We start from the raw sequence: 144179 nt of genomic DNA, 5'->3' as shown, positions 1-144179 counted from the left end.
GTACAAAAACCCATTTAAATAGGGGCCAGTAGCACAGTAAGGGCAGGGACACACTGCCATCAATGTTAATGTAGTGGACAACCTATTTAATGCAAACTAAGTGATGGCACCCTTCTCCCCTCGCCTTGCTTTGTACTTAAGATCTCTCCCAGGCAAAGATTTCAAAAGAGTCAGGTTTAAGAATGTGCGGATCAAGCTCTTTTGAGGAAGCACCAAGAATTTGGTCACCATAGGCGCAGTGGTCAGCCTAGAAAACTTAGTGTAGCAGGTGAAAAACACATTATGATTGCTTATATCCCTTCAAAATCTGAAGATGTCCAGCAGTGCCATCAGAGAAGAACAGACAGTGGGACACGGCTTTTTGCCGGCACCAGTTGTCACGTAGATGATGTTTTATGCAATCTTCCAGTAGGAGAATATATACAAGTTTGTGTATTTTATACAAATTCTGACATTTGTGAATCGGAATGTGCTGGGATTGATTCCTGGCCGGGAGCACATGGATATTCTGAAAAAAATCCTTGCTCCAGCAAAACAGGTGAATGATTCCAAAAATAAGACACAGTACTTGTGACCGTTATAGGGATTGGAGTCTTAAGAATTATAAAGGAAATAAAACAGTGTTTTTTTCTGACACAATATAGTTGTAACTACTATCAGGTAGTGGATGTAATTAGGAAACATTTCTTGATTTTACATACAGATCCTGTCCTTACACAAATATAGAAAATGGCTGTAAATTTGTATCCAAAAGAGGTTTAACAATCAGCAATAATGTGTCTCCAAGCAACAGGTTCCTTTTTTTAATTGTGTAAGAAAATACAATTGTAATAAAACAATTTTGAGGCTTAAGTACACAAAACAGTACTGCTCATATGTGAATGTCATATGGATGCCATATAGATTCATCTGAAAATTGTGCTAGTAAGTTCATTGTCTACCTGATAAACAGTGAAGCCATAACATGTACTGTATGTTGGTCCATCAAGGTCATTGTGTAAATGGATAGAGGAGCAGATTTACAATGTCCAAAATCCCACAAGAAGTGTGGCAGGAGCATGAAGACACATTATGCCACCCCACAACATACATCTATCCTTGGAGTAGGACCAATGTGACATTGTTTCTTGAAGGCCTCTTTACCAACACAGTCCAGATGGAGACTGGAGGCTGGAGTGAAGCAACAGAGGCTGGAATTGTGGTCTATTCTCTTTCGGTGAGTCCCGCTTTTATCCTGGACGCAATGATAGCTGCAGACTATGCGCTTCATACAGCTGTCAAAATCCACTCCAAACCTGACATTGTCAAGTCAAAAGGATGCAAAAAACATGTAGGAACCTTGGAAAAACGCTTAAAACTATCTTCAAATCACTTCAAAAACTGAGTTAGATCTGAAAATCTTATCCAAAAAAATACATGGAATATTGATTTCTCTAAAAAAAAAAACATACTGGATTTTTCTGCCGCACACAAAGTCTCTGTGAACATCCCCATAACGCACACTAAGTGATGGCTCCTCCACCCCTCGCCTTGCACTTCAGCAATGAAAATGATATCAAAAGTAGGCTATGAAAAAGTAGGGGCCTGATCCTGGTATAGAGTGAGGAGTAATTGCCCATGCAATGTGACTGCCTTTACAATGTTATGAAAACTTAGATGACTGTAGGTCCTTAAAGGAGATGTCTGGGAATATGGTATTGCTCATCTATGAATAGGTCCTCCATATCAGAAGGATGGGGGTCCACTTTCCAGCACCCCCAGTAATCAGCTGTTATCAGCTACTAGGAATTTATCTTCAGAACCTCAAAGCACGTTCTACACATTGAATGTAGTTGATATGTTCAACTCCTTTCTATGTCTACATCTGGCTTCGGCCTGACCTTGTAAGAGCTGATCGGTGGGGGTGCCTTAAGTTGGACCACCCACCCTTCTATGATCATTAATATCATGTGCCCAGACAACTCATTTTAGTGTATTTCTCCCTGTTAAAGCCTTATATTTATATCAGCACTTACTTGGCTTCCTCCATGTTCTGTATCAACGTAACGAGGCATGGGGAAACGAGAGTAAAGGATCTCCTGTCCATCATCAACAGGGGCCTGAAGCAAATGTCGGAAATTCTCATACTCAGGCATATCTTGATAGCCTGCTTTCCTCCACTGTGCAATAGTCTAGATTAAACCAGGACAAGGAGATAACTAAAAATATTAACAATATGAATTAAACACAAAACTGATAAATGCAAAAATATTCCATTAGTGCATATGACAAGAGTCAAACTTACCTCACCATGATAAATAAGTGTGAAGACACAGGGTCAGTGGGTGCTCTCGTCCACTGGCCCAGCCGCCTTTAGAAAGACAACATGGACCAGGGCTCATCCCCAACTGAACGCCCGAACTCCTCAACCGTGCGCGGAACACAACACAACCGTTAAGGCTTTATTGGATCCCCAACAACTAACAGCATATAACACATAACCAGCACAGCACAAATTGTAACAGGCAACAGCATCTCACCCTTCCGCTGGCTCCCCAGGGTTTTAGATTCTTCGTATCTCAGATCTTCCAGGACTATGTACTCCAAACCAGTGGTCCCCTTCTTTTGGCAGGCACCCGCCCAGAGAGAAATAATGCCGGAGTTTGGAACTGAGACAGCACGGCAAAGTCTGTAACCAGGTGACCGAAATGTCTCAACCTGGGTTGCGTCCTAGGCGGTCATTGTTCTCCCATTCGATTTCGAAGATCCTAAATTAGCTGTCTGTCTTCAATCTAGTGCACCTGCTGTCGGGACCGACATTCCTAGGCTGAGGGCAGTAGGCAAAAATCTCCCGGTCAACTGAACAGTCCTCCTGATATACCCTCAGCCCTCATTGCAGGATACCGGGGACTTCACAATTGGTGGAATAAGATTGTCTTTTCATTGGCTGGATCTCAAGTCCCATATAACCATTTTTGGTCGTATTTCAGTGCAGGCAAGGGAGAGCCACATACTGGTTGATATAGTCTTACAATGGAATGCTAGTAGGAGACATTTGGTTTGCAAGTTATGACATTAGAACAATGGTGGCTGAGGCAATTTACATAGAGTCAACAATCCACATGGTAATACAATGGCATTCTAACAGGATTAAATTCATAATTGCATTACCTAGGTCAATATTACCAACATCAACAAGACTCTAGAAACAATGGGTATACAAAATAGTGTCCAGCTAGATTGTAAGAACTTAACCCATGAGTGGCATATTAAGAGTTCGCCACAAAATACCAAATTGTCCGGATAAATAAGAAATCATCCTATGTTGTATATAAAAGGGGTCCATTGCGTTACATTCCTCCCCCTTCTTATTTAGCCAGACATGATAGGCTTCCGATCATCCTTCTCCACCTGTCGGGACAGTCCATCCGCAGTTCCATGGTTCTTGCCTTGTTTATGTGCAATGGAGAAATTGTAGGATTGTAACGCCAGACTCCACCTAAGCAATCGCCCGTTGTCCCCAGCAGTGCGGTTTAGCCAACTCAATGGATTGTGGTCAGTGAGGACTGTAAATTCATTGCCAAAATGGTAGGGCTGCCATTTTTATTAGGGCCCAGACTATGGCCAGGCATTCCTTTTCTATGGTGGCGTAGGCCCTCTCTCAGTCCAACAGTTTCCGGGAGAGAGAAACTATCGGATGTTCCTCGCCGTCAGCCCCCACTTGGCTAAGTACCGCTCCTAGTCCTGTGTCTGATGCATCGGTTTGGACAATGAACCTACGTTGGAAGTCAGGCGCAGTCAGAACTGGGCTCTGGGCTAGCCGGTCTTTCAACTGGAGGATCGTAACTTCACATTCTGGGGTCCAGATAAGGTTGCGGGCATATTTTTTCGTTGTGAGGTCGGTGAGCGGTTTTGCTACAGTGCTGTAATTGGGGATAAATTTTCTATAATAGTTTGCGGTGCCCAAAAATGCGCGGACCTGTTTATGGTTGACTGGGCGCGGCCACTGGGTAATTGCTTCTACCTTTGCTGGTTCTGGACGAATGCACCCACTTCCCACCCGATGTCCCAGGTATAACACCTCGGCCATCCCCATTTGGCATTTGTCAGGTCGGATGGTGAGCTGGGCTTTGGCTACCCTTTGCAGCACCTGGGACACGTTCTGAAGATGCTCTTCCCAGGTGTCGCTGAAGATAGCGATGTCATCCAAATAGGCCTGGGCATACCCCTGACATCCCTCTAGTAAATGGTCCACCATCCTTTGGAAGGTAGCCGGGGCATTCTTCATCCCAAAAGGCATGCTGGTGAACTCATATAGGCCAAAAGGGGTTATGAAAGCTGATTTCTATTGAGCCTCTCTTGTGAGTGGGATCTGCCAGTATCCCTTGCTCAGATCAAGGGTGGATATAAACCGAGATCCCTCCAACCGATCTAGTAGTTCATCCACCCGGGGCATGGGGTAGGCATCTGTAACTGTGATCTCATTGAGCCGTCTATAGTCCACACAGAAACGAGTACTCTTGTCCTTTTTTGGCACCAGCACAGCACTGGCAGCCCATGGGCTTTGGGAGGGGACTATGACTCCCATGTTTAACATGTCATCCACCTCGGCCTTCATCATTGTCAACACCGGTGGTGTCACTCGGTAGGCAGGTTGGCGTAGTGGAGTGGATACCCCTGTGTTGACATGATGCCGGACCAGAGGTGTTCGACCAGGCAAGCTCGTGAACAGGAATTCATAGGGGCTGAGTACGTCTGATAACTGTTGCTTCTGTGATGGACACAGCTGTTCCCCCAGTGATACATCTTTTACCCCCATGTCCCTTTTGAAGTCCACTAATAGGTCTGGGATCTGGTGTATATCAGGGTCATCTAAATCGGGACAAAAAACTGCTAAGTTGGTGACCTCTCTCTCCTCATAAGCTTTTAGCCTGTTAACATGGTAGGTACGCTCACGAACCCCTGCTCAGTCCAAGGCCACGGTGTAGTTAGTATTGCCACATTTCCTGGTAATGGTAAATGGACCCGCCCACATGACTTGCAGTTTGTTTTTTCGTACCGGTACGAGTACTAGGACCTTCTGTCCACAGGCAAATTTTCGGAGTCGGGCAGCACGGTCATAACATTGTTTTTGCCTTTCCTGAGCCGCTTCTAAGTTCCCGTGGGCTAATGCCATGAGGTGCCTCATCCTTTCCCTAAATTTTTGAACATAATCTAGGATGGGAACCTCTTCTGTGGGGAAGGTGCCCTCCCAACTTTCTCGTACCAGCTCTAAGGGGCCCCGTACTTTTCGGCCGTACAGCAATTCGAAAGGGGAGAACCCAGTGGAGTCCTGTGGCACCTCCCGGTAAGCAAAAAGGAGCTGCTGCAGGTTTTTCTCCCAGTCCCCTCCCTTGGCCTCTACATAATGGCTAATGAGCTGTTTCAGGGTTCCATTGAAGCGCTCACACAATCCATTCGTTTCAGGATGATAGGGGGTTGTGCGCATGGGGCGGACTCCATGTTTCTCCCAGAGGGTCTGAATCAGTTTGCTTTGGAACTGTGGCCCCTGGTCAGTTAATACTTCCTGTGGAAACCCTACTCGGCTAAAGATGTCCAGTAAAGCTTGAGCCACATGTTCTGCATCTATGGAAGTCAAGGCAGTGGCTTCTGGGTAGCGGGTGGCAAAGTCTACCAGGGTGAGGATGAATCTTTTCCCGCTGCGGCTGGGGATGGCTAAGGGGCCTACTAAATCAATGGCAATTCTCTGGAACGGCTCCCCTATCAAAGGCATGGGTTGGAGTGGGGCCCGAAATGGGGCTCCGCCCATATGTTGACACACTGGAAAAGAGGCTCTGTAGTTCTTCACTTCTTGAGTGACCCTTGGCCAAAAAAGCTACGCAACAGGCGGACCCTGGTCTTTTTGGTCCCCATGTGCCCAGCTGCGGGAACATCATCAGCTAAGCGCAGTAGTTGAGGTCGGTATTGCTGGGGTACCACAAGCTGATGTACACGGGTCCAAGGTCTTTCTGGGCAGGATGCGGGCTTTTCCCAATATAAAAGGCCTCTTTCCCATCTATACACCTCCGCCTGATTTCCTCCCCCAGGTTGGGCAGCCGCACTACGGATATTCTCTAGGGTGTGGTCTATCAGTTGGTAGAATTCCTTACGATCTATCTCCCCCCAGTCAATGGCCACAGTTTGGTTTGATGTACTCACATTTGTTGGCTCAGAAGAGGAGGCTGAAGACGGCGGGGGTGGGTTATCCTCGGATGGGTTGGTAGAAAGATCTGCACACGGTTGATTCTTGGCTTGGCTGCGGGTGATGGCGGTGACGAACTGGCTGGATAATCCTTGTCCCAGGTCGTTTCCCAAAAGGACAGGGGTTGGGAGGCCGTCCATGAGCCCCACTTCAACCTCTCCCTGGTCAGTTCCCCAGTCCAACTGCAACTCGTGCCAGAGGGATGTTTGATCGCTGGCCCCCAGCAAGGGAGATGGTCACTTGGCGGCCTGGTAAATGATGTTCGGCGGGAACAATATCTGGGCTAACCAGGGTGATTGAGGATCCAGTGTCTCGAAGTCCCTGAGCCGGTATTCCACCAACCTTAACCGTCTGTATGTGGCGATCGAGGTTGGCTGGTGTACGGTGTCCGACTGCCGCAAGGTGTGGATCGGGTAAATCACCTCCTCAGCTGCTGGTGTTTCGTGGGGGTAGTATCCTCCAGGCCTCGCTGGTTCATCTCTGCATATGTTGACTGGTTGAGCTGGCAGACGGGCTCCAGGCATGGGGCCCCGGTTTTGAAGACACTCTTTGGCCATGTGTCCAAGGCGCCCACATGTATAACAGCGTCGTGGGTTAGGCAAATCACGGGCCCTGTTGGTAAGCCTTTTCCCTGTTGGGGCTTCTGTGGCATAGTGAGTTAGTCCAGCACGGGAGTCTGGAGGTCGCTGGGATCCATGGTTGAGGAATCTCCTGGGATCAGTGAGTCTATTGGGTCTCCAGCTGGGTCGGTTGGCTGTAAATTCGTCAGCCAATCGCGCTGCTTGCTCGGGGGTGTCAGGCTTCCGGTCCGCCACCCATTCTCGTATTTCCGGGTCCATCTTCTCCATAAGCTGTTCGAGTATTATCATGTCCCGGTGGGCAGCAGCAGAGTGGGTAGACCGACCATCGAGCCAGCAGTTACAGTGTCGTCGGAGCTGACTGCCAAATTCAACGTAGGAGACACCCTGGCGAGGCATAGTCCGGAACTTAATGCGATATCTCTCATGGGTTATGGCAAAAAAGGTCAACAGATTGTCCTTAATAATTCCATAGTCCAAGCAATCCTGAGGCCCAAGTGATCGGACAGCCTCCTGGGCCCGACCAGGCAAACTTGTCCACAGGTATCTGGGCCACTCAGCTGTGGGTACCCTGTGCATACTCATCACCTCAAAGTTTTGCAAGTGTAAATCAATCTCCGTGCTGGATTCATTCATCACTGGTATGTCACTGTAGCGAAGATGACTTCCTTGGTGGTGGTCTATTGTGGAGGTGGGCACTGGTGGTAAGGAAATTGGAGCTCCAAGCACTGCTTGTAAAACACCAGCCCTTTCTTCTCTTGAAGCTTCAGGCCCCAAGGCAGCCAACCATTCCTTGGCTTGTTCTGCTGGGGAATGGGTGGTTTCCAGATTGTCACGGGACCCAGGATGAGGCACATGGTGGGCATCCTCGGGTACAACGTCGACGGGGTCCTCATAGTCCTCCACCTCATTCTGGATCTCCCAATCGACCAATTTCTGGATCAAAGCCGCCCAGGTGTCAGCGCTTCTGTATTCAACATTTCGTCTCTGGCACATATCCTGTAGCATCCATTTACTGCTGCTGTCGTATCTCCTCTCCGGCCCTTGTCCCATGGCTGAGCTGGTGGGGTTGGACATGGCAGTGTCCGAAACCTGAATGCCTCACCTATGGCTTGCTGGATATGCTTATATGCCTCCCTGGTTGTTGAGCCCCTGGACGGTGTCCACGAACACCAGTCCCCTGCAGCTCTCCTGGATAAACCAGGCTGAGTAGTATCCCACCGCTGCCACCAATTGTGAAGACACGGGGTCAGTGGGTGCTCTCGTCCACTGGCCCAGCCGCCTTTAGAAAGACAACGTGGACCAGGGCTCATCCCCAACTGAACGCCCGAACTCCTCAACCGTGGGCGGAACACTACTCAGATAACACAGGGTGAAGGAATCACAATATTAAGGCTTTATTGGATCCCCAACAACTAACAGCATATAACACATAACCAGCACAGCACAAATTGTAACAGGCAACAGAGTCTCACCCTTCCGCTGGCTCCCCAGGGTTTTAGATTCTTAGTATCTCAGATCTTCAGATATTACCAACATCAACAAGACTCTAGAAACAATGGGTATACAAAATAGTGTCCAGCTAGATTGTAAGAACTTAACCCATGAGTGGCATATTACGAGTTCGCCACAAAATACCAAATTGTCCGGATAAATAAGAAATCATCCTATGTTGTATATAAAAGGGGTCCATTGCGTTACAATAAGGATCTGGAAAAATGTGTCCATCAGAAGGATCCTATCTGGTAGAATGCTGGTGCTATCGAGCAATACAGGCTGTAAAAACAAGGAATCATTTATTTGCATGAATGAGTTTTCTAGAAACTTGATACATTACATATACAGTATATATTAAAGATGCACTCCGGTTAATTTTTTTACTAAATGTGTGTATATATGAATGTAATGTAGTGTGAGTGTATTAATATACTCTACTATCGCCACCTTCCCCAGCTTCCAGTTCCATTCTGCTCCTCTTCTCAGTGATGTCACCAATCGCCACCTTCTGCCGTATTCAGCTTACAGATCGGTTCTGCTCCTCTTCTCAGTGACGTCACCATACTTCAGACTCTCCGGCTTATTCCATCTCTATGTATGAGACAGAACTCTCTTTTATAAAGGAAGCATTCTGACACTCCATAGTCTTACATTGTAAAAGCCACTTCCGTGTCACGCAGAGCTCAATGTGAGCCGGAGAGCTTGCAGAGCAGTAACATCACTGAGAATAGGAGCGGAATGGCGCTGGAGGCCAGAGAAGGTGGCTTTAGGTGAGTATATTAACACACAAACTACACTACATACACAGATTTAGTTAAAAAAAAAAAAAAAAAACTTCATGGAAGGCCTTCTTTAAAACAGTGTTACACACCTGTCCCAGGTCTGGACTCTGCTTCCTAAAACCCAGGTGCGCTAAACTTTCTTGTTCTGCATGTTGAGCTTTGCAAGTATCCTGATGTCCTCCCATGTGTTGAACTTCCTAGGCCTATATAAGGCCTACCAAGAAACACACCCTGTGTCTTGGTATTAAGAATTTTACTTTGTCTATGCACAGCTCCCTGTCTCTGGTCTCCAGGATGTCTTCTGTATGCCTGCAGCTTCCAGAACCTCTGTTACTTGTTCAAAGTATTCTATGGCATCTGCTGTCTGCGTTCACGAGGATGTCTCCTCTCTGCCTGTGGCTTCCAGTACCTCTGCTATCTGTCTGCATTTCCTGCGTGTTTCAACTGCCTGCTGCACTGATGCCTGTGACCCCTACAGTCCTGCTCATTATTATTGGCACCCATGAAGTTTAAGTACATAATGTGGAATATCTCCTGAAAAAAATGAATCAATTGAACAGTATTTTTGTATATAGACTCGTGTTTAATACAAAAGAGCAAATGATAAACAATAATTTAAAGCAAAAACCAATGGGAGGGAAAATAGGAAAACCTAAAGCTTGCTGTGTCACTGGTACTGCCACCCTTTACATTAATTTAGTATGGAAACACATTTTGACTCGCCTGTGGTAAATCACAAAAGAGATTTACCTGTGATTAATTGTTGGTGCCCATGTGACATGAATTAGCCAATGAATGATGACTTCAGTGTTTTAAAAAGCCACATGGTAGGCCCTGTTCCTTTGTCACAATGGTGAAGACAATGGAGCTGTCTGAGGACATCAGAACTGCTATTATTAGCAAACACAAGACTTTCAAAGGATATAAGGCCATCTCCAAAGACCTTGGTATCCCAGTTTCAACAGTGCGCAATGTTATTAAATAGTTTGCCAAGCATGAAACCGTCAAGAACCTCTCTTTCTCTCGTGGGGGAAAAAGGAAAATTGACGAGATGTCTTTGAAGGTTGGTGCGAATGGTGGAAAAAAAACACCACATCAAACATCCATAGACCTGAAGGCCAACCTGGAACGGTCTGGGGTCATGGTTTCAACAAGTAACATACGCCGCACACTAAGCCAAGCACAGCTTTATGGGCGAAGGGCAAGGAAGAAACCATTGCTGAAGAAAAGGCATAAAAAGGAACGACCGATCTTTGCCAAAGAGTACCTTGACAAACCACAATCCTTCTGGGAAAATGTTCTGTGGGCAGATGAAACAAAAATAGAGCTTTTTGGCAATGCAAAGCAACAGTTTGTTTACAGATGGCGCAATGGGAAGCTTATAAGGAATAGAACACATTACCAACAGTCTAGCATGGTGGAGGATCCATAATGCTGTGGTATTGGAGGCCTTGACCCTATCACAGGAATCATGAAATCAGATAATTATCAAGACATTTTAGAGTGAAATGTCCTACCCAGTATAAGAAAACTTGGTCATGGGTCCTCCAGCAAGACAATGACCCAAAGCAAACATCCAAAAGTACACAGGAATGGTTGAAAAAGAAAAGATGGACTGTTTTAAAATGGCCAGAAATGAGTCCCGACTTCAACCCCATTAAAAATCTGGGGTGAGCTGAAATCTGATAATGGGAAAAATATCCCTGCAAACATTCAAGAGCTTGAACAAACTGCAAAGGAGGAGTGGGAAAAAATTCCAGCTGGGAAGTGTAAGAAGCTTATAGATGGCTACAAGAAACGTTTGGAGGCTGTCAGCAATGCCAAAGGGGATGCAACCAAGTATTATTTAGGGATGCTTTTATTGCTGCACATGCTGTTTATTCTGTTTCTTCTTTGAAATTGCAACATGGAAGTTGAAAAACAATGTTTTATTGTTGCTGTTAGAACCTTGCTGTTAGGTTTTTTTTCCTTTGCTGGTCACATGACCTTGTTGGCCTATTTAATCCTGCTCCGCCCTTCTGGCTTTGCTGGACTTCATTGTATATCTACTTTCTAGCTAGCCTGTGCTCTGTATCTATCTCTGTTAGTTTGCTTGGTCTACGGACCTCTATGTTCTATCTATTTTGTTTGTTCGTCTGTCTGCTACTATTTCTGTTAGGAGGTGTCCCATATTCCTTCCAGTCCTTAGTACTTGTAGGGATTCCTTCCCCACATCTATAGGTCTTCGTACAGACTAGATTAGGACTTTAGCAGGTCTGATCGCAGGATCAGGTTCCCTGTTACATCGTAGGGATTCAGCTGAGTCCTATAGTAGGGACAGATCTCCTCTCTTTCCTTAGCTTTGGTAGCAGAACATAACAGTAAGTCCAGCCTGCAAATTCTCTAAGGAAAGATTTTTTTTGTTCCATCATGGTGTCGGTTCAGGATTTGGCTAAACACCTGCAGGGACTCTCTCTGGAAGTGGCCGAGCTCCGTCAGCACGTGAGTAACTGTCCTGGAGCATATTTCTTGGAGCCTAAGGTATGTTTGCCGGATTTATTTTTTGGTGAACATCGAGAATTTTTTTCATTTAAAAATGCTTGCTTATTGTATTTTCGTTTGAGACCCAAGTCCTCTGGGGATGAATCCCAGCGCGTAGGGTTCATAATGTCACTTTTGCGCAAAGAGCCTCAGGAGTGGGCCTTTTCTTTGCAACCTAGTGATACATGCTTCAGATCAGTGGATAGTTTTTTTTCTGCTTTAGGACTATTATATGATGATCCTGACCGTGTGGCATCAGCTGAGACTGAGTTGAGACGTTTAAAGCAAGGATCAGGTAATGTGGAAAAATATTGTACTCATTTTCGTCGTTGGTCCACTCAAACAGGGTGGAACGATTCTGCTCTGAAAAGTCTATTTCTTGCTGGGCTCAGTGAAAGGGTTAAAGACCTGCTAATTGCTTATCCTACACCTGAGGATTTGCAACAGGCTATGCAATTAGCTATACGGGCGGATAGAAGACAGCGTGCTAGGGTTAATGAGAGCAAATCCTCTGCTATGTCAGTTTCTGGTTATGATAATGTGTGTACTAACAGTGGTGAACCGATGGAGATTGGATCGGTGGCACCTCGCTCTCAAGAAAAAGACCGTCGTTTTTCGGAAGGCTTGTGTTTCTATTGCGGAAAATCTGGTCATTTGATTAAAGGCTGTGAGCTTCGTATGAAGAAAGAAAAAAAAATGGTCAGTCACGCCCGTATTGCCTGTTTAAATTCCAAGGGTATATTTTTAGCTGCTTCCACGATTGCTCAGGAAAAATTAATAGAATTTCGGGTGTTTGTTGATTGCGGGTCTACACTAAATGTAATTGATGGGGGATTCGTGGAAAAACTCAATTTAAAACCTGAACCTTTATCATCCCCCATTGCTGTGGTTTCTGTGGATGGCTCCCCTTTGAAGAATATTACTCTCAAGGTCAGTGAATTTCCTCTCACTATTAATGGTGTTCACCATGAGAAATTGGATTTGGTAGTGTTGAATAACTTGCCTTCTCCAGTAATATTGGGTTTGCCCTGGTTAAAATTTCACAATCCTGTACTGGATTGGTCTACCAGTGAAATTAAATCCTGGAGCCATAAATGTTATGACAAGTGTTGTAACGGGCGTATTGCAGCTTTGGATAGGGGAGAATTGCCTGTTCCTATTCAGGATTTTTGGAGAGTTTTTTTCTGAGAAAGAATCGCAGGTTTTGCCTCCCCATAGAGACTATGATTGCTCTATTGAATTTGTCCCTGGAGCGACTCTTCCTAAAAGTCGTTTATTTAACCTTACTATTCCTGAGAGGAAGGCTTTGGAGGAATACATACAGACAAGTTTGGCCGCCGGTCACATTAGGCCCTCTAAGTCTCCTGTGGCGGTTGGATTTTTTTTTGTAAAAAAAAAGGACGGCGGTTTACGTCCTTGTCTAGATTTTCGTGAGATTAACAAAATTACGGTACGCAATCCTTACCCACTGCCATTGATTCCTGATCTGTTTAACCAGTTATTGGGGGCCAAGTGGTTCTCTAAAATTGACCTTAAGGGGGCATACAATCTGTTGCGCATGAAGGAGGGTGATGAATGGAAGACTGCTTTTAACACTCCTGTGGGTCATTTTGAGAATCTGGTTATGCCTTTTGGTCTTACTAATGCTCCTGCATTTTTTCAGAATCTGATTAATGACATCCTTAGACCTTTGATCGGTAAAAATGTGGTTGTGTATTTGGATGACATTTTGATTTATTCGCCAGATCTGGAGTCTCATTGGCGGAGCGTGCGTGAGGTATTACAGTTATTAATGGACAATTCGCTTTTTGCTAAGCTGGAGAAATGTGAGTTCGCTGTACAGAGAATTAGTTTTTTGGGCTACATTATCTCCAGCAAAGGTTTTGAGATGGATCCGGTTAAGGTTCAGGCTGTGCAGGAATGGCCTAGGCCTATTGGTTTGAAATTGATACAGAGGTTTTTGGGTTTCGCCAATTACTATAGAAAATTCATAAAAAATTTTTCTAGTATTGTCAAACCTCTGACTGATCTCACCAGGAAAGGTGCTGATGCGGTTCAGTGGTCTTCTGAGGCCATTGAAGCTTTTGTGTATCTCAAGGAGAGGTTCACCTCTGCTCCCATCCTTATGCAGCCTGATGTTACTAGGCCGTTTTTGGTTGAGGTTGATGCTTCCTCTGTGGGGGTTGGCGCAGTATTGTCTCAGGATAACGGGGATGGATTACATCCCTGTGCCTTTTTTTCAAAAAAATTTTCGGAGACTGAATTGAATTACGATGTTGGTAATCGGGAATTATTGGCTATTAAACTCGCATTTGAACACTGGCGCCACTTCTTGGAAGGTGCGGAATTTCCCGTTCAGGTTCTTACGGATCATAAAAATCTGATATATCTTGATGCTGCCAAGCGCCTGAATGCCCGTCAGGCTAGGTGGGCACTGTTTTTCTCGCGGTTTAATTTCTCCGTTACTTACATCCCTGGTACTAAGAATGTTAAGGCGGATGCCTTGTCTCGCAGTTTTTCTCCCATAGTCGGTGCTGAGAAAGAGGAAAACATTTTACAAGAAGGTGTTGTGATAGCTGCTTTAGACTCCGTTTTGGAAGATGAGATTCTTAAAGCTCAGGAGAATGCCCCATCTAACACTCCTCATGGGAGGTTGTTTGTGCCTGGGACCTTTAGGAGAGATTTGTTTGTTGAGTGTCACGAATCTCGGTTGGCAGGTCATCCCGGAATCTCTGAGACCAAGAGACTGGTGGGTCGCAGTTTTTGGTGGCCTGGATGGCAGAAGGAAGTCATTAAGTGGGTGCGCCAATGTACTATATGTGCTAGATCTAAGTCCTCACATACTCCTGCTGCGGGGTTGCTTTGTCCTTTGGAGGTCCCCAGTGCTCCTTGGACACATTTGGCTATGGACTTTATAACTGACCTTCCCCCCTCTGAGGGTTTTACTGTCATCTGGGTGGTCGTGGACCGTTTTAGCAAGATGTGTCACTTGGTTCCCTTCGTCAAACTGCCCTGCGCTAAAACTCTCGCTAAGACCTTTGTCAAAGAAATTGTCAGACTTCATGGCGTTCCTACTGACATTGTTTCTGATAGGGGTCCTCAATTCGTGGCTCGTTTTTGGCGTGCCTTTTGTGACAAGTTGGGAATTCATTTGTCGTTTTCGTCCGGATATCATCCTGAATCTAATGGCCAGACAGAAAGGAAAAACCAGGATGTTGAGCAGTTCTTGCGTTGTTTTGTGGCAGACAATCAAGAGGGGTGGTCTGAGTTTCTGCCACTTGCCGAATTTGCTCTGAACAATCATACATCTTCTTCTGCTGGTTGTTCGCCTTTTTTTTGTTGTTCTGGGAGACATCCGTCGTTTGGGTCGTTCTCCAAGTTGGGATCTGCCGTGCCTGAGGAGGAGAATTTTTCCGGTGATTTGGAAAGAGTTTGGACGGATGTGCGTGGTAATCTTCAGGAGGCCAACAGAAAATCTAAAGACTACTTTGATAGGAAACGACAGGAGGTTTTGTTCGCTGTTGGTGACATGGTTTGGTTGTCCTCTAGGAATCTGCGGTTGAGGATTCCTTCTAAGAAATTGGGTCCCAAGTTTGTAGGGCCCTTTAAGGTGCTTCAGGTTGTCAACCAATCTGCTGTTAGGTTGGAGGTTCCTACCTCCTGGAGAATTAATCCGGTCTTTCATGTCTCTCTGTTAAAAAAAGCTGTTGTGTCGGATGGTGACGCCTCTGCCTCTGTTCCTCCGGTGGTGGAGGACGGGGAATATGAAATTTCTCGCATCCTTGACTCTAGACAGTATAGAGGTAGTTTGCAGTATCTTGTGGCCTGGAAAGGTTTCGGACCCGAGGATAACTCTTGGGTGAGGTCAGATGATGTTTCCGCGTCCAGACTTATCAGAGCGTTTCACAGGAGATTTCCTGATAAGCCTGGTCCTAGGGGATTCGGAGGATCCTCTTAGAAGGGGGGGTACTGTTAGAACCTTGCTGTTAGGTTTTTTTTCCTTTGCTGGTCACATGACCTTGTTGGCCTATTTAATCCTGCTCCGCCCTTCTGGCTTTGCTGGACTTCATTGTATATCTACTTTCTAGCTAGCCTGTGCTCTGTATCTATCTCTGTTAGTTTGCTTGGTCTACGGACCTCTATGTTCTATCTATTTTGTTTGTTCGTCTGTCTGCTACTATTTCTGTTAGGAGGTGTCCCATATTCCTTCCAGTCCTTAGTACTTGTAGGGATTCCTTCCCCACATCTATAGGTCTTCGTACAGACTAGATTAGGACTTTAGCAGGTCTGATCGCAGGATCAGGTTCCCTGTTACATCGTAGGGATTCAGCTGAGTCCTATAGTAGGGACAGATCTCCTCTCTTTCCTTAGCTTTGGTAGCAGAACATAACAGTTGCATTACTTAGGACCACTAATTAAAAAATCCTGAGGACATAATTTTGGTACATTTCCATTTATTTCTGAAAATATTGTACAGTCTATGAAAAAATGAAGGGGTGCCAATAATGGTGATCAGCATTGTATGACCACCCGGACCTTGGTCTTCGAGGATCCACTTCATCTAGTGAGCACTTGACAAGCAGATCCATCACCAGATTTCCTAATACAAAACTGCACACGTTACTGAATAGATTACCTAAACCTTATAAGATGATGTATGCTAGAATGGCTGCATAATCTTTTATGAAGGTTTAATATGTTCTCTGCCCACTGAACCTGACTGACCGTGTCCACCTGCTGCTGCTGAAACCTCACACTGCTAAGTACAAGCTGCAGTTGTCTGTCAGGTTGGGTGGGTGGAGTGTGCATATGCTTGTACTCATTAGCTATTTCATTCTACAGCTGGACTCATAAATTACTCATCAGAATTATTAAGCCAGTCTGAAATAGATTTAAAAAGTAAGTATCAGACTTAAAATATCTAATAATGTAAAAGTGTAATGTCAATTGCTGACAGATCCGCTTTCACTATGCACAACCAGACCCAGTCTTCCATAAGAAACTACATTTTGCCTGTTTTTAAATCATATCTGAGGGATAGTAAAAGCATGTAAAATTACTGTACGCAATCCTTACCCACTGCCATTGATTCCTGATTTATTTAACCAGTTAGTGGGGGCCAAGTGGTTCTCTAAAATTGATCTCCGGGGGGCATACAATTTGTTGCGCATGAAGGAGGGTGATGAATGGAAGACTGCTTTTAACACTCCTGTGGGTCATTTTGAGAATCTGGTTATGCCTTTTGGTCTTACCAATGCTCCAGCATTTTTTCAGAATCTTATTAATGACATCCTTAGACCTTTAATCGGCAAAAATGTGGTTGTGTATTTGGATGACATTCTGATTTATTCGCCTGATCTGGAGTCTCATTGGCGGAGCGTACGTGAGGTATTACAGTTATTAATGGACAATTCGCTTTTTGCTAAGCTGGAGAAATGTGAGTTCGCTGTACAGAGAATTAGTTTTTTGGGCTACATTATCTCCAGTGAAGGTTTTGAGATGGACCGGGTTAAAGTTCAAGCTGTGCAGGAATGGCCTAGGCCTATTGGTTTGAAATCGATACAGAGGTTTTTGGGTTTTGCCAATTATTACAGAAAATTCATAAAAAAAATTTCTATTATTGTCAAACCGCTGACCGATCTCACCAGGAAAGGTGCTAATACGGTTCAGTGGACTTCTGAGGCCATTGAAGCTTTTGTGTTTCTAAAGGAGAGGTTCACCTCTGCTCCCATCCTTATGCAGCCTGATGTGACTAAGCCGTTTTTGGTTGAGGTTGATGCTTCTTCGGTGGGGGTCAGTGCGGTGTTGTCTCAGGAAAACAAGGATGGAGTACATCCCTGTGCCTTTTTTTCAAAAAAATTTTCTGAGACTGAACTTAATTACGATATTGGTAATCGGGAATTGCTGGCGATTAAACTCGCATTTGAACACTGGCGTCACCTCTTGGAAGGTGCTGAATTTCCCATTCAGGTTTTCACTGATCATAAAAATCTGATCTATCTTGATGCTGCCAAGCGCTTGAATGCCCGTCAGGCTAGGTGGGCACTTTTTTTCTCGCGGTTTAATTTTTCCGTTACTTACATCCCGGGTACCAAGAATGTTAAAGCGGATGCTTTGTCTCGCAGCTTTTCTCCCATGGTCGGTGTTGAGGAGGAAGAGGAGAGCATTTTACAAGAAGGTATTGTGATTGCTGCTTTGGACTCCGTTTTGGAGGATGAGATTCTTAAAGCTCAGGAGAATGCCCCATCTAACACTCCCCATGGGAGGTTGTTTGTGCCTAGGACCTTTAGGAGAGATTTGTTTGTTGAGTGTCATGAGTCTCGGTTGGCAGGTCATCCAGGAATTTCTGAGACCAAGAGACTTGTGGGTCGCAGTTTTTGGTGGCCTGGATGGCAGAAGGAAGTCATTAAGTGGGTGCTAGATCCAAGTCTTCGCATGCTCCTGCTGCGGGGTTGCTTTGCCCTCTGGAGGTTCCTAGTGCACCTTGGACACATCTGGCTATGGACTTTATTACTGACCTTCCCCCCTCTGAAGGTTTCACGGTCATCTGGGTGGTCGTGGACCGTTTTAGCAAGATGTGTCACTTGGTTCCCTTCATCAAACTGCCTTGCGCTAAGGCCTTTGTGAAGGAAATTGTCAGACTACATGGTGTTCCTACTGACATTGTTTCTGATAGGGGACCTCAGTTCGTGGCTCGTTTTTGGCGTGCCTTTTGTGACAGGTTGGGAGTTCATTTGTCGTTTTCATCTGGATATCATCCTGAGTCTAATGGCCAGACAGAAAGGAAGAACCAGGATGTTGAGCAGTTCTTGCGTTGTTTTGTGGCAGACAATCAAGAGGGGTGGTCTGAGTTTCTGCCACTTGCTGAATTTGCTCTTAACAACCATACATCCTCTTCTGCTGGGTGTTCGCCTTTTTTTTGTTGTTCTGGGAGACATCCGTCTTTTGGGTCGTTCTCCAAATTGGTTTCGGCTGTGCCTGAGGAGGAGAGTTTTTCCGGTGATTTGGAGAGAGTTTGGACGGATGTGCGTGGTAATCTTCAGGAGGCTAACAAAAAATCTAAGAGGTACTTTGATAGGAAACGGCAAGAGGTTTTGTTTGCTGTTGGTGACATGGTTTGGTTGTCCTCTAAGAATCTGCGATTGAGGATTCCTTCTAAAAAAATTGGGTCCCAAGTTCGTAGGGCCCTTTAAGGTGCTTCAGATAGTTAACCAATCTGCTGTTAGGTTGGAGGTTCCTACGTCCTGGAAGATTAACCCGGTGTTTCATGTTTCTCTGTTGAAAAAAGCTGATGTGTCTGATGGTGACGCCTCTGCCACTGTTCCTCCGGTGGTGGAGGACGGGGAATATGAAATTTCCCGCATCCTAAATTCTAGACGGTATAGAGGGAGTTTGCAGTATCTCGTCGCTTGGAAGGGTTTCGGACCTGAGGATAACTCATGGGTGAGGGCGGATGATGTTTCTGCTTCCAGACTTGTCAGAGCGTTTCACAGGAGGTTTCCTGGTAAGCCTGGGCCTAGGGGATCCGGAGGATCCTCTTAGAAGAGGGGGTACTGTTAGAACTCTCCTGTTAGTTTTTTTTTAGCTTACTGGTCACATGACCATTTTTGCCTATTTAATCCGGCTCCGCCCTCCTGGTCTTGCTGGACTTCATTGTATTTACTACTCTTGAGCTAGCTTGGTGCTCTGTTGCCGTTCTCTGTTAGTTTTGCTAGGTCTTCTGACCTCTATGCTTTTTGTTGTGTGTTTGTCTTTGACTGCTACTATTTCTGCTAGGAGGTGTCCAACTTATCCCAGTCCCTAGTTCTTGTAGGGATCCCTCCCTCACATCTATAGGTCTTCGTTCAGACTAGCCGAGGACTTTAGCGGGTCTGATCGCAGGATCAGGTTCCCCGTTACATCGTAGGGATCTAGTTTAGTTCTATTGTAGGGACAGTTCTCCTGTCTTTCCTTAGTCCCTGTAGCAGATCATAACAGAGGGGGGAGGAAAACCCAGTGATGTAGGAGCAGGAGGGGACGGTTTCTGGAGCATAGGTAGGAGCTCATTGGTTGCTGGTCACCTGAGCTCACACACTAGGGGAAGGTATATAAGGTGGGCACCATCTTACTTCTGGGAGAAGGTCAGTCAGAGAAGTGAGAGAAGGAGTTCAGCCAGAGAGGGCTGACAGGGGGCTGTGGCTCAGTTTGGGCCCAGCTCCACGAGGCAGGCCTAGGGTGAAGGCCAGAGCCAGAAGAAAGGAACAGAAACAGAAAGGAACAGAAAGGAACCGCAAAGAAAAGAGAAGTCCCCAAAGTGTAGAAGGGCACAGAAACAAGAAGGCAGAAGGGATTATAAGAGCCCATGAGAATACCGGATGAAGGGTCAGGCAGATTAAGGGTACCTGATCCCAAGTTGGTGGAGGAGAAACTACCCTCAGCCAAAGACCGGAGGTCGTGATCATTTATTGGTGCGACACCTCACCAAACCTGCTAGGAAGGCATCATATAGGACAGCGGGGAACGGGGCCCACGTTTACCCGCGCAGATCCGCGGTAGCTGGACAAAAGTTGGTCACTGGTGGGGCAGGCCAGAGAAAGGATGGAAGGGGGTCCTGTGCCATATTCCTGAACTGCCTAGGGGTTGACCGAGCCCCTCACCTGGTGGACGCAGCACGGCTCGGGCGGTAATTGCTGACAGAAGTGACTGGGAATATACGAACTGTGAGTAAAAGACCCTGGACTGCAACACGTTGTCTTTGTGCTTTTTGCTTCGCCAGCACTAACGGTACTGGGACTCCCGGCACCATCACCCCCACCATCCATTACACTGCCCTGGGGCTGCACTCTTCCCGTGGGGAGTAACACTACCTCAGCTGCAAACACCATCAGCCTCAGCGGTCTGCCTTGCAGCGGCGGTTCATAATAGCCGCAATCCACGGGTGGCGTAGTCGGACATTACCTACAGCACATAGCAGACTACCACTGGTCTGACCACCCTGAGCCACGGGACCGGGTCGCCACCACTACTCCCAGCATTGCCCTGAAGCCCGGTCCCGAGTGCCCACGGCCCAGGGGGCGAGTCACATGCGCTGTGAGAATTCAGAAGCCTGCAGTCACATAGAGTGACTGTAGACTTTCATCTCAAACCTGGACAAGCCCATTAATTATAAAATGAAGCCCTGTAGCCAATCCTGACAGCGTGTAATATACTCACTGTCGGGATTCAGCTCTGCTTGCAGGTTCCATCAGTCATCACACGGCCACTTCACTCATGTGACAACGAGCTTCTCTTCCTGCTTCTCTCAGAGAGGATTAGGAAGAGCAGCTCGTTGGCACTAAGGCCACGGCCCCACTATCAGTATTTGGACAGTATTCGGTCAGTATTTTATCTCGGGAGTGGGAGACAAAACCAGGTGAGGAACAATCAGAGAAAAGGTATAATAGAAACAAGTCACCAATTCTGCATTATCACCCACTCCTGGTTTTATCTCCCACTCCTGAGAAAAAATACTGATAGTGGGGCGGTGGCCTTAGTGTGCAAATCGCACATGTGCTGGGGAAGGAGCGGTGAGGGGCGCCAAACTGAATTCTTCCCCGGGTGCTAGAAGACCTAAATACACCTCTGGGCTTAGGTCCTGACCCCACTCCTTACATGCAGACCCCATAATGACCAAAGTTGGGAAGAGGTTAAGAAACATGTTAAGGTTATGTTCACACCTCCTATTTGTTATACTAGCAGCGTATATACTGGGAAAGGTTATAACATACTCGCTAAACATGCCCTTAGGATTTCATTAGCACAGCAGACATGGAATTGCTAAGTAGACTACGCTTTTCCATTCAACAGTACATGGTTAAAAAAAAATCATGTAAAGATATAGGTATTTATATGCTGGGACCCTATGTATGATGGATGCAACCGTATAGTATCTTCCCATTGAAACCCATTCAAATTATATGTGTAATGTATGGGTTTATGTAGTATTTATAATGTATAGTTAACTTCATAGTTAATTTCCATCATTCCATATCCTTTGCATAAATATACAGTAAATATATATCATTTAGAATGAAGTTTTAACTACACCTTTCTGTATTTTTACATTGTATTTATCATGTTTTAGTCCCACAAGGCGATTTAAGCCTTTGATGTGTCTTTTTTTCCCCATCACTGTGAATTTGCATATTTGAACATGGTTTATACCAATGCCACTATGACATAAACTGAAAAAAATACATGGTAGTTATCAGCTATGCCTGGACATACCTCTGGAGGACCACTGAAAGAGTACGAATAAAGGATGGGCTGCATCATTATAAGGGACTGGGTAAGATCTTGACACATGAAGTGATGTCTATAGTAGGTACTCTCATCTGGACTGTTGTTAAACACCTGCAGAAAAGGCGATCTTCTCAAATGGAACATGAACTAAAAGGTAAAGAAAAAAAACTCAGTTTAGAAGACAAATTTTGACCATTTTTATTGATTAAATTATTCAAAACTATCGACTAACAGTCCCCACCCTCCCAAATCAATATGTATATGATGAATTTTTACATTATTACAATTATAATAGACACTATCCCAAATGACAATGACATTTCTATGCATGTAAAAATTACATATTGTCGTAGAGAAAAATTGTAAAACCAAAAAGACATTTTCAGAGAGTGGACATATCACCCTCACATTGAACACATGGGATTAATTATAACTGGGGAAGTGAGACAGAGGGATGACACTTCAACCTCCATTGAAGTAAGATCTCCTGCAATGAACAGGTAATTACAGCAAGGGGATTTGCTGACAGCCAGCCACCAAGTCTAGCATTCGTATACTCAGAGTTGGAGAAGCACAATTCCAGAGGCAGGGGCTTCCTCTGTTCAAAAGGAATTATCTCAGACACTTTGGAGCCAGAGGTCAGTGATGAATATTGAGGTTTGTATTGATTCGATAATTATAAGGGATATATTTTCAATGTCATGGCGAAGTGACAAACATAATGCATTAACTCACAGCACTGTAAGGCTGGCATTACACCTCCAACTTAATATCGGGCAGATGGATGATGCTATCCAGTGGTGTAACTAAAGTCCAATTGGCCCCGATGCAAAATTTGGACACCCCCCCACACACACACACAACCACCCCCCTCCCGCCCCCCATATGTTCATCAGATGTATGGGCCTTATAGTGTTCTAAATCCTATAAGGACATACGAGTTGCCTCCCCCCCCCCCAATTATTTAGTAAGGTCCCCCATCCTAGTATATATAATGTCCTATATCCTGGTACTGTATATACAGTTTATTGCGAAAATATTCACCCCCTTGGCTTTTTACCTATTTTGTTACATTCCAACCTGTGTTTAAATATTTTTTTAATCCGATTTGTGTGTGATGCATGAGCACTAAATAGTCTAAGTTGATGAAGTGAAATGAGAAAAATATAGGCATAAATAACTAAAAATTGGCATGTGCATATCTATTCACCCCTTTTGCAATGAAGCCCCCTAAAAATGTCTGGTACAAGCACATGCTTAGTGGAAGGGAGACCACCTGTGTGCAATCTAAGTGTCACATGGTCTGTCAGTATATACACATCTTTCCTGAAAGGCCACAGAGGCTGCAACACTATTAAGCAAGAGGCACCACTAACCCTCCTGCAACGTACATGCCCCCAGCCCCTCCTGCCAGGTATATGCCCCCAGCCCTTCCTGCCAGGTATATGCCACCAGCCCCTCCTGCCAGGTATATGCCCCCAGCCCTTCCTGCAACGTGCCCCCAGTGTCTCCTTTGATGTACAGTTGGTTGCAAAAGTATTCAATCCCCCTTCTTGGCTTTTTACCTATTTTGTTACATTACAAACTGTGTTTAAATATTTTAGTAATTCGGCTTGTGTGTGATGCATCAGCACTAAATAATCAAAAGTGAGAAAAATATAGGCATAAATAAGTAAAAATTGTCATGTGCATATGTATTCACCCCTTTTTCAATGTAGCCTCTAAAAATTTCTGGTGCAAGCAATTATCTTCATAAGTCACATGCTTAGTGAAAGGAAGTCCACCTGTGTGCAATCTAAGTGTCACATGTCTGTAAGTATATACACATTTTTTTGAAAGGCCACAGAGGCTGCAACAGCATTACGCAAGAGGCACCACTAACCAAACACCATGAAGACCAAGGAGATCTCCAAACAAGTTAGAAAAAAAGTTGTTGAGAAGTACAAGTCAGGGGTGGGTTCTGAAAAAAAAAATATGCCAATCTCTGATGATCCGCCAGAGCACCATCAAATCCATTATCTTCAAATGGAAAGAACATGGTACCACAAGAAACCTGCCAAGAGAGAGCCGCCCACCAAAACTCTCAGCCTGTCAAGGAGGGCAATAATCAGAGAAGCAGCACAGAGACCAAAGGTAACCCTGAAGGAGCTTCAGAGTTCCCAAGTAGAGACTGGAGTATCTGTCCATACAACAACAATGAGCCATACACTCCATAGAGGTGGCTTTCATGGAAGAGTGGGCAGAAAAAAGCCTATACTTACACACAAAAACTGTAAAGCTCATTTTGAGTTTACCAAAAGACATGTGGGAGACTCCCAAAATGTACGCAAGAAGGTGCTGTGGTCAGATGAGACCAAAATTTAACTTTTTGGCCACCAAGGTAAACGCTATGTCTGGCACCAAACCAACACAGCTCATCACCCCAAGAACACCATCCCCACAGTGAAACATGATGGTGGCAGCATCATGCTGTGGGGATGTTTTTCGGCAGCAAGGACAGGGAAAATGGTCAGAGTCGAGGGGAAGATGGATGGTGCGAAATACAGAGATATTCTTGAGGAAAACCTGCTTCAGTCTGTCAGGGATTTGAGACTGGGACAGAGATTCACCTTCCAACAAGACAATGACCTAAAGCATACTGCTAAAGCAACACTCGAGTGGTTGAAGGGGAAATGTGTAAATGTTTTGGAGTGACCTAGTCAAAGTCCAGACTTTCATCCAATTGAGAATCTGGGGTGAGACTTGAAGATTACTGTTAACCAGAATAAACCGTCTAACTTAAATGAGCTGGAGCAGTTTTGCCTTGAGGAATGAGCAAAAATCTCATTGGCAAGATGTGGAAAGCTCATAGAGACCTATCCAAAGCGACTGATAGCTGTAATGGCCACAAAAGGAGTCTCTAAAAAGTACTGACTTGAGGGGGTGCACACTAAAGTTTTCATTTATTTTGTAGATTTTGTTGTTTGCTTCAAAATAAAATGAAAACCAAATGTTCACAGTTGCAGTCATGTTCTTTACATGAACAGATGCAAACCCCACAAAAAAAACTGTGAAATTCCAGGCTGTGAGGTAGCAAAACATGAAAAATTCCAACAGGGGGTGAATACTTTCGCAAGTCATTGTATGTTACCCACCCCCTGGAGCAAACTGAGTGTTTTTAACTCCCAGGCCAGGGTGTGTCAATCAGCAGCAGAAGGCAGGTCACCGCTGGGTCCTAAAGGAAGGAAGAAGACGTCTATAATGCCAAGCGCAGTGACCTTCTACAGCCAGATCCAAAGCGACTGTCTACTACACCTGACACACCCGTGACACCGTGATGGAACACCCACATAATTTATTTTAAGGGTGTTTATGATGCCCGTAGGAAATTTTTATAGAGGCCTACCTCTAACAATCTGTATATTATACAGTATGTTCATGTATACCCTCCAGGGGTAAATGTTTTTCAGAGACAGAATGCCAAGAGTGTGCAAAGCAGTGATCAAAGCAAAAGGTGGCTACTTTGAAGAACCTAGAATATAAGACATATTTTCAGTTGTTTCACACTTTTTTGTTAAGTATATAATTCCATATGTGTTAATTCATAGTTTTGATGCCTTCAGTGTGAATGTACAATTTTCATAGTCATGAAAATACAGAAAAATCTTTAAATGAGAAGGTGTGTCCAAACTTTTGGTCTGTACTGTACATTGGGCTCGTTGCTCGGGTCGAGCACCTGAGCATTACGATTTGCTCGACTCGAGCAATGAGCATTTTAGTGCTCGCTCAGCACTAGTGCTATCCCATTAAATGATGTTTATATTAAAGTAAACGTGACACCTGATACATGTTGCCCAATCCATAGACAGCTTGTGACCTCATAGCGTTTCAGAGTAAAACATATCTGGCTGATGTTGTCAATGCCTGATACATGCTGCCTACAGATTGGGCAACATGTATCGTATGTAAGGTTCATTTTAAGCAGGCACGATTTCTTCAAATAACTACTAAGCAGATGCTATCACTTTAAATGATGGCTATACTATAAGGCCACTAAGTTAAATGATGATTATGCTAGGTGAACACTATCCCTTTAAGTGATGTTTATACTAGGTTGATGCTATCCCTTTGCTAAGAGGGCATTATCCCTTTAAATGAGGCTTATACTAAGTAGGTGCTATCCCTTTAAATGATGGCTGTAGTAAGTAGGCGCTATCCCTCTAAATTACTTGAACTTTTTTACTTTGCGCCAAATTAATGAATCGAGTGTGCCATTATGTTGAATTTGGCACAAAAAATGCCAACTAATATCCCAGAACATAAAAGGAAAGTGAAAAACCGCAAATGATGAATTGGGGCCGAGTAGATTTAAACGAGGGTTTTAAAGAGCAGAAAGTGTCTGTGAAGGCGCCGGATACTGGAGCTGCACTCTTGTTGGGAAACTTGTAACATCCTCTCAATACATATCTGGTGGTAGTATGGAATCTTGTAAATTAATAGAATAATAGGAGTTATTACACTACAATGTGCTGGATATACTCATAGAATATGTAAATTGTGAAAAAATCTACAATACCAAGCAGCAATCAGATCCAGGCTGCCTGAGTGATGATGCAACAATGAGGTGATCAACTATGACATCACAGAAGCCTTGTGACATCATCAAGTTCTAAGCCTATTAAACCTCTGGCTGATACTACCTCAGCCTTCTTATCTGTGTATACAGAGAAAGAGACAGACGGAGAGAGAGATAGAGAGAGAGAGAGAGATAGAGAGAGAGTAGAAGCTTTCGCTTGGCTAATCATCTTCCATCATGGAGATCCGGGGTTTGGCATTATTGCCCATCTTGTGGATCTTATGGACGCTATTGGGCCTCTGTGTCCTAGCTGCCCTGACTATAATCTCAGGGCACAATAAATATCCTTACATCAGGTAAGAGGGTACTGGGAAATAGTTCTGTAGTATCATTTTATATTATTTTGGTATTAAGTCATGGAATGTTCTAATTATATTATTATATTTCCTGGAATGTTCTTATTGCATTATAATTAGTACATTATTAACCCCTTCCCGCTGAGGACCATTTTCTTTTTACATTTCCATTTTTCCCTTCCCTTCTTCCAAGCGCCATAACGTTTTTATGTAACAAACCGCCATATGAGGGATTGTTTATAGCCGGATGAATCGTATTTTTGAGGCCTTAAATTGATATTTTTGATCTATTTCTGGTGTTTCAATTTTTTTTCTCTTTCTGGTATTTACCGATCAATTTAATTAATTTCATATTTTGAAAGATTTGACTTTTACGGACGCACAATACAAAATATGTTTATTTTCTTAATAACTTTTTTTAATAAGGGAAAATGGAAATAATTTGAATTTTTATGTTTTTTTTTACATTTTTATATTTTTTAAAACTTCAGTCTCCTCCAGGAGACTTGATCATCTGATGTTTTTACTGCATTCAGTCTGATAACTTTCCTCTCATGTACCCTTGGCTTCAATTTGTGTTTGGTCAAAACATATAATTTAGGAGAATTATACATGACAATTACTCCACTTGTGTTCTAATTATTCTTAATATTTTCCTTATCTTTTGCAGTCACACGGGAAAACAATACCCAGAATCTGTGATCTACACAGTCATTTTCATGGTTAATTCCATTCTTGGTAAGTAAATGCTGCATCCTGTAGGAATAAATCATCATGAAAAGCTCCACAATTCTGTGCTCAGAGGTGACATTAAAGGGGGTCTCTGGGATTAGAAGATTGATAGCCCATTAATATCAGATAGGTGGGCTTCTGGGTCTGATACTCCACTGTTTACCTGATTTAAGGGGTCTTTTCGTTCTTTTGCCAGTGGTAATTACTGGTACTGACTGTTTTGGCAGCTCAGTCCCAGTAAAGTATATTAGACACAGCTGTAATACCAGGCACAACCCCCATCAAAACTAAGGATCTGTGCCCGATCAGCCATGAAAGCTCTGGGGACTCCCTTAAATAATTATTAACTTTTGTGAGCGAAATACGCTCTCCTCTATGCCTTCCGAACTCCAAATTAATAAGATTTGTTTTACGAGCGCTCGGGAAATCAGTACAGCACAGCCAGGAATGGTGTACTAGAAAAAGACTTCTGCTTTATTAACACATGTGACACTTTAAATAGGGTCAGAGACAAAGGAATAGTTCCCTCTGACCTATGAACCAATAGTAACCATAGGGGAGTGAACAGTAACGTGAAACCTCACTGCCCCTCAGTGTTACCTGATGACCATTACATAAGAGTGAAGACAAAATGGATACCACAGACAAACAAGATGGATTCTTTTCTCTCACATTTCCCCCCTTTTGTGACCAATTATGGCATCTCAGTAGGTATATAGGAGCGCGCTAGTCGCGTCCTCGGGACTTTCCTACCTGCTTCGCCTCAGTTCCCTACCTAAACACCTATAATTGTATCACAACAATGGATCTTTTCTTGTTTGGGGTCCATAGTATACAATCAGGGGTTCTGTGACACAGTTTTCCTTACATATAAACCTGAGCAACTTAGGTGTAACATAAATCAGCGTTTTTACGGCAACATATATCAACAAGCAGAATAATAATAATTGCATACATGTATAATCCCTAAGAGCCCCCCACCTAGACCCTTGAACCAATTGGTGGGATTCAGGAAAGAGAATGTTTCTCCCACCAGGAGTACATGCTCCTGTAACCACTTATCCCTTATCTCGGGTATCTTCTGTATATCAGTCCTAACCTGGAGATTTCCCATAAAGTCCATGTAATGACAACATGCAGGACTGATGATCTGACACATCCCACCATAGCGGTCAGGTGGTCCAGCACTATGGGGTGCTGTCAGTGACTACAATCAGCTGCTTCTGCATTATATTAGATGCATTAAGGACATCAAGCACCTGGAAGATCTGGTCATCTAGATAATCAGTCGCCTCTACCAGCTTATCCCACATCTGCGTTATGGACGGGTAAATCAATACGCTGCTCACAATCTTATTTGCCACCCCCATTTCTACAAGATGCGGTTTACCCTTGGGTCTGGGATTGTTGTCTGCAGCTCGTCTGTATAATGTGTGTATAGGGATTGCTTTAACATTTACTCTGGTGTGAGGCACTATAAAGGTTGATGGGGTCAGGAAGGTCGGTGTGCAGACCCCTGTGAAGTTATTAGGTAACCACTTGTAGGCCTGATGTCCACATACAATGGCAAACTCTCCGGTGCTCCCATAACAGTGTTATTGAATAGACTAGTAATCCATTTAGACAACAAGGTGGAGCTTAATATTTTCATAATCTCTTCCTGATACTGAGTGTCATTTGACATAATACCTAATATAATTCTTTTCAAGGTGACGTTTACACAGTAAAGCTCAGGATTGAGCGTGGCATCGACCGCTACACACTGTGTGATGTCGGTACAGACCCGTTACACTCAGAATACTCAGCTACACACTGTGTGATGTCGGTACAGACCCGTTACACTCAGAATACTCAGCTACACACTGTGTGATGTCGGTACAGACCCGTTACACTCAAAATACTCAGCTACACACTGTGTGATGTCGGTACAGACCCGTTACACTCAGAATACTCAGCTACACACTGTGTGATGTCGGTACAGACCCGTTACACTCAAAATACTCAGCTACACACTGTGTGATGTCGGTACAGACCCGTTACACTCAGAATACTCAGCTACACACTGTGTGATGTCGGTACAGACCCGTTACACTCAGAATACTCAGCTACACACTGTGTGATGTCGGTACAGACCCGTTACACTCAGAATACTGTAGAGAAAGCAACGTCTTTGGATCTTATCTGGATGCAGCTACAAGAGGGGAAGTTCGGATAACAGGAGAGGTCAACAGGACTAGAAGCCCAAGGCATTCCTGTCTGTCTTAGAGGCAGACCACTCCTGTTGAACAACAACCACGGCTCTGTCACCCGTGCATCTACAGGCGAACCTACAGCTCTCTTTCCTGTTATCTAGCTTAGTGGGAAAAATGCGGTTACTCAAATAGAACATTTCTTTCAGTCACTGGAATGGCTTAATAAGGCATAGTATTGGAGCTCACAGGACTGTGAGTGCAAATCCAACAGTCTTTTGCTAATGTACTCGTGTCCATGTCTTTTAAAAGTACTTGGTGATGTCTAATGAATTTATTATCTCAGTCATCATTCAGAACTTCATTTAATGTCTCTGCTAGAGGCAATGCCACCACTATCCCCATTAGAACTGGTAAAAAGGTCATCATTCTGCTGGTGGAGTGACTCGTTTACAGTGGCTGGCGTGTATCCAAGTGGATTTTCCCTGAAGCTTCACCGAAGTTGCTGTGGTCAGAAGAACTTGGAATGGCCCATCAAATCTTGGATCAAGGCTTTTTCTGACATGTCTTTTTAGGACCACCCAGTCTCCAGGCTTGAGATCATGTGCTCCAGACACTGATTCAGGGTCTGGAATGGAAGAATACACCTGTTTATCACACTGTTTAGGCGATTATGCAAGGCTGGCACATAGCTAGTCAGGCTGTCATTCTGCATCTGAAGTGACTGTGGGAAATATAACCCTGTTCTAGGTACTGAACCAAAAAGTATCTCATATGGATTGAGACCTGTTCTTATACTTGGAGTGTACCTTATTGAGAAAAGAGCTGGAGGCGAGCATTCGGTCCATGGTTTGCTGCTTTCCTCTTTTGACTTCTGAATCTTTAACTTTAATGTCCCATTCAGTCTTTCTACCTTCCCACTTCTATGTGGTGATAAGGTGTGTGTAAACCCTGCTCAATTCCCAAAGACTTTAAGATCTCTCTCATGATCTGTCCAGTGAAATGTGTACCTCTATCACTTTCAATCACTTCAGGAACCCAATATCTACATACCACCTCATTCATGAGTTTTTGAGCAGTAATCTTTACTGTCGCTTTCTGCACCGAATATGCCTCAGGCGAACCTGAAAAGAGATCAACACACACAAGCACGAACTCATATACCCCTACTCGTGGTAGTTGGATATAGTCAATCTGCAATCTCTGGAATGGTAGAGCGGACAAGGGGTGTGTTTCTGCGTGATCTTCACAGCTTTCCCTACGTTGTTGTGCACACTTCATACAAGACTGCGTGTGCCTGACCGCCTGGGTACTGGACCCTGGCGCCATCCATACCTTGTCTACCAAAGCACACATAGCTGTTTTTGACAAATGTGTTAGTCCATGGGTTACCTGGGCCGTCACTGAGTAAAGAGCTGGCGGCAGGCAGAGCTTACTGCCCTTTCTCCACAAACCTTCCTCAGTCAGCTGGGCTCCCTGCGTCTCCACTCCTTTTCCTGTTGTACCGCCTGTTTCTGCAGGGATTTAAGAATATCAGGAGTGACAGGTGCCACTGAGGTCATGGTCTGTACCACTGCTAAACTCTCAACTCTCGGCCTCTTTGCTGCTTCCTTGGCGGCAGTATCTGCACAAGCATTTCCTCTGGCTTCATTGGTGTCAGCTCGAGTGTGAGCTTTTATCTTCACCACGCCAAGCTTAGTTGGTAACAGGAGAGCCTTCATCAGGGCCCTTACGCTCTCTGTGGTTTACAGGTTTTTCTTGCGACTTTAGGCAAGATCTATTATCTACATACACATTGGCAGTCTTACCCTTTGCCGCTCTACACGCCTCAGTGAGTGCCCTCAGCTCTGCCTCCTGTGCCGATAGGTGAGGAGGGAGTGGTTCAGCTTTTATTACCTCATGTTGTGTGATCACAGCGTATCCAGTATAGAACCAACCAACATCTTGGCATTTGGATCCATCTACAAAAAAACTCAAAATTTGCATTAGCAATGGGTTCACCTGAGACATGTTCAAACCCTGCCATCTCTTGCTACATCAGAGCTACACAATCATGGGGTGTCTGTATTTCGCCTATTTCCTCCTCTGTCAGAGAACGTAAAAATAGTTCATTTTCCCCATCTTTCCCCCCTTTTTGAATCCAATGGCAGAAGCTTAACTGGATTCAAAACTGTACGTCGTTTGAGGTCTACATTTGGGGGAATGAGGGCACATCGAAGACAAAGTTGCTGGGTCATTGAAATGTGCCTAGGATGTACCTGACTGAGGACACCATGAATGTCATGTTGAGTGTATAGTGTGACCTTGTAATCAAGAACTATTTCTGTGGCCTTTTCAATCATGGCTTGAACCGCAGAAATGGCTGTAACACAAGAGGGTGCCCCCCTAGCACCAGGATCCAGCCTAGCTGAGTAGTAGGCCACTGGTCTTTGTAGTTGTCCGTGGCTTTGGGTAATGCAACCTACTGTATTGTGACCTTTCTTTCCTCTGTGAAATGTCTGGTGTATTGTGACATGCCATGTCCTAAGAAGACCACCTTCTGGTGATAAACCTGTGATTTCTTTTTATAGGCTTTACATGTACGTTCTGCTAAGGAACACAAAAGTGAGATAGACGACTCCTGACATGAGACTTGGTCAGAACAAAGTAATAAATCGTCCACATACTCTGAAGCATCACCACCTCCAAACATGGAGGAGTCAACAAATTTTCAAAATAAGAAAATATTGCAAAACTAGACATTATCGGTGAATTCTGAGCACCTTGTGATGGCACTGTCATCCATGTAAATTGTTTATGACCAAGGAAAAATAAATAAATAAAAACAAATAAATGCCGGCAGTCTGGGTGCAGAGGCACGGAAAAGAATGCATTTTGTAAGTAAATCACCATGAAATGCTTTGATGATTTCTCAAAGAAAAACACTAATTGCATACAGACCCGGCTGTCCAGTATATATTAAGGAAAAAATAAAAATTTAAAAATGTGTCTGGAGTTAATTTTAATCATTGAAATAGAACCTCTAAAATTTGAATTTCTGTCATAATTTCTATCTAGTGGTTTTCAATAATTAGGATGAAGGGAAAAAAGTCATTCCCAGCTATCTGCTATGTGAATGGGGGCTGCTGCATTCCTGTCTCCCCCCACCTTTTTCTATGGTAAAGAAAAAAAACTTACTCTCTTTGTTCTGCAAGTTTGGATCAACTCTTGCTCCACCCCTTTGGCTACTTGTAGCAAATCCTTTGGGTCCTTCCCCCTCCACTCTGGGCATGCTTTTACAAGTCCCTCTCTAATTGGTTTCTTTAACCCATCCACAAAAGCATCTCCCAATATAAGTATATTAAGAGTGTCCCCTGGAAAATATCCCATATCTGTCCAAGTCATCTGTAAACGGGCAAAATATTTTTCTACAGCTTCATCTTTTTCTTGAGTTATGTCATTTAATGATATAGATTGTCCTCTCTGTTTTGTCAATGCCCAACCCTGCAACATCTTACAATAGTCTTCCCATGACTCTAATGTCTGTAAATATTCTGTTCCACGTCTGTCAGTCAGATAGTCTTTTGACTGTCCGGTCTCTTGCTTTATAATATGTGCAGTCACATCTCCTCCTTTTGCGTCTACTAACGATTCTAAATCCTGCCATGTACAGTTGTATGTAACTTGTATCTGCTTAATTTGTCTAGAGAAAGGAACAGACTTCTCGTCAGGGTCAGGAAGTTGTTTCATCACCTTGTGAGGGGGGCCATGCCTCGTGTGTGGAGTACTGGTCGTTGCTATGTGAGAGTATCCTCTGTCAGTCCCCCCCTCTCACTGCTCTCCCCCCCCCCATCCCATGTAATTAGCTCTGGGGAAGGAGGTGTATTATCAGCTACCACATGCGTCTTTGTTATAACTCAATAGGAGCATTTGGGGAATTTAATGTAGATTTAGTTATCTTGCAATTTGAACAGATATTTTTCCATCCCAAATACTGTACATGTCCACCGTCCTGGTCCATTATAAGGAGGAGGTACTGCTAATTCTGTCTCATTAAGTCCGTTCAGTCCATTGTCAAAAGCACTCACACAATACTTTTACTTATAGTGGTTTTCTCACACTTTCTGCACTAATTACTTCCAGAGCCAACATTCTTTACCTGCTCAGCCTTCTCCCTGAACACATACGGACCAGACCCCCTGTGGGGAATTTCAGTCATTTCAGCATTCTTTTACTATCCATTATGGCATCCTTGCCTTCACGTTATCTGCACATTCTACTTTTTGCTGTCTTTCCACTGGGTTTCTGTCTCCATTTACTCGACAAGTTTCCCATACTTGCCTCAAAGTCAGTGCTAGCACAATATCAACAATAGGCACAAAGCCAAGCGTCCAATAGGCAGGCCACACAGACACACATCCTATTATTCTGTAGAGTAGTCCGTCACAAAGCCAGAAATACTACAATACAGCCCGTAAATGGTCCCTAAGATACCCCTCTGGTGAGATGATCAGTCTCATCAGCCAAACAAGATTCAGCAACACAACAATCCAACACAGCAATCCTCTAAGTATAAGTACCACTATATCACACTCATACACTGATCACATCACATGAACACCGTTCAAGAAGGCATAGGTAACTCTTCCCAGCTCTTGGACTAGACTATTAATTGCAAAAATAACTCACCCGGATTGGAGGTGACCAGCTCGCAGTAAAAGTGAAATACAATTGTAAGAATAAGCTTCTTACCTTATGCTGCAGCGTTTGAATTCACTTTTACTGGAGAGTCCTCCTCACTCTAGATCCGGATGGTATAATGCACGTCTAGTCCCGGGACTTTTCGGCACCAAATTCTGTGAGCGAAATACGCTCTCCTCTATGCCTTCCGAACTCCAAATTAATAAGATTTGTTTTACGAGCGCTCGGGAAATCAGTACAGCACAGCCAGGAATGGTGTACTAGAAAAAGACTTCTGCTTTATTAACACATGTGACACTTTAAATAGGGTCAGAGACAAAGGAATAGTTCCCTCTGACCTATGAACCAATAGTAACCATAGGGGAGTGAACAGTAACGTGAAACCTCACTGCCCCTCAGTGTTACCTGATGACCATTACATAAGAGTGAAGACAAAATGGATACCACAGACAAACAAGATGGATTCTTTTCTCTCACACTTTTATAATCCATCAATTTGATATAAGGATAGTCTATTAAAGTCCCAGATAACTCCTTTAAATCTCTAAACCTCTAACAGGAAAAATATATTTTTGTACCGTGTTAGCCAGTAGATAGAAAAATATTTAGATTTGAGAGTCCTCAGTGGTTGATACCTTTTAATGGCTAACTGAAAAGATGGTAACAAATTGCAAGCTTTCCAGACTACTCAGGTTTCGTCATCAGGCATAGTATAACACAAAGTCTGAAGAGTCACATATTTATACACAGCAGGTCACAGAAATAATGTAATAGATGAGACAAGTGACATAAAGCAGAGTTATTACTATTGGAGAGAGATAAACACAGTTATGGCCATAAATATTGGAATAGTTCATAGATAAGGAGTGTGAAAGTTTTATTATCCTGTGATTGAGGTCTGGTCCAGGGTTGTGATGACCCCATAGGTCTGAGGACCACATTCCTTAGTTGATGTAGAATGCCATAAATCCATGCAACACATTCATTCATGCTCTGAAGGTGTCAAAGGTTGTCATGAGTTTATATTCCCAAAGTTTTCTGTCTCTCTGAAATTTTAAATTACCTTTTAATACCAGTAATTTCATGTCCTTGATGATGTGATCAGGGATACAAAAATGTTTGGCCACAGGTAGATCTATTCTTTTTTCGTGTATAAATATGTGACTCTTCAGATTCTGCCTGATGAAGAAACCTGAGTAGTCTGGAAAGCTTGCAATCTGTTACCATCTTTTCAGTTAGCCATTAAAAGGTATCAACCACTGCGGACTCTCAAATCTAAATATTTTTAAACCTCTAACAATCATTGGTGCATTCTTAAGATCAGGTTTTCTACAGCAGTGGTATAGAAATATCTGGTTGATAACTTGCTCTGTGTATTTCAGGAGCTGGCATCGCTTACATCCAGTATAGGTTCATGACTATTCAGTCTGAGCCATCGGAGAAGCGGTATATCATCAGCCAGAAAATCCTTCTCATCGTTGGATGGATCGTGTGCATTGGGACCGCGGTTAATGCTGTATATTCGGTTAGTTATTAGGTTTTATATAAAGTCTCCAGTAATACTCAGGACCTCAGGCTCAGTATAACACATACTATGGTGACTACCTGGAGTCCAGTATATTACAGTGGGGCGGACCTTGCTCTTATGTATTCTCACATCTCCAAGATGACCTTATTAATGACACTCATATTTCTTTTCGCAGGTGAAAACCAACCCTACAGCCCACAGGATCGGTGCAGGAATGGCTTTTTTTCTTCTTGCCATGTACAACTTATGTCAATCTGTGTACCTGTACAAGAGATCCTTCAGCAGCCGGTGCATCTGCCACTTTAGACTGGCAGCAACTTTGATGACAATTCTGTTATTGCTTATATGTATCCTTTTCTAAATAATTCAGTGTGTTTAGGTGGGTAAGGTGTGCTCCATTGTGACCATTATTTCATTGGTCAGTCATGATTATAGGAAACACTATAATAACAACATTCTGGTACTTTTCTTAACACGTCCTTCCAGTTGCTGCAGATATGTGCGCCGACTTCTTCCAGCTATGCAATGGCCTCTGTATGGCGGTAAGTTTATTTCACGTTTCACCATTTTGCATAACTCACTAGTGTCCTGTGTAAAAGTAAATGATAAACTCTCGGTGTACAAGTCATCCTTCCATCTCATTCCATGCCAGACAGATGCATTGGTGAGTATAGTCAGGTAATAACGTTCTCTATCTTCTGCAGATCTTCTATAAGACCGGCATGATAGCTGAGTGGACAGGATTAGTCGGCCTGGTAATGCACCAACTTACAAATTATACCGATTTCCAGGTGAGTAAATGACGTGTGAAGGTCTTATAAGCACCAAAACTGTTTCAGTTAAAGATTTGTTACATTGAAAAATTCAATTGCTTATATAAAATAGATGATGACAGAGATGCCACAGTTCAATGATTCCTAATAATAAATGTATTTTCTTCTTTTCCTTAGAGTTTGTCTTTAAAGATCTCCCGAGAAGGTGTCACCATCTGTCTAAGGGAAAAGAACCAGGCCTTCAAAATGCCCGTATAAAGTCCAAAGGGTAAGAACTATGGCTGGAACGACACAAAGACAACTCAAACCATCTGTGCTGGATCATAACATCTTCCTGCAAGTCGGATAAAGGGAAATGAAGACCTGACCCCTAAGACCTACAGCAGGACAAGGAGCGGGTGATTCCACAGAAGCTGGCCATTTACATGTAGGTCACTGTGGTTATCTGCACGGATCAAAATTACCATCAATTTTATAATGTGATGGAAAATTACAAAGTCAATTGTTGAATACCACTCATGGTACCAGAATGGCCCTGCAGATGCACTTCTTCTGGAAGATGGACAGAACTAGAAATGAGAAGAAGTTAGGAGCAAAGCAGGTACCGAAGAGTAAAGAAATGAGTAATCCATCATGGAAGAGATGGACATCAATAACAACAATGTCCCGGGACACAAAGCAGCAGAACTCATCAGCCATTGTGATTGCTGGAGTACTGAAGAACATTTAGAATATCTAGAGCCGTCCTACTGGGACAATTAAAATGGCCTTGATGCCATAATGCCCCTGCATAGTGCAACATCAACATGCTCTATAGATGGTGCTAAATCATCTCTATGGCTATGAATGTGGCTTATATTACCAAAGGCAGGATGCGCAGGCTAACTCTTCAGAATGAATTCATTTTGGATTCCTTTTAAATAAATATATATATATTTTTTAGTTACAAAAGTGTTTTATTAATTTTAACTTTAACAAACATAGTTGCCAATGAGCAAAACATAATCCCCGCGCAGGGGGTCAAGATATATTCTTGTACATAAAATATGAATATTTTTTGTGAGGTTCATTATAAAACAGAAGATTAACACATTCTAAGGGGAGGGATCGAAAAAAAGAAAAGGAGACAAGAATAGAGGATAAATATAGCATTACCAATCAATTATTCCTTAATCAAAATAAATTGGTAAGTATATAGGAAAGATCAATCGCTAAAGTTAGCATTGTCATGGAGATATAATTATAGCCTGACTTACGTTCTGATCATGTTGTGAGTCCATCCATGGAGTCCATGTATTCAAAAAAGTTTCTAGAGAGTCCGTTTTGGTAGCATCAATTCTTTCATATAGCATTATTGTATTTATTCTATCTTTAACCATATTTATTGACAAAGCTGTAGATTTCCATTGTGATGCTATATGAATTCTGGCTGCCATGGTAATAAAATGTATTAGACGAAAAGTTTTATTGGAAATTCCCACTGGCTTGTGTGAGGCAGTGACCGGGATCGTACACGAGGGGCGGTATATATCCCCCAGAATGTGTACAGAGACCTATTAAGTCCATTGGAGTGCATTGCAGTCACAGACACAGCTGCGGCTGCAATGTAGGAATGAAGGTGAGCAATGACCTGGTCAGACTACCTGGCTAAGGCAGATTAGTAAAACCCGGCAAGGCCTTCATTTCTTGTAGGAGGTCACAGGAGGCAGTGGGGCGGCCTCCTCCCTCCGACCCGGGTTTTCCAGTGGCTTTTGCCACAGGTCCTTTAAAATCCCTGCACTAAGGATTAGTGTTGTTCTATGTTGGAGCCTGCTAGGAGCAGAGCAGGGAAGCTCAGCAGGATTGAGGGTGGCTGAACCCCTGAATGGGAACCCTCTGCACCTGTCAAGCTCTGAGCGGCCGGCGCGGCCGTTGCCCACGGCAACCGTTGTTTATGGACTCATGTTAACCCGGCTGCGAACCGGAGGACTTTCTGTTAACCCGTGAGTTGCTGAAATAAAAGCTGTTTATGTTGGACTTGCTTGGGTCACTGCCTCAGTTACTGCACGGTGTGAACACCGCCGCCTTACACTTGTCTCCGAGTAACATGACAGTAGGGCTACATTTAATGGACTTTCCCGAGACCCTCGAGACTATAGCCTTAACCTGCATCCACCAGATATGTTTCATGTCTCCCAATATATTGCACCCTCTAAAGTATTTGTCTGAAATGTTAGGGTATATTTTATTAAGTTTAGCTGGTATGAAATAAGCTCTGTGTAAGACTTTGAGAGAAGTTTCTGACAAGGTTGTCTGATTACTTCCTTTATATAATGGATCACAACAGTGCTGCCATTGTTCTAGTGACATTGTAAGCATGAGATCGTCCTCTCACTGTCCGATGAATTTAGCCGTACAACTTCCTGGTGGAGAATTGAAAGTGAGTAAAGAGAAGAAATTACTCCTCTTCTGAACGGATCACTTAGGTTCGTTCAAAGGTTGAGAATCACTTTATAGTTAAGTGCACACGTAGCGTTTTTGATGTGTTTTCACGGCGGTTTTTCCGAGCTGAAATGCAGCGAAAATGCTTGGTAATCGGTCTGCCAGCCATTGGAATGGTAATCCTGATGTGCTTTGCACATGATGCCACGACTCTGAGGGAGACTTTTTCCAGCACGGAGCACCGGTTCCATCGATCTTATTGTATTTTATTACATTTGTGTATGTAATGTAATTTTATTACATTTTACTATTGTGTGCCGAATTATTAGGCAAGTTGTATTTTAGAGGATTATTTTTATTATTGATCAAAAACTATGTTCTCAATCTACCCAAAAGACTCATAAATATCCAAGCTTAATATTTTTGGAAGTTGGAGTGGGTTTTTTTTAGATTTGGCTATCTTAGGAGGATATCTGTTTGTGCAGGTAACTATTACTGTGCCGAATTATTAGGCAACTTAATAAAAAACAAATATAATCCCATCTCACTTGTTTATTTTCACCAGGTAAACCAATATCAGTGCACAAAATTTAGAAATAAACATTTCTGACATGCAAAAACCAAAACCAAAAAAATTAGTGATCAATATAGCCACCTTTCTTTATGATGACACTCAACAGCCTTCTATCCATAGATTCTGTCAGTCGCTTGATCTGTTTTCCATCAACATTGCGTGCAGCAGCCACCACAGCCTCCCAGACACTGTTCCGAGAGGTGTACTGTTTTCCATCCCTGTAGATCTCATATTTTATGATGGACCACAGGTTCTCTATGGGGTTCAGATCAGGTGAACAAGAGGGCCATGTCATTATTTTTTCTTCTTTTAGACCTTTACTGGCCAGCCATGCTGTAGAGTAGTTGGATGCATGTGATGGAGCATTGTCCTGCATGAAAATCATGTTTTTCTTGAATGATACCGACTTTTTCCTGTACCACTGCTTGAAGATGTTGTCTTCCAGAAACTGGCAGTAGGTCTGGGAGTTGAGCTTCACTCCATCCTCAACCCGAAAAGGTCCCACAAGTTCATCTTTGATGATACCAGACCATACCAGTACCCCACCTCCACCTTGCTGGCGTCTGAGTCGGAGTGGAGCTCTCTGCCCTTTACTGATCCAGCCTCTGGCCCATCCATCTGGCCCATCAAGAGTCATGCTCATTTCATCAGTCCATAAAACCTTTGAAAAATCTGAATAACTTTTCAATCTCCCAAGGATGCCGCAACATCTTTCTATAATTTTAAAGAAAGCTCATTATGGCAATAAGAGCTCTGATCATTAGTAGAACAGAAATGTCCCATTGTGGCAAGTGTTGATTCTTATAGGAAAAAGGAATAATAAAGCGGGATGATAGGTGGTCACTACAGAACTAATCCAAATCAGACATTTAGCAGAAAACCAATCAGAATAAAACAAATGGTTAAAGTGAAACTACAACAAGCAGGGCTGTTGCAAAGAAGATAAAAGAAAGACAGTTCATTTCGGGGTAATAAACCCAAGTCTAATTATGTTGATCTTGTTTTGTTATAAAAACAATTGGTCTTTGTATCCTCTATAGTATAATATATTTGACTCCTTTTTTGGCATTGCAAAAGTATTCGTTACGGTTGTTAATGAGTCGCTTTACAAGATCATACTGTGGGAAAGACAGTTTTCTGATTTAAAGGTTGAATCGTGCAATAAAAAAAAGATATCTAAAGGTATATCGCCTATATAGATTTATTAAAACGTATCATTATCCAATGTAATGCAGGAGTGTATCAACAAAGATTGCTCCATAATGTCCTTTTAAACATCTAGGCTGCACTGGAAACCGCTAATTTCTTCAGGTGATCCATAAAAACTTGTAAACTGACATCATCTGTGAGAATAGGGGCCCCAGTTTCCTGCAATGAAATTTATTTAAGAATACATCATTTTGTAAAAAGCATTCATATAATGTATAGACAGAAATAATTACATGTAGCATGTATAGTACATTTTAAAAATAATTTTTACTGAACTGAACTGAAGCTTAATGGCATTTTCCAGGCTCAAGAGAAATTTCTGCAGTCACTGTGTGACTGCACATTGCAGAAAGCCAATACAAATGGTTGATCACAAAAATCGCACACTTGCAGCCACAAGCTGATTTAGATTCTCATCTGTTTCTCTCAATTGAACAAATGTATGACTATTGGCATTGTAAATGTAGCATCGGCGTCTCTGCCCCCTGCCAGGCACAGACGCCGTCCCCCTTACCGCTGCGGTCCTGCTCCAGCGTCTTCCGGCCTCGCTGCAGCTGCTGCTGGTGCACACAGCTTCCATGGCTCTGTGCTTAGGGCGTGCGCGCTCACTCCCTCTTAAAGAGGTCACGCGCGCCGTCCTAAAAAGTCCCCGGCCAATCACCGGAGGGCTTTCCCTAAAAGAGGCACCTCCACCAATATGGAGGTGCCCGTGCAAGGTTGTTACTTTGTGATTCTTACTTTGCTTCAGCCCCCAGGTCCTCTGCAAATCAGGCCTGTTCACCAGTCTGTTCTTCTGCTCAGTCCGCTAGCCTGTCTTCTCTTCAGCCCGACAGTCTGTCTACAGTCCAGTCCGCCAGTCTGTCTATGGGCTCTGCCCGCCTGCTTATCTGGAAGCACCTGCCTGTTACCTGCCGTGTCTGCCAGCCCGCTTACCTGGAAGCACCAGCCAGCTATCAGTTGTGCCGCCAGCTTGCCTACCCAAAACACTCGCCTGACTATCTATCTGCCTAATCAGCCTGCTTGTCTACCCGAACCACCCGTCAGCCTGCCAGCCGAAGCTCATCCGCTGTACCGGTCAGTTCCTGCCTTCTCACCTGTGGGAGTCACCTGCTCTCATTCAAGGTCGGTCCCAGAGTGCACCTGTTTCCTCTGCTCTGTTCCTCCCTGGTTCACGGAGTCAACTGAGCCGCAGTGCGACCTTGGTCGGACGGAGTTGATACTTAGTCACGCCCCTCTGGCCCCTCCTTGCACCGCAGCACAGAGGTTCCACCACCTGGATCCGTAACAGTAAATGCACATTGAACACTGTTACGATTCAAGAAATCTCTCTCAATTTCTCATATGCTTAGAAATTGGCTTTAACCTTAGAGCGGGTGTCCGGGACTTTAACATTAATGGCCTATCCTTAGAATAGGTCATTTATTACCTGGCACCCACGCCAATGAGCTGTTCTCAACATTGGCAGCGGCCGGTACTGCTCAGCTCTGTCAATGGAATAATGGCCTCAGTCAGGTACTGCACATCCGCCCCAATTAATGGGGACAGTTAAAGGGTTTATCCAAGACTATTTTTTTTTTTAGCTATGGGCCTAAAAATTAACAGGCAGGTAGGAGCTACCTAGCTGCCTCTTGTGCCCGGTGCTTATCTCTGCCAGAACAGAGCGGTCACACACCGCTCCTACCGGTTATTCAGCAGCTTCCCCTGATGTCACGTTGACAGAGCAGCGGCTTCTTTTTCACTCTGTTCTGTTGACAGAACGTGACTGCCAACATCATGCTGATTGACATCCGGCTCCCCTCTGCCTAATTGCAGGGAGCCAGCTATCGATCAGTATGACGTCAACAGTCACGCCCTGTCAACAGTGCGGAAGAGGAAAAATTGTGCTTTTGAAGTTGAGGAACTGAATTTCCACCAGGAGCAGTCAGTGATCGCTCTGTGCCAATGCCGGGTAGAACAGGTGTAACGGGGCCGGGAGGTGGAACCTCTGAGCTGCAATACAAAGGGGAAGTCCTTGTAAGGAAGCGGGTGACTCCCAGGGAAGGCAAGCAGGTAGCCACAGCAAGTGACGGGGACAGTCTCTGGGTAGACAGGCAGGTGGTCACAGCAAGTGATGGGGACAGTCTCTGGGTAGACAGGCAGGTGGTCACGGCAAGTGACGGGGACAGTCTCTGGGTAGACAGGCAGGTGGTCACGGCAAGTGACGGGGACAGTCTCTGGGTAGACAGGCAGGTGGTCACGGCAAGTGACGGGGACAGTCTCTGGGTAGACAGGCGAGGCGGATACCTGACAGGTAACTGGTGGGTGCTTCCAGGTGAGCGGGCTGACGGAGACAGCAGGTAACAGGCAGGTAACTGGTGGACGCTCCCAGGTGAGCGGTCTGACAGATGAGGCAGGAGACAGGCAGGTAACTGGTGGATGCTCCCAGGTGAGCGGTCTGGCAGACAAGGCAGGTAACAGGCAGGTAACTGGTGGGCGCTCCCAGGTGAGCGGTCTGACAGACGAAGCAGGAGACAGGCAGGTAACTGGTGGACGCTCCCAGGTGAGCGGTCTGGCAGACAAGGCAGGTAACAGGCAGGTAACTGGTGGATAACAAGCTGGCAGGCAGGACGAGAAGTCAGGCTAGCAGCGGGACTTGAGGGCTGAAGCACAGGAAGACACAGTGCAAACAACTTTGCTCGGGCACCTCCATTTTGGAGGAGGTGCCTTATATATGGGAGATCCTCCGGCAATTGGCTGGGGACTCCTTAGGACGGAACGCACGGCCCCTTTAAGAGAGAGGGAGCGCGCGCGCTCTAAGCACAGTGCCTGGGAAGCAGGCTCTAAGCACAGTGCCAGCAGCGCGGGAGGAGGACGCCGAGCACGGAGCAGAGAGGTGAGGGGAACGGCGTCTCTGCCTAGCAAGGGGCAGAGACGCCGATGCTACAGTACCCCCCCCCCCTTTAGGCCCCCCCTTTCTTAGGCCAGAGAGAAATTTATCAAGGATGAGCGGGGCATGGATGTTCTCCCGGGGCTCCCATGTTCTCTCTTCAGGACCAAACCCCTTCCAATCCACTAGAAAAAAGGTCCTTCCTCTTACCCTCTTGATGGCCAGAATGCTCTCTACCTCAAACTCGTCTTCAGCGGAGACCGGAGCAGGAGGCGTACCTGTAGACTTGGAAAAAGAGTTAAGTACCACGGGTTTGAGGAGAGATACATGGAAGGAGTTGGGGATCCGCAAGTTGGCCGGGAGTTTCAATTTATAGGCCACCGGGTTGATTTGCTTGATAACTTCCAGTGGGCCGATGAACCGGGTCCCTAACTTGTAGGAAGGAACCTTGAGCCGGACATATTTGGACGAGAGCCAGACTTTATCTCCAGGACGGAATTGGGGCAGATCCAGACGTCTCTTGTCAGCCTGTCTCTTCATCCGCTCGGAGGACTGAAGAAGTGCGGATCTGGTACTCTCCCAAATGGAGGAGAATTTGCTAACAAGAGACTCCGCGGCTGGGTTGTCCACGGAGGTGGAGACGGGAAACAGGATCCGGGGATTTTGACCGTAGACTGTAAAAAACGGGGATTTGGAAGAGGATTCACTCTCGTGATTATTATAGGAGAATTCGGCCCACGGTAAAAGATCCACCCAGTCGGAATGGTGGGCATTAACAAAGTGCCGGAGGTAACTGGTTAAAATTTGGTTGATCCGCTCTACTTGACCATTGGACTGTGGGTGATAAGCAGAAGAGAAGTCCAAGGTGACCCCCAGCAGTTTACACGTGGCTCTCCAGAAGCGAGAGGTGAACTGGACCCCTCGATCGGACACGATGTGGAGAGGAAGACCATGGAGACGGAAAATAGAGAAGCGGTCAGCGACCACCCAAATGACCGTACAACCAGCAGAGACAGGGAGATCCGTTATAAAGTCCATGGCTATATGCTGCCACGGGGCAGCAGGTACGGGAAGAGGCAGAAGGCGGCCGGCTGGCAGATGTCTAGGAACCTTGTTGCGAGCGCAGGACGCACAGGCCGAGACAAAGTCTATTACCTCCTTGCGCAGGGTAGGCCACCAGTAATGCCGGGTAATAAGCTGGAGGGTCTTCTTTCGGCCAGCATGGCCGGCTAGTTTAGACGAATGTCCCCAGTGCAGAACCTTCTCACGATCAGGTACTGTCACGAACGTCTTACCGGGTGGAAGACGATTCAGATCCACGGGGGCCACCTGCATTACCTTGGCGGGGTCGATGATGTGCTTAGGCTCCTCCTCAAGATCGGAGGACAGAAAGGATCGGGACAAGGCATCGGCTTTGATATTTTTGTCAGCCGGGCGGAAATGAAGAATGAAATCAAAGTGGGCGAAGAACAAGGACCACCGGGCCTGGTGCGGGTTAAGTCTTTGGGCACTCTGGAGGTAAGCCAAGTTTTTGTGGTCCGTATAAATTATTACCGGATGAAGAGCCCCCTCGAGCAAGTAACGCCACTCCTCCAGTGCCAACTTAACGGCTAACAATTCTCGGTCTCCCATAGAATAATTGCGCTCAGACGAGGAGAAGAGTTTGGAGAAGGAGCCGCAGGTTACCATTCTCCCGGATGGCGACTTTTGGGTGAGTACCGCTCCGGCTCCGGAGGAGGAAGCATCTACTTCTAAGAAGAATTGTTTGTTGCAGTCCGGACGGTGCAGCACAGAAGCGGAGGCGAAAGCTTGTTTCAAAGAAAGGAAGGCCTCCTCTGCCTCAGGCGGCCATTCTTTGGGACTAGCGCCCTTACGGGTGAGCGCGGAGATAGGGGCAGTCCGGGAAGAGAAGTGCGGAATGAAGAGGCGGTAGTAGCTGGCGAAGCCCAGGAACAGCTGAATAGCCTTGAACCCCTCCGGTAGGGGCCACTTCAGGATGGCAGAAAGTTTCTCAGGATCCATTTGTAGGCCGGTCTGGGAGATGACGTAGCCCAGAAATGGAAGCAAGGTCTGCTCACAGAGGCACTTCTCAAATTTTGCCTAGAGGTGGTTTTGCTTGAGCCTGAGCAGGACTTGACGAACGTCCCTCCGTTGTGCGGGAAGATCCGGAGAGAAGATCAAGATGTCGTCCAGGTACACCACCACGCAGGAGTAGAGAAGGTCACGGAAGATGTCATTGACCAACTCTTGAAAGACGGCAGGAGCATTACAGAGGCCGAAGGGCATTACGAGGTATTCATAGTGGCCGTCCCGGGTGTTGAATGCCGTCTTCCATTCATCCCCCCTACGGATACGGACCAGGTTATGCGCCCCATGGAGATCCAGCTTGGTGAAGATTCTGGCACCCCTCAGACGGTCAAATAATTCAGGAATGAGCGGAAGGGGGTATTTATTCTTCACCGTGATCCGGTTAAGACCTCTATAGTCAATACAGGGACGGAGTGAACCATCCTTTTTTTTAACGAAGAAGAAGCCTGTTCCCGCCGGGGAGGTAGATTTCCGGATAAATCCCCGGGCCAAATTTTCCTCGATATATTCAGACATGGCACGGGTCTCGGCAGCGGACAACGGGTAAATACGCCCACGGGGTGGAGTAGCGCGGGGTACCAGGTCTATTGGGCAATTGTATGGTCTATGAGGGGGTAATGTCTCTGCTTCTTTCTTGTTGAAAACATCAGCATAAGACCAATAAGGGACCGGTAGGCTGGGTAGATTGGCTGGAGAAGGAGAGGGACGAGCAGGATGAACAGGAACTAAACAAGTCTTATGGCAGTCCTGCCCCCAGCGTAGGACTTCTCCGGTCTGCCAATTCAGCACGGGTGCATGTCTCTGGAGCCAAGGTAGGCCTAACAAAAGGGCGTGAGAGAGTCCCAGTAGAACATGGAAGAAGATGCTCTCAGAGTGCAGCATTCCCACCTGCAGCGTTATCGGTTCGGTGATGAGTTGGATGGGTTGCGGTTAGAGACCCCCATCCACGGAGGTGACAGATAAGGGTTCAGCCAGAGGTTTAGTGCGAATGCGGTATTTCTCTACCAGGGACTGAGAAATGAGATTTCCGGCAGCTCCAGAATCAAGTTGAGCTAGTTCAAAGTAACGGTTCTCCCCGCAGATGATAGAGACCGACAGCATCAGAGATGGAGAGGGTTTACTCTTGTCTAGGACGACCTCTCTGAGCGATCCTAGACACAGGCGTTTCCCGACCTCTCTGGGCAGGCACGGATCTGGTGCTCCTTACTGCCACAGTAGAAACAGCTCCCCTCGGCACGGCTTGACTCTTGACGGGTTTTGACCATCTTGGTTTGGTCGACCTGCATGGGCTCTGGCGAGTGCGCCCTGGAAGTTACAGATGAAGAGACGGGTCTCTGGAAAGTAGGAGCAAGGCGGGGAAACTTCCTCTCATGGGTGACCTCTTTGGTACGCTCCTGGAACCGGATGTCAATCCGGGTGGCAAGTGTCACCAAGTCATCCAGGGTGGTTGGAATGTCCCGACCGGCAAGTTCATCTTTAATCCGGCCGGATAGGCCCTCCCAGAAGACGGACACCAGGGCCTCGTTATCCCAGGCAAGCTTGGAAGCAAGGGTACGGAACCGTATGGCATATTGGCCCACGGTGAGACTCCCTTGGTGGAGGCGAAGCAGAGAGGAGGCAGAAGAGGTCTTTCTTCCTGGTTCGTCGAAGACTTTCCGGAAAGCCGTGAGAAAGGCTGGCAAGTTGGACACCAGGGGGTCTCCTCTCTCCCATAGAGGATTTAGCCAGGACAGTGCCTCCCCTGTGAGATGGGACATGATGAAGGCCTCCTTGGCCCGGTCGGTGGTGAACTGGTGTGCCAAGAGTTCGAAGTGCAGGGTGCACTGGTTAATGAAGTCCGTGCCAGGCCGGGGTCTCCACCAAAACGAGGCGGGGTGGAAAGGCGAGGACCGGGAAGGGATGCCATGGTATTGAAGGGCAGCGACGCTGCCGGGGTAGTAGTTGTGCGAGTGGAAGCAGCTCCCAATGAGGCAGTCAGTGTGTCCAGGTGGGAGTTAACACTACGCAGGTGACTCAGGATGGACTCCTGTTGGGACCTCTGACGGGATAGTTCATGGCATAGGTCCGAGAGTGAGGGAGCTTGGGTGCCACCGGGTTCCATGGCCCGAGCAAACTGTAACGAGGCCGGGAGGTGGAACCTCTGAGCTGCAATACAAAGGGGAAGTCCTTGTAAGGAAGCGGGTGACTCCCAGGGAAGGCAAGCAGGTAGCCACAGCAAGTGACGGGGACAGTCTCTGGGTAAGCAGGCAGGTGGTCACGACAAGTGACGGGGACAGTCTCTGGGTAGACAGGCAGGTGGTCACGGCAAGTGACGGGGACAGTCTCTGGGTACACAGGCAGGTGGTCACGGCAAGTGACGGGGACAGTCTCTGGGTAGACAGGCAGGTGGTCACGGCAAGTGACGTGGACAGTCTCTGGGTAGACAGGCGAGGCAGATACCTGACAGGTAACTGGCGGGCGCTCCCAGGTGAGCAGGCTGACAGAGACAGCAGGTAACAGGCAGGTAACTGGTGGACGCTCCCAGGTGAGCGGTCTGACAGACGAGGCAGGAGACAGGCAGGTAACTGGTGGACGCTCCCAGGTGAGCGGTCTGGCAGACAAGGCAGGTAACAGGCAGGTAACTGGTGGATAACAGGCTGGCAGGCAGGACGAGAAGTCAGGCTAGCAGCGGGACCTGAGGGCTGAAGCACAGGAAGACACAGTGCAAACAACTTTGCTCGGGCACCTCCATTTTGGAGGAGGTGCCTTATATATGGGAGATCCTCCGGCAATTGGCCGGGGACTCCTTAGGACGGCGCGAGCGGCCCCTTTAAGAGAGAGGGAGCGCGCCCTAAGCACAGTGCCTGGGAAGCAGCGCGCGCTGCCAGCAGCGCGGGAGGAGGACGCCGAGCACGGAGCAGAGAGGTGAGGGGAACGGCGTCTCTGCCTAGCAAGGGGCAGAGACGCCGATGCTACAACAGGCAAGTAGTGAGCAACTATCTGCCTGTTTTATTTTTTTTTTACTATGGGTTTAAAAACTAAGTCCTGAATAAACACTTGAATGGGGTTGTCCACTACTTTATATGATCCCCCAATGTATTCCCCCAGGGCCCAAAAGTATTTCTCTGAATACCTTGTGGTGCCTTTTCACGTGACCCCCGGCTGCAGCCAGCGCTGACATCCGCTGACGTCACGACAAGTCCAGGCTGCAGCCGAAGGTCCCTCTTTCGCGTTCCACTGGTGGCTGCTGGGTTGTGGGCGGGGTTACCCCTCCGCGTCACACCCGGCATCTGTGACGCCCAGCTGCGCTTGGTATCACAGATCCCGGAAGAGTGCATTGATGGATTCCTCCACAAGAGGCCCCCATGACCATTCACACATCTCCACCTTCCACCTCAGACCAGCAGAGGGAGCCCGTTAGGGATATAAATAGGGAAGGTGGATCCAGGCAGTTCAGTCTGGAGTCGACAGAGAGCCAAGTCTGTTGAGAGAGTTCCTGCAGTAGAGAAGCCTGAGAGAGGTAAGTCTGCAGTGGAGCACAGTCCAGACTCAGTTGAAGCTCAGAATAGGGAGCTTTAGGTGTGCCGGCGCCATAAGATCGGAGAAGCACGGCAAGCTGCTGTTAGTGTGTATAGCCTAGTGAGGGCCCGAGTAAGCCGAAGGCGAGTGGAGAGTTAGTACATAGGGGGCAGAGGAGCTTAACTAGCTCACCCCGAAGCAGTTACCGGACACCGGGTCCGAAGCTTACTGGGATCTCTATGACATAACCGGAATCCCTGGAGAACTACAAGTCCCGGGATCGCTAAAGTGCTGATACGTAACAGAGCCAGGAGACACATAGGCCCCGTAAGCTGGGAGCGTGCACTCCAAGAGAAGGCCCAACCACAACGTCAGCCAGCGCAGGGCAGAGACAAAGTTAGGCCTAGCTCCAGGCAGGTCAGAAACATTCTACGCAGAGGCAAGAAACAGGAGGCCCTACACCCTACAACAGGATCCTGACATGCACCCTTCACCCTACAGTGCTCCAGGACGTGCCTGAATTTCCATCAGTAAAAGGTACTGAAGTGACTATTGTGTCTGTCCCTGTTCTTGCTCTGACCCGGCTAGGTCTCGCCTGTCCTGCATTCCCCCTTCCTACACTGCCCTGAGGCCTAGCTCCACCTATGGGGAGCTATACCATCGAGCTGCCTTATCACCGGCCTCAGAGGACTGCGCAGCGCTGGTGATTCTCACCAGAAGCCACAGGTGGCGTCACGAACTTTCATAAACTTAACAACCAATAACCCCCTTTTAAGAGAGACCCCAGGGTACGGGCCTGGGAGCCAACCACCGCGACATCCCCAAGGCAAAGGCCCGGGTACCGAGTCATCCCCATCCCCTGGGCTGGTCATCTTCTTTCTGGCGTCATGAACAGGATTCCTTGCCCGCTGCAACGACGGAGTGTTATGCCAGTTGCCACCGGGTACTGTGCGCCTTTATTGAAGTGAACTGTATATTTGACTGTGGTGAAGATTGCCGCCATTGTTGGGCCGCTGAGCGAGAAGAAGGGCGTAACCGCGGGAAACTAAGGGGCGTACCTGCAAAAGAGCGCGAAGCCCCGCACACGCCCCACGCTTCGACATCAAACCAAGAAGCGCCAGGTCCTGTAAGGAGCGTCGCTGAACAATCTGATGTAGGACGCAAGCGACGCAAGGTTCTGAAGATAACCGTCACCTGCGGAGCTGCGGCCTACCGGAAGAAAAGATAGAAGGTAGGCCACGGTAAACTAGGGGGGCGTCAGGATGTCCAACGAACAGCAGAACGCCGACATGCCGGCCAACGTCCCTGAAGTTCAACCCGCGCCCGACGACGAGCAGGCCGAAGCGGCCGCTCCACCAGCAGCGCCTGTAACCCCTGTCATTCCCATAACTTTACCGTACATTCCTGGAGCAAAGTGGCTCCCCCAGTGCAACGGCAAACCAGATACCCTGTCTGGATTCAAATGTAAGATATGTGGTATCTTGGACATGTAGTCTATAACAGGCAAACAAAGAGCCGCTGTTGTATTGGGACAACTGACCGGTGCTGCGGAACGGGAAGTGGAAATGTAGCACCCTGAGGATTCGGCTGCTACAGGGGTATTGCACCTCAACCCAGAGGTGTGATATTCCACTCCCGGGTAAGGATGGAGTGTGGAACTGAGCTCGGTAGGCTGCATGCACTACACACATCCCATTTCCGAGGAACAGGCCGACGGTACTCCCACTTAGAAATGTGCAGGTACGACCGAGTCTGTTCCTGGCTGGAGTGGGAGGGGGGGTGGTACATCCCAAGTAGTGTAGGGGCAGATAGGGGGAGCAGCCTGGGTAAAGATAGGAGCTCATTGGGTGCTGGTCACCTGAGCTCACACATAGAGGGTGTATATAAGGTGGGCACCATCAGAGAACAGGGTCAGTCAGTCTTTGCAGGCAGGTCAGTCTGTCAGAGTAAGAAGCAGAGGAGCAGAGCAGCCCCAGAGAGAGAGAGAGAGGAGAAAGCAAGAGAGACCCAGAGGGGGAAACAGAAGAGAGGACTCTGAGACCCCAAATCCAATCCACGGGTGAAGAGTCGGCATCAGGGTACCGGAACCCAAGCTGGTGGGGGCAAAAACACACCCCAGCCAGAGACTGGAGGCCGTGGGCAGCGTCTGCCACGGCCACCCACCACATCCACCCCGAAGGCATACCACGTGGAGGGTCAGGGAACCCAAGGCCAAGGGTCTCCCAACAGAAGGCCCGAGGGAGCTGGACCTGGGTGGATCACTAGTGGGGACGGCCAGAGAAAGGACAGAAGGAGAGCTCAGGGTCACGCTCCGGACTCGCTTGGGGGTTGGCTGGATCCAGGACCTGGTGGATGCAGCACGGCTCGGGAGGTCACTTGAAGCTGGAGTGACCGGAACATCAGCAGTGAGTAAATACCCTTAACTGCATAACCCGACTCTGTCTTCCTTTAACATCTATGCTGCACCACCACAACCCCCATCCTCTGCACCTGACCCCCTGAGGCTATACCCCACCCGTTGGGGGTTATACCATCAAAAGCTGCACCTACACCATCAGCCTCAGCGGACCCTGCTGCAGCGGCGGCCATAGTGACCGCAATACAACGGGTGGCGTAGTCGACATTAAGAACTTAATAACATCTGTAGGACTGCCACATACAACTGAGTTTGACACCCTGGGCACGGACCGGGTCACAGCCACTCGGAAGACTACAACTCCCATCTGATCCGGCTCCGGATATTCCCCCTAAAGAATATGGCCCAGGGGGCGCGTCAACTTTGGCGTAGTCGGCAGGATTACGTGCCCGCAACACCCGGGTACTGCGTGCCTGAAGAAAAGAACGAGTTTACCTCAAAAAGAAGTCTCCCGCCGGTTCCGGAGGGTCCCCGCCATCGGACTCCATCACAGATCGATTCCCGCCGGTTGTCCGCCATTAACCGCGTTTTCCCGCCATCTGCAGAGTTTCCCGCCACTGGGAAGCGATTCCCGCCATTTCCAAAGGTTTCCCGCCTTGGAAGAGCGGACGCCATTATGGGCGTGCCAGAGGGTGGCGAGAGGCCACCTCCCATCGTGGGCCAGGACCGAAAATGGCGCCAAAAGTGGAAACCGCCCCCACCAACAGAGACTGTGATGCTAGAGGTGTCTGTTAGCGTGAAAGAACAGCCCCTGGAGCTGACAGTCACCAAGTGGCCCCGGGACCGCCCTCGAGGTGGGAGGAGACGAAAGGGGAGAACAAAGATGGGTGCCGCCTGGAGCAGTCTAGAGCGAGCGCACCCGGAGGCAAGAAGCCTGGAGAAGAGTATCGGAGGAGCTTACCCGGAGATGGCGAGAAAGCAGAGCAGCACCGGCCCGCTGGCCAGGAGCCTGCTGGAGACGACTGTAGGAGAGCAGAGCAGCACCGACCCGTTGGTCAGGAGCCTGCTGGAAACAACGACCCCACTAGGCCTAGTGGAGGTCCTAGCACAGCTCCCCCGAGACCGGGAGTGTGCACAGACCGCTCTGGAGGGCCTCGCAAGGAGGATGGCCCGGGTGCAGCGAGAGACGTTGGCGGAGTGGAGCCGTGAGATGGCCCAGCAGACCGAGACCTGTGAGCGGAGCACGCCACCCGAGACGAGGAGACAGACCGCCTCTGAGGATGGCGCGGGAGGATTGAAGGCCGGAGACGGCGCCGAGAAGGGAGCCGAACGAGTGGAGGCAGGTAAAGGGGACGTCTATACCCCAGACCGGGAAACCGCGTACCTGCCCCAGCTCCCCGTCGCAGAGCCCGAAGTCTATCCTGCCGTGCCCGTCGCTGCAACGTCACCGCCGCAGACTAGGCCTCAAACGGGAGCCGCGACCCCTGTGACGTCACACGCCTCGACCCCGAGCGTGACCAAGCAGGAAGTACCACCAGCCTGGTCGCAAGGCCTAGTACCCCCGGGCGCCGCAATACCAACAGCGCCCCCTACCTCCGCGGAGCCCCCGGCCTGGTCGCAGGGCCAAGTAGCCCAGGGCGCCGCCGTCCTTACGGTGCCCTTTACCTTCCAGATACCCCAGGCCTGGCCGCAAGGCCCGGGCAACCCGGGCGCTAACACCACCGCGCCCATAAGACCAAGAGTGCCGCATCTGGGAGAGGACCTGTACGCCCAGCATACGTGCCCGGATGGGCAGCCATTTATATGGCCACCGGAGTTTCACCATCCCCGACTCCGGAGAGAGAGACCCCTGGATGAACCCCTGATCCCGGCTCCAAAGCCCGTAAAGAGGATCTCGCCCCCGCTAGCGGAAGCACAGTTTGAGTGGGACCCCACCGGAGAAGATCTTATGGGGTTCACTCAAGAGACTCGGGCAGCTGCAGCGGAGCGTGCTGAGTGCTGCCGCCAACAGCTCGAGGACTTCGAGAGGGAGCGGAGAGAGAGGCGGGTCCGGGAACAGCTAGCTCAAGTAAAGAGCGCGGAGCAGAAGAGCCGGGCCAGGAGAGACCCCCGTGCAGCGCATAGTCCCCGCACCACCGGGACTGTGATAAAGTTTAACCTGCAGCATGGGTGGGGCTTCATCCGAGACCACCACACCCTAGGCGACGTCTTCGTAACCAGGAGAGACGTTGAGTCCCACCTACCGGAGGGACACAGAGGTCGTGACCTTTACATCGGGGACGAGGTCACCTTCACCCGGCACAAGTGTGCCAAAGGTCCCTACGCCCTCCATGTGCATCGCCTGACGGAGGAAGAGCTGCGGTGTGAGGAGGAAGAGCAAGAGGACCCGGACGGGTCTGAAGCCAAAGGTAACCATAAAGCAAGAGCAGGAGGACGCCGTCGCTAAGGACAGCGAAGCAGAAGCTGTATATAGTTGCCCGTCGGGGCACCGTGAAACTGAAACTGAAACCGTGAACTGAAACTGAAACCGTGAACTGAAACTGAAACTGAAACTGTTGCTGTTGCTAATATAGTCCCCGTTGGGACCAGCATGTGTGAACTGTTACCCGTATTTCCCTAAATCCCACTGGCCGAGGACTGAGAGCGGCCATAATCCCTGTATATAGTTGCGCGTCCTAAAGCGCCCCCTACCGGTTTTATAGGAAAACCAGTTTTCCAGAGAGACTGTCGCACTTTACCCGGTCACACGTTGCACAGTGACCGGAGGAGGAGCCAGAGGCGACGAGAATGTTTTATATTGATATATATATATATAATGTTTTATATGTTTTATATGTTTATGCAAAAATTTGTATGTTTTTGGTGTTATGTCTTACAGCCCGAGGACGTGCTGTGATTTACCAGGGGGGAATGTAGAACCCTGAGGATTCGGCTGCTACAGGGGTATTGCACCTCAACCCAGAGGTGTGATATTCCACTCCCGGGTAAGGATGGAGTGTGGAACTGAGCTCGGTAGGCTGCATGCACTACACACATCCCATTTCCGAGGAACAGGCCGACGGTACTCCCACTTAGAAATGTGCAGGTACGACCGAGTCTGTTCCTGGCTGGAGTGGGAGGGGGGGTGGTACATCCCAAGTAGTGTAGGGGCAGATAGGGGGAGCAGCCTGGGTAAAGATAGGAGCTCATTGGGTGCTGGTCACCTGAGCTCACACATAGAGGGTGTATATAAGGTGGGCACCATCAGAGAACAGGGTCAGTCAGTCTTTGCAGGCAGGTCAGTCTGTCAGAGTAAGAAGCAGAGGAGCAGAGCAGCCCCAGAGAGAGAGAGAGAGGAGAAAGCAAGAGAGACCCAGAGGGGGAAACAGAAGAGAGGACTCTGAGACCCCAAATCCAATCCACGGGTGAAGAGTCGGCATCAGGGTACCGGAACCCAAGCTGGTGGGGGCAAAAACACACCCCAGCCAGAGACCGGAGGCCGTGGGCAGCGTCTGCCACGGCCACCCACCACATCCACCCCGAAGGCATACCACGTGGAGGGTCAGGGAACCCAAGGCCAAGGGTCTCCCAACAGAAGGCCCGAGGGAGCTGGACCTGGGTGGATCACTAGTGGGGACGGCCAGAGAAAGGACAGAAGGAGAGCTCAGGGTCACGCTCCTGACTCGCTTGGGGGTTGGCTGGATCCAGGACCTGGTGGATGCAGCACGGCTCGGGAGGTCACTTGAAGCTGGAGTGACCGGAACATCAGCAGTGAGTAAATACCCTTAACTGCATAACCCGACTCTGTCTTCCTTTAACATCTATGCTGCACCACCACAACCCCCATCCTCTGCACCTGACCCCCTGAGGCTATACCCCACCCGTTGGGGGTTATACCATCAAAAGCTGCACCTACACCATCAGCCTCAGCGGACCCTGCTGCAGCGGCGGCCATAGTGACCGCAATACAACGGGTGGCGTAGTCGACATTAAGAACTTAATAACATCTGTAGGACTGCCACATACAACTGAGTTTGACACCCTGGGCACGGACCGGGTCACAGCCACTCGGAAGACTACAACTCCCATCTGATCCGGCTCCGGATATTCCCCCTAAAGAATATGGCCCAGGGGGCGCGTCAGAAACATGGTCGGCCGCAGACCAGGAGTCAGTGTCCACAATATTTCAAAAACTACAGACTGTGTTTGAGGATCTTACTGAGGCGGACCTCCGGATGAGGTTCTACACCTGTTCCCAACAGCCGGAGGACAATGTTCAGGACTACGCCTGGCGTCTACAAGGGGCCCTGCGGGCTCTGAACCAGGTTAGTCCAACCAGCATTGAGAATGAGAACAAAATGCTGAAGGAACAGTTTGTCCAGGGACTGAGGTCTCCAGAGGAGAGCAGGACAGTGCGTTGGTGGTCCCTGGATCATCGAGATGTCACCTTTGACAATCTCAAGGACATGGCTATAAAAGGACAGCAGCCCCTGAAAACAAATGCCGTCCAATGTTACCAGGGTGGGGATACCCCAGTACCTGCTACACCCACCTTTTCCCCAGTGGCTGCTGAAGCTAGGGTTCCAGCAACGTCCCCTAAAGAACTGGACAGTTTGCGCTCTGAGGTGCGTCAGTTGAGCAAAACCCTGACCACAGTGCTGAGTGCTCTGCAGCTGCGGACGGAGCCCGAGGAAGGAGGGAAAATCCTGTTAGCCGATAGCCCTGAGGATGTCCCCTGGATGAGAAGGAGGAGGAGGCCAACACCACCCTCACCGAGGACCAGTGACCAGCGCCGTCCACAGAAGGACCCTGCCTGCTACCGCTGCCGCAAGATCGGACACATCGCTCAGAATTGTCCTTTAAACGAGAAAACCCTGGGTCCGAGGGCTGACACCCAGGAGTAAACTCAACAGGCCCATCAGACTGGTACAACAGGTTCGTCGGAGGAAGACCTTTCCTGTCCATTTTGTTGGACGGGATCCCGACGCACGCTCTGCTGGACATAGGATCTCAGGTAACCATCATGCCTGACGTCCTCTACAAGAGGTTATGGTCCATGGACGATCTACGTCCGCCAGCTCCAAATCTTTCTGTATATGCCTCAAACGGACTCCCCCTTAACCTACTCGGGGTTAAGAATGTGACTGTAAAGGTGGGGAGAGTGGAGCTGAAGGACCAGGGGCTAATTGTAGTAGAGACTAATCCTGATGACACCAACCCGTATATGGTACTAGGCACTAACATTGTTGGTAACTGTTTGGGAGAAGTTGTGTTCTTGCTCCAACAGATAGCCGACACTGCCAGACCAAGACAGAGGAGGGCACTGCAGAGGGAGATTCGAGTCCTGATGTATCAACAGCAAGTAAGGTTAACAGACGGTGAAATAGGTAACGTGCGGGTAACGGACCCCATACCCATTGTCATTCCCCCAATGAGTGAAATGCTCATCTGGTGTCGAGCTGCTATAGGTCTTAGAGGACAGAGCTACCAGGCGGTAGTAGAACCCCTTTGCTTCGAGCACAGACCCACGCTCTTAACCGCCAGGGGAGTGGTAGATGTACGCAATGGGAGGGTGCCCGTCCGTCTTCTCAATTGTGGGGAAGATGAGGTCAGATTGCCACGTTATGCCACTGTTGCCAAATTACATGCTGTAAATAACAACTGCATTCACAAGGCGGAGTCCTTAACCTCACCAGATGAAGTGGAGGATAATGACCCTGCAACCCAGGTGGAGGATTGGTGTCAACAGCTCCATGTTGGGACAGACACCACTCCTGCCCATCAGAAACAGGGTGTACACCGGGTGGTTCAAGAATACGCGCAGGTGTTCAGTAAACATCCACGACTTCAGGAGGATTAAGGGGGTTCAACATCATATCCCCACAGGCGACCATTCCCCAATCAAAGAACGTTACAGGCCTATACCACCAGCTCACTACCAGAAGGCAAAGAAAATGTTGCAGGACATGAGAGTAATAAGGGATAGTTGTAGTCTCTGGGCAGCTCCCCTAGTGCTAGTTAGGAAAAAGGACGGGAGCATGAGAATGTGTGTAGATTATCGTCAAGTAAATCGCATTACACATAAAGATGCATACCCTTTACCATGCATAGAGGAGTCCCTAGCTGCCTTAAAGTCTGCAAATTACTTTTGCACCCTTAACCTCACTAGTGGGAACTGGCAAGTAGCTGTGGCTGAGGAGGATTGGGAGAAGACGACCTTCACTACCTTCACTACCCCGATGGGACTCTGCGAGTTCAACAGTATGCCGTTTGGACTCTGCAATGCCCCCGGAACATTCCAGAGATTGATGGAGTGCTGCCTGGGACACCGCAACTTCGAGACTGTGTTACTTTACCTGGACGATGTAATAATGTACTCCAGAACGTACGAGGACCACTTGAAACACCTAGCAGAGGTATTTGAGTCACTGTCCTGGTACAGGATGAAGTTGAAGCCCTCAAAGTGCCACCTGCTCAAGAGAAAGGTACAGTACCTGGGGCACATTGTCAGTCTGGAAGGGGTAGCACCAGATCCGGAGAAAGTCACTGCCATCCAGAAGTGTCCAGAGCCGAAGAACCTCAAGGAGGTGCGTCAGTTCTTGGGACTAGTAGGATACTACCGGAGGTTCGTAAAGGACTACACTAAGAAAGCAGCTCCTCTGCAAGACCTCCTGGTAGGGCAGTCCCCCAAAAGGCAGAAATCCCCCATTCCACTGGGGTAAGGAGCAAGCCGAGTCGTTTCAGGAGATGAAGGAGATCCTGACAGGCGATGAGATCCTAGCCTACCCTGACTACAGCCTACCGTTCCTGCTGTATACTGATGCCAGCAACGAAGGACTGGGAGCTGTCTTAAGTCAGAAGCAGAATGGCCAAGAGAAAGCGATCGCATACGCAAGCAGGAAGCTCCGCCCGACTGAGAGGAACCCAGAGAACTATAGCAGCTTTAAGTTGGAGTTCCTGGCCCTGGTCTGGGCCATCACTGAAAGGTTCAAGCACTATCTAGCCTCCAGTAAGTTCACTGCCTTCACTGATAACAACCCATTGACCCATCTTGAAACAGCTAAGTTCGGGGCACTGGAACAACGATGGATGACGCGGCTGTCGAATTACCAATTTACAATTAAATACCGGGCGGGCCGCAAGAACGCCAATGCCAATGCTCTGTCTAGGATGCCTCACTAGTCAGACACAGAAGAAGAAGTGGATGACCTGGAAGAGATTGAGCTACCTGCCTTTCACCGGAATGGGATGATCCACGAGCAACGAGCCTCCAGGAGGCAGTGTGGAAAGACGTTAAACCCCCTGCCTCACCACAGCTGGAAAGAGACCCAGGACAGTGACCCGGTTGTCAGCCGCATCAAGGAGCTGATAACCCAAGAAGGCGCCTCCCTGGAGAAGGATGCGTCTCTGCAAGCAAAGCAGCTGTGGAACGAGAGAAGCCGGCTGTTTATCTACCGTGAGAAACTGTGCCGGAGGTACGTCAATCCAAAAACCCATGAGATGGTATGGCAGATAGTAGTCCCGAAGACAGACATCCAAATGGTATTAGGAGCTTACCACGATCAGGTGGGGCACTTTGGCTGGAAAAAGCTAGAGACCCTGCTGAAGTGTCGATTCTACTGGGTAGGAATGCGCAGCTCCATTGAGAGGTGGTGCCGGGACTGTGGACCCTGTGACCTAAGAAGAAAAGACTTCAACAGCCAGAAGGCACCCCTGCAACCCATCAAGACGACTCGACCCCTGGAGATCGTGGCTCTGGAGCATGTCAAGCTGTCCCCCAGCAGGTCAGGGTACTCTTATGCTCTGACCATGGTAGATCACTACTCACGTTTCCTTGTCGTCGCACCTGTCAAAGACCTGACGGCAGAGACAGCAGCAAAGACGTTCCAAGCGTATTTCTGTAGACCCCATGGTTATCCTGAGCAGGTGCTGACGGACCAAGGCCCGGCCTTTGAGGCTGAGTTGTTCAAGGAGTTCTGCCATCTCTACGGGTGTAAGAAAATGAGAACTACACCGTACCACCCACAAACCAACGGTCTCTGCGAAAAGATGAACAACATCATCATCGACCTGCTAAAGACCATACCACTTGAGGAGAGAAACCAGTGGCCAGACCTACTGCCTGATTTAGTAGATCTGTACAATCATATACCAGTAAGTTCCACAAACTGCACTCCGGCATATCTCATGAGGGCAAGGCCAGGAAAGCTGCCCATGAATCTGGAACTTGGTGTTGTTGAACCTGAAGCTGATATGACCACTGAAGACTGGGACAAGACCAGGCAGGAGCAGTACAGGAGGGTACAAGCTTGTGTCGAGGACAGTCTTACTCGGGTGAGAGAAAAGCAGGAAGCTCACTACAACAAAAACGCACCCGCAGAACCTTTCACACCTGGTGAAACAGTATTGAAAAGGAAAAGACGTAACCACAAACTTGATGATCAGTGGGAAAAAGAACCCTACACTGTATTGAATTCGAGATTTGACAATAAGAAGACATGCTTAATCAGTCGAGATGGAGGAAAAACGTCTACAACAGTGTCCAGGGACCACCTAAAGTTGGGTCCAGATCTACTGAAACCTCAAGACAAAACACCTCTTACTGCCCCGGAGGAGGCTAAAGAAGAAGTGATCCACACTGACTTGGGAGATTTCCCGGCAGATTGGCCTCAAATAGAAGGAGCAGTAATCATTCCAACACTCCAATTCTACGAACAGCCAGAAAATCTTCCACAGCAAGTTGAACCTGTAAGTGCTGCAGAAGAGCCAGCTCAAGAAGTATCCCCGGACGAAGGATCCCCAGTAGGAGCAGAGCAAGAAGGCCCAGCCAATGGTGAACTTGCCAGTCCAGGAGAGAGGTTAAGGCAGTTTTACAACTTAGTCACACGTAGAACTGGTAGAGTAACTGACCATACAGACTCTGATACCACACAAACCACCGCACTACGCAGATCAACACGTAGCACGCGGGGCCAAGCCCCTGCCAGATATAAGCAGTAAAATAGCTAAACTCTGACAAATGTAGATAGTTACCCCTGGAGTATTAAATTGTATTATAGCACTGTATAATTGTATATATTCAGACATATGTATGTCTTTATTAATTTGTGTTTTGCTTATTTACTTCTTTATTTACCCAAGAACTTCGTGGCTGAGGACTATGTGCAGCCCAAAAACTGCTTTTGTATATAATTGTGCTCCCTGGAGTGCCCTTCTAGGTGACCTCAGAAGGAAAACCTGTCTGGAGTGGCTCTATTGGAGGTCCAACTCAGGATCTTCATGCCCTGCAGCCACCCCAGGGCTTACGTAGAGGGTTTGGGACAGGGCCCTCAAAACCACCAAGTACTCTACCCTGTGAGATGGACATCCTGTTTGGGAAACTCACCATAGGAGACTTGAACTCTGAGGACACTTTGTATTTGTTATTGTTATGCAATGTTTAAGAAATGTGCCTCCCATAAAGGGAAGATTGTTAATGCATTGTTCATGTTATTATTGTTATTGTTATAAAATGTACTTCAGCCCGGGAGTGCTGAGCTTTACTAGGGGGGAATGTGATGCCCAGCTGCGCTTGGTATCACAGATCCTGGAAGAGTGCGTTGATGGATTCCTCCACAAGAGGCCCCCATAACCATTCATGCATCTCCACCTTCCACCTCAGACCAACAGAGGGAGCCCATTAGGGAGATAAATAGGGAAGGTGGAGCCAGGCAGTTCAGTTCCTGCAGAGTGAGACACAGAAACAGGTCAGTCTGCAGTGGAGCTCAGTGATTCAGCAGTTCCTCTGGAGAGTTCAGTTAGTGCAAGTCTGAATACAGAGTCGAGCTCGTAGCTCAGAATAGGGAGCTTTAGGTGTGCCGGCGCCATAAGATCGGTGAAGAGCGGCAAGCTGCTGTTAGTGTGAGTAGCCTAGTGAGGGCCCGAGTAGGCTGAAGGTGAGTGGAGAGTTAGTACATAGGGGGCAGAGGAGCTTAACTAGCTCACCCCAAAGCAGTTACCGGACACCGGGTCCGAAGCTTACTGGGATCTCTATGACCCAGTAAGGCATAACCGGAATCCCTGGAGAACTACAAGTCCCAGGATCGCTAAAGTGCTGATACGTAACCGCCAGGAGACACATAGGCCCCGTAAGCTGGGAGCGTGCACTCCAAGAGAAGGCCCAACCACTACGTCAGCCAACGCAGGACAGAGACAAAGTTAGGCCTAGCTCCAGGCAGGTCAGAAACTTAATACGCAGAGGCAAGAAACAGGAGGCCCTACATCCGCTCATTGGGGAGGATCCTGACATGCACCCTTCACCCTACAGTGCTCCGGGACGTGCCTGAATTTCCATCAGCAAAAGGTACTGAAGTGACTATCGTGTCTGTCCCTGTTCTTTCTCTGACCCGGCTGGGTCTCGCCTGTCCTGCATTCCCCCTTCATACACTGCCCTGAGGCCTAGCTCCACCTGTGGGGAGCTATACCATCGAGCTGCCTTATCACCGGCCTCAGAGGACTGCGCAGCGCTGGTGATTCTCACCAGAAGCCACAGGTGGCTTCACGAACTTTCATAAACTTAACAACCAATAACCCCCTTTTAAGAGAAACCCCAGGGTACGGGCCCGGGAGCCGACCAACGTGACTTCCCCAAGGCAAAGGCCCGGGTACCGAGTCATCCCCATCCCCTGGGCTGGTCAGATACTGGGTGTGACATGCTGCCGCCAACAGCCCAGCGTCCACCGCGGGGAACACGTCACTGATGTCACGCCTCACTTGACGTGATATCAGTGACGGGTCACGTGATCCCTCTGAGCGGCCAGCGATAGCGCCACTCACAGGCAGAAAAGGCACTGCAAGGTATTTACAAAAACACTTCTGTGCCCCGGGGGCATACATTGGGGGTTCATATAAAGTAGTGGACAACTTCTTTAATAGGCAGGGGTGCCGCACCACAACAATCAGACAATGACGACCTGTATTCTAAGGGCAAGTCTCTAATGTTAAAGTCCCGGACAACCTTTTCAACGTGTCTAACCTTTTCTTAAAGGGGAACCGTCATTTTATTTTTCCATAAAAAGGGAAGGAGGAGGGACGAGCTAGAAATAGCTGAAATCAAAAACAGACATGCCACCGAAAATTTTACTGAAATGGCAGTTGGATATTAAGCTTTATTTAAGAAGCACTCCTCCTCCTCCCTTCAAAGTTTTTATCCTCTTAATATATTACAGTCATCATATTTTATAGCACTGTGTACTTACAATTGCTCATTTTGCCTTTCTACCCAGTTAATTCTTCTCCTTTCCATTAGGTCTATGGCATCATGTGATTAAAATCTGGCTAGCTGAATCCTTCTAAGGTCTATGTAGAAACAGGAGGTCAATTTTCCCTGAATAAGTCATGAGTCACTGCAAAAGTCCCTGGACAGAGAAGGGATCAGCTGGGTCAGGAGCAGAAGAGGGGAAGGAGTCCTGCAGGGACAAGAGACTTCCTGCTATTGTCATAGAGCAGAGAAAAGAGTAGAATTAACTGGGTAAAAAGGCAAAATGAGCAATTGTAAGTGCACAGTGCTATATAATATGATGATTGTAATACATTAAGAGGATAGAAACTTTGAAGGGAGGAGGAGGAGGGCTTCTTTAACTAAAGTTTAGCTATTACTCTTTATATATATCAAAAAATAAAATAACAAAAGTAATTACAAACATAGAATTCCCTTAACTTTACTCATTGTTGCAGAAATGTTGCTATAAGTAACATTATTTAAAAAGGGATTCTCGCTCTAGACAGTAAAGCTGTGGCTAGACAGTCTTTTTCCATGACACAGATTGAGCGGCCAAATATTCTACGCTGCAGCATAATGCAGGTGAGTGTGGCTGTACTGCGACAAGACTACTGTATCAAGCTAATAGTAAGGACCAGTTGGATTTTTTGTGATTTGTTAGTTGTGGTACATCCGCATTATGCTGCAATTTAGTAGCCACACAAAGCAAAATTTGTCCATATGACCCGTGCAGTGGGCAAAATCGCCATCTACCCAAGCCTTATTGCTTATCCACAAGCATGCTCGACATGTGCAGACATCTCTTTATTTATTCTTAACCTTCATGTGATGCCTATGAGCTGCCCCGCCAGGCAGGAAGAGGGGTTCCCATTACAGAGATAGTTGAAGGTCCTGTGGACCTGCCATCAATGTCTGGTGAAAATACCTGTTAAAGGGAACTTGTCAGCTGATTCATGCTGCCAAAACCGCCTACCTTACAAGACTGACATGATGCAGAATAGACCTGTCAATCTAGCCAGAGAAACCTGAGAGGACATGCCTCTTGGACTAATCACCTTGTCCTCGGCCATGTTTTATACTATGTTATTCTTTTAGAGTAAAACATATGTTTGTAGTGCAGTAGCTGGTCTGGGACTCGTGCTGCCGGGGCGGTGGGCAGCATGTATCAGCTCACAGGTTCCCTTTAATACACTAAAATATTATTCACTGGACGAATAAAAAAAATCACAGATCTGCATAAATACTGACCTGTCCCCAGCCATACATATTGCTATGAGTCTGGGAAGGGTTCACTTATGAGAAAGCAGAAAGCGTGCCTGGAAAATAAAACAAAAGTAGATTAGAAGTCCAATATAGTATTTTATAATCATGTGTTTTCTTGGGTATCATTATCTGTGAAAAAGTGTCAAGTTAAAATACAAAGCGTGGGTCAGATAATAATATACATGTCTAGCAATCAGGAGGAAGATGTTCGCCTTGCTTCCTTCTTTCATGTTCTACACGATTCTTACATATATAGACAGTTTATTGTTATCCATTCACAAGATATTATTCATTATATTGCTCATCACTGGCCGTTCTGTCACCTCTTTCCCCAACTTAATTAACCATCCCCCATCCCCCAAACTGACCTACAAACTGAGTTGTGGTGGCGATAAAACCTGAATTATTATAGATAGTCGGATCCTGTAATTCTCTGCTTCCTGAAAATGGAAAAAATGTTTAATTTAATTTAAAAAAATGCCCCTAGTGCCATATGTGGAGGCAGGGAAGGGTTTTTTCCCCTAATATAGAGCTATATGTGGTCTAGAGCAGCAAATCAGGGGGATGATCACTGTAAAAGATGAGAGCCGGCAGCACCATTTTATTTTAACCCATTCACCCCCTGGCGATTTTCCGTTTTCGTTTTATCCTCCCTTTCTTCCAGGAGCCATAACTTTTTTTTTATTTTCATTCTGCCGCATAGTGTACTGGAAAACGGGGAAAAAAATTCCAAGTGCAGTGAAATAGCACATCCACAATGTTTTTTGTTTTTTTTTATTTACCATGTTCAATATATGGTAAAACTGATCTGGCAATTTACTTCTCTAGGTCAATACGAGTGCATAGATACCAAACATGTACTGAATATAAAAATACCAGAAATATGGACAATACCAGGGACCATAAACCCAAAAGGTATATGGAGAACTCCCAATACAGTTAGGAAACAAAAAGACGAAAAATGGAATATGTTGAGCTCAAAATATATATGAAATAGTAAAAAAAGCCTATTTAATTAAAAATGTAATTTTATTGAAAAAGTCAAAAGAATTAATAGGCAACATTACAATAAATAATCAGACCAAAAATTAGTAGTAGGTCACATGGTGAGGACACAAAAAATGTGATAAAGTGAAAGACACATAAATGTCATAGGTAATGGGGTAGCAAAAGAAGATTTAGTTAAATAGATGGCTTAAAGTTAGTCATCCATAAATAAAAATTCATTCAAAAGATCTGAATGTAGTAATATGGTATAGCCACTAGATGGCACCCAAGTACAATTGTGTACAAAAAAACATTTAAATAGGGGCCAGTAGCACAGTAAGGGCAGGGACACACTGCTGTATTTCACATCCGAGGATGGCATGGTAAACCTGGTACTGGCCGGCACCGCTCCTGACCTAAGCTTGACAGCTACATAGAAATCCATCATGCTGTCATACTCAGGTCAGTCCATTCAGTGCGATGCGATCATCATCGCACGAGTTATACGGCCCGTGTGTCCCTGCCCTGAGGAAGGAAATCAAATGACACGGGCCATTTTCCGAGACCTATAACGTTTTCATTTTTCAGGATATGGGGCTGGGTGAGGGCTTATTTTTTGAGCCCTGAGCTTCATTAAAATATTGCCATGACTAATTACAATATTGTTTTTAGAACAGAAAAGACCATGAGTACAAAATGGCATAAAAAGTTACAGTTTTATTTAATCAATCTGTAACTAACTTCCATTAATATATCCATAATATAAATATAATGCATGACAAGAAAGTGCAATGTGCTGGAAGAAAAACGCAGTCCACCTGCAAGGGCATATCATACCCCAGCTACAAAGAGTCCATATACATAGTGCGGTATCTTTCCAGAGATATACTGGCTAGAATAAGGCTATATATTCCAAGTGGAGCACCGAAAAATGTATAACCCAAACCCAGGTTCACCAGATGCTTATCACAATTGTATATGGGGTCCAGGGGGACGCGGAGGACAGGTGGCAAAGGTGTCTCCTCTCTCCAGTATATCTCTGGAAAGATACCGCTGGTGGCCGCCAGGTGGAAGTTCTCACTTGCAGAGCTGCTCCATCTACTTGTCATGACTGGTGCTTGTACTGCACATCTGCCTCCTATTGATTTGAATAGGAGGAGGATATGCAGAACCCTGCAGCAGCCATTACAAGTAGATGGTGAAGCTTGGCAAGTGAGTACATCCGGCCGGCGGCCATCGCTGCCACCGATAACAACTGATCGGCAGGGTTGCCGGGTGTCGGACCTTGGCCGATCAGACATTGATGACCTATCCTAAGGGTAGGCCATCAATGTTAATGTAGTGGACAACCTATTTAATGCAAACTAAGTGATGGCATGTAAATAGGTAAATTTGCGCTGCACTAAGGACCGGGATTGGGGAAGATCTCTCACTGATAAAATTAGTGCGCTGAATTTAAGTTGGTCAATACATATAATTAAAAAGATTAGTTTATTAGATATAAATGAGAGTTAACAATAAAAGGATAGAAGCATAAAATTAGGATCATATGATTTAGAGTAAAACAGTAGATATAAGGGTAAGGTCCCAGTTGAGATCCAATATGATCCGGTTGTTTTAGAGGGGTACACAATAGGATGTGGTAGTCGAGGTCTTCTGCTAAAGAGAGGGGAGTAAAGAAGAGATGAATGAGTGGACGCAGTGATGGCTGTTGAAATTACTGAGGAGTTAAGGAAGCGGCGATAATTACCTGAAGATATTGGTGGTTCTGAGGAATGTACACAGGTGGCGGGGTCGTCCACGTATGTTTGTAGGAGAGGCTAATTTTTTAAAGAAATGAAGCAGAATTAAGTAACCCAACTAGCCAGTGAGAGTAAATATTTATTTGTTTTTGAATATTTACCAGTTGTAGAATGGAGGTGGTCTTTATTGAAGTATGGTGCTGAGGGTTTTAGGACCAGTAGGTAGGACAGCAATGGTGGAGGTTTCTTATTTTGAACCTGGTAGATAGGTAAGTAAATGTAAAGGTGGCTTGATAAAGTGGATACTAATAAGGTCAGGAAAAGTACTTGCTTTTGAGGAGAACGTCTGTGTCAACCAATGCGTTCTGTGGTAGACGTGTATATAACTATTGTACAGGATGTCTGAAGGTGTAAATTCACCAGTCAGGTTGTACTGTAGAGGGACGAGCTCTGAAGGTGCTATTGCGATCTAAAGGATAGAGTAAGCATGAGTCAGTGTGGCTTAATTCAATAAGTGGTTATTGGGGGCCAGTGGAATTTACCTGTAGTAGTATAGAGGTATAAATGAACCACTGCGTTGTGCTGCTAGGCACTGTGAGGCACCCAGATGGATGAGAGATGAGGCTCAGCTAGGCTGGAGGTTACGTTGTGGAGAGCTGTGCCGTCTGTATTGAGTGACGGAGATGTACGGCTTACCTCCGTTCAGTAATGCTTGGCTTGTCTCCCCTAGGTGAAAAGGTTGCAGCGGTGGAGAGAGGGGGCGAGGAGTGTGGGAGCAGAGTCCCGGCCGGTGACTCATGCTCCATAGTTACCTCGCGTACTGGTGCGGCGGTAGTGCAGGGCCTTTCAGGACCTGGCGTGACGTCACGGTCACGTGTGGAGCACGTGATCTAGTATGGATACGGTGTGGCAGAAGGACCAATTCCGACGCGTTTCGAAAGCTGCGGCTTTCTTCATCAAGGATGGTGCAACTTCTGCCTATGGTCCTTTATATAGTTGATGTCCATTAGTTTTAATTGATAGGTCAATCCTCATTAAGAGATCGATTGGTAAGCGTTCATTAGTCATTAAGACCCCGTCTCACATAGCGAGATCGCTAGCGAGATCGCTGCTGTGTCACGGTTTTGGTGACGCAACAGCGACCTCACCAGCGATGTCGCTATGTGTGACACTTTGCAGCGATCAGGCCCCTGCTGTGAGGTCGCTGATCGCTGCAAAGTGTCCTGGACCATTTTTTGGTCGTTGCCATCCCGCTGGTCAGCACACATCGCTGTGTGTGACCAGCGGGAGCAGCGATCAGGCTGGTAACCATGATAAACATCGGGTTACTAGAGGCACACGCGCACCTAGTAACCCGTTGTTTATCATGGTTACGAGCCTGCTAAAGTGAGCGGTAACCTCCCGCTCACCGTAGCCGAGTGGTAACCATGATAAACAACGGGTTACTAGGTGCGCGTGTGCCCCTAGTAACCCAATGTTTACCATGGTTACCAGCCTGCTCCTGCTTCAGCAGGCTGGTAACCAGGAGCAGGACATCGTGGAAAGATTCTTTCCACGATGTCGCTGCTCCCTGATCGTTGGTGAGCCTGCCTGTTTAACAGCTCACCAGCGACCACATAGCGACGCAGCAACGATCCCTGACAGGTCGTATCGTTGTCGGGATCGTTGCAGCGTCACTAAGTGTGACGGGGCCTTTAAAGGCAAAGATCTCAATCTCAGTATTGAGTCCCTTTGGCTTCAATGTGTCCATTTCAAAGATCCAGAAGCTTTCCTTGCGCGACATGCTCTTGATATAGTCTCCATTTCGCCAGTTTTTTGATACAGTTTGTATCCCCATTATCTGGGTGCCTGCTATATTACCCCCATGTGTTTCTGAATAGTGTACAGATAGGGGGTGATTTTTAATGTTCCGTAGATGTTCATTAATGCGTTTGAACATAGGACGTTTGGTGCGTCCTATGTATCTCTTTCCACATGGGCATTTTAAACAATAAATGACACCTGGTGTTGAACATGTAATAAAGTCAGTAATGGGATATTCTTTTTGTGGCGTTATAATAATTCTTTGTTTAGAGGTGAGTGAGTGTTTGCAAGCCTTGCATTTTTTTGCATGGAAAGAAACCTTTCAGTTTTTTTGTGAGTATGTTGGAAGTATTGTTAAGATTAAATGGATTTCTCACTGATGGGGCAATTAGATTGCCCAAATTTTGAGCTTTTCTGAAAACAAATCTCGGATTTGGTGCTAGTTTGCCGCCCAAGATTTTGTCATCTTTAAGCATGTCCCAATGTTTTCTCACAATTTTCGATGGATGTTGGAATTGTATTGTATTGTAGGATTATCGGGATATCTATATGACGCGCCCCCTGGGCCTGTGGTGTGCAGGGGATACCCGGAGCCGGATCGCTGGGGGTTGTAGTCCTCCGTGGCTGTGAGCCGGTCCGTGCCCAGGGCGGTCAAACCAGTGGCAGTCTGAGTGTGATAACAAATGTCCGACTACGCCACCCGTGGATTGCGGTCAGTGGGGACCGCCGCTGCGCTGCAGACCGCTGAGGCTGATGTTGTATGCGCAGCCAAGTATGGGATAACTCCCCACGGGAGAAGTATTGCCTCAGGGCAGCTAGTGTTGATGATGGGAGTGATGGTGTGAGCGTCCCAATACTGATGGTGCTGGTGCGGCGATGAAACACAGAGACGTGTGGTGCAGTTCAGGGTCTTTACTGATGGTATAACACAGACCCTCCCGGGAGTACTGGTTAGCAGTAGGGGCCTGGTCAGTCTGTAAGCAAGTAGGATCTCCCCTGGCCAGGTGGAGTTGTAGGCCTCCCTGACTATCTGCACTCTTTCCTGGCTACCTTGCTCTATGCGGGTAGAAGTAGCCCACGTCCCTGAGTATACCGTGTGGTGCTCACCCGTATGGCCGGTGATTGGGGCCTTCCGTTAGCCTCCGCTTCACGATGGCGGTGCTGGTCCCTTGCTTGTGACCGTGCCTTCGGGCTTCTATGGCCAGAGGACATGGAATCCCCTGCCGGTTGGATTCTGCTTGTGGACCTGGATGTCCCCACAGCCTCGGACTCCGTGTCCGGGTTTAGTGTCTTCAGCCAAGGCGAGCTTTCTAGCTTCCAGCCTCTGGCACTCGCTCCTGCTCCTACAGAGCTCCTAGTTCTTGCTTTCCCTGTGTCTGCTGTCCTCCAGACCTGACTGCGTCTCTGTCTGGGACTCTCTGACCTAATCCCGCCCCAGACCCAGTTTATAAGGGCAGATTCCTCCCCTCCCAGGTCTGGGCGGGCGGTGTTGCATGCTTAGGGCTCCTGACCAGAGAAACCTCCCACTTGCTCCCAGACATAATATTTCTATTACTGTGGCAACCAGACCCCTGGGGTGCCACATTCCCCCCTAGTAAATTTTAGTACTCCGGGACTAAACACATTTTTAAAGAAACATAAATGCAGGGTATAAGCAATAATACAATAACATATTTACAAGAAGCTTTAGTTCTTTAAAGGTCACGGCGTGTCCGCAACCGGGTGTCCATATCACCCAAGGTGAAGTTTGTGAAACAAGAGGGCGTCCATGTCACCCAAGGTGAAGCTTTAAGCGAAGTAGGGGACCTGTCCAAAGCAAACCCCTTGCGTTGGCCTTGGGCGTGGCTGCAAGGCTGAAGCTAGCTACTTTGGACCGCAAGGAGGCCAAGCCAGACAGGTTTTCTCTTCCGCGGCCGTCTTTGCAAGAGGCACAATGTGCAACTATCTACAAAACTGTTCCGGTTATCCAGCGTCCATAACCTGTTAGTCCAAATAAATCTGCAGGGTAACTGAGAAACATAATTAATAACAGGCAACAACAAAAACCATAAACATTTAAACAGATAAATTCACAGTGCATTAGTTTAGATTTTCCAGCGAGGGGGCATCTGACCTCTAGAGACTCTAGTGGACCTACGGAGCTCACTAACTGGTCCTGCACTACAGGGTGTAGGAGGTGTTATGGGTAAGCTGGGCAGCTGTCTGCGCACTCTTTGGCTCACTAGAGTCACGGCAGGCTCACTACTAGCAGAGGGTTGATCCTCCTGCGCTGCTGGTGTGGACTCTTCTGCCTCCGGGGCCGGCTGCTCTTCCAGCTCTACCTGGTATTCTGTAGGCACCTGAGGGGCTGGCTGGAGAAAGGTGAGGACGGGCACCACGATAGCGTTGTTTACTTGTGTCCAGGACCGGGGAAAGTCACCGAGTACGGTGCTGATCATTTCCTCCTTTTCCTCTACGGGTTGAGGGTCTTCCTGATCTTCATCCGTGCTTTGCAACTTCTCGGGGCACTTTTTCAGGTGGTCTCTGGAGACAGTGGCTGTGGTCTCTCCTCCATCCTTGCTGATGACGTACACCTTTGGATTATTGTGGCTTGAGGGCAGTACGGTGTATGGGTCCTTTTCCCACTGGTTGTCCAACTTATGGAGCCGCCTTTTTCTTTTCAAGACCTGCTCTCCAGGTACCAGGGGAACAGCGGGAGCATGTTGGTTATAAGTCCTCTCCTGCCTTTCTCTTGATTGACAGAGACTTCGCTCGACGCTCTCCTGTACTTTCCGGTACTGCTGCTGCCGTTCTGTATCCCAGTCTGCCTCTGGCGAGGTGTCCTCGGGTATCAGGACTCCCATATCCAGGTCAACAGGCAGCTTACCAGGTCTTGCTCGCGTTAGGTAAGCCGGGGTACAGTTGGTGGAACCCACCGGGATGTGGTTATACAGGTCCACCAGATCGGGCAGTTTCTCAGGCCACAGACTGCGTTCTTCCAGGGGCAATGTTTTTAGCAGATCTATCACCACCTGGTTCATCTTCTTCTCGCAGAGTCCATTGGTTTGGGGGTGATAGGGCGTTGTTCTTATCTTCTTGCAGCCATACAGGTTGCAGAACTCCTGGAAGACCTCCGCTTCGAAGGCTGGTCCTTGGTCCGTCAGCACTTGGTCTGGGTACCCGTGTGGGCGGCAGAAGTGCAGCTGGAAGGCTCTGGCTGCTGTCTGAGCCGTCAGGTCTTTGACAGGGACCACCACCAGGAAGCGGGAGTAGTGATCCACGATGGTTAGGGCGTAGACATACCCGCTTCTGCTTGGAGCCAGTTTTACATGGTCCAGAGCGACCAGTTCCAGCGGCTGCCTGGTGATGATGGGCTGCAGGGGAGTCCTCTGGCTGGCACGGTCCCTTCTTCTTAGATTGCACTGGCCACAGTCTCTACACCACCTCTCAATGGCTCCTCTCATGCCTATCCAGTAGAACCGTTCACGCAGCAGGAACTCCAGCTTCTTCCATCCGAAGTGCCCTGCCCCATTGTGGTAGGCCTCCAGCACCATAGCTGCGTCCCGTCTCGGTACCACAACCTGCCAGATCAGTTCATATGTCCGGGAATTGACCATTCTGCGGCATAACTTCTCCTTGTAGAGGAACAGTCTGCTCTTCTCCGTCCACAGTTGCTTGGTCTCTTCCGGAGCGTCTGGGTCCAGGCGGGCGTCAGTCTGGGTCAGCATCTCCTTCACCAGACGGACTGCGGGGTCACTGTCTTGCGTCTCCGCCCAGTTGTAGTGGGGTAAGGGGTTGAACGTAGCGGATCGCTGGCCCCTCACACGGTGGGAATACTGGGTAATCCCATGACGGTGAAACGCAGGGAGTTCGATCTCTTCCAATTCTTCTGGATCCTCCCCTTCGTCCGGTAGGTTTGGCATCCTGGACAGGGCGTCCGCGTTGGTATTGGAGCGTCCTGCCCGGTATTTGATTGTGAACTCAAAATTGGACAGGCGGGCCATCCATCTCTGCTCCAGGGCACCCAGTCTTTCAGTGTCCAGGTGTGTCAACGGGTTGTTGTCCGTATACACGGTGAACCTGGAAGAGGCAAGGTAATGCTTGAAACGTTCGGTTACTGCCCACACCACTGCCAGGAACTCTAGCTTGAACGAGCTGTAATTCTCAGGGTTTCTTTCCGTGGGTCGCAGTTTTCGGCTGGCGTAAGCAATTACCCGTTCTCTCCCCTGCTGGATCTGGGACAGTACGGCTCCTAGCCCAATGTTGCTTGCGTCCGTGTGGAGGATAAAGGGCTGGCTGTAATCAGGGTACGCCAGGATTTCATCCCCTGTGAGGGCCATCTTCAGCTGGCGGAAGGACTCCTCTTCCAGCTTTTCCCATTTGAAGGGTGGCTTCTGGTTTTTGGCCTTCCTGGACTGGCCTATCAGGAGGTCCTGCATATGAGCTGCCTTCTTGGTAAAACCGGGAATGAATCTTCGGTAGTAGCCTACCAACCCGAGGAACTGCCGCACTTCCTTTATGCTGGATGGTCTTGGCCAGTCCTTAATCACTGTGATCTTGTCAGGGTCGGGGGCTACTCCGTCAGCACTCACCACGTGTCCCAGGTACTGTACCTTTAGCTTCAGTAGATGACACTTTGAGGGTTTTACCTTTAGGCCATAGTTTGCCAGGGCTTCAAACACTTCTGCCAGGTGTTCCAGATGGTCCTCATAGGTCTTGGAATAGACGATGACGTCGTCCAGGTATAATAGGACCGTCTCGAAGTTCCGGTGTCCCAGACAGCATTCCATCAACCGTTGGAAGGTTCTTGGTGCGTTGCAGAGCCCGAACGGCATACAGTTAAATTCGCTGAGTCCCATCGGGGTGGTGAATGCGGTCTTCTCCCGGTCCGCCTCTGCTACAGGAACCTGCCAGTACCGCTAGTGAGATCCAAAGTAGAGAAGAAGTTAGCAGATTTTAATGCAGCTAAGGACTCTTCTATCCTTGGTAACGGGTACGCATCTTTGTGTGTGATACGGTTGACCTTCCTGTAGTCTACACACATTCTCATGGTGTTGTCTTTCTTTTTCACTAAGACTAGTGGAGCTGCCCAGGGGCTACTGCTGTCCCTGATTACCCCAGCCTCCTTCATGTCTTTTAACATCCCCTTGGCGTGTTGATAGTGTGCAGGGGGTACGGGTCGGTATCTCTCCTTTATGGGAGGATGGTCTCCCGTGGGGATGTGATATTCTACCCCCTTTACTCACCCGAAGTCCAGCGGCTGTTTACTAAACACTCTCTCGTACTCTTGGACCACCCGATAGACTCCCTGTTTTTGGTGTGAGGGAGTGGAGTCAGTACCCAAATGCAGTTGCTGACACCAGTCCTCCATTGGTTTCTTAGAGCCGTTACCTTCCTCTGGTTGAGATGGAGGCAAGGGTTCCACGGCCTGTACAGCGTTCTGGTTGATGGTGAACAATTTGGCTAGCGTGGCATACCGGGGCAGGTATACTTCTCTCTCCCCGATATTTATGATGCGGACGGGCACCCTCCCATGGCGTACATCGACCACCCCCCGTGCTGTCAAAATGGTGGGCCTACTGTCTGAGTAGACTGGTTCTACCATTGCTTGGTAGTCTCTACATCTTAGACCAATAGCTGCCCGGCACCAAATCATCATCTCACTTTTTGGGGGCATGGCAATAGGGAACGGGTCACACATTCTCACGCTACCTATCTCACCACCAGATAATTCCACCTGTTGCCTCTTCATCAGTGCCCGGATCTCTTTTTGGAGGACACGCTGCTGGCTGGAACTGGCGTTCTTGGCAACCTGTTGCAAAATAAGAATCACCTCTGCAAGACAGTTTTCGATTACGTTAGTACCTAGGGTTATTTTTGGGTGACTCTCGCGACGGTCAATGTCCACAATGATCAGTCCTTGTGCCTGCAGTTCAACTTTACCGACCTTGATGGTCACTTCTTTAAATCCTATCTGTGGCACGCGCTGACCATTGCTGGCGATAATGCTCAGGTCGTCATCTGGGTAACGGGTTATGTCCGAGTCATTCCAGTACCGCTTGAAGAGCACGTACGGGATGGTGGTGACCTGTGACCCGGTGTCCAGTAGGGCACTCATAGGAATGCCGTCCAGTACCACAGGCAAGACCGGACGTCCCCCTACGTATTTATCACACCAGTTTGATGGGCCTGATGATCTTATGCCTGGGGGTTGGCCCTCTACCCCAGGTTGTGCCCGTTTAAATGACAGTACCTTGCCATATGTCCGGGTTGATTGCAGCGGCGGCAGATGTGTCATCCGTCCTCGTTGTATCTGTCGCTGGGTCTTCCTCTGGCCGGTGGAGTCCTCCTCAGTCGGCGCCACGGGACGTCCTCCGGTCCGGATGCCAGCTGGATCTTTCCTGGAGAAGAGACCTGTAAAGACTGCACAGTTCTGGTTAGCGCGGCAACGCTCTTAGTCAGCTTTTGGACCTGATGGTGCAGGTCTGTAGCCGGGTCATTGTTCAAAGCCTGCGCATCAGCTCCCACAGGCCCTGCAGACAAGGGCGCCGCGTCCTGGTGATAAGTGATAGCAGGGCGCCTGTGGGTCAGAGCGCCACCTGGTGCCGGTTCTCGGAGCACCCGGATGGCTCTGTCCTTGAACTGTGCAAAGTCCAAGTCAGGGTCCTGTAAGGCCATTGCCCGCAACTGGGTTCGATGGGCATTGCACAGTAGACCCTCAATAAATTGTTCGGTCAACAGCTTGTCTTCATTTCCCACGCTGTCAGGGTCTGCCTGCTTAATGGCTCTCAGGGCCTCTTGTAGGTTTAGAGCATAGTCTCTTATACTTTCATGTGCCCGTTGTTTGCACCCGTAAAATCTTAGTTTTATCTCGGCTGAGGTTCGGGTGTCAAATGTGTCTTTCAGCCGGGCTAGTATTTCTCTGACAGTCCTCTTCTTCCCAGGTGACCAGGACTTTACCTCCCTTTGGGCTGCCCCGATTTACTGGGCCACCAGGATGCTTACTTTTTGCTCTTCCGTGAGGGGGTATACCTGGAAGAGGCTATCCAGTTTTTCCCTAAAGTCACTCAGGGTATGTGACTCCCCTGAGTACTAGGGTAGTCAGGTTGCCCCCGGGATATAGGGCATGGTGAATGGCATGACCGCTGCAGCGGTTGCGCTGGCGGACGGTGTGGCGGTGGAGCTCCCCTCGGTATCCGACATCCTCCTTCCCCCCTAGTGGACCGTGGCCTACCTTGCGATGCTCTTCTTCCGTAGGCCGCGGCTCCGCAGTCAATCGTCGGGGTAGAGGACCTGGCGTCGGGTCTCGCGCGCTTTCGGCGTCCACGCCCCTCTTCTTCCCGTGCGGCGTCCTGTAGATGGCGTCCGATGGCGGGAAGCAGCTGCGGATGGCGGGAAGACGGCGGGAAACGACCGAAGATGGCGTCCGATGGCGGGAAACGGCTCCGGACGGCGGGAAACTTCGCCACAGGTAAGCATAAAAGTCTTTTTTCAGGCACGCAGTACCCGGTGGTTGCGGGCACGAAATCCTGCCGACTACGCCAAAGTTGACGCGCCCCCTGGGCCTGTGCTGTGCAGGGGATACCCGGAGCCGGATCGCTGGGGGTTGTAGTCCTCCGTGGCTGTGACCCGGTCCGTGCCCAGGGCGGTCAAACCAGTGGCAGTCTGAGTGTGATAACAAATGTCCGACTACGCCACCCGTGGATTGCGGTCAGTAGGGACCGCCGCTGCGCTGCAGACCGCTGAGGCTGATGTTGTATGCGCAGCCAAGTATGGGATAACTCCCCACGGGAGAAGTATTGCCTCAGGGCAGCTAGTGTGGATGATGGGAGCGGTGGTGTGAGCGTCCCAATACTGATGGTGCTGGTGCGGCGATGAAACACAGAGACGTGTGGTGCAGTTCAGGGTCTTTACTGATGGTATAACACAGACCCTCCCGGGAGTACTGGTTAGCAGTAGGGGCCTGGTCAGTCTGTAAGCAAGTAGGATCTCCCCTGGCCAGGTGGAGTTGTAGGCCTCCCCGACTATCTGCACTCTTTCCTGGCTACCTTGCTCTATGTGGGTAGAAGTAGCCCACGTCCCTGAGTATACCGTGTGGTGCTCACCCGTATGGCCGGTGACTTGGGGCCTTCCGTTAGCCTCCGCTTCACGATGGCGGTGCTGGTCCCTTGCTTGTGACCGTGCCTCCGGGCTTCTCTGGCCAGAGGACATGGAATCCCCTGCCGGTTGGATTCTGCTGCTGGACCTGGATGTCCCCACAGCCTCGGACTCCGTGTCCGGGTTTAGTGTCTTCAGCCAAGGCGAGCTTTCTAGCTTCCAGCCTCTGGCACTCGCTCCTGCTCCTACAGAGCTCCTAGTTCTTGCTTTCCCTGTGTCTGCTGTCCTCCAGACCTGACTGCGTCTCTGTCTGGGACTCTCTGACCTAATCCCGCCCCAGACCCAGTTTATAAGGGCAGATTCCTCCCCTCCCAGGTCTGGGCGGGCAGTGTTGCATGCTTAGGGCTCCTGACAAGAGAAACCTCCCACTTGCTCCCAGACATAATATTTCTATTACTGTGGCAACCAGACCCCTGGGGTGCCACATATATTGGTTTCTTTACGTGCAGGGCGGGAGTTAGTACTCTTATCCACTAATAACTGATTCCTGGGGGTTTTCTGGACTATAGTTTTTGTTGATTCCAGAAAGGAAGCTTGATAGCCTTTCTCTAAGAATTTATTTGTGAGAATATCTGCTTCCATTTCAAAATCCTGAGGATGTTAACAATTGCGGTGAAGTCTGGTATATTGGCTGCGGGGTATGTTTAATAACCATTGAGGTAAATGGCAGCTGTTCAATGGAATGAAGCTGTTTGCATCCGTGGGTCTTGAATAGGTACGGGTCTGTATTTGTCCTTGGTCTATATACAGTGCCTACAAGTAGTATTCAACCCCCTGCAGATTTAGCTGGTTGACACATGCGGAATTAACTTGGCATTGTGACATTTGTACTGTAGATCAGCCTGGAAGTGGGAAATGCACTGCAGCAAATTTTGTTTTTGTTTTTTTTTTTTTTTTAAAACGTTAAAAGTTAATTCAGAGTGTCATTTATTATTCAACCCCTCAAACCACAAGAATTCTGTTTGGTCCCCGTAAAGTATTAAGAAGTAGTTCAGGCACCAAGAATAATGAGCTTCACATGTGTGGATTAAAGATCTCTTTTGCCAGCCTTTTCTGACTATTTAAGACCCTCCCCAAACTTGTGAACAGCACTCAAACATGGTCAACATGGGAAAGACAAAGGAGCATTCCAAGGCCATCAGAGACAAGATCGTGGAGGGTCACAAGGCTGGCAAGGGGTACAAAACCCTTTCCAAGGAGTTGGGCCTACCTGTCTCCACTGTTGGGAGCATCATCCGTAAGTGGAAGGCTTATGGAACTACTGTTAGCCTTCCATGGCCTGGACAGCCTTTGAAAGTGTCCTCCCGTGCCGAGGCCAGGCTTGTCCGAAGAGTCAAGGCTAACCCAAGGACAACAAGGAAGGAGCTCCGGGAAGATCTCATGGCAGTGGGGACATTGGTTTCAGTCAATACCATAAGTAACATACTCCACCACAATGGTCTCCGTTCCAGACGAGCCTGTATGGTACCTTTACTTTCAAAGCGTCATGTCAAGGCTCGTCTACAGTTTGCTCATGATCACTTGGAGGACTCTGAGACAGACTGGTTCAAGGTTCTATGGTCTGATGAGACCAAGATCGAGATCTTTGGTGCCAACCACACACGTGACGTTTGGAGACTGGATGGCACTGCATACGACCCCAAGAATACCATCCCTACAGTCAAGCATGGTGGTGGCAGCATCATGCTGTGGGGCTGTTTCTCAGTCAAGGGGCCTGGCCATCTGGTCCGCATCCATGGGAAGATGGATAGCACGGCCTACCTGGAGATTTTGGCCAAGAACCTCCGCTCCTCCATCAAGGATCTTAAGATGGGTCGTAATTTCATCTTCCAACAAGACAACGACCCAAAGCACACAGCCAAGAAAACCAAGGCCTGGTTCAAGAGGGAAAAAGTCAAGGTGTTGGAGTGGCCTAGTCAGTCTCCTGACCTTAACCCAATTGAAAACTTGTGGAAGGAGCTCAAGATTAAAGTCCACATGAGACACCCAAAGAACCTAGATAACTTGGAGAAGATCTGCATGGAGGAGTGGGCCAAGATAACTCCACAGACCTGTGCCGGCCTGATCAGGTCTTATAAAAGACGATTATTAGCTGTAATTGCAAACAAGGGTTATTCCACAAAATATTAAACATAGGGGTTGTATAATAATTGACCCACACTTTTATGTTTAAAATTTAATAAAATTCAACTGAGCAACATAACTTTTTGGTTTGTAAGATTTATGCTTCTGTTCATAAGACCTACTCTCGTTTGCAGTTTGAAGGCTCTAACTTATTTGCATCTTATCAAACCAGCTAAATCTGCAGGGGGTTGAATACTACTTGTAGGCACTGTATATATTTAGGTCCAAGAAATTAATTTGGTTAGGGCTGGTATGGGATGTGAATTCAAGGTGAAAGTCATTATTATTGATATCTGCCAGAAAATGATTAAGTGAGATTTGGTCTCCTGACCAAATAAATAGGATGTCATCGATAAATCTTTGCCAGAAGACCAGGTTCGTATGCAGCGCCCCCCCGGGGCAGATGGTCGATTGTTCCCATCTGCCCACGTAAAGGTTTGCGTAGCTAGGTGCGAACCTGGTCCCCATAGCAGTGCCCCATTGCTGGGTGTAGTAGTGCCCCTCATGTAGAAAAAAGTTGTGGGTCAGAATGAAATGCATACAATCCTTTATGAACGAGATTTGTTCTGGTGGGGTCTGGCTCAGGGTCTCTAAAAAATGTGCTGATGCTTCACAGCCTTTGTCGTGCTGTATAACAGTATACAGTGAGGTTATGTCTAGGGTGCCTAGAATATAATTATCCCTCCATACTATTTTATTTATGAATTGTAGGACGTGTTTTCTGTCCTTGAGATATGATGGAAGTTTCGGAACAATGTCTTGGAGGTGGTGGTCTATAAATCTGGATAAGTTGGAAGTAAGGCACTGTATGCCTGATATAATAGGTCTTCCTGGGGGGTTACAAAGTGATTTGTGAATCTTGGGTAGATAATAAAAGACGGCAGTTTTCGGGTGGGGGATATTGATGTATTTGAACTCCTTTTTATTTATATAACCGGAGTGCAGTCTCTTTAATGTGAGTTTCTTTAGCTCAAGTGAATATGTGACGGTGGGGTCATGTTGTAGAATTTTATAGGTGCGTGTATCGTTCAGGATTCTGGAAGCTTCGTTTTGGTATTGGATCGAGTCCAGAAGTACAATGCCACCACCTTTGTCGGCTGGTCTTATGACAATCTGTTTTTTGTTCTGAAATTGTCGTATGGCTTTATATTCTGATGTTGTCAGGTTATTCTTAAATTTTGCACATTTTTTATTACTTATGTGGCGTATGTCAGTGATAATATTTTTTTGAAAACTCAATAGAGCTTCTGAATACTCATTTAGGGGGTTGAAGTTGGATTTATTTTTCAGTTCGGTGTGCACATAAGCCTCATTTAGTTCGCCTGTGCCGGAATTTTCTATAATTGGTTCCTTTTTCAAGAAATGGTATTGGGTGTAGGAGGCGCTGTAAAGCTAGTCACTAGCAATGGCAGCGAATTTGTGGACAGGGAACCACGAATGTCCGAGTTTGAACTAAGTCAAGGTAAAAATGTAAAGATATAAATTCGCGCTAATGGTAGTGAGATTGGAGAAAGAAGGGGAGAGATGCTTGGTTAAAAGAATTAGACTTTTATTGAGATACACAGGCGATATAAAATTGCGTGTAAAATAAGGGAATAGTTTAAAAATTGGTGTTAAGTATCACCAAGCTCAATATTGGTGTTTAGTATCACCAAGCTAAATACACACAATGGATAAAAAGGTATTAATAAATAATAAATAAAAAATAAGTAAATGGATAGTTGGATAGTGTCTTGCTTTTCAAGTTGTCAAGGTGCTCAATATGAGTGGTTGATTTTAGGAGACTTGATTGATGGCTCCTTGTGGTAGGCGGAGTGAGGTTAAAGGTAGTGGTACCTTGGATGAAGACAAGCTGGTTAGGTTTTTTTTTGGGGGTGGGTGAGTGGATGACCAGTGGTCAGTGATATACCAATGGAGTTACCTGCTATTGATAAGGCAATCAGCAGGCTGTAGGTCCAGTGGTGATGTCGTCCTTGCAGTAGGTAGACGCTCACCTTTGGTGGTATCTACGGGAAAAGGTAATTAAGGTTGTGGGATTGAGTGTTCGGTGTTAAGATGTTGGCCGAACTGTATATTGGTTTGCGACTTACCTGCTATTGGTGTGGCAATCAGCAGGTGGTGGATGATGTAGACGGTGTCTTGCTTGGACAGTGGTCCTGTATGGCTCTTTACAGAGATTAGTCTAGGAGAGACTAGTGGGATAATGCCCAGTTGTAGGAGCGATGGAGGATAATTGGCTACCTGTAGGTAAGCTGTAGGGGGTACCTGTGAGGGTCCAGTAGTTAGAAGGTAGGCTCCGTGGTAGGTGTTACGGATTTGGTTTTGTCCTATTTTAAGTAGATGCACCAGGAGGATCTGGATGCTTGTCCAGAGCGGTTCTGGAAGGAAGATTAATAATAGTAGCAGTAGTGGGGACTAATATCAAGGTTAGCACAGTAGTAACAGGGTTGGCACACTAGGTGCCTAGAGTTACCTGCCAGGTAGGTTTGCAGGGGTGGTCCAGAGAGGTCTCAGGGATGTCTCAGGATAGTTGGGGTTTCTGATAGTAGTACCCGTTAGGTGGATGCAATACGAGGCTCTGGCTGCAGCAGGACGCTCAGGCTATGCCAGAGGGTCGGCGTCAGTAAGCTAAGGTGGTAGTTGTATTATTATAGACGGAGTGGTCAGTGGTCACTATTGGCTGGCTGTATAGTATTGGCTAGGTACCTGTCTTGGTGTAGAATTCCAGAGGGGGGTGCAGCAGGAAGCTCTGGCTGACAAGTCTGTGTCAGATAGGACTAGCGGTAGCTGTGCTGAAATTGTAGGGAAATACCTTTTTATCCATTGTGTGTATTTAGCTTGGTGATACTTTTTCAAGAAATGTTTTTTAATTGCTAGTTTGCGCGTAAACTGTTTTATGCCAATAAATGCTTGGAATTTCTGAAATTTGGAGGATGGGGCATATTTAAGGCCTTTGTTCAGCAGGGAGATTTCGTTCTGTTTTAGTGAATATTGACTTAAATTAAAGATACCTTTGTTTAGGGTCTTTTGTTCACTTATCTTCTCGGATTGTTTTTTCTTTTTGGCGAGTTTCCCCTCCCCCCCTGTTGCCTCTTTTGGATCTTTTTTTGTGGCCACTTGATAAAAATTTGATCTGCTGGTTCTTTTTCTGACTTGAGGAGGATTACCAGTGGTTTCAACACAAAGTGTTGTGGGGTTTTGAGAGCGGTTACATGTATGTGAGTCAGTCGGGGGGGTTTCGCCATAATCATTGAGGAGATCAAATCTATTCTGGGTGCTAATGGGGGTCGGTGGGGATAGTGATAGTGTTATTAATTGGAGGATTGGGGGTATTAGGTGTGGAGGTAGGTTGATGGTGGGGTGTATCGATGTTAGAATGGTGAGTCAGAGCGGATTCCCCTTCTGAAATAGGATAGGTGGAGAATCTGTCCTCTGAGGTAGGGCTGGTGGCTCCTACCTCATCAATGATTTCATATCTATTATTTTCTTTTTCACAGTATCGCTTGTTAGTTGGAATGGCATCTCTACCGAATTTACGGCGTTTCTTGTCAATGATGTCTTTTTCCTTCTTGTTAATCCGATCCCTGATGTTAGTGGATAGGCGAATCACCTCAGGGAAATCCTGATACGGTTTTATTTCATTAAAGAGTTCGGCTATTTTTATTTTACTTTCCATTACTTGTTTTCTCCTTTTGTCGATGATGAATTTTACTGCTTGTTGGGAGAACATTTTGAACATATGTTCCCATTCCAATAGGGTGGCTGGGTCACCTCTATTGCCTGATAGGGGTTTTGAGACAATTAGGCCTCGTGGAATGCTATCATGTGCTAAATATCGTTCCAGCGTAGCTATTTCCCATAGGTCTCTCATTTCTTTTAAAAGGAGTTGTTCTAGTGTTTTAAGAGATTCCTTAATATTATTCATTTTGTCATTGTCTGGTGGACAAGATTGTTGGTGATGTGGTATGTAGAAACATTTTTGGATATTCAGGATGCGTGATTTCCTGTCGCTCCAGAGGTCTGCCTTTGTTTTACACAAGGGTTTGTGGAGAGAAGAAGGATTAGTATAAACCTACTGTGCTGCCTCTGTGGTGGTTAAAAAGTAAATGCAGGAGAATATAAAAAGGCAGTGGCGCTGGTAGGTGGTCGATTAGGCTGGCTGCAAATTCAGAACAAGAGCCACTACTTGTCCAGATGGAGCCAAAAGGATCCCAAAGTAGATATGTAAATAGGTAAATTTGCGCTGCACTAAGGACCGGGATTGGGGAAGATCTCTCACTGATAAAATAAGTGCGCTGAATTTAAGTTGGTCAATACATATAATTAAAAAGATTAGTTTATTAGATATAAATGAGAGTTAACAATAAAAGGATAAAAGCATAAAATTAGGATCATATGATTTAGAGTAAAACAGTAGATATAAGGGTAAGGTCCCAGTTGAGATCCAATATGATCCGGTTGTTTTAGAGGGGTACGCCTTGCTTTGTACTTAAGATCTCTCCCAGGCAAAGATTTCAAAAGAGTCAGGTTTAAGAATGTGCGGATCAAGCTCTTTTGAAGAAGCACCAAGAATTTGGTCACCATAGGCGCAGTGGTCAGCCTAGAAAACTTAGTGTAGCAGGTGAAAAACACATTATGATTGCTTATATCCCTTCAAAATCTGAAGATGTCCAGCAGTGCCATCAGAGAAGAACAGACAGTGGGACACGGCTTTTTGCCGGCACCAGTTGTCACGTAGATCATGTTTTATGCAATCTTCCAGTAGGAGAATATATACAAGTTTGTGTATTTTATACAAATTCTGACATTTGTGAATCGGAATGTGCTGGGATTGATTCCTGGCCGGGAGCACATGGATATTCTGAAAAAAATCCTTGCTCCAGCAAAACAGGTGCATGATTCCAAAAATAAGACACAGTACTTGTGACCGTTATAGGGATTGGAGTCTTAAGAATTATAAAGGAAATAAAACAGTGTTTTTTTCTGACATAATACAGTTGTAACCACTATCAGGTAGTGGATGTAATTAGGAAACATTTCTTGATTTTACATACAGATCCTGTCCTTACACAAATATAGAAAATGGCTGTAAATTTGTATCCAAAAGAGGTTTAACAATCAGCAATAATGTGTCTCCAAGCAACAGGTTCCTTTTTTTTAATTGTGTAAGAAAATACAATTTTGAGGCTTAAGTACACAAAACAGTACTGCTCATATGTGAATGTGTAGCACCCCGAGGGCTCGGTTGCTACAGAGGTATTGCACCTCATCCAGATGTGCGATATCTCACTTCCAGGTAAGGATGGAGTGTGGATCAGGACCCTGACACCTGCATGCATTACACCACATTTCCAGGGGGCAGGGCGACCGATATGCTCCAAGTAGAGCACGACAGTCCCTGTCCCTGGCTGGAGTGGGGGGAGGGAACACCGAGGAAGGGGGGACCCTGTAGTGCATAGGAGGGAGAGGGCTGTTCCTGGGTGCACCTAGAGGGAGGTATAAAAGGTGGGCACCATCTTAGTTTAGAGAGTCAGTTCAGACAGAGGAGAAGAGAGAGCAGGAGGTGGAGCCGAGGCTCTGCATGGGCTCTGCTCCGCAGGCAGGCCTAAGAGAGAGGCCGGAGCCTGGAGGAAGCAGAAGGAAGGAGAAGGAAGGAAGAGGAGCGGAGGAGGCTCTAGGAACGAAGGGACCCCAGGGGTGTGGACCGGCGAGTCGCCACCGCATGCCCGAATCTACCTGCGTAGGGGGGTCAGGCCAAAGGGGGAAAACGGTCCCCGAAACTAGTGGAGGCGGGGAACTACCCTCAGCTAGAAACCGGAGGCTGTGACATTTCATGTGGTTCAGCCCCTCGCTACACCCGCTAGGAAGGCACCATATAGGGTCAGGGAAACTGGCGCCAAGGTTTACCAGAGAAGGCCCGAGGCAGCCGGACAGAAGCGAGGTCACTGGTGGGGAATGACAGGCCAGAGAAAGGACACACAAAGGGGGTCCTGTGAAACGCTCCAAAGTTATCTGGGAGTAGGCCGAGCCCCTCACCTGGTGAGCACAGTGCGACGAGGGACGTTATGACCAGCTGTAGTAACGTGGATAAAGAACTGTGAGTAAATACCCTAGACTGCATTACAGGACTCTGTGTCGTTACTGCTGCTCCCGCGCACCATCACCCCCAACATCTGCACTTGCTGCCCTGAGGCTATACTCTTCCCGTGGGGAGTTATACTATCCTCCGCTGCCCTCCCAACACCAGCCTCAGCGGTCTGCCCTGCAGCGGCGGTTCGTTCTGACCACAATCCACGGGTGGCGTAGTCGGACATTCGGTATATAGACCGCCATTTGAATTGACCACCCTGAGCCATGGGACCGGGTCCCCGCCACACGAGGACTACAACCCCCAGCATCCGCAACGGGTCCGGTTCCGGGTATCCCCACACACGCGCGGCCCAGGGGGCGCATCAAATGCCATATAGATTCATTTGAAAATTGTACTAGTAAGTTCATTGTCTACCTGATAAACAGTGAAGCCATAACATATACTGTATGTTGGTCCATCAAGGTCATTGCGTAAATGGATAGAGAAGCAGATTTACAATGTCCAAAATCCCAAAAGAAGTGTGGCAGGAGCATGAAGACACATTATGCCACCCCACAACTTACATCAATCCTTGGAGTAGGACCAATGTGACATTGTTTCTTGAAGGCCTCTTTACCAACACGGTCCAGATGGAGACTGGAGGCTGGAGTGAAGCAACAGAGGCTGGAATTGTGGTCTATTCTCTATCGGTGAGTCCCGCTTTTATCCTGGACGCAATGATAGCTGCAGACTATGCGCTTCATACAGCTGTCAAAATCCACTCCAAACCTGACATTGTCAAGTCAAAAGGATGCAAAAAAACATGTAGGAACCTTGCAAAAACGCTTAAAACTATCTTCAAATCACTTCAAAAACTGAGTTAGATCTGAAAATCTTATCCAAAAAATACATGGAATATTGATTTCTCTAAAAAAAAAAAAAACATACTGGATTTTTCTGCCACACACAAAGTCTCTGTGAACATCCCCATAACGCACATTAAGTGATGGCACCTCCACCCCTCGCCTTGCACTTCAGCAATGAAAATTATATCAAAAGTAGGCTATGAAAAAGTAGGGGCCTGATCCTGGTATAGAGTGAGGAGTAATTGCCCATGCAATGTGACTGCCTTTACAATGTTATGAAAACTTAGATGACTGTAGGTCCTTAAAGGAGATGTCTGGGAATATGGTATTGCTCATCTATGAATAGGTCCTCCATATCAGAAGGATGGGGGTCCACTTTCCAGCACCCCCAGTAATCAGCTGTTATCAGCTACTAGGAATTTATCTTCAGAACCTCAAAGCACGTTCTACACATTGAATGTAGTTGATATGTTCAACTCCTTTCTATGTCTACATCTGGCTTCGGCCTGACCTTAAAAGAGCTGATCGGTGGGGGTGCCTTAAGTTGGACCACCCACCTTCTATGATCATTAATATCATGTGCCCAGACAACTCATTTTAGTGTATTTCTCCCTGTTAAAGCCTTATATTTATATCAGCACTTACTTGGCTTCCTCCATGTTCTGTATCAACGTAACGAGGCATGGGGAAACGAGAGTAAAGGATCTCCTGTCCATGATCAACAGGGGCCTGAAGCAAATGTCGGAAATTCTCATGCTCAGGCATATCTTGATAGCCTGCTTTCCTCCACTATGCAATAGTCTAGATTAAACCAGGACAAGGAGAATAAGTTAACCAAAAATATTAACAATATGAATTAAACACAAAACTGATAGATGCAAAAATATTCCATTACTGCATATGACAAGAGTCAAACTTACCTCACCATGATAAATAAGGATCTGGAAAAATGTGTCCATCAGAAGGATCCTATCTTGTAGAATGCTGGTGCTATCGAGCAATACAGGCTGTAAAAACAAGGAATCATTTATTTGCATGAATGAGTTTTCTAAGGAAACTTGATACATTACATATACTGTGTATATTAAAGATGCACTCCTGTTAATTTTTTTACTAAATGTGTGTATATATGCATGTAATGTAGTGTGAGTGTATTAATATACTCGCCTATCGCCACCTTCCCCAGCTTCCAGTTCCATTCTGCTCCTCTTCTCAGTGATGTCACCAATCGCCACCTTCTGCGGTATTCAGCTTACAGATCCGTTCTGCTCCTCTTCTCAGCGACGTCACTTCATACTTCAGACTCTCCGGCTTATTCCATCTCTATGTATGAGACAGAACTCTCTTTTATAAAGGAAGCATTCTGACATTCCATAGGCTTACATTGTAAAAGCCACTTCCGTGTCACGCAGAGCTCAATGTGAGCCGGAGAGCTTGCAGAGCAGTAACATCACTGAGAATAGGAGCGGAACGGCGCTGGAGGCCAGAGAAGGTGGCTTTAGGTGAGTATATTAGCACACAAACTACACTACATACACAGATTTAGTTAAAAAAAAAACTTCATGGGAGGGCTTCTTTAAAACAGTGTCACACACCTGTCCCAGGTCTGGACTCTGCTTCCTACACCCCAGGTGCGCTAAACTTTCTTGTTCTGCATGTTGAGCTTTGCAAGTATCCTGACGTGCTCCCATGTGTTGAATTTCCTAGGCCTATATAAGGCCTACCAATAAACACACCCTGTGTCTTGGTATTAAGAATTTTACTTTGTCTATGCACAGCTCCCTGTCTCTGGTCTCCAGGATGTCTCCTGTCTGCCTGCAGCTTCCGGAACCTCTGTTACTTTTTCAAAGTCTTCTATGGCATCTGCTGTCTGCGTTCACCAGGATGTCTCCTCTCTGCCTGTGGCTTCCAGTACCTCTGCTATCTGTCTGCATTTCCTGCGTGTTTCAACTGCCTGCTGCACTGATGCCTGTGACCCCTACAGTCCTGCTCATCGTTATTGGCACCCATGAAGTTTAAGTACATAATGTGGAATACCTCCTGAAAAAAATGAATCAAGTGAAACAGTATTTTTGTATACAGACTCGTGTTTAATACAAAAGAGCAAATGATAACCAATAATTTAAAACAAAAACCAATGGGAGGGAAAATAGGAAAACCTAAAGCTTGCTGTGTCACTGGTATTGGCACCCTTTAAATTAATTTAGTATGGAAACACTCGCCTATGGAAAATCACAAGTGAGATTTACCTGTGATTAATTGTCGGTGCCCATGTGACATGAATTAGCCAATGAATGATGACTTCAGTGTTTTAAAAATGGTAGGTCCTTTCCTTTGTCACAATGGTGAAGACAATGGAGCTGTTTGAAGACATCAGAACTGCTATTATTAGCAAACACAAAACTTCCAAAGGATATAAGGCCATCTCCAAAGACCTTGGTATCCCAGTTTCAACAGTGCGCAATGTTATTAAGTTTGCCAAGCATGGAACCGTCAAGAACCTCTCTGGACGTGCGGGAAAAAGGAAAATTGACGAGCTGTCTTTGAAGGTTGGTGCGAATGGTGGAAAAAAAACACCATGTCAAACATCCAAAGACCTGAAGACCAACCTGGAACGGTCTGGGGTCGTGGTTTCAACAAGTAACATAAGCCGCACACTAAACCAAGCAGAGCTTTATGGGCGAAGAGCAAGGAAGAAACCATAGCTGAAGAAAAGGCATAAAAAGGAACGACCGATCTTTGCCAAAGAGTACCTTGACAAAGCACAATCCTTCTGGAAAAATGTTCTGTGGACAGATGAAACAAAAATAGAGCTTTTTGTCAATGCAAAGCAACAGTTTGTTTACAGATGGAGCAATGGGAAGCTTATAAGGAATAGAACACATTACCAACAGTCAAGCATGGTGGAGGATCCATAATGCTGTGGGGTTGCTTTGTTGTGTCTGGTATTGGAGGCCTTGACTGTATCACAGGAATCATGAAATCAGATAATTATCAAGACATTTTAGAATGAAATGTCCTACCCAGTATAAGAAAACTTGGTCATTGGTCCTCCAGCAAGACAATGACCCAAAGCAAACATCCAAAAGTACATAGGAATGGTTGAAAAGGAAAAAATGGATTGTTTTAAAATGGCCAGAAATGAGTCCCAACTTCAATCCCATTAAAAATCTGTGGTGAGCTGAAATCTGCCATTGGGAAAAAGATCCCTGCAAACATTCAAGAGTTGAACAAACTGCAAAGGAGGAGTGGGAAAAAATTCCAGCTGGGAAGTGCAAGAAGCTGATAGATGGCTACAAGAAACATTTGGAGGCTGTCAGCAATGCCAAAGGGGATGCAACCAAGTATTAATTAGGGATGCTTTTATTGCTGCAAAAGCTGTTTATTCAGTTTCTTCTTTGAAATTGCAACATGGAAGTTGAAAAACAATGTTTTATTGTTGCATTACTTAGAACCACTAATTAAAAAATCCTGAGAACATAACTTTGGTATATTTCCATTTATTTCTGAAAATATTGTACAGTCTATGAAAAAATGAAGGGGTGCCAATAATGGTGAGCAGCATTGTATGACCACCCGGACCTTGGTCTTCGAGGATCCACCTCACCTAGTGAGCACTTGACAAGCAGATCCATCACCAGATTTCCTAATACAAAACTGCATACATTACTGAATAGATTACCTAAACCTTATAAGATGATGTATGCCAGAACGGCTGCATAATCTTTTATGAAAGTTTAATATGTTCTCTGCCCACTGAACCTGACTGACCGTGTCCATCTGCTGCTGCTGAAATATCACACTGCTAAGTACAAGCTGCAGTTGTCTGTCAGGTTGGGTGGGTGGAGTGTGCATATGTGTCACCCCAGGCCTGGATGCCACAAATATTCAAGGCTGTGTCTGAGAGCAGGAGGGAGGTTCCCTGGTCAGGGACAATTAGCATACAGCACCTCCTGTCCCAGGCCAGTAGGGGGAGCTGGCTGCCCCTATATAAGCTGGAACTGGGGGCCGGGTTAGAGAGAACTGGACGACCAAGCTCAGGACTGAGACTAGTCCCAGAGAAGGAGGGACAGTTCAGCTGTAGCCGAGGAGTCCGTGAGGCAGAGGAGAAACTGCAAGCCAGGGACAGAGGCGACGAGAGCCGGTCCTGGCTGAGAGAAGCACACAACCGGACATTGGGGCCCGAGGCTGCCAGGGTTGCAAGCCCAGCAGCAGAGAACCAACCCGCGAGGGATTTCAGGTCCAGCCTGGAGTCTCCGCCACACAGAGGGACCAGTACAGCAAGGAGAAGCAAAAGGTACCCAAGGCCCAAGTCGCAAGCCATACAGGCGAGGAGTACACGGCCAGCTCAGGGACGTGGGCTATTACACCACGAAAAGGGGGATAGTCAGCAAGAGCATAGAGAGAACGGTAGGCCTACACACTCACCCAGACCAGTGGGGCTCACCCGAATGCTCTCAGATACCCAGGCCCATTCCTACCCGGTACTCCTGTTGGGTCATTAATAATACCTACAATAAAGACCCTGGACTGTTTGAAGCAGACTCTGAACTCTTACTATTGCGGCCTGCACTATCACCCCTAGCATTCACATACGCTGCCCTGAGGCTACACTCTTCCTGTGGGGAGTTATCCTATCCCTGTGCTGCACACCAACACCAGCCTCAGTGGTCTGCCTTGCAGCAGCGGTTATCTCTGACCGCAATCCATGGGTGGCGTAGTCGGACATTCATAACTCTATAAATAGACTGCCACAGCATGAGTCACGGGATCGGGTTGCCACTACTACCCCCAGCTTCGCACAGAAGCCCGGTTCCGGGTGCCCCACGGCCCAGGGAGCAAGTCAGTTTTGGCGTAGTCGGCAGGATTGTGACCAATCCGCCACAAACGGGTATTGCGTGCCTGAAAAAGACTTTATACTTACCTGAGTGAAGTTTCCCGCCATTCGGAGCCGTTTCCCGCCATCTTCAGCCGTTTTCCCGCCATCGGACGCCATCTTCGGGACGCTGCGTGGGAAGAAGAGGGGCGTGGACGTCAAAATCGCACGAGACTTGAAGCTCCGCCCTATGCTGAGACGCTGCGCAAGGTCCTGGAAGGAGAGAGAGTGACGCTGACATCACCAGGACGCGACGCAAGGTCCTCGCCCAGAGCAGCGCTAGTGGAACCGCGGACTACAGAAGAGGATCGTCGGAAGGTAGGCCACGGTTAACTAGGGAGGAAGATGTCGGACGCGGAGGGACCCTCTACCACCAGCGTAGCCGCTGCAGCTGTGATGCCGTTTTCCATGCTCTATATCCCCGGAACGGCCTGGCTGCCACAGTATGCCAGCGAGTCGCATACCTTGGGCGACTTTAAAGAAAGACTGTATAGCTTATTCAAAGTTTATCCCCTGACAGAAGAACAAAAAGTAAGCATACTGATAGGGCAGTTAACTGGTGCGGCCCAGCGGGAGGTAAAGTCTTGGACAGCTGAAGAGAAAAGGACTGTAAGGGGGTTCTGACCCATTTACGGGACCCCTTTGACACCCGTACCTCAGCAGAAATCAAAATGCGGTTCTATGGCTGTAAGCAGCGAGCCCAAGATAGTATCAGAGACTATGCCTTAAACCTGCAAGAAGCCCTGGGAGCAATTAAACAAGCTGACCCTGGCAGCGTGCAAGACACCGATAAACTGTTGACTGACCAGTTCATAGAAGGTCTGCTGTCCAGCGCCCAGAGGACTCAACTGCACCTCATGGCCCTACAGAACGCCGATTTGACTTTTGCACAGTTCAAAGATAGGGCCATCCGGGTGCTCCAAGAACCCGCACCAGGTGGCGCTGTAGCTTCCCGGCGCCCTGCCATCACTTACCACCAGGGGGCGGCGCCCTACCCCGCAGACCTTGTGGGGGCTGATGCGCAGGCCCTAAATCCATCCCAGCCTGCAAACCTGCACCATCAGGTCTAGGAATTAACAAAGAGTGTTGCTGCATTGACCAGGACCATACAGTCATTACAGATGGACCCGTCAGGACCAATCAAGCTGGCTTCCAGTCCGGAGGATGTCCCGTGGTGTCAACAAAGGAGGATCCCGTCGTTCCGAGCGAGGCCCGCCGACCGTTACACTGAGGATGGACAGCCGATTTGCCGCCGTTGCAGCCAGCCAGGACACATAGCCAGGTACTGTACTTTAAATGGGTCCGACCTGGGGCAGAGGGCCAACCCCCAGGCATAAGGTCACCAGGCCCGTCTAATTGGCGCGATAATTAAGTGGGGGGACGCCCTGTCTTAACCGTAGTGCTGGACGGTATTCCCATGAGTGCACTGCTGGACACCGGGTCTCAAGTGACTACCATCCCCTACGTACTTTTCAAGCGGTACTGGAGTGACGCTGATATAACTCGTTATCCAGACGATGACTTAAGCATGATCGCCAGCAATGGCCAACCCGTGCCGCAGGTGGGGTTCAGAGAGATGACCATCAAGATTGGTAAGGTTGAACTGCCGGCACAGGGAGTGATCATTGTGGACATTGACCGTCGAGATAGTCACCCTAAAATAACCTTGGGTACTAATGTGATTGAAAACTGTCTTTCAGAAGTAATTGTAATTTTGCAGCAGGTGGCGATGAATGCGAGCTTCAGTCAACAGAGGGTCCTCCAGAAAGAGATAAGAGCCCTGATGAGACGGCAACAGGTAGAACTGTCTGGTGGTGGGATCGGTAGCGTGAGGATGAGCGACCCGTTCCCCATTGCCATGCCTCCCAAAAGTGAAATGATGATCTGGTGTCGGACTGCAATCGGGTTAAGAGGGAGAGACTACCAAGCCATGGTAGAACCCGTGAACTCAGACAGCAGGCCCACCATTTTGACAGCCCGGGGGGTGTCAAAATGGTGGGCCTGCTGTCCGCCATGGAAGGGTGCCCGTCCGGATCTTAAACATTGGGGAAAGGGAAGTACACCTGCCCCGGTACGCTACACTAGCCAAATTGTTTGCCGTTGAACACAGTGCTATCAGGGTCGTGGAACCCTTGCCTCCATCTTCCCCGGTGGAGGGTAATGGCTCCCAGAAACACAAGGAGGACTGGTGCCAGAAACTCCATGTGGGTGCTGACTCTACTCCCCTGCACCAAAAACAAGGAGTCTTCCGGGTGGTTCAGGAGTACGAGAGAATCTTTAGTAAGCACCCGCTAGACTTCGGTCGAGTAAAGGGAATGGAACACCACATCCCCAAGGGGAGCCACCCACCAATAAAAGAGAGACATAGACCTGTACCCCCTGCACATTATCAGAATGCAAAGGGCATGCTGAGAGAAATGAAAGAAGCTGGGGTCATTAGAGATAGCTGTAGCCCCTGGGCAGCTCCCTTAGTTTTGGTAAAAAAGAAAGACTGTACCATGAGAATGTGCGTGGACTATAGAAAGGTCAATCGTATCACCCATAAAGACGCGTACCCGTTACCTAGGATAGAGCAGTCTTTGACCGCACTAAAATCAGCTAATTTCTTCTCTACTTTGGACCATACTAGCGGGTACTGGCAGGTTCCTGTGGCAGAGGCTGACAAGGAGAAGACCGCCTTCACCACCCCGATGGGATTAAGCGAGTTTAACTGTATGCCATTCGGGCTCTGCAACGCACCCGGGACCTTCCAAAGGCTGATGGAATGCTGTCTAGGGCACCGAAACTTCGAGACGGTCCTCCTTTACATGGACGACGTGATTGTCTATTCGAAGACTTACGAGGACCATCTAAAGCACCTGGCCGAGGTGTTCGAGGCCCTGGCAGGCTTTGGCATGAAAGTGAAACCCTCCAAGTGCCATCTGTTAAAGCCGAAGGTACAGTACCTAGGACACGTGGTGAGTGCAGAAGGAGTAGCCCCCGACCCCGACAAGGTCACAGTAATCAAGAGCTGGCCAAGAAGTTAGGCAGTTCCTCGGGTTGGTAGGCTACTACGAAAGGTTCGTCCCCGGGTTCACAAAGATGGCAGCTCCAATGCAGGACCTCCTGATAGGCCAGTCTAAATCCAGAAGTCAGAAGCTACCCTTCAAGTGGGACAAGCCGGAAGAGGAGTCCTTCCGCCAGCTGAAGATGGCCCTCACGGGGAATGAGATCCTGGCCTACCCTGATTATGGCAGCCTTTTATTCTCCACACCGATGCCAGTAATGTGGGGCTAGGAGCCGTACTGTCCCAAAACCAACAGGGCAGGGAACAAGTGATAGCGTATGCCAGCCGGAAGCTGAGGCCCACTGAAAGAAACCCGGAGAATTACAGCTCCTTCAAGCTAGAATTCTTGGCAGTGGTGTGGGCCGTCACAGAATGGTTTAAGCATTACCTGGCCTCCGCAAAGTTCATTGTGTACACGGACAACAACCCACTGACACACCTGGACAATGCAAGACTAGGTGCCCTAGAACAGCGGTGGATGGCCCAGCTATCAAATTATGACTTCACAATCAAGTACCGGGCGGGCAGAACCAACACCAACGCAGACGCCCTATCAAGAATGCCCCACCTACCCGAAGGAGAAGAGGATTCGGAAGAGCTGGAGGAAGTAGAGCTCCCTGCGTTCCACAGGTATGGGGCCACTCAGTATTCTCACCGGGTAAGAGACAAAGACCTAACCACCGTCATGTTCAACCCCTTACCCCACCACGGCTGGGCTGAAACACAAGATAGTAACCCTGCAATATGCCTGGTGAAAGACATGTCAACCCAGGCAGACGCTAGCCCTGGCCCGGACGCTCCCGAGGAAGTCAAGCAGTTATGGAAGGAGAAAAGCAGGCTATTCCTCTACGAAAGTAAGCTGTGCAGAAGGCTTGTCATCCACCGGATGCACGAGCTGACCTGGCAGGTACTGGTCCCAAGACGAGATGCAGCAATGGTCCTGGAGGCCTACCATGACAGAGCGGGACACTTCAGGTGGAAGAAACTGGAGTTCCTACTGAGAGAGCGGTTCTACTGGGTCGGTATGAGAGGGGCCATAGAGATTTGGTGCAGGGACTGCGGCCCATGTCACCTCAGAAGGAAGGACCGTACTAGCCAGACGACACCCTTGAGGCCCATCGTCACCAGACAGCCTCTTGAGCTGGTAGCTCTGGACCATGTGAAGTTGGTTCCAAGCCGGTCCGGCTACATCTATGCCCTCACGATTGTGGACCATTACTCCCAGTTCTTGGTGGTGGTCCCGGTTAAAGACTTGACAGCCCAAACGGCGGCCAGAGCCTTCCAACAACACTTCTGCCGTCCACACGGGTATCCGGAACAGGTCTTGACAGATTAAGACGTTTGATTCGGCTGTAGGAAGATTCGGACAAAACCTTACCACCCGCAAACCAACGGGCTGTGTGAGAAAATGAATAATATCGTCATTGATCTCCTCAAGACGTTGCCCCTGGAAGAACGCAGCCTGTGGCCGGAGAAGCTGCCAGACCTGATTGACTTATACAACCATATCCCGGTGAATGCTACAAATTGCACCCCGGCTTACCTGATGCGAGCAAGACCAGGTAAGCTGCCGGTAGACCTGGAGATGGGAGTCCTGACACCCGAGGACACATCCCCAGATGCGGACTGGGATACGGAACGGAGGCTACAGTACAAGAAGGTACAGGAGAGTGTGGAGAGGAGTCTGGCTCAAGCGAGAGAAAAGCAGGAGAGGCTCTTCAACGAACATGCCCCTGCTGGTCCCCTGGAACCTGGTGAGCAAGTCCTGAAGCGGAAGAGAAGGCTTCACAAGCTGGATGACCAGTGGGAGAGCGACCCGTACACAGTACTGCAGTCCGACCACAACAACCCGAAGGTATGTGTAATTACCAAGGACGGAGGAGAAACCACTAGCACCGTCTCCAGAGACCACCTAAAAAGGTGCCCCGAGCAACTGCGGAGTCCAAGTGAAGATCAAGATGACCTTGAGCCCGCAGTGGACAAGGAAGAAATGGTCAGCACCGTTCTCGGAGAGTTCCCCCGGACCTGGACTCGAATAAACGACGCAATAGTGGTACCCGTCCTACACTTCCTTCAGCCATCCCAGCCGGAGCCTACAGGAGAGCAGGAAGAACAAGGAGAACAAGCAGCCCCAGAGGCAGAAGAACCCATGCCAGCAGCCCAGGAGAGTCAACCCTCTGTTGACAGTGAGCCTGCCATGCCTGCGGTAAGTCAAAGGACCCGCAGACAGCTGCCTGCACTACCTGAAAACCCAGCTAGTAGCTGTACCCTAAATGATAGTGGGGAAAGCCAGGTTAGACCACCACCAGACAGTGGGTTACGCAGGTCAACCCGGAGCACTAGGGGGCAGATACCCGCTCGCTGGAGAATATAGGGTGTATTAAAGAACTGTAAATAACCCTTATAAATAGTTGTCAAATGTTTAAACAGTTAATTGCATGACCAGTAATTATGTGTTTCAGTTTCTTTCAGTTGACTATATGGACTAACAGGTTATGAACTTTGAGTAACCGGGACTTCCTTGTAAAATATGTTCGGAGCCTTAGCAAAGGAATGAATTAAGACTGTCAAGGACTCGGGGCAAGGACAGACCCCCACCTGGTTAAGGCTCCCGTTGTGTTGGTGAAATGGACACCCGGTCACGGATCATACTGTGACCCTCTCCTTTTGTTGGTGATATGGACACCCGGTCACAGACCACACTGTGACCTAAAGAACTCAATTGTGTTTTGTTTGTTGCCATGTATTAATGTTGTGTTTATGGTCGTGCATAGGTTACCCTGTTTGTTTTTGGCCAAAAAGGCTTAGTCCCGGAGTACTAAACTTTACTAGGGGGGAATGTGTCACGCCAGGCCTGGATGCCACAAATATTCAAGGCTGTGTCTGAGAGCAGGAGGGAGGTTCCCTGGTCAGGGACAATTAGCATACAACACCTCCTGTCCCAGGCCAGTAGGGGGAGCTGGCTGCCCCTATAAAAGCTGGAACTGGGGGCAGGGTTAGAGAGAACTGGACGACCTAGCTCAGGACTGAGACTAGTCCCAGAGAAGGAGGGACAGTTCAGCTGTAGCCGAGGAGTCTGTGAGGCAGAGGAGAAACTGCAAGCCAGGGACGAGTGCCGGTCCTGGCTGAGAGAAGCACACAACCGGACATTGGGGTCCGAGGCTGTCAGGGTTGCAAGCCCAGCAGCAGAGAACCAACCTGCGAGGGATTTCAGGTCCCTTGGCCTAAGAAGCCTGGAGGCTCCACCACACAGAGGGACCAGTACAGCAAGGAGAAGCAAAAGGTACCCAAGGCCCAAGTCGCAAGCCATACAGGCGAGGAGTACACGGCCAGCTCAGGGACGTGGGCTATTACACCACGAAAAGGGGGATAGTCAGCAAGAGCATAGAGAGAACGGTAGGCCTACACACTCACCCTGACCAGTGGGGCTCGCCCGAATGCTCTCAGATACCCAGGCCCATTCCTACCCGGTACTCCTGTTGGGTCATTAATAATACCTACAATAAAGACCCTGGACTGTTTGAAGCGGACTCTGAACTCTTACTATTGCGGCCTGCACTATCACCCCCAGCATTCACATACGCCGCCCTGAGGCTACACTCTTCCTGTGGGGAGTTATCCTACCCCTGTGCTGCACACCAACACCAGCCTCAGCGGTCTGCCTTGCAGCAGCGGTTATCTCTGACCGCAATACACGGGTGGCGTAGACGGACATTCATAACTCTATAAATAGACTGCCACAGCATGTGGTTTGACCACCCTGAGCCACGGGATCGGGTTGCCACTACTACCCCCAGCTTCGCACAGAAGCCCGGTTCCGGGTGCCCCACGGCCCAGGGGGCGAGTCACATATGCTTGTACTCATTAGCTATTTCACTCTACAGCTGGACTCATAAATTACTCATCAGAATTATTAAGCCAGTCTGAAATAGATTTAAAAAGTAAGTATCAGACTTAAAATATCTAATAATGTAAAAGTGTAATGTCAATTGCTGACAGATCCGCTTTCACTATGCACAACCAGACCCAGTCTTCCATAAGAAACCACATTTTGCCTGTTCTTAAATCATATCTGAGGGATAGTAAAAACATGTTAGGAATTCCTGCATATATAGTGTTTAAGGTATATAAATGTTCAGTAGAGTTATACACTATACGGACATAAATATTAGGACACACACAGGGGCGTACATAGAAATAATGGGGCCCTATAAGAGAAGTTCTAATCCCCCACAAAAAATAAAAAATTTGGTGAGGCACAGAAGAGCATACCTCACAACTCTGCAGCCCTTACAGAGTAATTTTCCTCCTTTTGAAGTCCTAGATTCTAGATTCCCCTTTCATTGCCTCCTTAAATTATGATGCCAATAAAAGTACCCCCAAACACAATATGATACCCACACAGTGAATTCCCACACAGCACGCTCCAGATGCACAGTATGATGACCCTGCTGTATCCTCCTGGAAAAGTATGGTGACCCCAATACAGTATGATGCCTCAAATGTGACCCCAACACTGCAATCCAAACAATATCATGGCCCCCACAGAGAATGACAGACCCCAAACAAACCTCCACACTGTATAATGGCCCCTACTAGCTCTCCAAACAGTTTAATACTCCCCACAAAGCCCTCCAACAGTATAATGGCTCCCACGTAGCCATTCAAACAGTATAATAGCTGCCATATAGCCCTCCAAACAGTATAATGGACCTCACATAGTTCTCCAAATAGTATAATGGCCCCCACATAGCCCTGCAACAAAATAATGGCCCCTGTGTAGCCCTCCAAACAGTAATGCCACCCCCCACATAGCCTTCCAAACAGTAATGCCCCCCTACCCTCCACATAGACCTCCAAACAGTAGAATGCCCCCCTCCCCTACATAGCCTTCCAAACAGTATAATGGGCCCCACATAGCCTTACATGTAATATATTGGCCCCACATAGTCTTCCATATAATATACTGGGTCCCACATAGCCCTCCATAAAATATCATGGTCCCCATATTGCCCTCCATATAATATAATGGCCTCCATAAGTACTTGACTAGAAATTAAATTAAATCCTCACCTCTCCCCATTCCCCGCTGCTCCGGTCTCCTCAGCGTGTCTTCTGCAGCTCTGCACTGCTCGGCACAGCGGGCACGTTATAGTGACGTCATCGTGCCTGCTGCGCTGACACATCAGATGCATCATTGTTTTCAACTGTATCGGTATCCTGGATGAAAGTGTGATGCTGGGAAAGGAACGGGGTGGGAGATAGTACTGGCTCTGGGCCCCCTGCGGACCCCATAGCTGTCATGTGGCCTGCCGCCATTGGCGGTACACCACTGGACACACATCATAATTATTGAATTCATGTTTTCAATTCAGTCCTCCTTTCACAAGGTTACAATCAAAAATATTTCCTGAAATATTTTTAGATGCTGTGTATACTAGCAATAGAGATCAATAGGGTAGGTTTGAACTAGAGGTCATGTGAAATGTCCCATGCTCGCTGTATTGCCTCGTCTACGGCGCATCCTGCCCCAGCACCACCTCCCATATCTGATGCCTTCCGGTCTCTGGTCCATGAAGCGCAAGGAAGAAGCGTCGCATATATCCCCGGATTGGCTGGGTTTGGGTAAATCAGGAACTGACATTCCCCCGGTTTACCACCCCCCCTGAGGAAGTACAGCATACGAAACGTGCGTAGGGGTAAAGGGACATCAAACATTACATGTGCTCCTGTGGTACAGCCCTTGGCTGCGGTAGATATCTCCACATTATGGTCTTTTGGTGACTACTTTGTGTATGTTATACAGCTTATTATGTGTTGAAAATGATATTTCAGCCACTGATATGTCTAAATATATGTATTTTGGTGGAGCTCTCATAAAGGAGCCGTGTACTATTTAACACTTGTATGTAATTGTAATACTGTCAGGCCAAAACACACTATATGGAGATTGTTTCCCTATGTATATGGAACCTGATTGGTGTTTATGAATTCTGATGTCCCTCACGGTGTGAGGTTCTGTTTTTAGTATTTGTTGTTTGTAGTCTTCTAATCTGCCATTAGTTTAATAAAGGCCTTTTTATATAAATTATGCTGTGGTTGGTTGGTTTATGGGGGCTTCTGACCCCTAGTTCAAACCTATTGATCTCTACCACTTCCACAATGGCCTACAATGAAGCACTCAGCATTGCAGTCAGCCTTTACTTAAACGGGTTTTCCCATAAACAACATTAATCTTAATCAACATTTTAATCAATAGTTCTTTGAATAATAATAAGTTCCACAATTGGATTGGACACGGGATCACAGCTGATTCTTTTTGTGAGGTAAAACAATTCACTGCCTGTTGTAAGCAATGTTTTACCTCACAGGAAGAATCAGCTGTGATCCCGGGCTGTCCTGTCTGTATACTCTTTTGCCTCCTCCTCTGCCCAGGAGCTGTGGTATGATCAGACCATGTTCTGTACCCGGTCAGACACAGCCATTAAACAGGGGCACATTTATAAGATTATCTCAGCACAGGAACATTGTATTTAAACATATCCAATTGTAGAACTTATTATTCCAAACTATATTGATTAAAATGTCCTTTGTTCATGGGAAAACCCCTTTAAGGCCTTATTCAGACGTCAGTGTTGCACATACGTGTTGTATCTGCCTTTTTTCAAGGATACAACACGTAACCATTATAATCTATAGGGAAGTTCACAGATCCGTGTTTTTTCACAGACCATGTGTCCATGCAAAACTCACAGACATGTCCATTTGTTTCCGGTATCACGGATGAAAAGAGGCAATACACGTCTGTGAAAAATCCGTACAGCGCACGGATGACCTCATTGTACCGACCATGTGCTGTCTGTTTAACTTTACCAAGAAGAGGAACTTTGTAATTTATGTATCTATCCGAGAAAAACACTGACGACACAATAATAGTAAAAACAGACACACGGACCATTCACGGATGACACATTGATCCAAAACACTGATGACACCGGTAACATTCTTTCACATACGTGTTTAATCATGAACATGTGAATGAGGCCTTACTAAAAAAACTCAGCGTTCAAATTCATAAAAGTTCCCCTAAATTTTTCACATTCAACTGTGAATGATAAATAGTAAAACGAAAAGGAGAACAGCTATACAAAACAAAGGCCACAACACATTGAGGGCAGCAAAACATTTTGTCGATAAACATAGTAAGGCCATGTTCACACATTCAGTATTTGGTCAGGATTGTACATCAGTATTTGTAAGCCAAAACCAGGAGTGGGTGATAAATGCAGAAGTGGTGACGTGTTTCTATTATACTTTTCCTCTGATTGCTCCACTCCTGGTTTTGACTTACAAATACTGATGCAAAATACTGATCAAATACTGAGTGTGTGAACGTGGATTAAAGATACAAATGGTTTAGTGTTCTAAAGTATTGAAATTGGTTCCTCGGAGAAATGCATTGAATTCTAGCTCTGGATACAAAACAGCCCAAAGTTATGAATTTCGGGAACGACACTATGTATATTTGTTAAGTATTTTGCCACTCAGTCATTATTGTGTAAAATAATGATTTTTTTTTCTTATTTTGCTCCTATTAATTATTATGCTTTTACATTTTGGCACGTGATTTGTCGATGTTGTTCTTAAATAAGGTTTTCTATGCAAGTGTGTTACTATCATTGAGGGCAGTTTATTGCCAGAAACGCATCGGGATGGTTCACCGGACCAATTGTGCCGGATTTTAGCAAAAATGAATTAAATCACTGACATTTTATTAGTGAAGGATGTGCTGTCTGTTTCTGTTTTTTTCTTATGCAAATTGAAAAGAGGAAATCTTTAGAAACAACAGCAATTCCCATAGACACAAAACAAAATTTTGTAGAAGAATGGAATCCATTAAAATTGCAAATGAGGGATCAACTTCATATTAAGCTCTTCATGACCACCGACAGCGATGCACAGCGCCGTTGTAAATTTACGTTGGGTGGTCCAGGATCCCAGTGCTAAACACAGCCTTGAACTGGCAACATCATCTGGACTTAATTGGCCCATTTAAGTCAACCCCACAACTTTCTTATTTTCTAGATGACGCGATCAATAATGATTACAAGGTATTAAGAGGGAGTGGGGTCACTCTCTTACCCCATTGACATCCCCACAACATGATGAACAGCGTTCATTTGACAGCGGGGGAGGCCGAGTTCCTCCGCGGCGAGACGCAGGACCTGACCCGTCGAGTTGAGAAGGCCCAGCGGAAAGCGGTCGCGGAGTGGAGAGAGGACCTGCTGGGGAAGCTTGCAGCCCGACGCCAAGATTCATTGCGTCCCACCAGCGATGCCTCAGCCCAGGCGGAAAAGGAGGAAGACCAGGAGGCCGCATGCAGCTGGTAAGAGTGAAACCCCTGCCCCGGGCGCTGAGTGTGCCGACCTGCTACTGGACATCCTACCGTCACCTCCATCCCCGGGCGCCACTGTTTGGGAGCAGTTACTAGCCCCGGAACCTGAGGCCCAACTTGCCGCAGCTACCGGAAGCCTGCTACCCCTCATGCTCCCAGAACTGCCAGCACCTGCCCTCGCCTGGGTGTACACGCACCCGAACCCGGACTGGTCCGCGAAGGTGGAGGACCAACAGCGGTCCCCGTTAACGCCGTTGCCAGCACCCCCGGTTGCTTGCCAAAGAGGGGAGGAGTTTAGATGGGACAACCAGGGGGGGGATCTAATGGGGTTTCCCCGGGAGACCCAAGCTGAGGCTCGATGGCGGGAAGAGCATTGTGAACGTGAGCTCCTCCAGCTAGAGAGGGAACGGCGGAGGGTCCGCTGTGAACAGTTGGAGGTGTGGTCAAAAGCCGCCAAGGCCCAAGCCAGACAGGCGGAGGCCTCCCGTCCTAGCCCCCAGGAGGAAGGACTAATCGTCCGGTTCCACCAGGAAGCGGGATGGGGCTTCATCCGCAGCCCCCAGTTCAAGCATGACGTCTTTGTGAATCAGCGGGACGTTGAGCCCCACTTGGAGCAAGGACACCCCGACTGTAGTCTCTACCCGGGAGACTTGGTCTCGTACACCCGCCACCACGGAGTCCGTGGATGGTATGCCCTAGAGGTGTACCAGGTGTTCAAGGAAGATGCCCCCCTGCGCATTGCCACTGGACACCGGTCCGGATCTGTGGGCAAACACGAGCCGTACCCCCGGTGGGGATACCATCATTAGTGCGGCCCCGGAGGCTGAACTTCCTTATTTTCCAGTTTACTGTTTATGTTTTAATAGGACATTGTGCCTGCGGACAGCGAGCAGTCAACCAACTTGATTGTAAATAATTTGCACCTATTAAGGTGCCCCCTATTGGTTTTATATGCACAACACCAGACCTCAGAACAAAAACCTGTCTGGAGTGGCACAAGCAGAGGTCCAACTCGGGATCACCATGCCCTGCAGCCACCCCAGGGCCTACGTTGAGGGTTTGCTTTGGACAGGTCCCTCATGCGGCTGAACTTGGACTTAACTAATATTTTCTACTGTTTTCTATATATATAATGCCTTTATATTTATAGTGTATATTCTGCAACGTTTAAGAAAAGTGCCTCCCATAAAGGGAAGATTGTTATTGCTTTGTTTAAAAATTTTGAATGCCTGAAAATACCCTGTCTTTGCTCTATTGCAGCCCGCGGACATGCTGTTTCACCAGGGGAGAATGTGGCGCAAGAGGGGGTACCGGTCCCCGATTATATGACTTTGCACTTTACGTCTCTGTCGGAAAAGTCCGGAGGCTTATGTGGATCCCAGGGGGACACGGACGGAGCGGAGTCGCCACCTGTATGCCCTAATCTGAGTTTATCCAGAGGGACCCGGCCTTACGCCACGTTCCCACCACTAGTCACCAAGAAGGGCACCCAGTCGGTCCAGGAGCTACACGTTACCCATAAGGGACATCGCAGTACCCGTACGGGACTCAGTGGGGGACACAAGGCGGGAGAAGTTCAACAAGAGAGGAACACACTAGAGTGGGGGTCCTATCAAGCGCTCCTGAACTACCTGGAGTGTGCTGAACCCCACCCTGGCAGCCGCAGCTCGCCGTGTGACAGCAGAGAGAAGCTCTGAGCTGAGAAAGCACCACCATGAGTAAAGACTTGGATGACTTCAATTACTGCTTCTGTCTGTTCTTTCCTCCGCGACTCTGCACCCGTCAACGATCTATTCGACACCCTCGCTACGCTGCCCTGAGACCCCGCTCCACCAGAAACTCAACTGTAGAGAGAGCTGAGAATTTCTTTTACACAGTTGGTTTCTCATTAGCTATTAATACAACCAATGCAGAAAGTCAGGGATCTAGTCCAGTACTTCAAGAAATCAGCTCAGTGTTTAGGACAATGGTCAAGTTTCCTCCTAGTGATCTACCTTTCATCGGTTCAGCTCCTGGCATTCATCAGCAAAAACATATTACAAGCTTACAATAATTGAGCATAATGTATAGGGTTCATTGCTGTTAAAATCTACTGGAATAATTGTTTCTTGGTTTTAATGATTTTTACCTGATTCAAATGATTTATTAAAAAAAGGGGAGATTTGCACGAATATTCGTATATCCTGGGTATTTGAATATTTGATGAAAATGGGAACTGTAACAATAAGTAAAAGAAATGCTAAACTTCCAAAGCACCTGAGTGTCTGGCACAATGGTTAGGAGACCTGCTAGTGACTCAGATCTCACCGGTTCATCTCCCTGAAATCTCAAGAATAAAGACATTGAATACTTATAATAATAAAGCAGAATATGGAAGGTTAATTAATGTTTTTGAAAAGTACTGGGAGATTTATTTCAAATATATTGTTCTTGATTTTCACAAATTTTTGTGCATTTTAATAATTTTTACTTGATTCAGGTTATAGTTTATTTAAAAAAAAAAAGCAGGGTGATCACTGTGATTTTACTGATATTAGTGATTCCTGGTGATTTGCACAGATTTTCACTGATTTTTACTGAATTCATCAGATTCGAATCAACGTGACTGAATTTGGCTGATTTTATTGATTTCATAGAAAAATAGGCAAGATGGGATACTTGGGAACAACAATAGTGCAAATTAGTGCAAATCACCAGGATTCACTAATATTTGTGCAAAACCCTCCCCTTTTTTTCAATTAATCCTTATTTGAATCAGGTGAAGATCATTAAAATGCACTAAAATTGGCGGAAATCAACAAAAAACTTATTTGAGATAGATTTTCCAGGTGACTTTTAAAGCAATCACTATTAACTTCATGTCTTCTGCTTTATTATTTTAAAAACAACTCATCTTTTTTCTTGAGGACATATGGTATCAAACCAGGGAGATCTGGGCTACTATGTCAACTCTTAACCATTGTGCCAGAAACTCAGCTGCTAAGAGAGCTGAGAATTGCTTTTACTCAGTTGGTTTCTCATTAGCAATTAGTACGAAGAAAGTAATAAGACAGGGAACTATTAGAAGAAACCAGCTCAGCGTTTAGGACAATGGTCAAGAGTCCTGCTGGTGACCTACTGTTCACAGGTTCGACTCCTGGTGTTCATCAGCATAAACATGCTAGAAACTTTTGATAAAGGAGCATAGACTATTGACTTTCTTAGTGATTGCTATTAAAATCTACTAGATGATTTATACCAATTTTAGTGAATTTTAATGATTTTTACCGGATTCAAATGATTCATTAAAAAGGGGGGAATCTGCACTAATATTCATTTATACTGGTGTTTTGCACTAATTTGCACTATTTGCACTATTATTGTTCACAAGTAATCCCATCTTGTCTATTTTTCGATGAAATCAGCAAATTCAGCCAAATTCAGTCACGTTGATTTGAATCAGACTAATTCAGTGAAAATCAGTGAAAATCACCAAGAAGCACTAATATCAGTGAAAATCACAGTGGGCGCCCTTTTTTCTTTTTGAATAAATCATGACATTGATTCAGGTGAAAATCCTTAAAATGCACTAACAGGGGTGAAAATCAAGAAAAATGTATTTAAAATACATTTTCCAGTTGACTTTTAAAGCAACAAAATTAACCCTATATGTTCTGCTTCAATAGTGTAAAGATTCTTGATCTTTATGCTTGAGGCTGCGGGGAGTTGAACCAGTGAGATCAGGGTCACTAGCGGGACTCTTACCCATTGTGCCAGTTCCTGACTGATTCCCTCTCATACCGCGCTGGGCATATTAATAGCTGCTGAGAATGGGAACTGTAACAGGAAAAGAAATTCTGAGCTTTCACTATTAGTGCATCCGGGTGATTTGTACTTATTTGCACTATTGTTGTTCACAAGTAAGCCCATCCTGCCTATTTTCCTATCATATCAACAAAATCAGCCAAATTTGGTAACATTGATTCGAATCTGATGAATTCAGTGAAAATCACCAGGAATCACTAAAATCATTGAAAATCAAAATGATCAGTCTGTTTTTTTTTAATAAATCATGATGAAAATCATTAAAATTAGGACTACACTCCCAAAGAGGTTTTAATAAGGTCTCACGCTCAGCTTCAATATTTTAAACACTTGACATATTTACTTTGTATGATGATGAGAGATGAACAAGGACGATCTGGGTCACTAGCTGGACTCTTCACCATTGTGCCAGACCCTCAGCTGTGAGAGGAGCTGAGTATTTCCGTTACTTAGTGTTAATGTTTCCGCTCTCATCAGATTTTAATACTTTCAGCTCAGTAAGATGGAATCAGCTCAGCGTCTGGCACAATGGTCTAGAGTCCTACTAGTGATCCAGAGTCCAGATCTCACCAGCTCAAGCCCCAGCATCCCCCAAACTAGAAGGTGCAAGCCTTTCACAAAGGTGGAGAAAACATATAGGGCTAATTGCTGTTTAATTTCACTGGCTAATATATTTCTAATCATTTTTTCTTTACACTCAGCACTTTTAGTGCATTTTAATGATTTTCATTTGATACAAAGTGAACCTGTGAGCTCGGGGTCACTATTAGAATTCTTGGCCATTGTGCCGGACACTGAGTTGGGTACTTCTCTTACTGGACTTGTCTTACTCGACTGAAGGGAAAAAGTAATATAAGCTCTCAGCTCCTATAACAGCTGTCTGTCCCAATGGTCAAGTGTCCTACTTGTGACCCACATCTCACCGATTCAACTCCCAGCATCTTCCAGAATAAAACTCCCCTACTGCAATCACATCCAGAGCTGCAGCCACGGTGTTTCTATTACTTTGTGCTCCGTACTCCATTCACTTCTGGAGCTGCACCTATAATGTTTTCGATACTTCATGTCACATTTTCAGGTACCATTACATTTACTTTATTGTGTTATTGTGTGTGTTGTATGTTGCAATTACACAAGAGCCAATTCTTTCAGAAACATTCAGATCTGGATGTGAATGTAAATATATTACTACTAGGATGGAGGAGAATTAACTATTGCTGAACCCCTCCGTGATCTCCAGAGATTTATTTTCTCCTCAAAGCCCTTCAGTCGCCTTTTAACCCTCTTGTGTCTATCTTTACGCCTCTGTCTTTCTGACTTCTTTGTTCTGTCCTGAGCCTTTTGTACTCATGAGACCCATCTACTCCTCCTCCAGATCCTCTCTGTAGTCCTCCAGATCATATCATTCTCCTCCAGATCCTTCTGTCTTTTTCAGACCCTACATGTCCTTCAGCTTCTTTGGCCTTCCCCCAGACCCCTCTTTCTTGTGTCACATCACTCCACCCTGACCCCTCTGTTCCATCCTGAGCCCTTTGTACTCTCCAGACCTCTCTATCACCCCTCCAGCTCATCTCACTCTCCACCAGATCTGGTTGCTCCTTTTGGACCACTCTGAGCCCTTCATCCTTCCTCCTGACCCCTCTGTTCTCTTTCAGACTCAACCTGCTTTGCCCATCTTCCCCTTCAAACTTCCTTGACATCAGTCATCAATTTTCGGTAGAAATCATATACTCGAGGCTAAAAGTTTTGAGACTGACACAAATTTTGGTTTTCACTGTTTGCTGCTTCAGTGTTTTTAGATTTAGTTGGATGTTTCGACAGTTACTGAAGTGCAATTATCAGCATTTCATAAGGTTTTACACTTTTATTGACAAATCCATCAAGTTTATGAAAAGACACTTATGAGTGAACCCTTTTCATGGATAATAATAATTATAATAATTTTTATTTCTATAGCACCAATATATTCCCCAACACTTTACATTTCAAAGGGGACTTGTACAGACAATAAAGATATTACAGAGTAACACATAATTCAACAGATACCAAGAGGAGTGAGGTTCCTGCTCGCAAGCCACAATTTATGAGGAAATGGTGGAGACACGAAGGGTGAATAGTAAGAAGTGCTTGTACTGTATGGTCCGGTCATCAATATAATAGGTAGGGTATTCCATAGCTCTCAATCATCCCGGTTTCTGCAGTACTGTCCCTCTTTGAAGGCTCAGTCCCGCCATGGCTTAGCTGTTCTCCTGGCTGTGGAGAGTGGTGGGGGGTTGCTGTGGTGGAGCAGCAGGCACAGGCAGTGGCCGGCAACTACAGCTACCATGTGTGCCCATTGCTAAAGAAAATAAATATTCACTCTTTTCCACTACTGTGGGAGTGGAGAAGAGTGAATATTCATTCTCCTTAACAGCGCACACTGTCAATCGCAGCTGCCGGCTTTCTGCTGCAGCTCTGTTATCCTCTGTGCCCGCTATTAGAGTGTATGAATATTCACTCCTCCCCACTCCCATGGGCATAGAGAAGAGTGAATATTCATTCTCTTTAGTAGCGGGCACACAGAATAGCAGAGCCGCAGCAGGAGCGCGGCCGCTGCTGTGTGTGCTATTAAGGAGAATGACTATTCACTCCTCTCCACATCCATAGTCCCGGCGCGGAGAGGAGTAAATATTCCAGCAGCTCACCTCGGCATCTGAGGGCGCTTGGCAGTGACATCATGCGCTGTTCAGATGCTAACATGAGCTGCTGGCAGACAAGGCGCAGCATTGGAGCAGAGCAGAGGGGAGGAAGGAAGCTGAGTAGAATTGTTTATTTTTTTCACGTGTGCAGTGATGGGGGGCCATGTATATCAGGATTGGGGATGAGGGGTGCCATGCATACCAGGATTGGGTCTGAGGGGTGGCATGCATACCAGGATTGGGGATGAGAGGGCCATGCATACCAGGATTGGGAATGAGGGGGCCTTGCATACTAGGATTGGGGATGAGGGGGTCATGCATACCAGGATTGGGGATGAGGGGTGCCATGCATACCAGAATTGGGGATGAGGGGTGCCATGCATACCAAGATTGGGAATGAGGGCTGTCTGCTGAATGCCCCTCATTACCAGTGCCCCTCTCACAACTCCTGCCAAAATAGAAAGAAATGGTAATTGGGTGTGGATTGGGGTGTGGCCAAAATGTATTTATTATCTGTCCCTCTTTCTCTTCTTCAAAGGTTGGGAGGTATGGTATTAATGAACCGGTCACCAGACAGTATGTGTACAAGTACAGATCCAAAGTGCTATTAAGTGCATGGGGGGTGGGTAACACAGATACTACCAGGGACCAAATTCTGAGGAAAATTTTGGAAGGGCAAGATGGGAATAGTTAGATAAGTGAGGTGAGGCGATAGGCCACGCATAAAACTGGGCATTGAGAATTAACCGAATTGTCCAGGGTAGTGCATTCCAGAGAATTGGTGCAGCTCTCAAAAATTCTTGGAGACAGGAGTGAGAGGTTCGGATTATTAAAGATTAGTCTTAGGTAGTGTTGATCGAGCACTAAAATGCTCGGGTGCTCTAAGCTCGGGCAGAGCTCACCGTGATATTCGGGTGCTCAACCCGAGCAACGAGCCCAATGTTAGTCTATAGGAGACCCGAGCATTTTTGCGGCGGTACCCCTGGCAGTCTGTAGAAATTCTAAAAAGTGCCCAAAACCATAGTGACAGTGCTCAAATGACATGGGGACAGCATGGGGATCGCCACAGGAAGCATTTCTGACCCCCAGGTCACTGCTGTCAACAACGTGGTCAGAGGTATTAAGCCACTTTTACGGGTTCACAATAAAACGTTCAAAAACTAAACTGAAACGGTTTTCCTGTGAAATATGTTAAGGAACATCCTTTCCAGGGTAAAGACTTGTGTATAAGGTAAAATAAATAACCAAAAACAAAAATACTTCTCCACACCTTGGGCTATGTTCACAAGTAGCATTTTTTATGCGTTTTTGCACTTTTGTATTGCTTTCAACCGTGACAAATGCATTCACCGGGAAACGTAATTTTAACATTTTACAATCTTATCTGGCCATGTCCTGTGTGACACATGCATACAGTGCTGAAAAGACATGGGAACAGCATGGGGAAGACCCCTGGAAGCATCTGACACCCAGGTCGGTCACACACGGTCCCCAGCCGCCTGGGGGCGGTCAGGTGTCCATAAACGGTCCCCAGCCGCCCCTATTTGTCCCGGTGCGCCTTATACACAAGCGCGCATACCAAAACATTACCTGTGCCCTCCCCAGTGCATTTAGTGGGAAGGACAGCCTAACCACAAACACGTGGACAAGTGAATGTGGCCAGGGATGGTCCATCTCACTGACGCCTTCACACTGGGTTAATATTGTGGAAGCTGGGACACAGTTGGACACTGGGATGCAACACGTCCTCCAGACATAGAGGATTGCAGGTTCTGGGTCAATCAGGCTTCAACACAAAGTTCAGAAGGTAGACAGCAACAGTGGTCGGCCTCCTACACAATGAGTAAATTATTCATGATCATGAGGCCATCCATTTCCTTAGCTTTCTGTTCCTTGGAATACAAGGGCATGTATGTAGTAGCAGCTAGGCTTGAGGTGGTCAGCGTTTTGGCGCATATCCTACCTCCTCCGAGGATTGCTGGATGTTTTCCTGCTACTATCCCAGTTCTATGACTCCCGTTAAAACAAAGCTTCAGGTGATGAATGATGGATGAGGTGGTGGCAAAGGAGAAAGAGCAGGAGGAACAGGGACCATTCGCATCAATATCAGGCCAGTCAACCACACATGTCTTGTAGGATATGTTTCTGTACCAAAAGCAGCGGTTCGGCTACACAGTTATAGGGCATACAGTGAGTGCAATGCCTACCAAAAATTTCGAGGAACTCCAATGCCCCTTGGAAGTGACATGGAGGTCAGAGGGCCTTAACTAAACTGTTTTTTCCATTTATAGCAACTGGGTCTCCTGTGCACTGTTGATCTAAGTAGTGAATGGAAGGCTTTCCAAAAATTATGAGGAACTGCAATGCCCCTTGAAACAGACGTGGATTACAGCGTACTAAAAACTTCTACCCATTATTGGGGAGTGGGTCTCCTTTAGTGTTCGCCTATGCATTGAAAAGCAAAAGCTGACTAAAATTAGGAGGAAATGCAATGTCCGTTGGAAGAGTCATGGAGGGTAGAGGTAATTAAAAACAACATTTGAATGCCCCTTGGAAGAGCTGTGGAGTTCAGAGTGGTTTAGCAAGATGGTTTTAATGCCCCTTGGAAGAGACGTGGAGGTCACAGTAGCTTAACAAGATGGTTTTAATGCCCCTTGGAAGAGACGATGAGTACAGAGTGGTTTAACAAGACGGTTTTAATGCCCCTTGGAAGAGACATGGAGGTCCCAGTGGAATAAAAAGACAATATCAATGCCCCTTGGAAGATTGGTGGAGGTCGCAGTGGAATAAAAAGACAATATCAATGCCCCTTGGAAGAGTGGTGGAGGTCCCAGTGGAATAAAAGGACAATATCAATGAACCTTGGAAGAAACGTGGAGGTCACAGTAGCTTAACAAGACGATTTTAATGCCCCTTGGAAGAGAAGTGGAGTTCAGAGAGGTTTAACAAGACGATTTTAATGCCCCTTGGAAGAGACGTGGACGTCACAGTAGCTTAACAAGACAGTTTTAATTCCACTTGGAAGAGACGTGGAGTTAAGAGTGGTTTAACAAGAAGGTTTTAATGCCCCTTGGAAGAGAGGTGTGTTATGCACACGCCCGGGCTAAGCGGCGTGTGCGTGTGATTGGTAGTGATTCCACTGGACCGTGCCGGAGAGTGAATGCCTGGAGGGGCGTGACTAAGTATTCACCCGATCCGACCAGGGTCGCACGACGGCATACGACGCCAGTGCACCAAGGAGGAACCGAGCAGAGGGACCAGGTGCTACTCCAGGACAGACCCCGGACACGGCTGTTGACCCACACAGGGGAATACAGGAACAGGCTGGTAGGCTGGCACACAGACTGGTGGGTATAGGCAGGCACGACTGGTATGCAGGCAGGCGGGTATGCAGGCAGGGGGGTAAAGGCAAGCACAGCTAGAGTGCAGACAGGGAGGCACTAGCAGGTAGGAACACAGGCGGGATAGGACCCAGTACACACCGGGACTCAGGAACAATACAGGCAGAGGGTTACAGGCAAGCACAGCTAGAGTGCAGACAAGGCTGAACAGGGAGGACAGGGCTCTGTTCACACGGAACAGACAGGAAGGGAAAGACAGAGCCAGATACTCACACAGTACTTGCAGAGACAACAAGCAGGAGTTAGGTACGAGTTCAGACTCTGCAGAAAAAGGAAGGGAACGGACATAGAGGCAAAACAGGTAAAGGACAGGAGAGAGTTCAGACCGGAACTGAGTGTACGGAGGAGACCGACACTGCAGAGGGATACAGGAGCGGGTCTGGGAATACGGCCCCCAGAGAGGCGGAACGAACAGGCAAGGAGCGTGTTCAGACAGGACAGACCAGACACAGGAGCGGGTCTAGGAAATCGGCCACTAGAAGGCGGAACGAACAGGCAAGGAGCGTGTTCAGACAGGACAGACCAGACACAGGAGCGGGTCTAGGAAATCGGCCACTAAAAGGCGGAACGAACAGGCAAGGAGCGTGTTCAGACAGGACAGACCAGACACAGGAGCGGGTCTAGGAAATCGGCCACTAGAAGGCGAGAGGAACAGGCTAGGAGTGTGTTCAGACAGGACAGACAAGAGAACACAGAAAGGACTCAGTTCAGACACGGGAGCTGATACCGCAAAGCAGGAGACATACAGGACTCAGTTCAGACACGGGAACTGATACAAAAAGCAGGAGACAAGAGACGGGACCTGGCACCTTCAGAGTGCAAGCACACACTGAAGGAAACACTATGCTCAGGCAGGGAAAGAAGGGAGCTGCTGAGCTATATACCAAGTGACAGACAGCAATAGGCTGAGGACGCACAAGGGGTGTGACCCACAGCAGGTACAAAAGGCAGGAAGTGATCGGGCGCCGCCCTTAAGCAGCAGAAACAGACACAAACAGACAGCATGGAGGGAAGCCAGAGAGACATTCTGGACAGGAGATCAAGTGCGCCCTCTTGCACAGTGGGAGATGGACCACCATGCAAGGACGCCGCCAGGTATGTTACAGTACCTCCCCCCTTACGCCCCCTCTTCTTCAGGCCTGCCAGAATCTTCCGCAGGGAATTCGAGGGCCAGTCGTTCACTGGGTTGGAGGGGGACAGAGACTTAAGGGTAATCTCTGCTTCGAGGTACATCTTGTCAAGCTCACAGGAAGAAATAGACGGGTTATCAGGTACATAATGAGGAAAAGTCACTGTCTCTTTGTTATCTGGTGGTATCCCGGAGGATTCAGGAAACAACTGGAGGTCCTCCGCCGGGTCAGAAGAGTGCAGAGGCTCAGAGAAAACAACTGCTTCAGAGTACACTAGGTCGGACTCACTGGAGGAAGCAGGCGAGGTATCGGGTACCGAGTATAGGAAAGTCTCTGTCCATTCACCACCAGGTGGCACCCCGAAGGGTTCTGAACACAACTGGAGGTCCTCCGCCTGGTCGGAGGGGTGTAGAGACTCGGGAGTAACCTCTGCTTCGGAGTACACTAGGTCGGACTCACTGGACGAAGCGAGCGAGGTATCAGGTACAGGATATAGGAAAGTCTCTGTCCATTCACCACCAGGTGGCACCCCGAAGGATTCTGAACACAACTGGAGGTCCTCCGTCTGGTCGGAGGGGTGTAGAGACTCAGGAGTAACCTCTGCTTCGGAGTACACTAGGTTGGACTCACTGGACGAAGCGAGCGAGGTATCAGGTACAGAGTATAGGAAAGTCTCTGTCCATTCACCACCAGGTGGCACCCCGAAGGATTCTGAACACAACTGGAGGTCCTCCGCCTGGTCGGAGGGGTGTAGAGACTCAGGAGTAACCTCTGCTTCGGAGTACACTAGGTTGGACTCACTGGACGAAGCGAGCGAGGTATCAGGTACAGAGTATAGGAGAGTCTCTGTCCTTTCGCTACCAGGTAGCACCCCGAAGGGTTCAGGAGACAACTGGAGATCCTCCGCCTGGTCGGAGGGGTGTAGAGACTCGGAGGTAACTACCACTTTGGGGTACCCATTGTCAGGCTCACAGGACGAAGCGGACAAAGTATTGTGTACCGGGTGTAGAGAAGTCTCTCTCCATTTGTCATCGAGTGGTATCCCGGAGGGTTCAGGAGGCAACAGGGGATCCTCCGCCAGGTAGTAGAGGTGCACAGACTCTGAGGTAACCACAGCTTTGGAGCATCCTTGGACATGCACACCGGTTAAAAAGAGAGAAGCATCTGATGCCGGATGCAGGAAGTTCTCCTGTGTGGAGTCTGGATGGGCAGAAGTCTCTTCAGCCAGGAGAACTGGTGCACTACCCACGCACATTACCCATTGGGGTTTCTCCGGGATACAGGGAGATGAAGCTTCAGTAGGGACTTCAAGGTTGGGGTCAGGAGGTCTCAGGGAGGACAGACCCTGGCGTGACGGCTTGCCTCTAAGTCTAGCACGTCTGGACTGCCTCTTGAGGTTGAGAGAAGTATTCCGGAAAGCGTAGTCACCCTGTGAGGATTCTGGGTGGGCAGTAGTCTCATTGGGCTGGAGGACTATTGCGCTACCCACACACATTACCCGTCGGGGCTGCTCCGGGATATTGGGAAGTGAAGCTTCAGCAGGGGCTTCAGAGTTAGGGTCCTCGAAGACCATACGAAAGGCCACCAGGAAGGCCTGCAGGTCAAGGATGACAGGATCCCATGCTTCCCATAGGGGGGTGACCCATTTCAAGGCATCACCCGCTAGGTAGTCAATCATAAAGGCCACTTTAGCCCAATCGGAAGGAAAATAGAGAGGGTAGGCCTTAAAGTGTAGCATGCACTGCTCCACAAATGCACGACACTGTCTTGGATCCCCATAGTAACGTGGCGGATCCGCAGGAACGAGGGCTGATAGATCCATCTGGACGGGTGCGTAATTCGCCTGGAACTAGCTAAAGGGGGAAAAAAAATTTATTTATTTTATTTTAATGCATGTATTCGCTGGAAAAACTTCTCAAAGAGCGAAGGCCGTGGGGCTCAACGGGAACCATGGCCTGAGCATGCTGTTATGCACACGCCCGGGCTAAGCGGCGTGTGCGTGTGATTGGTAGTGATTCCACTGGACCGTGCCGGAGAGTGAATGCCTGGAGGGGCGTGACTAAGTATTCACCCGATCCGACCAGGGTCGCACGACGGCATACGACGCCAGTGCACCAAGGAGGAACCGAGCAGAGGGACCAGGTGCTACTCCAGGACAGACCCCGGACACGGCTGTTGACCCACACAGGGGAATACAGGAACAGGCTGGTAGGCTGGCACACAGACTGGTGGGTATAGGCAGGCACGACTGGTATGCAGGCAGGCGGGTATGCAGGCAGGGGGGTAAAGGCAAGCACAGCTAGAGTGCAGACAGGGAGGCACTAGCAGGTAGGAACACAGGCGGGATAGGACCCAGTACACACCGGGACTCAGGAACAATACAGGCAGAGGGTTACAGGCAAGCACAGCTAGAGTGCAGACAAGGCTGAACAGGGAGGCCAGGGCTCTGTTCACACGGAACAGACAGGAAGGGAAAGACAGAGCCAGATACTCACACAGTACTTGCAGAGACAACAAGCAGGAGTTAGGTACGAGTTCAGACTCTGCAGAAAAAGGAAGGGAACGGACATAGAGGCAAAACAGGTAAAGGACAGGAGAGAGTTCAGACCGGAACTGAGTGTACGGAGGAGACCGACACTGCAGAGGGATACAGGAGCGGGTCTGGGAATACGGCCCCCAGAGAGGCGGAACGAACAGGCAAGGAGCGTGTTCAGACAGGACAGACCAGACACAGGAGCGGGTCTAGGAAATCGGCCACTAGAAGGCGGAACGAACAGGCAAGGAGCGTGTTCAGACAGGACAGACCAGACACAGGAGCAGGTCTAGGAAATCGGCCACTAAAAGGCGGAACGAACAGGCAAGGAGCGTGTTCAGACAGGACAGACCAGACACAGGAGCGGGTCTAGGAAATCGGCCACTAGAAGGCGAGAGGAACAGGCTAGGAGTGTGTTCAGACAGGACAGACAAGAGAACACAGAAAGGACTCAGTTCAGACACGGGAGCTGATACCGCAAAGCAGGAGACATACAGGACTCAGTTCAGACACGGGAACTGATACAAAAAGCAGGAGACAAGAGACGGGACCTGGCACCTTCAGAGTGCAAGCACACACTGAAGGAAACACTATGCTCAGGCAGGGAAAGAAGGGAGCTGCTGAGCTATATACCAAGTGACAGACAGCAATAGGCTGAGGACGCACAAGGGGTGTGACCCACAGCAGGTACAAAAGGCAGGAAGTGATCGGGCGCCGCCCTTAAGCAGCAGAAACAGACACAAACAGACAGCATGGAGGGAAGCCAGAGAGACATTCTGGACAGGAGATCAAGTGCGCCCTCTTGCACAGTGGGAGATGGACCACCATGCAAGGACGCCGCCAGGTATGTTACAAGGTGGAGGTCCCAGTGGAATAAAAAGACAATATCAATGCCCCTTGGAAGAGTGGTGGAGGTCCCAGTGGAATAAAAAGACAATATCAATGACCCTTGGAAAGGATGTGGAGGTCACAGTAGCTTAACAAGACTATTTTAATGCCCCTTGGAAGAGACGTGGAGTTCAGAGTGGTTTAACAAGACGATTTTAATGCCCCTTGGAAGAGACGTGGAGGTCAGAGTGGTTTAACAAGACGGTTTTAATGCCCTTTGGAAGAGACGTGGAGGTCACAGTAGCTTAACAAGACGATTTTAATGCCACTTGGAAGAGACGTGGAGTTCAGAGTGGTTTGACAAGACGGTTTTAATGCCCCTTGGAAGTGGCATGGAGGTCAAAGTAGCTTAACATGACAATTTTAATGTCCCTTACAAGAGCCATGCAGTACAGCATATTAAAAACATTATAGTAAAAGGAGGTGAAGCAGCTCCCCAGCCAGTAGTATAAATCTGTCCCGTTAGATACTCACTCCCACGGACACTGTCCTGTGACCAGTAATCAACATATAAGAAAAAGTTTTCCAGCAAAGTGGTATCCAATTTCCAAAATTTATTGTGCAAAAGATAAAATCTTCAATCCAAACAGGGGGTTACACAGTGCTTAAGACATTGTCATGACTAAGACCATCTGTCGAAACATGTTGGCTTAAGCACTGTGTAACCCCCTGTTTGGATTGAAGATTTTATCTTTTGCACAATAAATTTTGGAAATTGGATACCACTTCGCTGGAAAACTTTTTCTTCTATGTTGATTAAAAACATTATTCCCATTACTGGGGAGTGGGTCTCCCACAGTCTTTGCCTATGCCTTCCAAGCAAAAGCTGCCAAAAATTAGGACGGAGGAACTTGCAATGCCCCTTACAAGAGCCATGCAGTACAGCATATTAAAAACATTATTCCCATGATTGGGGAGTGGGTCTCTCCATAGTCTTTGCCTATGCCTTCCAAGCAAAAGCAGCCAAAAATTAGGACGGAGGAACTTGCAATGCCACTTACAACAGCCATGCAGTACAGCAGATTAAAAACATTATTCCCATTATTGTGGAGTGTGTCTCCCATAGTCTTTGCCTATGCCTTCCAAAAAAAAGCTGTCAAAAATTGGGATGGAGGAACTTGCAATGCCCCTTACAAGAGCCATGCAGTACAGCATATTAAAAACATTATTCCCATTATTGGGAGTGGGTCTCCCATAGTCTTTGCATATGCCTTCCAAGCAAAAGCTGCCAAAAGTTAGGACGAAGGAACTTGCAATGCCCCTTACAAGAGCCATGCAGTACAGCATATTAAAAACATTATTCCCATTATTGGGGAGTTGGTCTCCCATAGTCTTTGCCTATGCCTTCCAAGCAAAAGCTGCTAAAAATTAGGACGGAGGAACTTGCAATGCTGGCAACACGGACCACGGTCACCCTGGTGGTATAGTGGTGGTGGAGGCTGAAGATAAGGAGAAGAGCAAAAAACAGCCGAAATGAGGAAGCGTATACCCATGTGTGGGTGTGAAGCGGTGCATGGGAATACACCTCCCGAAATAACACAGTGAATTTGACTTTATGTTACTCTGCTGTCATTTGGTGTTGATGAGAAGTCTGGCCCAATTCAGCCCTTGTTCATTTTGATAAGGGTCAGCCTGTCAGCATTGTCATTTGACAGTCAAGTGTGCTTATCAGTTATAATTCCCCCAGTGGCACTAAAAACACGCTCCGATAACACGCTAGCAGCAGGGCAGGACAGGACCTCCAAGGCGTACAGAGCGAGTTCATTCCAAGTGTCCAGCTTGGATACCCAATAATTAAAAGGCACAAGAGGAATCACGGAGGACGCTGGCATGGTCGGCAAGGTACTCCCTCACCATCTTTTGAAACTTTCCACTCCTTGTGAGAGTACCCCACGCCTCAGGGCCTGTAAGCTGGGCGAGTCTCAGAAAACTGTCCCAGAACATTGACAGTGTTCCCCTGCCTCTGCTGGATTGGAGTTGCGTCTCTCTCGCCTGTACGCCTTGGTTGGGCAACGAACTGTGACCTCTGCCGCTAGCATGTTCAGATGGGAATTTTTTAACAGTTCTGCAGCAAGGGCCTTCTGGTACTACCCCCGTTTTCGTAGACCTCTCCACCTCAGGAATAAGAGAGTGAAAGTTCTCCTTGTAGCGGGGGTCTAAAAGTGTCACCAACCAGTAATGACTGTCACCCAACATTTTGACAACGCAAGGGTCACGGTTAAGGCAGCGTAACATAAAGTCAGCCATGCGTGCCAGACTGGTAACGGGCAAGACTTCTGTGTCCTCACCAAGATGACGACTGACCATGCTCTCCTCCTCCCCTCTGTCCTCAGGCCACCCACGCTGAACCGACGGTATAACAGTTGTACAGGTTCTACCGTCTACAGCGCATGATACCAGCTCCTGTTCTTCCTCCTCCTCCTCCTCTCCCTCATTGTCCACCAATGCACGTTGGGATGAGATGAGGCTGGGCTGTGTGTAATTGCCCACTACGGATTCTTGATCCATCTCATCATACTCTGGCCGCAATGTCTCCTCTTTAATTCTCTGCAGAGAGCGTTGCAAAAGACAGACAAGTGGGATGCTGACGCTAATGATGGCGTCATTGCCACGCACCATCTTGGTGGACTCCTCAAAGTTTGTCAGGATGGTACATGTGTCAGGCATCCAAGTCCACTCCTGAGGTCTTATGTGTGGAGTCTGACCTGAATTTCGACGGCCTTGTTGCAGCTGGTACTCCACAACTGCTCTCTTCTGCTCACAAATCCTTTGCAACATGTGGAGGGTAGAGTTCCAATGTGTGGGGACATCACACACCAGTCGGTGTGCCGGAAGCTGCAAACGCTGCTGCAACACAGCAAGGGCGGCGGAAGCTGTAGCCGACTTGCGAAAATGAGCTGACAGGCGGCGTACTTTGACGAGCAGATCTGGCAACTCGGGGTACGATTTAAGAAACCGCTGAACCACGAGGTTAAGCACATGAGCCAGGCATGTTACGTGTGTGATCTCGCCTAACCTCAGAACCACCACCAGGTTACGGCCATTGTCACACACGACCATGTCCGGATATAGGTTCAGCGGTCTCAGCCACAGATTTGCCTGCTCTTTCACAGCTGTCCACAACTCACAAGCAGTGTGAGGTTTATCACCTAAGCTTATGAGTTTCAGCACAGCCTGTTGCCGCTTGGCTGAGGCAGTACTGCATTGCTTCCGGCTTGTAACTGATGTGGTGATATCTGAGATGGAGGCTGAACATGAGGAGGTGGAGATGATGCGCAGGAGCTGTACACTGTGGGGGCAACTCTGACTGACATAGGGCCCGCAATACTCGGTGTGGGGAGGATGTGTTCCGTCCCAAGGTCCGACTAGGTCCCGGCTTCCACTATGTTTACCCAGTGTGCCGTCAGGGAGATGTACCATCCCTGGCCACAATCACTTGTCCACGTGTCAGTTGTCAGGTGGATTCTCCCAGTAACTGCGTTGTCGAGGGCACGGCAGATGTTTTGGGACACGTGCTTGTGTTGTGCGGGGATGACACACCGGGCAAAATAGTGTCGGCTGGGGACCGAGTACTGAGGGACGGCCACCGCCATAAGGTTGCAGAAGGATTCGGTCTCCACCAGCCTAAAAGGCAGCATTTCCAACGCAAGCAGTCGTGAAATGTGCGAATTTAGGACTGTGGCCTGTGGGACGTTGGCTGCGAATTTGCGCTTTCGTTCAAAGGTCTGGGATATGGACAATTGAACGCTGCGGTGGGACGTGGACGTGGATGTTGATGCTGTTTCTTGACAAACTGCTATAAGAAGTGAAGACTGAGAGGAGGGGGCATCTTAGCATGCAGTATGGACAGGGGATTGCCTTGCACGCACAACAGGGGGTTCTCTTACACGCACAACAGCGGAAGAAGCAGTGGTGACACCGGCTGACACTGGTCGTGGACCCTGGGGTTCGCCCCACAAAGTCGGGTGCTTTGCTGACATGTGCCTGATCATGCTGGTGGTGGTCAGGCTGGTAGTTTTGTCACCCCTGCTGATGCTGGCCTGGCAGATGGTACAAATGGCCTTTTTGGGGTTATCAGCAGAGTCTTTAAAAAAATTCCAGACTCTGGAAGACCTACCGGTTGTACTGGCAACGTCCCTCGTGTTGGTGTTACGGGGAGCGGTTGCCCGCCTTCTGTCTGCGGCCACCACACTGCTTCTTCCTGCCTGTTGGGGTACTCTGCCTCCCTCCCCCTGTGTGCTGCTGGCCTCACTCTGCGTGTCCTCCTGCCACGTTGGGTCAGTTACTAGATCATCCACCACCTCCTCCACTTCCGCACCACGGTCCTCCTCCTCACTTCGTGGCAATTGTGTCTCGTCATCGTCCACCTCTTGTGATAAATTGCCAGCGCTGCTTTCCTGTGGCCGAGGCGGTTTAAATATTTGGCCATCGCTACATGGGATCTCCTCTTCCACCACTTCAAGCGGAGCAGGCGAGGGGCCCAAATATGGAAATGGACCAGTGAACAGCTCTTCAGAGTGTCCAACTGTGGGATCATTTGCTGTATGACGACACTCGGCATGGTGGGAGGAAGGAGCATCAGGGTGAGGAGGAGTATGCGGTCGAGACTCACGGCTACTAACACTTGGTTGTAGTGCCCAGGTGACTGGAAGTATTATCTGCTATCCAATTAATAACCTGTTCACACTGATCAGTTCGCAATAGTGGTGTTGTGTGCTTCCCAAGGAATTCGGTCAAGAACTGGGAGCGAGAAGATGTGGCTGTTGGTTGTGGCACATTTTCACCTTGGCCACGGCCCCATTCTCTGCACGCACCATCACCAGAACGTCCAGTTCCACGTTCCTTGCTACGCGCCTTGTCCATTGTAAATGAAGTAAAATAGCTTACACTCGCACTATCAATGGCAAAAGGGTAATAAAAAGGAGATTCGAACCGTGGAAGAGGAAAACCACAGTTCTATTTCTCTGGCCTACACCGGAATCTTTTAAACTGATATATTTGTGTCTGAACAGTCAGCGAGACACTCAAACTGTTTTTTTTTTATGTAAAAAAGGCAAAAAGGTGGACAATACAGAGATTTGAACCGTGGGACTGCAAAACCACAGTTCTAGTTATCTGGCCGAAGCCAGACTCTTTTAAACAGATATATTTGTGTCTGAAGACTCACAGACACACTCAATTTTTTTTTTGGGGGGGGGGGTGGATACCAAAAGGTTAATAAGATGGGTATTTGTACAGTCTGACTGAGGAAAAAAAAAAAGAGGATTTAGATGAAAAAAAAAAGGATTTTTCATGGCCCCTGAGACCTGGGGCTAGGTCTAGCAATTTGAGAAGCAGCACATAGGACTGTAATGCAGTGTTTATTGGTATAACCACTGCGTCTCCTATACAGCCTGCCTGCCTGCCTGATATCTGGGATGGATATTAGTCCTCAGAAGGACTGTTTGTTTGATTTGGCAGGCTTTAGAGACCCTACACTACCTATTTCCCAGTATAAATCTCTCCCTAGCTCAGCAGCACACTCCCTAAACTGTCTGATCCGGAGCAACTGTGTGCAAGGTGGCGGCACCCGGTTTTAAATACTCGAGGTGACGCTGTGCGGCCAGCCAATCACTGTAATGCCCACAACCAACATGGCTGTGGCATTACAGTGACTGGCTGGCAATCCCTCCATGTTCATTGGCTCTGTAAAGAGCGCCAAACATGCAGGGCGGAGACCCGAGCTCCCGTCCGAGTAACCCGAAAATGCTCGGTGTTTGCCGAACATCCCGAGTAGTGAGATGCTCGGGCGAGTACCGAGCAGTGTCGAGCATGCTCGCTCAACACTAGTCTTAGGTCATTAGCAGAACAGTAGGCACCAGCCAATCGGGCAGTAGTTTGCCTCTGGGAAGCATATTAGTGAGGGGAAAACATAGACATTATAGATTATGAGAAATTACACAGTCACAGTAAGATGATGTTACCTCTGACAGTGACATCGTCAGTTTGAGTCAATTGTTCTGAGCAATCCTCCTGTTTCACAGCCATAACAGTCAGTCATTCTTTATAACCATAATATAAAGTTGCAGTGTCTCCATGTTTTGCCACAGTATAACACCATTATCACCACCGTAATAAAGTGACATCATTTAATGGGTCATGGCATAAATTTTTCTCTCCTTAATTTTAAATGGTTTTAACGTTTTTCCTATTAAGGCCACAGCCCCACTATCAGTATTTGGTCAGTATTTTTTCTCAGGAGTGGGAGCTAAAACCAGGTGAGGAACAATCAGAGAAGAGGTATAACAGAAACAAGTCACCAATTCTTCATTATCACCCACTCCTGGTTTTGGCTCCCACTTCTGAGAAAAAATACTGACCCAATACTGAACAAATACTGATAGTGGGGCCATGGCTTGAATCTGAGAGTAGCAATATTTAGGACCTGGGACTGTGATTCCAGCGATGAGTCATAGTTTTCTCTCCTGCAGATCTAGCAGAGCTTCAAATACTGAGCTCTGAATAACCCTGCCATCACCACTGATTGGCTGCTTTATGTTTACACCCTATATTGGCAGCTGCTAAACAGTGGTGGAGGCGGGGTTACATGGAACAGTTGACTAGGTTTCACGTGACATCTAGTCCTGTACTGATAATCTCCTGTTTATAAAACACTAATTTATTCACACAGCCATACACAACCCAGTGAGTGACACATCGCTGGAATCAAGGTCTCTGCCCCTACATCATGCTGCTTTCAGATTACATAGCAAGAACCTCTAGACAGATTCCCTTTATGGAGTAATTAACTTTCATTTAAAATAAAAATTATTTTGGCCAGCATGGAAATTTATGAAACTTTGCAAATCATTTTATTAAGGGATTTGTCTTTATTCCTGTAAAAAATCATATGCATTTATTTGTGACTTCCAAAATCCTGCTTTTCCATAGACTATTTGCCTACATTCAGTTGCACTGCTGTAAAAAAATATTCATTTGGAGTACAGATGCTGGCAGTGAGCGGGTCAGCACTTTTTGTCCTCCTCTGAGTGTTGTCCTTACCAGAACGATGTTCAGCAAATAGGTGCTGACCCATCACTGCCATCATCTGTACTTCAAAGGTGGACACTCTGATATCAAATAGACTGGGGAAAAGCAGGGACAGGAAGCCACTTACATGTATTTTTATTTCCAGGAATTAGGACAAATCCCATAATATAGTGATTTGTGCAGTGGCTGCAGCAGAAGCAGCATGGTAGAAAGATAAGATGTCAGACCATAAAATGCTTGGAAGTTAAAGGCCAAGACATGATGGACAGGGAGGCGATTTCTGGCAGTGTGTGGTCCATTTCTCTTGGTGGCAGCAGAATGGTCTGGAAGACAGTCAACGGACTGGCCGGCAGACAGATGGAATAGTTGAATAGTTGATGCATCAGCCAACGGTGCATGAAAGTCTGCACTGATACATGCCCGATTCATTTTCACAAATATTCGTTTTTTCACATTTAAAACGGACAACCTGGTACGTTTTAGTGTGAAAAATCCAAGGGCCATGCTGAACACTATCTTTGATATTACATTGTAGCTGGAATTGACAGTACACCCATAGTAAACTGGGCCATTTCTAGCTTGGTCCAATTTGTTGACCCAGAAATCCATGGGATGGAGCTCAGGGTATCTGCTTGAGAAAGGATACACTGCCGAGAGCGATTATTCTCCTGTCAGTGTATCACCAGTTGCTGGATAGAGCAGTCACATCTAACGATGTGGCTGTTCTATAAGTGACATTCTAATAATGGATTACGGTGTGGGACAGTATGTCGGACGGGTGAGTATTATTGTGACAACACAGCTTTTCTTTTTAATTATGCCAGACATACTTTCTGATAGGCAAGAGCTATATTTTATGTTGACTTTTTTAACCTGTGCTCTTGTTTGGTTGATTAACACAGGCTATTGTTTGAATAATCCTGACACTTGAGTTGAGATGTACTGCAACTTATTGTATGCAAATCTTGAAAGATAGGTTCATGGAGCAATATGGTTTGATACTATGCTAATTGTATATTATACTAAGCTAGCTAGTTTATTTAAAGAGTCCCCCCCTGCTTTTACCAACTATGTAAATTAACTAAATGCTCAAACAATGAGTCATGAGCTCTTTCCACCTTCATCCCTGACCCTTGACCTGTGAATGATGGCTGCAAGAACAATTGTGATCTATAAAAAGGGGGTTTCTGCCTCTATTCAGGGTCATTCTACAGCATTAGATATTCCAAAGTGAATGTCCAAATTCCAACATCACTATGGCACTTAAAATCCAATAATCAATTACCCTTCCTAAAGGCTCTTTAAAGTCTTCAAGAAAAAGAAGTATGCCATATAAATTTGTAAAAACAAGAATCTTTATTAATGTTCAATAAAAGCAATGTATTCAAATAAAAAAGCAAAGATGCCTCAAGAGGGCACTGTGGTCACATATATCCCCAAAAAACGCAATGTAAATTCAATATTATCCATATCAGAGTCAAATGACTATATACTGTATATATATATATAGCTTTCTCCAATTACAGCCAAAATAATGAGTAAAATCCTTATCATAATATCCAATAGTTGCTTCTCAATGTGATATGCACATAGTTTATGATAATCCCTTATATGCAGCTTCTATCAGGAAGGCTACTAGATGCTAGTAAACTTCTACAAATATGCATCACAGAGCGCCGTTTCTCCCCCGGAAGAAGCGAGGCGAAACAGCATCGGGGTGAGAGGGTCCTGTGGTCAGCGATATCGGGTCTCCATTTCCCAAGGTAATTATTGAGTTTGGATGTTGATTCAAGTCTATGCCTTAGGTTTTTGCAGCTTATGGGCACTTTGTGATGTATATTTGTATCAGATCAGACGTATCACGTATATATGATGGTAAATTATATCGGTAAGATGAAAAGGGAGTTTAGAAGGAGAATAGGGGATCACATAGGAGACATAAAGCATGCCAGGGACACGTCAATCTCTTCACGTCATGGAGAAGCATCTGGGTGATTTAAATGTGTTTTCTTTCTTGGTTATTGAGATTGTAACACCTGCAATCAGAAAGGGAAACCGGGCTGAAAATATTCCGCAAAAAGAACTGAAATGGATCTACAGGTTCAAGTCTTTTCCACCAAATGGGTTGAACAAACAGATGAATTTTGGTTGTTATATCTGAATGCCGCTATGTGTAAGACATGACGGTAAAATCTGCTCTGCATCATTGTCCCTAATGGGTGATGTGCTTCTGATGCCTTAATCATGGGCTGGTTTATCTGATAATACACGGTAGCACTTTTCAATGCACTATGTGTGATTCTGCATGCTTTGTAGAATATATCAAATATGCTTTTATACAGAAAGAAGACCCCCTTCTATTATTCATAAAAATTGAGAATTAAATTATTGTGATTATACTGACATAGATTGCATTTAGACACCAGAGATATAGATATCGCCGCTCTGATTTCTGAATATACTGGGAAATGCATGGAAGCCTTAGGATACTACAAATCGTGGTGGCATCTGGAATGCATATGGGGGAACGCACATGGTCATGTACTTCCGGCCATTGGACTGATACAGGAGGGGACTATGCCTGGAATGCATATGGTGGAACGCACCTTAGTTCCGGTCATGTGCTTCCAGCAATATGAGTGATGTTACTTCCGGTTACTTGTGGAAAGCTGAGCGAATCTATATAAAACGCACGCCGGTGTTAGAGGGGCGCACCTTGGTTCCGGTGTTGTATTTTCGGCTGTGTGAGTAACACAATTCGGGTTACTGGTGGAACGCACGCCGGTACTAAAAGGGGCTTATAAAAGAAGGGCTGACAGTGAGAAAGGGTCCCATTATCGGAACACAGGGATTGCGGGGGACTCTCCTCAGATTACCCCCTAAATACCCTATCATGAGGCTGTGTCTCTCTGGTTCTGTGTCATAACAAGTAAAGGATCCAGATAAGTAGCTTTTTGATATCCGCAATAACTTTGCCTCATTAACTACTCCTGATGAACCTTGTTAAAGGAGAAACGCGTCGAGTTTTATGTGGGTTGGTTAGGCTACGCTTATGATTGAGTCCATGGGACTGAATATGATATTATGTTTACTACAATCATAACATTTATAATCATGTCGGTATTGTACTGTATATCTAATACTCTATGCTATTGAGTTACCTATAAGACTATCATTGATAATGGACATGAAATGACATGCACTATAAACTAGAATCATGAATTTTACAATCATGTTAGTAGTGTGTATTTTACTTTCTATGCTATTGAATTGGACACAAGACCATTGTCAGACCCTAGACATAGATTTTTGTTCTTTTCTCTGTAATGCACACACCCGGGCTGAGCGGCGTGTGCGTGTGATTCCACTGGACCGTGCCGGAGAGTGAATGCCTGGAGGGGCGTAACTAGGTATTCACCCGATCCGACTAGGGTCGCACGACGGCATACGACGCCAGTGCACCAAGGAGGAACCGAGCAGAGGGACCAGGTGCTACTCCAGGACAGACCCCGGACACGGCTGTTGACCCACACAGGGGAATATAGGAACAGACTGGTTAGGCTGGCACACAGACTGGTGGGAATAGGCAGGCACGACTGGTATGCAGGCAGGCGGGTATGCAGGCAGGGGGGTACAGGCAAGCACGGCTAGAATGCAGACAGGAAGGCACTAGCAGGTAGGAACACAGGCGGGATAGGACCCAGTACACACTGGGACTCTGGAACAGAACCACAGATGTGGCAGACAAGCATAGCAGAGTGAGGCCGCCCAGAGAGGTGAGCGAGAGCAGGGCAGGACGAGACCGCCTGGAGCGGTGAGCAAGAACAGAGCAGGACGAGACCGCCTGGAGCGGTGAGCGAGACCGCCTGGAGCGGTGAGCAAGAGCAGAGCAGGACGAGACCGCCTGGAGCGGTGAGCAAGAGCAGAGCAGGACGAGACCGCCTGGAGCGGTGAGCAAGAGCAGAGCAGGACGAGGCCGCCTGGAGCGGTGAGCAAGAGCAGAGCAGGACGAGACCGCCTGGAGCGGTGAGCAAGAGCAGAGCAGGACGAGACCGCCTGGAGCGGTGAGCAAGAGCAGAGCAGGACGAGGCCGCCAGGAGCGGTGAGCAAAGGGTCAGAGCTGAGCGAGACTGCCGGAGCAGTGAGCAAGGAGTCAGAGCAGGACGGACAGGGCTCTGTTCACACGGAACAGACAGGAAGGGAAAGGCAGAGCCAGACACCCACAGGGCACCCACAGAGAAGCAGCGAGTGGACCACAAACTCACAAACGGGAGTACAGAGACAACAAGCAGGAGTTAGGTACGAGTTCAGACTCTGCAGAAAAAGGAAAGGAACGGACATAGAGGCAAAACAGGTAAAGGATAGGAGAGAGTTCAGACTGGAACTGAGTGTACGGAAGAGACCTACACTGCAGCGGGATACAGGAGCGGGTCTGGGAATACGGCCCCCAGAGAGGCGGGACGAACAGGCAAGGAGCGTGTTCAGACAGGACAGACAAGATACAGGAGCGGGTCTAGGTAATCGGCCCCTAGAAGGCGGGAGGAACAGGCTAGGAGCGTGTTCAGACAGGACAGACAAGATACAGGAGCGGGTCTAGGTAATCAGCCCCTAGAAGGCGGGGGGAACAGGCTAGGAGCGTGTTCAGACAGGCCTGGAAATACAGCCTCCAGGATAGGCAGACAAGAGAAACACAGAACGGGACCTGGCACCTTCAGAGTGCAAGCACACACTGAATGAAGCACAATGCTCAGGCCGGGATTGATTGGAGCAGCTGGGTTATATACCAGGTGACAGACAGCAATAGGCTGAGGACGCACAAGGGGTGTGACCCACAGCAGGTACAAAAAGCAGGAAGTGATCGGGCGCCGCCCTTAAGCAGCAGAAACAGACACAAACAGACAGCATGGAGGGAAGCCAGAGAGACATTCTGGACCGGAGACCAAGTGCGCGCTCTTGCACAGTGGGAGATGGACCACCATGCAAGGGCGCCGCCAGGTATGTTACAGTACCCCCCCCCCCTTACGCCCCCTCTTCTTCAGGCCTACCAGAATCTTCCGCAGGGAATTCGAGGGCCAATCCTTCACTTCAAGGAGATCACTCCCACTGTCCACAGGAAAAACTGGTCTCATCTGGTTAGCTAGGATGCTAACTCCTATCCAGCCATCCTCAGCAACAGACGAAACGGGTGGAGTACCAGGAACAGTACACAAGGAAGTCTCTCTCCACATATTTTCAGGTGGCACCCCAGAGGGTACAGGAGACAACTGGAAGTCCTCCACCGGGTTGGAGGGGAGCAGAGACTTGGGGGTAAACTCTGCTTCGAGGTACATCTTGTCAAGCTCATAGGAAGAAATAGACGGGTTATCAGGTACAGGATGAGGAAAAGTCACTGTTAGTGTTGAGCATTCCGATACTGAAATATCGGGTATCGGCCGATATTCGCGGTATCGGAATTCCGATACTTAATTCCGATACTTTTGCAATATCGTATACCGGAATCGGAAGTTCCCATAATGCAATGAGCCATTTTCATTTTATTCAGCCAATGAGGATCCTAAGAAGTGTGGGCACAGCCTGTTAGGCATGTAGGCATGTTAACTAATGGCATGGCTGTGATTGGCTGCTGAAATGATGTCATAATGCACTATAAAAGCCGCCGCCGCCATTTTGAGCTCACTCTGCTGTGAATTCAGTTAGGGATAGGACGCTGTTGTTCTGAGGGACAGTTTTAGCTACCTATTTGCTCTATACTGCTTTACCCAAGCTACTTTCTAAATCGCTGTGCCTTGCAGCGCTAGTGCACAGTTCCCTGTGCTGTTCACTGCTGTCTGCAAGGTCTGTGTGTGTGAGTGCAGCTCACCCTGTAGTGTGTGCTTCAACCCCGTCTGGTTGTAGTGCACTCAGTGTGTGTCACTGCCTCATACATTGTCCTTTATTGCCAATTCATAATTTTTCCTGATATCTCCTATTAGCGTGGTGGTTCCATCCGTATTCAGCTAAATTGATTCCAAACACACTATATAGGAGTAGATAGAGGAGCGTTTCTGCAGCATTGGGCCCTGCAGCCCCAGCCAGATTAGTATTAGCCTATTTTTTGCAGCCTCATCTATTGCATTGTAGGTTACCTTCCTACATTGTAATAGCTACAAAAAGTTTGTGATACTATCGTTATTACATCTTTAGGCACATCCAGTGTCTTTTTGTGACAAAAAAAAACCTAAATAAAGTTCACCAAACACTCCACTTTACAGTTGTGTAGGCCACATTAGCTCATATTAAAGTCTAGTCCACACTTTATAAAATTAGTGTTTCTTATACCTGTTAGTGTGCTTATTCCTGAACAGCTGCTAAGCCCTTAGTACTTTTCTGCCTATCTTTATCAGTCTACCAAGATGAAGAAGGCAGGGAGTAAGGCATGTGGGCGTGGGCGTGGAGTTTCTGCAGGGAGAGGACGTGAGGATTCTGTGCCTGCAGGGAGAGGACGTGGGGATTCTGTGCCTGCTGCGGGCACCAGTGACTCAGCATTCCCCAGTTTTACCAGGGAACAGTTCTTTATGCGCAGCTTTGTAGGAGCTAGCCGTACCCCACTGCTGCGCGAGGACCAAATTGAAGCCGTTGTCGGATGGATGGCAGCTAACGCATCGACTTCAATTAGTTCCAGATCCTCTCAGGTCCTGAGCACTGAAGAGCACCCATCTGTCTCTTCACCACCTGCCAAATTGCCCAGGCAGTCAGAGAGCTCTGGACAGGAGCCATCTCTACTTCTGTTCTCTGAATCTCTTGGCTTGGAAAGAGGGGGCCAGCCAAGCAGAATTCTAGAATTTGAAGAAGAGGTAGTATGCAGTGATGCGCAACCGTTTTGTCTCTCTGAATCTAAAGAGGCGGGTGGGCCAGTGCCTATGGTCAGCAGCACACCTCAGTACGCATCTGATGATGAGACTCAGGTGCCACTTTCTGGTGCGTACTGTGCTGTCGAGACTACCCAGGAGAAGCAGTTGTTTGAAGAGGGTGGTGTAGATGATGAGGTCCTTGACCCATCATGGCGTGAGGGACAGGAAGGTGGTGGGAGCAGCTCTGAGGAAGAGATTCCCCGAACGGCCCAAAAAGGAGGGAGAGGGAGGGGGCAGACTTGGTTGCCTGTAGCCTCCACTTCGGCACCCATTAGGAGCATGGCTCTTCCAAAATCCAAAGCGGGCGCTCCCAAGACTTGCAGTGCCTGGTCCTTTTTTGACACAGTTGCAGATGACATTTGCTTTGTCAAATGCAAGCTGTGTAATCAGAAGGTGAAAAGAGGGAAAAGTGTCAGCAACCTCAAAACCACAAATATGTGGAAACATGTGCGGACCAAGCACGTGGTGGAGTTACAAAAACACACTGAAGACCTAGGCCAACCTACAGCGCCACCTACCACCTCTTCAGCTCGTGTTGTAGCCTCTTCCTCCAGCTCACACATAGCTGGTTCGGCTTCCTCACAGGATCGCCATGGAAGAATCTCTGGCACTGTTGTACAGAGACACAGTGTAATTGCACCCACAGCACCACTTTCCCAGTCATCCTCACACTCCCAGGCCAGTCTACAGCCATCGTTAGCACAGGCATGGGAGAAAAGGCGCCCATACTCGGCAAACCACCCCCGAGCACAGGCTCTGAATGCTGGCATTGCTAAACTACTGGCCCTTGAAATGCTATCATTCAGGCTGGTGGAGACTGACACATTCCGTAACTTTATGGCATTGGCAGTCCCACAATACAACGTGCCCAGCCGCTTTTATTTCAGCAGGCAAGCCGTCCCTGCCCTGCAACATCATGTGGAGGGAAAAATTAAACATGCGCTACAAAACGCCGTCAGTAGCAAGGTCCACCTGACCACTGATGCGTGGACCAGTAAGCATGGACAGGGACGATACCTTTCCCTCACTGCCCATTGGGTAAATGTTGTGGAGCCGGGTACAAATCTTGAGAGTGGCGCTGTACGTGTTCTGCCAACTCCAAGGATTGCAGGAATCCAGTCTGTACACATTGACTCCTCCTCATACTCCAGTTCCTCTGAATCAGCGCTGCAGGAGCAGTCACGGTCTACCTCCACATCGACCCGTGAACGGTTACCTGTTATGATGACCGATATGAGCACAGCCATGGCCAAACGTCAGCAGGCCGTATTAATATTAATTTCTTTGGGGAATCGAAGCCACACAGCGCAGGAGCTCTGGAATGCCATCAAGCAGCAGAGCGACGTGTGGTTTGTGCCAGCGAATCTCCAGCCAGGCATGGTAGTGTGTGACAATGGCCGAAATCTGGTGGCAGCTCTGGGCCTAGGCAACCTCACTCACATCCCATGTCTGGCACATGTGCTCAACTTGGTCGTGCAGAGTTTTTTGAGGGACTATCCGGATCTTGATGCACTGCTTCACAAGGTCCGCATAGAGTGCGCTCACTTGCGGCGTTCCAGCAATGCAAGATCACGCATTGCAGCTCTGCAGCGCCGATTATGTCTTCCGGAACATCGCATCATATGTGACCTACCCACCAGGTGGAATTCAACGTTACATATGTTGGAGAGGTTGTGTGAGCAGCAGGCAGCAGTAATGGAGTACCAGCTGCAGTAGGCGCAAACAAGTCGCAGTGCGCGCCGTTCACACTTCACCACCACTGAGTGGGCCTCTATGAAGGACATTTGCCACGTTTTGCGTGCCTTCGATTACTCCACGCGGATGGCGAGTGCAGATGATGCACTAGTCAGCATGACTATCCCCCTTATCTGCCTGCTTGAAAAAACACTGCAAGCACTAAGGGACGAGGTTTTGGAAGAGGTGGAGGATGAGGAGTCACAAATGCCATCTGCTTCTCTACAGTCTGCGCAACGTGGTTCCTCACAAAGGCCTAGGCAGGGGACACTTTGTGAGGAGGATGAGGAGGAGTCAATGGATGAGGAAGACATCTGTCCAGAGGAGGGAGGTACACAATGCTCTAGTAGTCAGTATCTAGAGCGAGGGTGGGGTGATGCAGAGCAGGCAGAGATCACGCCTCAAGCAGGGGACAGCGTTTCTTGGCCAGTTGGCAGTCTGCAGCACATGGTTGATTTCATGCTGCAGTGCCTGAGAAACGACCGCCGCATCGCCCACATTCTCAACACGGCTGATTATTGGGTGTCCACCCTCCTAGATCCTCGCTACCGGGACAACTTACAAAGCCTCATAACACCGTTGAACCGGGAGCGTAAAATGCGGGAGTACCAAGACGCACTGGTGCATTCCATCATGTTCTCCATTCCAACCGAGAGCAGTGCTGCTAGTGCTTTACAAAGCAGCTCAGTGCGTCGAGGCAGTGGAGGAAGCTCTGCACAAAGAGGGAGCAGAAGCAGCGCCTCAGCACAAGGCAAGACCAGTATGGCCGAAATGTGGCAAAGTTTTGTGTCCCCGCCGCCACAAATGTCTACACCATCACAGACGGCTCCAGTCAGCAGGAGGCAACGTTTCCGTCAGATGGTGACAGACTACATGTCTTGCCCTCTTAGTGTACTCCCAGACGGCTCTTCTCCCTTCAAGTTTTGGGTCTGTAAGCTGGATACATGGCCAGAGCTAAGTCAGTATGCATTGGAGGTGCTAGCTTGCCCTCCTGCTAGTGTATTATCGGAACGCGTCTTTAGTGCCGCAGGTGGTGTACTAACAGACCGTCGCATGCGACTATCCTCCGATAACGTTGACCGGCTTACTTTTCTCAAAATGAACAAGGCCTGGATCTCTCATGAATTTGCCAGTCCTCTTCCAGAATAAATAATTGTTGGCAAAAGTATCCAGGTCTCCTGTTCTGTTCATGTGTCTACCACCTGAACTGTAATTGACGCGCCCCCTGGGCCTGTGCTGCTGCTGCTGTGCAGGGGGAATACCCGGAGCCGGATCGCTGGGGGTTGTAGTTCTCCGTGGCGGTGACCCGGTCCGTGCCCAGGGTGGTCAAACCAGTGGCAGTCTAAACGTTGTAATAAGTGTCCGACTACGCCACCCGTGGATTGCGGTCAGTGGGGACCGCCGCTGCGCTGCCGACCGCTGAGGCTGATGTTGGTTGCGCAGCCGAGTATGGGATAACTCCCCACGGGAGGAGTATTGCCTCAGGGCAGCTAATGTGGATGATGATGGGAGTGACGGTGTGAGGGTCCCAGTGCTAATGGTGCTGGAGCGGCAAGGAATCACAGAGACGTGTAGTGCAGTTCAGGGTCTTTACTGATGGTACAAGGCAGACCCTCCCGGGAGTACTGGCTAGTATAAGGGGCCTGGTCAGTCTGCGAGCAAGCAGGAGTTCCCCTGGCCAGGTGGAGTTGTAGGCCTCCCCGTTTATCTGCACTCTTCCTGGCTACCTTGCTGTCAGTGGTTACAAGTAGCCCACGTCCCTGAGTATACCGTGTGGTGCTCACCCGTATGGCTGGTGACTTGGGGCCTTCTGTTAGCCTCCGCTCCTGGATGGCGGCGCTGGTCCCTTCTTTGTGACTGAGCCTCCGGGCTTCTATGGCCAGAGGACCTGGAATCCCCTGCCGGCTGGTTTCTGCTGCTGGGTATATCAGTCCCCACAGCCTCGGACTCCTGTGTCCGGCTTTAGTATCTTCGTCCAGGGCGAACTCTGCTCAGCTCCAGCCCCTGGACTTCTGCTACTGCTCCTCCAGAGCTCCTGATCTCACTTTCCCTCTCCAGACTCTGACTCTGACTCTGTCTGCAGCTTCACTCTCTAATCCCGCCCCAGACCCAGTTTAAAAGGGCAGATTCCTCCCCTCCCAGGTCTGGGTGGGCCGTGTTGCATGTTTAGGGATCCTGACCAGAGAAACCTCCCACTTGCTCTCAGACATAATATCTCTATTACTGTGGCAACCAGACCCCTGGGGTGTCACATTCCCCCCTAGTAAATTTTAGTACTCCGGGACTAAACACATTTTTGAAGAAACATAAATACAAGGTATAACAATAATAAGACAACATATTTACAAGAAGCTTTAGTCTGTAGAGGTCACGGCGTTTCCGTGACAGGGTGTCCATATCACCCAAGGTGAAGTTTATGAAACAAAGGGGGTGTCCATGTCACCCAACAAGGCGAAGTCTTGGCACAGAATAGGGGACCTGTCCAAAGCAAACCCCTTGCGTTGTCCTTGGGCGTGGCTGCAAGGGTAGACTAACTACTTTGGGCCGCAAGTAGGCCACGCCAGACAGGTTTTCTCTTCCGCGGCCGTCTTCACAAGAGGCACCAAGGTGCAACTATCTACAATACTGTTCCGGTTATCCAGCGTCCATAACCTGTTAGTCCAAATAAATCTGCAGGGTAACTGAGAAACATAATTAGTAACAGGCAACCAACATGAACCATAAACAGTTAACAGATAAATTCACAGTGCATTAGTTTAGATTTTCCAGCGAGCGGGCATCTGACCTCTAGTGACCCTAGTGGACCTACGGAGCTCACTAACTGGTCCTGCACTACAGGGTGTAGGAGGTGTTATGGGCAAGCTGGGCAGCTTTCTGCGCACTCTTTGGCTCACTAGGGGCACGGCAGGCTCACTACTAGCAGAGGGTTGATCCTCCTGTACTGCTGGTGTGGACTCTTCTGCCTCTTGGGCCGGCTGCTCTTCCAGCTCTACCAGTTCCTCTGTAGGCACTTGCGGGGCTGGCTGGAGAAAGGTGAGGACGGGTACCACGACAGCGCCGTTTACTTGTGTCCAAGACCGGGGGAAGTCTCCGAGTACGGTTCTGATCATTTCTTCCCTTTCCTCTGCGGGTTGAGGGTTTTCTTGATCTTCTTCAGGGCTTTGCAGCTGCTCGGGACACTTCTTCAGGTGGTCTCTGGAGACAATGGCTGTGGTTTCTCCTCCATCCTTACTGATTACGCAGATTTTTGGGTTCTCATGGCTTGATGGCAGTACGGTGTACGGGTCCTTCTCCCACTGGTCGTCCAACTTGTGGAGCCGCCTCTTCCTCTTCAAGACCTGCTCTCCAGGTACCAGGGGAACAGCGGGAGCATACTGGTTATAAGCCTTCTCTTGCCTTTCTCTAGCTTGAGACAGACTTCGCTCGACGCTCTCCTGTACTTTCCGATACTGCTACTGCCGTTCTGTATCCCAGTCTGCCTCTGGCGAGGTGTCCTCAGGCGTCAGGACTCCCATATCCAGGTCAATAGGCAGCTTACCAGGTCTTACTCTCATTAGGTAAACCGGGGTACAGTTGTTGGAACCTACAGGGATGTGGTTATACAGGTCCACCAGATCGGGCAGTTTCTCAGGCCACAGACTGCGTTCTTCCAGGGGCAACGTTTTTAGCAGATCTATCACCACCTGGTTCATCTTCTCGCAGAGTCCATTGGTTTGAGGGTGATAGGGCGTTGTTCTTATCTTCTTGCAGCCATACAGGTTGCAGAACTCCTGGAAGACCTCCGCTTCGAAGGCTGGTCCTTGGTCTGTCAACACTTGGTCCGGGTACCCGTGTGGACGGCAGAAGTGCTGCTGGAAGGCTCTAGCTGCTGTTTGAGCCGTTAAGTCCTTGACCGGGACCACCACCAGGAACCGGGAGTAATGATCTACGATTGTGAGGGCGTAGACATACCCAGATCTGCTTGGAGCCAGTTTCACATGGTCCAGGGCTACCAGTTCCAGTGGCTGTCTGGTGATGATGGGCTGCAGGGGTGTCTTCTGGCTGGCACGGTCTTTTCTTCTCAGGTGGCACGGGCCACAGTCTCTGCACCACCTCTCGATGGCTCCTCTCATGCCTACCCAGTAGAACCGTTCACGCAACAAGAACTCCAGCTTCTTCCATCCGAAATGCCCTGCTCCGTTGTGGTATGCCTCCAGAACCATAGCCGCGTCTCGTCTTGGGACCACTACCTGCCAGGTCAACTCATGCGTTCGAGAGTTAACCATTCTCCGGCACAGCTTCTCCCTGTAGAGGAACAGCTTACTTTTCTCCTTCCACAGTTGCTTGGTCTCCTCCGGAGCGTCTGGGTCAAGACTGGCATCGGCCTGGGTCAGCATTTCCTTCACCAAACGGACGGCGGGATCACTGTCTTGCGTCTCCGCCCAGTTGTAGTGGGGCAAGGGATTGAACGTCACGGAGCGCCTGTCCTTCACACGGTGGGAATACAGGGTAATCCCATGACGGTGGAACGCAGGGAGCTCAACTTCTTCCAGATCTTCTGGATCTTCCCCTATGTCCGGTAAGTTCGGCATTCTAGACAGGGCATCCGCGTTGGCATTTGATCGTCCTGCCCGGTATTTGATGGTGAATTCAAAGTTGGACAGGCGGGCCATCCATCTCTGTTCCAGGGCACCGAGCCTTGCAGTGTCCAGGTGTGTCAACGGGTTGTTATCCGTGTACACGGTGAATTTGGAGGAGGCAAGGTAATGCTTGAAACGTTCGGTCACTGCCCACACTACTGCCAGGAACTCCAGCTTGAATGAGCTATAATTCTCAGGGTTCCTCTCCGTGGGCCGTAGCTTTCGACTGGCGTAAGCAATTACCCGTTCTTTCCCTTGCTGGATCTGGGACAGTACGGCTCCTAGCCCGATGTTGCTTGCGTCCGTGTGGAGGATAAAGGGCTGGCTGTAGTCTGGATATGCCAGGATTTCATCCCCCGTGAGGGCCATCTTCAGCTGGCAAAAGGACTCCTCTTCCAGCTTTTCCCACCTGAAGGGCGGCTTCTGGTTTTTGGCTTTCCGAGATTGACCTATCAGGATGTCCTGCATAGGGGCTGCCATTTTGGTGAAACCGGGAATGAATCTTCGGTAGTAGCCTACCAACCCGAGGAACTGCCGCACTTCCTTTATGCTGGAGGGTCTTGGCCAGTCCTTAATTACGGTGATCTTATCAGGGTCGGGAGCCACTCCGTCAGCACTCACCACGTGTCCCAGGTACTGCACCTTTGGTTTCAGGAGGTGACACTTGGAGGGTTTCACCTTTAGGCCGTAGTTTGCCAGAGCTTCGAACACTTCTGCCAGGTGTTTCAGGTGGTCCTCGTAGGTCTTGGAATAGACGATGACATCGTCCAGGTATAACAGGACCGTCTCGAAGTTCCGGTGTCCCAGACAGCATTCCATCAACCGTTGGAAGGTTCCTGGTGCGTTGCAGAGCCCGAACGGCATACAGTTAAATTCACTGAGACCCATCGGGGTGGTGAATGCGGTCTTCTCCCGGTCCGCCTCTGCTACAGGAACCTGCCAGTACCCGCTAGTGAGATCCAAAGTAGAGAAGAAGTTAGCAGATTTTAATGCAGCTAAGGACTCTTCTATCCTTGGTAACGGGTACGCATCTGTGTGTGTGATACGGTTGACCTTCCTGTAGTCTACACACATTCTCATAGTGTTGTCTTTCTTTTTCACTAAGACTAGTGGAGCTGCCCAGGGGCTACAGCTGTCCCTGATTACCCCAGCCTCCTTCATGTCTCTAAGCATCCCCTTGGCGTGTTGGTAGTGTGCAGGGGGTACGGGTCGGTATCTCTCCTTTATGGGAGGATGGTCTCCCGTGGGGATGTGGTGTTCTACCCCCTTGACTCGCCCGAAGTCTAACGGGTGTTTACTAAACACTCTCTCGTACTCTTGAACCACCCGATAGACTCCCTGTTTCTGGTGTGAGGGAGTGGAGTCAGTACCCAAATGTAGTTGCTGACACCAGTCCTCCATTGGTTTCTTAGAGCCGTTACCTTCCTCTGGTTGAGATGGAGGCAAGGGTTCCACGGCCTGTACAGAATTCTGGTTTATGGTGAACAATTTGGCTAGCGTGGCATACCGGGGCAGGTATACTTCTCTCTCACCGATATTTATGATGCGAACGGGCACCCTCCCGTGGCGTACATCGACCACCCCCCGTGCTGTCAAAATGGTGGGCCTACTCTCTGAGTAGACGGGTTCTACCATTGCTTGGTAGTCTCTACCTCTTAGACCAATAGCTGCCCGGCACCAAATCATCATCTCACTTTTTGGGGGCATGGCAATAGGGAACGGGTCACACATTCTCACGCTACCAATCTCACCACCAGATAATTCCACCTGTTGCCGCTTCATCAGTGCCCGGATCTCTTTTTGGAGCACACGCTGCTGGCCGGAACTGGCGTTCTTGGCAACGTGCTGTAAAATGAGAATCACCTCTGCAAGACAATTTTCAATCACATTAGTTCCTAAGGTTATTCTAGGGTGACTCTCATGACGGTCTATGTCCACTATTATCAGTCCTTGTGCCGCCAGTTCGACTTTGCCGATCTTAATGGTCACCTCCTTGAATCCCACCTGCGGCACGGGCTGACCATTGCTGGCGATGATACTCAGGTCGTCATCTGGGTAGCGGGTTATGTCCGAGTCATTCCAGTACTGCTTGAAGAGCACGTACGGGATGGTGGTCACCTGTGACCCGGTGTCTAGTAGGGCACTCATAGGAATGCCATCCAGTACCACAGGCAAGATTGGACGTCCCCCTACGTATTTATCACGCCAGTTTGATGGGCCTGATGATCTTATGCCTGGGGGTTGGCCCTCTACCCCAGGCTGTGCCCGTTTAAATGACAGTACCTTGCCACATGTCCGGGTTGATTGCAGCGGCGGCAGATGGGTCGTCCGTCCTCGTTGTATCTGTCGCTGGGTCTTCCTCTGGCCGGTGGGGTCCTCCTCAGTCGGCGCCACGGGACGTCCTCCGGTCCGGATGCCAGCTGGATCTTTCCTGGAGAAGAGACCTGTAAAGACTGCACAGTTCTGGTTAGCGCGGCAACACTCTTAGTCAGCTCTTGGACCTGATGGTGCAGGTCTGTTGCCGGGTCATTGCTCAAAGCCTGCGCATCAGCTCCCACAGGCCCTGCAGACAAGGGCGCCGTCTCCTGGTGATAAGTGATAGCAGGGCGCCTATGGGTCCCAGCGCCACCTGGTGCTGGTTCTCGGAGCACCCGGATGGCTCTGTCCTTGAACTGTGCAAAGTCCAGGTCAGGGTCCTGTAAGGCCATTGCCCGCAACTGGGTTCGGTGGGCATTGCACAGTAGACCCTAAATAAATTGTTCAGTCAACAGCTTATCTTCATTTCCCACGCTGTCAGGGTCTGCCTGCTTAATGGCTCTCAGGGCCTCTTGTAAGTTTAAAGCATAGTCTCTTATACTCTCATGTGCTCGCTGTTTGCACCCGTAAAATCTGAGCTTTATTTCGGCTGAGGTGCGGGTGTCAAATGTGTCTTTCAGCCGGGCTAGTATCTCTCTGACAGTCCTCTTCCTCCCAAGTGGCCAGGACTTTACCTCCCTTTGGGCTGCCCCGATTAATTGGGCCACTAAGATGCTCACTTTTTGCTCTTCTGTGAGAGGGTACACCTGGAAGAGGCTATCCAGTCTTTCTCGAAAGTCATTTAGAGTATGTGACTCTCCTGAGTACTGGGGTAGCCAGGTTTCCCCCGGGATATAGGGCATGGTGAATGGCATGACTGCTGCAGCGGTTGCGCTGGCGGTGCCTGTGGCAGTGGAGCTCCCCTCGGTATCCGGCATCCTCCTCCCCCCTAGTGGACCGTGGCCTACCTTGTGATGCTCTTCTTCCGTAGGCCGCGGCTCCGCAGTCGATCGTCGGGGTTGAGGACCTGGCGTCGCGCTCCGATGACGTCAGCGTCGCTCTTCCTCCCTTCCAGGACCTTGCGCAGCGTCAGAGCGTGGGGCGGAGCGTGGGGCAGAGCTTCGGATCTCGCGCGCTTTCGGCGTCCACGCCCCTCTTCTTCCCGTGCGGCGTCCCGAAGATGGCGTCCGAAGGCGGGAAGCAGCTGCGGATGGCGGGAAGAAGGCAGAAGACGGCGGGAAACGGTCCAAGATGGCGTCTGATGGCGGGAATCGGCTCCGGATGGCGGGAAACGACTCCGGACGGCGGGAAACTTCACCACAGGTAAGTATAAAAGTCTCTTTTTCAGGCACGCAGTACCCGGTGGTTGCGGGCACGAAATCCTGCCGACTACGCCAAAGTTGACGCGCCCCCTGGGCCTGTGCTGCTGCTGCTGTGCAGGGGGAATACCCGGAGCCGGATCGCTGGGGGTTGTAGTTCTCCGTGGCGGTGACCCGGTCCGTGCCCAGGGTAGTCAAACCAGTGGCAGTCTAAACGTTGTAATAAGTGTCCGACTACGCCACCCGTGGATTGCCGTCAGTGGGGACCGCCGCTGCACTGCCGACCGCTGAGGCTGATGTTGGTTGCGCAGCCGAGTATGGGATAACTCCCCACGGGAGGAGTATTGCCTCAGGGTAGCTAATGTGGATGATGATGGGAGTGATGGTGTGAGGGTCCCAGTGCTAATGGTGCTGGAGCGGCAAGGAATCACAGAGACGTGTAGTGCAGTTCAGGGTCTTTACTGATGGTACAAGGCAGACCCTCCCGGGAGTACTGGCTAGTATAAGGGGCCTGGTCAGTCTGCGAGCAAGCAGGAGTTCCCCTGGCCAGGTGGAGTTGTAGGCCTCCCCGTTTATCTCCACTCTTCCTGGCTACCTTGCTGTCAGCGGTTACAAGTAGCCAACGTCCCTGAGTATACCGTGTGGTGCTCACCCGTATGACTGGTGACTTGGGGCCTTCTGTTAGCCTCCGCTCCTTCTTTGTGACTGAGCCTCCGGGCTTCTATGGACAGAGGACCTGGAATCCCCTGCCGGCTGGTTTCTGCTGCTGGGTATATCAGTCCCCACAGCCTCGGACTCCTGTGTCCGGCTTTAGTATCTTCGTCCAGGGCGAACTCTGCTCAGCTCCAGCCCCTGGACTTCTGCTACTGCTCCTCCAGAGCTCCTGATCTCACTTTCCCTCTCCAGACTCTGACTCTGACTCTGTCTGCAGCTTCACTCTCTAATCCCGCCCCAGACCCAGTTTAAAAGGGCAGATTCCTCCCCTCCCAGGTCTGGGTGGGCCGTGTTGCATGTTTAGGGATCCTGACCAGAGAAACCTCCCACTTGCTCTCAGACATAATATCTCTATTACTGTGGCAACCAGACCCCTGGGGTGTCACATAATCCCTGAGCTCCAACACCGCCAGTTGGCGCTCGGAAGTGCCGCCTGCACAGTCAACACTTGCTGCCGTGTCATTGGGGTTCAGTAACGTCAGCTGTTCCCCGGCTGTGCGGATGGCAATTTCTCCTGCTCTGTCCACATTCTCACTACTACAGATTTTAAAGTTGCTCCAATTACACCTCTGGCTCCTCTGTTTTCAGTATTATCCCTGAGCTCCAACACCGCCAGTTGGCGCTCGGAAGTGCCGTCTGCACAGTCAACACTTGCTGCCATGTTATTGGGGTTCAGTAACGTCAGCTGTTCCCCTGCTGTGCGGACGGCAATTTCTCCTGCTCTGTCCACATTCTCACTACTACAGATTTTAAAGTTGCTCCAATTACACCTCTGGCTCCTCTGTTTTCAGTATTATCCCTGAGCTCCAACACCGCCAGTTGGCGCTCGGAAGTGCCGTCTGCACAGTCAACACTTGCTGCCGTGTCATTGGGGTTCAGTAACGTCAGCTGTTCCCCTGCTGTGCGGATGGCAATTTCTCCTGCTCTGTCCACATTCTCACTACTACAGATTTTAAAGTTGCTCCAATTACACCTCTGGCTCCTCTGTTTTCAGTATTATCCCTGGGCTCCAACACCGCCAGTTGGCGCTCGGAAGTGCCGTCTGCACAGTCAACACTTGCTGCCGTGTTATTGGGGTTCGGTAACGTCAGCTGTTCCCCTGCTGTGTTCACGGCAATTTCTCCTGCTCTGTCCATATTCACTGTGCTACTTATTTAAAACTTGCTCCAATTACACCTCTGGCTCCTCTCTGTTTTCATTCTTATCCCTGGGCTCCAACACCGCCAGTTGGCGCTCGGAAGTGCCGTCTGCACAGTCAACACTTGCTGCGGTGTTATTGGGGTTCGGTAACGTCAGCTGTTCCCCTGCTGTGTTCACGGCAATTTCTCCTGCTCTGTCCATATTCACTGTGCTACTTATTTAAAACTTGCTCCAATTACACCTCTGGCTCCTCTCTGTTTTCATTCTTATCCCTGGGCTCCAACACCGCCAGTTGGCGCTCGGAAGTGCCGTCTGCACAGTCAACACTTGCTGCGGTGTTATTGGGGTTCGGTAACGTCAGCTGTTCCCCTGCTGTGCGGACGGCAATTTCTCCTGCTCTGTCCATATTCACTGTGCTACTTATTTAAAACTTGCTCCAATTACACCTCTGGCTCCTCTCTGTTTTCATTCTTATCCCTGGGCTCCAACACCGCCAGTTGGCGCTCGGAAGTGCCGTCTGCACAGTCAACACTTGCTGCCGTGTTATTGGGGTTCGGTAACGTCAGCTGTTCCCCTGCTGTGCGGACGGCAATTTCTCCTGCTTTGTCCACATCCACTGTACTACATATTTTAAAGTTTCTCCAATTACACCTCTGGCTCCTCTGTTTTCATTCTTATCCCTGGGCTCCAGCACCGCCAGTTGGCGCTCAGAAGTGCCGTCTGCACAGTCAACACTTGCTGCGGTGTTATTGGGGTTCAGTAACGTCAGCTGTTCCCCTGCTGTGTTCACGGCAATTTCTCCTGCTCTGTCCATATTCACTGTGCTACTAATTTAAAACTTGCTCCAATTACACCTCTGGCTCCTCTGTTTCCATTCTTATCCCTGGGCTCCAGCACCGCCAGTTGGCGCTCGGAAGTGCCATCTGCACAGTCAACACTTGCTGCCATGTTATTGGGGTTCGGTAACGTCAGCTGTTCCCCTGCTGTGTTCACGGCAATTTCTCCTGCTCTGTCCATATTCACTGTGCTACTTATTTAAAACTTGCTCCAATTACACCTCTGGCTCCTCTCTGTTTTCATTCTTATCCCTGGGCTCCAACACCGCCAGTTGGCGCTCGGAAGTGCCGTCTGCACAGTCAACACTTGCTGCGGTGTTATTGGGGTTCGGTAACGTCAGCTGTTCCCCTGCTGTGTTCACGGCAATTTCTCCTGCTCTGTCCATATTCACTGTGCTACTAATTTAAAACTTCCTCCAATTACACCTCTGGCTCCTCTGTTTTCATTCTTATCCCTGGGCTCCAGCACCGCCAGTTGGCGCTCGGAAGTGCCGTCTGCACAGTCAACACTTGCTGCCGTGTTATTGGGGTTCGGTAACGTCAGCTGTTCCCCTGCTGTGCGGACGGCAATTTCTCCTGCTTTGTCCACATCCACTGTACTACACATTTTAAAGTTGCTCCAATTACACCTCTGGCTCCTCTCTGTTTTCATTCTTATCCCTGGGCTCCAACACCGCCAGTTGGCGCTCGGAAGTGCCGTCTGCACAGTCAACACTTGCTGCCGTGTTATTGGGGTTCGGTAACGTCAGCTGTTCCCCTGCTGTGCGGACGGCAATTTCTCCTGCTTTGTCCACATCCACTGTACTACGGATTTAAAACCTCCTCCAAATACACCTCTGGCTCCTCCGTTTTTAGTATTTACCCTGGGCTCCAATACCGCTAGTTGCTGCTCAGAAGTGCCGTCTGCACAGTCAACGCTTGCTCCAGTGTTATTGGGGTT

The 144179-nt window shown here is 48.0% G+C and overlaps 1 pseudogene; it reads right to left on the bottom strand.

The window, feature by feature from the left end:
* Nucleotides 1-40874: 40874 nt before the first annotated feature.
* Nucleotides 40875-101886, bottom strand: LOC141155379 (protein transport protein Sec23A-like; annotated as a pseudogene).
* Nucleotides 101887-144179: the final 42293 nt, after the last annotated feature.

The sequence above is a fragment of the Phyllobates terribilis genome, unplaced genomic scaffold, assembly GCF_046119375.1.
Source record: "Phyllobates terribilis strain yellow unplaced genomic scaffold, ASM4611937v1 Scaffold_7__3_contigs__length_470593459, whole genome shotgun sequence".
NCBI classification, from domain to species: Eukaryota; Metazoa; Chordata; class Amphibia; order Anura; family Dendrobatidae; genus Phyllobates; species Phyllobates terribilis.
The sequence above is the reverse complement of the archived record's forward strand: the minus strand, read 5'-3'. Positions and strand labels throughout refer to the sequence as shown.